The sequence below is a fragment of the Homalodisca vitripennis genome, chromosome X, assembly GCF_021130785.1.
Source record: "Homalodisca vitripennis isolate AUS2020 chromosome X, UT_GWSS_2.1, whole genome shotgun sequence".
Lineage (NCBI taxonomy): Eukaryota > Metazoa > Arthropoda > Insecta > Hemiptera > Cicadellidae > Homalodisca > Homalodisca vitripennis.
Window position 1 is genome coordinate 56,145,623 of NC_060215.1, and position 121,896 is coordinate 56,267,518.

At 32.7% G+C, this 121,896-nt stretch overlaps 1 protein-coding gene and 1 long non-coding RNA gene across 2 annotated transcripts; one reads left to right on the forward strand and one right to left on the reverse strand.

Moving 5' to 3' along the window:
* Positions 1–19,282: 19,282 nt before the first annotated feature.
* On the reverse strand, positions 19,283–120,369 carry LOC124369011 (lysine-specific demethylase 5A). Its single transcript, XM_046826637.1, has 30 exons — positions 119,767–120,369; positions 111,159–111,236; positions 107,372–107,510; positions 105,348–105,508; positions 102,361–102,504; positions 98,170–98,325; positions 97,204–97,330; positions 93,440–93,591; positions 82,339–82,485; positions 81,107–81,303; positions 79,640–79,794; positions 78,642–78,769; positions 77,202–77,396; positions 71,744–71,928; positions 68,428–68,552; positions 67,504–67,654; positions 65,486–65,744; positions 64,908–65,116; positions 63,106–63,250; positions 60,986–61,162; positions 60,340–60,480; positions 56,162–56,318; positions 55,594–55,832; positions 45,361–45,567; positions 43,669–43,777; positions 36,178–36,401; positions 35,328–35,543; positions 33,524–33,662; positions 28,210–28,376; positions 19,283–24,947 (listed from the first exon to the last, which is right to left on the reverse strand). Exons 1-30 carry the CDS (start codon positions 119,986–119,988, stop codon positions 24,813–24,815), a joined length of 4,986 nt encoding a protein of 1,661 aa, XP_046682593.1. The 5' UTR covers positions 119,989–120,369; the 3' UTR covers positions 19,283–24,812.
* LOC124369012 lies at positions 90,277–91,521 on the forward strand. The gene is made up of 2 exons (XR_006923032.1): positions 90,277–90,523; positions 91,159–91,521. It is a non-coding gene; the product is annotated as an uncharacterized LOC124369012 (long non-coding RNA).
* Positions 120,370–121,896: the final 1,527 nt, after the last annotated feature.

Genomic DNA, 121,896 nt, shown 5'->3' on the forward strand with positions numbered 1-121,896 from the left:
AATTATATTTTTAACAACGGTCACTTTAATCAATTAAATCAATCAATTTAATGTTTGTAGACAAGAGTAAATTATAACTCTCCTTTTTTTCTCCTGCTCCATGCTTTATTTTTTAATATGTCTTAAAATTTCGGGGGGGGGGGTCCGGACCCCCTGGACCCCCCCCTTCGCTACGCCACTGGTTATAGAGGAGTTAAGCAAAAAGGTCAAGATAGATAATAGTTCAAATCATATTCTTTGACAAGCAATGAAGACAAGCGAAAGAAATCAGTTGTAACACTCTTGGATTGTTACTGATTGAACAGTGGTAAGAAAGATCTGTATGCTGGAAGATGACTTATATTTGAATGTAACAGAGTTGTTGTTGTTAATAAAGTAATTCTGTAGACATTTATTGGAGATCATGTGTATCCTGTTGAGTTTAAATTCACCCACCTCACGGGTACAGAATGAAAATGTTAATTTTCTAGGTTGCCCTCAAAGGGTTCTGATAGGCAACAATCGAGTCCCTAGCATGGTTGGATTTTACTCTAGCAATAAATTGGTATGTCAAAACTTCTTTAATTTATAATAAATAATTCTTTGATTCTGGTGAGCCTTTACTCTGTAAAATATAAGCATGTTTAACTTTTTGTTTGTTATTTAATCTTCATTATTTAACAATTTTTAGCTGGTTATAAACTGATATAGTTTTGTGAATTGTGAATTTGGGAACGCTGGGCTCGGATAAACGCTTATCAAGCGTCCTCCATGAGGTGGCCATGCTGTTAACAGAACCCTAGGATCTCGGCTAGTGCTTGAGATAAATCTAAGTTTAAATACAAAAACGTTTTGTTTTTACTACTTTTAATTTGGTGCAGTTTAAACCATATGGTTGTATTTAGAGTATAACTATTCAAGATGGCGGACACTCTATACCAACTGCAAAGTGCTCCCTTAAATAGTGGAAGTTTTTATGGGTAAACCAACACACGTACCTGTGAAACTACACACAACCTCACTTCAGCAACTGTAAGTGAACTTATTATAGAAGAAACTTATTTTTTCCAGATTTACAAAATAAGAAAGGAAGAACACTTGTAAAATTTTGACGCTCAGCCGACCTAGTTCTAGAGAAAAGGCAGCTCATTGCCCACAATAAGCTATTTTATCTTGTTAACCGATAGTTACTAGCACAAATACTAAAACTTTCAAGAACTGAAGCCTATTTAACCATAATTATCAACCACACCCATACGTGTATGGCATAAGTTAGACATAAGCTGTGGCGTGGTATTTGCTGACTGTGCTGACTCAACAGCTGCCACACTGACCTGGCTCACTGACAGCTGCAATAACACCGACACAGCTGTACAGTAGTTGTATGAGACCTGACTCCACAATGATTGAAGAAAGAATCTTAAGAATCTATTTTAACCTGGTAGGGATAAACTAGGAAATAATAATACTCCTTTAAAATAAGCAAAAAATTAAAAAAACAACCTTTTAATAACGATCTTTATCAAGTTTTCCGCACGCTCAGACAAAATTTAAGTAAGTCTCTTAAAAAGTATAAAAAACAATATTACAGATCAAAACTTAACAATTCTCAAAATAACCCAAAAATGTTCTGGACTATTATAAACGAACTTGCAGGTAACGTAAAAAAGAAAGGTCCATTTCCTATCCAAAATATTTTTCCAGATACCCCTTATATAACTCATAGTATGTGTAAACAAGTAGCAGATGATTTTAACTTATTTTTCTCCACGGTGGGACATAGCTTAGCTAGCGCCATTCATTCAAGTAGGGACCCGGTTTTGAGTGATGCGGACTACAGGCTGGATACCGTGTTTACATTACACACTATAACTGAACTCGATGTAATACGACATGTGACTGGACTGCGCGGGGGATCTGCCCCTGGACGTGACGGTATCTCGGCCACTACGTTAAGAGATAACATTCATGTATTTTCGAAACCTCTTCTGCAATTAATTAATTTAAGTCTTTCTTCTGGGATTTTTCCAGATATTTTTAAAATTGCAAAAGTAATTCCTTTGCATAAAGGTGAGAGCTTTTTAGATAAAAATAATTTCCGTCCAATTAGCCTTTTGAGCGTATTCTCTAAGATTCTTGAACGAGTGGTTAAAGAACAACTTGTAAATTATCTTTATAATAATCAAATCCTGTGTGACTGCCAGTATGGTTTCAGAGAGGACAGGAATATTTCTGATGCTCTGTTCGATGTCAATAGGCAAATTAATGACGCAATATCCAACAACTTACGTGTTATTCTAATATTTCTTGATCTAAGAAAAGCGTTTGATAGCATCGATAGAAATAAGTTGATTCTAAAATTAGAGTATATTGGAGTAAATGGTAATGCGCTTTCTTGGTTCACAAGCTACCTCACGGATAGGCTACAGACCGTGTCTATCTGTGGGACTGAGAGTGATGCGCTTCCTGTGGACTACGGAGTGGTCCAGGGGAGTACGTTGGGCCCAATTCTGTTTTTGATTTACATAAACAATATTTCTAAATTAAATCTGAACGGCAAACCTGTTTTATTTGCCGATGATAGCCTTATTTTAATTAAGGGCAACGATTGGGTTGATGCTCGTTCTAAAGCACTATATGACCTTATGGTCCTAAAGAATTGGTTTGATCAAAATGTTCTTTCACTAAACACCTCGAAAACTAAATTTATGCCCATTTCTCTCAGGGAGTCTACAGACTATTCCCTGGACGGACTGGTTGTTCACAGTTGTGGCAGTTATAATAATGTATTTTGCTCTTGTGAAAGTATTGAAAATGTCACGTCTTATAAATATCTGGGCGTTATCTTTGATAAACGTTTGAAATGGTCTTGTCATATTGAATATGTGAAGAGAAGAACAAGGAAATACATATTTGCATTCAAACAATTAAGGGAAACATTAAATGAAAAGGAAATTAAACTTGCCTATTTTGCCTACGCCCAGTCATTGTTTTCATTCGGAATAATAGCCTGGGGCGGAGCGTACAAAACACTTCTGCAGCCACTGCAGGTGGTTCAGAACGCAATTTTAAAGGCCGGGTATAAAAAAAGTAGGAGATATCATACTGATACCTTATACAAAGAAACCGCTATTCTGTCAATCCGTAAAATTTTCATAAAAACAATCCTCATCCATATTTATAACAACTTTACAACAATCTTCTCAACAACTTCACACTCTCATAATACTCGATATGCACGGAATATTGGTGTTGTCCCAATGCAAATTAGTAAATCCATATCATCAACTAACTCTTTCTATATATCCCATCTTCTATTTAGAAATCTTTGTCGATATTTTCCTGACCACCACATTTTTGAATCACCATCGGTATTTATGTGTAAAAAACGTTCAAATGAATGGTTGTCTCTTATCAGTATTGACGAGGCTGAATCAATTATTACGGCTGAATACAGACGGGACTACTTCTAACATTGCCCCCCCCCTCCTTATCTAACCCTCCTTATCTAACCTGTTACTCCACTACCGACAATTATGAATGGATTCATGATAGCTCGTAGTATAATTTATATATTTAACTTTACTGCTTCACTTTAATCCTCTCAACCAACTACTGTATATAAGTGAATACTCTGTCGTTCTTCTTGATTCTGGGAATACACCATCCTAAATTTTAATACTTTTAATTATCCGCTAAGATTGACATTAGTACAATATTCCATGAAGTGTGTGTGTGTGTGTGTGTGTGTGTGTGTGTGTGTGTGTGTGTGTGTGTGTGTGTGGGCGCGCGCGACGAGCGCACCACGCAGTTCAAATGATTTATATTGAATAAAGACAGCAAACTACAATCCGTCCACGGTTTCATGGCAGCAACTCGAGCCTACGCACAGGCTTTCTACAGGCCCATGTAGGCTTATTTCCTAGGTCACTAATATTTTTTATTAATGAGTTCAACTTCTTAAAATAAATTAACTGTTACTACTAACGAATGTACAACTAGTTATATAAATAGATTCCTTAATTGTTTATTATTAAATAACTTATAATTACTGCTTAATTTTTACATTGTTACTCTTTGTTTATGTTTTAAGGAGTTTAAGTTTTAGTTTGTACACTATTTCATGTACGGAAATTGGAAATAAATTATGATTCAATTCAATTCAATTCAATTCAATTTTTATTATTATTAACAGCGTTCATACAGAATCTTTAATTGTGACTACTGGAACCAGCCAAACCAGCATATAAAAAAACTGAATGTCTTGTTTACTATTGACGGCAGATCCTAAGCAAGCCCAATTAATATTTAAAATTAAGAAATAAATCAAATCAAAATATTTTTATTCATATACACAAATCAATAACATATACAATACACTTCCATAGTTTTAATGAATAATTCCCCATATAGACTATAGGTCTGTGTAAGGGGAAGAGTCCATAAATCAGTTACAGCTTGATAAAGGGTACCTTATTACAAGAATATGAGTAAAACCAGACAGTGACAGCTGTGCATCACTGACAGAGCAAACATCAGCAAATAAATTTCCACCTCACCAGCCAGGTGACGCATAGTGATAGTGTCACAGACAGACAGGCAGAGAGCGATAACCGATGCTGATCAAGCAGCACTGACATAGCACACTGCCGCTCCAGCTTACAGCTATCTCTCCACTACTGACTTGGCATTACAGTCAGCTACTGGAGTTTCCTTGGGCTATTCTTTACTCCCTATTGACAGCTTAAAAACTTTTATTTTCTTATTAAAAAAATTTTGTTTTCTAATTTAAATATAACTACATTTTACAATGTCCAAAAAGAAGACTACATCAGGGCCTAAATATCCATTTGGTTACTGCAGTATTGGTGTCAAATTCTCTGCTATATATTGTACTGGCCCCTGCAAGCAATGGTACCACGCTGGATGCATAAATATCTCTGACAAGCAATTGAAAAAAATTAAAAAAGAAGAAATTGACAACTGGACATGTAAAAACTGAACCAATGACATCATCATTAATTTTATCCACTAACCAGGATAACAAAAAAATATGTAGTCCTTCACCAGGGCACAGTCCTAAAACTGCTGACCAAGGTAGTTAACACCAGGGAAATATCTTGACAGCCTGTAGTTTACCAGAGGAACTAGAAATGGTCAAACAACATGTCCAAAAGTATGAAGACCAAGAGGAAACAGACTTGGAAACCTCATTGACCATTGCGGCTGAAGCTGGAAACTTACTATTGAAGGAGAACAGTAATTGTAAGGCTTCTTAACCCTAACTTTGCCTGGTAAAATAAGGCATTTTTACTTTTACTTTTTTTAGTAATCTTAAAAGAGACATTCAGGTCTTGTTAAAACAAAAATCGTCCTTAGAAGCTATAATCTCAGGACTGGAGTTGAAGCTAGAAGATATGTCTGAACAAGAAACCAAAATTTCCCATAAAATTGAAATCCTGCAAGAAAATTTTCAAGAAACATTGGCACAACTTGAAAAGGAAAAACAGCATCGATTAGAACTACAAAATTTATTTGAAGAAAATGATAGAATGCAAACTTTTTATTAGATGAACTAAAGAAAAAAATATTGGATCTTGAAAAAAACAAATAAAAACCTTACAAAAGAAAAAAAACTGCTTGGTAGAACAAAGTAATACTGAATTAAAACCTAAGACACATTTTCAAGAAACTACAATTTTCAAAGACGTAGGAACTCAAACAGTCTACAACCTGCCACAAACTCAAGTAACATAATGGTGATTGAACTAGCTCAGTTAAAGATAAGACAAGACCAAATGGAGGAAGTTGTAAAAGAATTAAATGATCAGCTTAAATCCCTCACTCTTTATCCTTCCAGAGTCTCTAATGTAAGTGAACTGATTGTACAGAGAAATAGCACGTATAAACCTGGCCCAAAAAAGACAAAAACTAAAGTTTATACCAAATCAAACTAAACAAATGGTCCCTGATAAGTAAAGAGTTTTGAGTCTGTCTCCAGGCAGCCAAATTCAAATCCAAAATTGACATAGTTGAAGCCAGAAAAATCACTCAGAAAAAACTGAACGATACAACAACTCTCTCTGGACAACACCTCTGTTGCTCTCCTAATATTGACACAGTTGGAGCCAGCCATACCACTCAGAAAAAACTGAATGCTACAACTCCCTCTGGACAACACCTCTGTTGCTATCCTAATATTGACACAGTTGGAGCTAGCCAAACCACTCAGAAAAAACTGAACTACAATATCCTCCAGTCTACACAGCTTAAAAACCCTCCCTCAACTGCAAATATCCGTCCTGATGGTGAAGACATAGACACGTTTTTTACTAAACATATAGATTTTTACAAAACCATCAATGACAACTTTTTTAGCAATCTCAATGTAGTTAACTAGCTCCTCCACCAAATTCGCCTACTTCCACAGAAGCATTCACTGCAAACGCTACTGGACAAAATTTTTTAGAAATCCCTACCTCCACAAAAACCAGACCATAGTAAAACATAACTCTACCAACCAAAAACACCAACTGAGGATTTTTCATCAAAACATTGACGGCATAGGAGGGAAAATAAACATACTAATACATGTTCTAGAACTACACTCTACTTAGTGATCTTAACCGAGCTTGGGCTTAAAGAGTCACAGCTGTCAAGTACAAGGCTTCCAGGATACAGCTTAATAGGAGGTTTCTCGTGTCAAAATTGCAGAAAAGGAGGGGTAGCTGTTTTTGCTAGTGAATGGTTAAGGAACGAAATATACAACAAACCTTGCAAGTGAACTTACATGTGAAACTCACGTAGTATACATGACAATGGGTAAAATCACAATCTACATAATTGGTGTTTACAGACCACCAAGTGGAAGCCTTGACAATGCCCTCAACATCTATTGTCTAGTACAATAGACCTCATTCCTACTTGGAAGTGCCCCACAATTATCATGGGTGATATTAATGTGGATGGGCTAAATCATGACTACAGAAACAGAAAGTTAAAAGACATGTTGGCCAGTCATAACATCAATAGGATAGATCTCCCACCAACTAGAGTCACTTTAAACACTGAATCATCAATTGACTTTGTTTACTCAAACCTTGACAAGAGTAAAATTGACACTGATCTAGTTGTCACTGGCCTATCAGACCACATTGCTCAGCTCTGTACTATTATTACTCTAAATAAAAAAATACCTCCACCCATTTTATCTAATAGACACTTCTTACAGGAAATCATGGATTATTTTAAATACCTTCTTAATTTAGAGACATGGGAAAATGTTTACAACACCCCTTCTACGGAAGAATCTCGTATAACTATATTCATGAAATCCTCATTCAAATACTCAATCTAACATGCCCTTATAAAAAATCCTGACTGGAAAGGAACTCAATAAGCAACCAATGAAGAGTCGGAAAGATTAAGAAAGTCCTTCCTCAAAGCTCTGGAAATGGAAAGGACGACTGGCTACGATGACCATAAGATAGAAACTGATGACAGAAAAAAAGAATATGACCTCTACTTAAAAAACTACGAAAACAGTCAACTTCAGACTTCATTGACAACTCAAACAACAAACAAAGGGCTATCTGGCAGGCTATTAACTACGAAAGATGCAAAAATAGTAGAAAGGACGAATCACTAAAACTTGTAATCAATGAGGAACAAATCAAGAATCCTAATGAAATAGCTGAGTACTTCAAGCAGTATTTTACAAAAATAGCTGACATCACTCACTGCAATGCTGGCCAAGACGTAAATAATCAGTTACCAACATGCAAAGACTATGGCAAAATACCTGACTTCATCCTTCATCCCACCACACCAGAAGAAGTTTCCCATACACTCTCATCTCCGAAATCAAAACCATCAGCAGGTATTGATAAACTCACCTTTATGTCACATAATCAAAATTTTATTTTCACAGGGCATTTTTCTAACAAAACTTTAACTTGCAAAAGTATTCCCTGCTCACAAAAAAGGCAGCGTACAATCAGTGGAAAACTATAGACCAATATCAATTCTCAAAACAATATCTAAAGTAGGGGAAAAATCTTACTGAACCAACTGATAACACATCTGATGACTTACAACATCTTGGCGACCCAGCAACATGGCTTCCTCCATGGTAAATCCAAAACTACAGCTATAGTTCAACTGTCAGAATTCATCATCGACCAACTTGAAGAGGGTACAACTTGGACTGCCATGCTGCTGGACTTCAGTAAGGCTTTTGACTGCCTAAACTACTCTCTACTTCTCCAAAAAGTAGGGAATATGGGCATTAGAGGAGCATCACAAAACTGGCTTGCTATCTACCTGAAAGACCAACAACAACTAGTTGAATTGAACTATACAAGTAATAATACATCCAATAAAGCAAGATCTACCTTACTCCTTATCACTAGAGGTGTCCCTCAGGGATCGATTTTGGGACCAGTGCTTTTCATTCTGCTAACGAATGACCTTCCAAGCTACCTTCTTGACTGGGTCCAAGCAATGCCATATGCAGGTGACACAGCCCTTCTTATTGCACAAAAAGACTCAATATCCCTCGAACTTAACTCTTTTATAGCCTTGAATATGACCAAATAATACTACCAACGTAATAATCTTGTTCTTAATGAGAGCAAAACACAGCAACTTATATGGAAAGACTGAAGAACCAATGACTACTATGGCTTACCAGAAATAGCTCAAGATAACGAAGCAAAGTACCTCAGCATTATAATAGATCACAAGCTATCTTGGAATCCACACATTGATGATCTCTGTAGTAAGCCTAACTCCAGTATTTATGCTCTTAAAAGAGTAAATAGTTCTTGTAACCAAGACACTACCAGGACAGCATATTTATCTCTAGTTGAGTCCCACCTGAGGTATGGATTATTAGCATGGGGCAACTCTTCAGCAAGAAACAGGGACCGTGTTCTAGTTCTGCAAAAAAAGGCTATTCGAATATTAGCAGAACTGACTCCTTACGAGTCATGCCTTTGAAGAACTTGGAATCCTGACAGTGGTCTCACTCTATTTGCGAGGCCACCTGCTACACAATAGCTCAGAAACCTGACCACCTAGGTAACAATCACAACTATAACACTAGAAACGCATATGACTATGCCCTGCCAACACACACCACCTCACCCTGTTTGAAAAGAAACCTACCTACATGGGGAGAAAACTTTTCAACCAACTCCCAGAAGATCTGAAGAAACATAGAGAAGAGAAGAACTTCAAGACAATGCTCAAGACCTGGCTGCTACAGAAATCTTTTTACACCCTAGAATTTTTCAATGCCTGACTATTTATGGTAACATTTCTGTACCATATATAAACTTAGCTTCATCATCTCTTTTTAAATCTAACTGTTACCTATTTATATCTTCTTGACTGTTTTCAACTAAGCTATTATTGTATACAATTTTAAGATATGAAATGTACGAATCTTTAATAATGACGCCATTACTGTACTCTATGTTCATGTAAATGAAGAATTTTGATTGATTTTTTAGTTATTAATATTTTTTAATTTTAAAAATATAAATAATTTTTAAATGTCAAAAGTTTTTGGAAGAGTAGGTTCTCAACTAATTTTGGGTAGCTTCTGGAGTAACTTCTTGTGCAATTACAGCAAGAAAAATTAAATTTTTTTTGTGTCAAGAGACCTTCAAAATGAGGTACCTCATACCCCACCTTTACATTTAAAAATTTCCCAAAATCACCCCTTAGAGATTTTTTGGGTGGTTCAAAATAATTTTATAACATTCTTTGGCAACACAATAGTGGTGGTTCCGTTGCAACAGAGTTTCTATCTTCTCTTGTTATACGCTACAATCAGTGGCATAGCTTTAACAGAGAATAAGTATTGTCAAAACAAAGGTTCTTTCAGACAAGACTTTCTTTCTATGTATTGGATTCTTTTGACAAGGGAAGTGAATGCAATATAAAGGACGTAAATCAAACTTGTTTTGGGATGAAGTTTAAAAAGTAACCAAGTTTTAGAATATTTCTCCACCCAAATCACACCCTGGTTATTCATAGTAATGCTGTCAATCTAGCTATCCATAACCCAGACACAGGTGTGTATACTAGGGATATCGTTTGATGTGTGACTGTTTGTTGGTATCAGCGACCGAAATGAGGCTTGTGTCATCATTTAGAATAACAGACCTTGGTTTCATTATCCAAAAAATATTACCAGTCTCGTCATGCTTTTAATGGTTATGATTCAACAAGGAAATCAGACAAAAATATTTCCACTGGTTCATTAAAGAAAATGAAATAATTGTAGATGTGCTTCAATTATTATATGATAATAAATTGCTCTCCGAACAGCTTAGTAAGCTGAAGAGATTTTACTTCAAAATTATTAAAAAGGAAATGCAAAACTGTGACGAAAGCCACAGTCCATCCATTTAATTTCTTATTTAGTTAGCACTAATATTTACATTAGTGTTGGTAGTCAGTTATATTGCCATCTGGTAAATCTATCTTATGTGTAAAGTGGTGTATTGCCATGTATGCTAAATAAATATATATGCAATCAGTGAAATAAGCTATTTGCCTTTCTCTTCCAACAGTTTTAAGCAGCACATTCTAAGATGTTTTGCTCAACTATATTGGGAAAAAATTCAACAATTGTGTATAATGTTTATAACATTAAAAAACAATGAATAATAATTATTAGGAATAATATAATTTTCACTCTGACATTCCTTTGTGAACCTATGTTAATTTATACTTTATTATATAACTCCATTGAGCTACACTAACTGGTCATGCCAGAAACAGCAATCACAACAATCTGATCTGGTCGCTTGTTTCAGATTGGTTAGAGATCACATTATGTCTGATGTGGGCAATGCCCACATTCTCTTCTCTATTGGTATTGCAAGGAATAGCGTTCCTGAGCTGCTCACTCAGCTGGCTGGCGCTCTCCCTTGGGCTTCTCTCTCATGCTGAGCTTTGTAATGGATAGTTAAGTTTGGACCACTGTTCAAGCTTGCTTACAACTTAACTTACCGCAAAACCTTTTTTTTAAATCAAATTTTCTCGTTTATCGTAGACTTGTTTAATTAAGTTGTGATAAAGGGCAACCTCAGTTCCACCCCTCTTTTTTATACTAGGTATGGTTTACTGTCAGAATGGTGTGGTAACAATTACTAGACTATCCAAGGCAATGGACCAAACCAGAGCTGTGCTATGCCAAGTGAGGGTGAAGACGTAGTCAACCTGTCAAAAAGTATTCCTGTTATTTTTACTTTCAACAAACCAAATTCATAATTATGTAACCATTCCAACTCAGCCATGTTTGTTTAATATTTACAAGTGTAAATGACCATATATCCACTCCTTATTTCTAGTCATCATTCTCTCTGTCTGAAATAATTTATTAACTACCTGTATAAAAATCATTTGGTTCCCTACGAGCCGAAGCATAAACTCAACAATTATGAACATATCAGCACTATATAATAGAGGACAACAGGAACAAACCAAAAATTAAAAAGGATAAGTTCATATTTTGTAATAGCAAACGTTATTTTTCTGTATTTATTAAATTTATTACAAATGCTATATAAACATTTTTGGTTTTATAAGATAACAAGCAACGCATATGCCAGTATACCACCTCTTCATTGTGTCTGTAATTGTATCTTACAGCTCAAAGCGTGAAATATTTAATCTAAATGTTTAGTAACGTTCAACCCCTCTTAACCTCTGTACTACTGAGAGTGCAAAGACGCTCTCTTTTCCTCTTGGGTGAGTAAATAGGATCTTAATAAAATGCGAGTGTGAATATTTTTTATTAAAATCACAAAAAACAGACATGCCGTACATGATGTTTCTATATAATAGATTTTAGACATAATTGTGAAATCAAATATAACCAAAATAGTTTTATTTACAGGTCTTGAACAGTGTGGGTGTTGATTTTACACTGATTTGGTGAGAATATGTAAATGAGTCACAAAGCTTACATCAAACACTACTACAACTTTAATTTTAATTAATATTTACACGAAATAATTACACTAATATGTCTTCCTAATTAACACGAAAATACAATTTTTTACATAATGATTTATAAACATCCAATAATAAAAGTATACTTATTATAATACATTAGAAATTATATTTTACACTTTTTATTAATGGGAAATATATTAAAAAAGCACTGCAAAGTACTAATTCAATACATAATATATATGATGTAGATAACACTCTTAGTACCACTGGTACTATTTAGTCAGTACCATATAGCCAAAGATCTTCAGACAGCTGGACAGCCTGGTAGTGAGTGTGTTTATACGTTTACGTGTTACAAACGTTTTTATATGAAAGAACTGAGATCATTAAATCTACAGATAATGAATGAGAAACTTTAGTGGGGACTAGAACTTAAAAAGCAATCACAGTTTTAAACAAAATTTTTCTTATATTATGATAAATTAAACTCTTCTAATTCCCACCTTGTTCCTTACAACCGTTCTATTTCATTATGCATACTGTGAGACAAAACTGGATCTATCATTTAATTGTAGGTAAATTGAACATAAAAAGATGGCAAGAAAATTTACAAAGCAAAGCCAGCCCATCCACCTTATTTAATCATTATTACTCAACACTGACTATAATATTTTATTTTGGTTATACGGTAAGTTTTATTCAAAATTCCAATCCTTTAGTCAAACTATAATTTTATAATAGTAGTGAATAATACCATATTTTCACTGAGAAACAGTATTTATTTACACTATGCATTAAATTTTTATTAATTTTAATAAAAAAACTAATTTATAACAAATTAAATAATAAACATTTATGAATGTTTTATTTGCTTCTTCAAAAAATTAAATTTTTTTCTATCTTAGTTTTATCTCGAAGCAATTGACATCAATATAGTTACTGAAAAGCCTCTTGGGCGATCATTGCGTTTTTTACAGTAAACACAAGAAATGTTCCTTATTATGTTATTTGTGAACAATTTTGGCACAATGCGCTAAACAACAAATTGGAAAGGTAATTAATGGTAAAACTCTGTAAGGTGATGGATAATTATTATAATTTTAATCTATCAAAATAGTTTTGAAACATGTTTGTTACATTTTCTAAAAAGAGAGAAATTGCATACAAAAAATAATAATTATAAATAATTAGATTTGAGGTTTAAAGGTCAGGCATTTGAAACTTATTACTGAACTGTTTTCAAACTAATCTGCATAACATTATATCATTCATGACAGGATTTCCAGAAAATACCACCATCTCATTATCACCAATCTTGACCCCAGATCCCAAAATCTCTTCCGTTTTAAAAATGTGTATATGAACAACATGTGGACATACATGTTTTAAAACAATACAAGATTTAGGAATATCTGTTCAATTTAAATGTACTTAAATAAAGTTTATTAAAATCAAAACTCTATTCGTAGCTAGTCTTAAATATATATATATATATATATATATATATATATATATATATAAATTTAAACTTTATAACTATTTTAATGTATGAAATACACAAAACTGCACATGTAATTCAATTTAGTTCAAAACGCAATATTTCACTGTCATACAGCAACTAAAAAAGTGAGGTTAGTTCTTGCTATTTCTTGTAGCTTCTCCCTGTACTCTGTATTTTCAGCAAAATGTACTCGTAGTGATGTAAAATTGTACGTTACAGAGTACTCCTAACATTTTCCAGTTACTCTTACTACTAAAGTCCAAGTACTTTGTACCAGGAACGGCAGTAAACAATCTGTATTGTAAAAGTAACCTGTACCAGTTACTTTCGGTTTGCAATGACTTGTACTCTTAGGACGACAAGTACCCGGTACAAAGTATCTTTTGGAGTAGTCCCGATTTGATCAGTTGTCACAGCAGTGAGTATTTTGCCAAGCTCTTAGCAGTTCTGCTCTGTGCATTTGTTGTCATTCGTTTTTACTACGAAGAAACACTGCCCAGGGCAGTGTGACAATTTGTGCGTTAAAACGAGCAGATGCCAGTTGCGTTAAATTAACATAATGCCCTCAATTTAATCTGTGTTAAAAATTGTAACATTTTTAATAGTAGTTTACAAAATTACACGCTCAATCACTAAAAGCTCCATTACTTGACAAATGCCGAATTTTAGTCAAGAATTAAAGTTACGATGGCATTTTGATAACAACTTTATTCCCATACTATTCTAAGATTCTAAAATATTACAAACTCAATTACAGTGCTCTTGCATATATCTTGTATAAACATTTAATCATTAGCCAATCAAAAGTTTCTGAGTTATAAATGTTCAAAGTTGCAGTTTGGTTGAAAAGTGTCAAAAACAGTTATTTTTCTCGTTGTCATTGATATATCATTGAAGTTATAGTTAGTGAATAGTTTATGTAGAGCTGCAGAAATGAACAAGCTAAATTTTAATATAATCCCTGTGATTGGAGCTCTATTAGTTTATGATCGGAGAGTGGACATCAAGATTTAGCTTAGGTCTTGATTTGTAATTTAAACATAACCATTTCGTTTAGTGTTTTTTTAATGTTATGACTAAATTTTGTTTTAGTTAAATAGAGTCTGACATCATTTAAAAAACTGATTTTTACATTATATATTTTTTCTTTATTTTTATTATTTTACTCAATAGTTTGATATACAAAACACAGATAATTAAATTTACTAAGCCACTCAATTAAATTTTACAACGTTATATGGCACGGAGTTGATTTTTCCATTTTTGATCCTTGTAATAATATAACTTTTGAAATATGGAATTTTTCTTTATATTTTATGGATATACTGCTCTTTATTCCCTTTGGAAGTTATGAATAAAACCATCCATAGAGGTCTGTAGGATTCTATTTATAATTTAAAGCTCTGGCTACTTAGGTAGGGTAAAGGTGTTGCAAGAACTCCTTGATGAGGCTGGTGGCAACTGTGGGCTAAGGGAGTTTGATCAAATGCAGCCAATAAAAGAAAAAACACTGATGAGAAGATTAAAAAATTACATAGTAGCAGCAAGAACTAAGAAGAGGAAGCTGGAACACTGGAAGAATAATAAGGACTTTATAGGATGTTATTGTAATTAACACAATATTTTCTTTTTTTGGCTTGATTCCCAAAAAACTTTAGGTACAGTATTTTTCAAAAAGTGCTGAATTTTCTCTCACCAAATATCCCTTTCAACCTCCTTTGTATGACATACCTGAATTTACTCAATAATAACCATTAAAAAAAGTATAACTTAAATATATTTAAGTGTTTAATATTATTCTATTCATATTGTTCACACACGCACACGCACACACACACACACACACACACACACACACATAAAATAATTTATACATTACATATTATTATACACTACAAAAAATCCTTTTTCAAATGAGACAATAAGAGAGATACAGTTATGGAACAAACTTTATTCAATTTATCATATCAAAAACCATTAGAAAAACTGCATTCGTCTCTAAATCCCTCTTCCAAAACTCCCAGCAAATGATCATTTAACCTCGGGTACTAAATTGTGGGTGGAATCTTTTGTTGGCCGTTACTCAGTAACAAAGCATTTCCGGACCTATGTTTATATATATATATATATATATATATATATATATATATATATATATATATATATATATATAGTTATTAGTATAATGAAAAGTCAGTATTCAACCATCATAAGTGTACTTTACTGTAATCTCAAAATAAATAAATAATAAACAATAAAATATACACATGTGGACCATTTAAACATATGTTAAATTTAAATGACATAGTTGTAATTTTGATTAGTAATCTGTATTTAATATTTTAATTTTTTTCAAAAATTGGGTTTGTCTTATTTTTCAGATTGCTATTTAAAATGTTATGTGGATCTTTATTATAATTTAGATATATATGTAATTCTTCTTTTGTGTTTAATTTTTCTCCTTTCCTTTCAATATCTGAAATTCCCATGTTCTTTTCAACATTGCAAAATTTGATTTTATTGTAGACAAAGCTTGTATGTGTTCCTTAAAACTTTTATTACAATATATATAATAGCCAAATATAATAGCTTTCACAGTCACTACAGTTAATTTTGTATACTCCAGATTGTTTGAATAATTCTTGTTTGTCATCATTTTCATATATATGTATATTTCTTAATTTCTTGAGTATTAGGATTAGGTAGTATTATGTTGGTTTTATTGATTTTTCTTGTTTTCTTCTTGATCATTTTGTCTAAAATATAGGGTTGATACCCATTTTTGACAGCTAAATATTTTATTATCTCCATTTTTTTTAGTTTTATTCTTATCACTCATTGGTATATTAAACATTCTGTTTACCACTGAGTGAAATGCTGCTAATTTGTGTTTCCAAGGATAGTTAGAGGAAGATCTGTTTGGGTTGTTTTTCTATAAATTTCAAATGAGTGATTTCCATTAAAATTAGAAATGCTTATATCAAGAAAGTTAATTTTGACTTTTTGGATTTCTTGCGTTAGTGTTGACTCATGTTACGATAAACAGGACAAGACAGTTACTGATTTTATTATTGTAAATTTGTCATAAAATCTGTTAAAATAAACGTAGAGACCTCTAGTTTGCATTATTGGATTTCTTTTTTTTATACCCTTTGAAATGAGGGATTACATGATAGGGGTTTGTATTTGAAAATGTTTAGTTGCCCCCCTTTAGAAAAGGGGGGAAAAATTTTCAACAACTTGAAAAATTAAAAAAATATGTTATAATAGGTAGGGTCAAGGTTTCACATAGATATCTCGGGCCGTTTAAATTATATCCAGGTGTGCCAGGACATAAAACTCATTCTGTATATAAAAAGGTAAGTGGCAATATTTAAAAAAATATACGATTTGTTGATTTTTAAAACTAGGACCCCCTAAAATGCAATACATAAAATCATTCTTGTTTTAGGTACACATTGTGAAGTACATTATGCGCTGCCATTTCTGACTGGATCGTCGTATTCTGATGCGGTAGGCGGCGTTTCACTCTACTAACCAATGTGTTTTCACTGACTTTTTTTAATTAGCAAATTATGTCATAAATTTATAACACAATAAATAAAACACAAAAATACCAATGTTTTTTAGTTTTCAGAACATTCTTCAATTCTGATTGGATAAACCTTTTGAGATGCGGTTTGCGGCATTCAACTCTACTAAGTGAGCTCTTTCAAATGAGGTATCACTCGACCCATGCTTCAATTTAAGATTTCCATGTTTTCCTCTGTGGGCCGTCCCCCCATGGTTGGCATGTCATGGTAATAGCAAGGAAAAATAGTTCACATAGCCATATGACACTGTGCAAAGTTTATAGATGTTATCACCTATGGTTTTTAAAATATTAAGCCGTACCCATACTTTTCAAACACCCTGTATACATTTACAAGAAGGCCTGAAACAGGAGATCCCATTGCCAACCCATCTTCTTGTTTGTAAAAGTTGTATTGAAAATAATTTTGATTAACAGTTGATTTTGTCAATGATAAGGACATGTCAATTTCATTTATATCTAGTTTACTGTATTTTATCAGATTATCTTTTAGGATTTGAAATGTTTCTCGTGTTGGAATGTTTGAATACATGTTGTTAACATCAAAAGAAATAAAGAAAGAGTTTAATGGAATTTTAATGTCTTTAATTTGATTTGCCAGATTACTTGAAATTGATATACTGTAATTATCTTCAAAATGCATGTTGGTTTTTATTTTGTTATTTAAAAATTTACATGCCTTGTAAGTAGAAGAGTTACGAAAGTTTACTACTGGTCTAATTGGAATATCCGGTTTATCCATACATACAGGGTTCATTTAAAGTGTTTTAATACTTTGGAATTATGTTCTACACATAAAAATGAGCACAAAAGTTCAAATGAAAGTATATCCTAAAACCTTTAGTTTTCCGTCTATTTGTCTGAATGTGTTTTTTTTTTATAAAAAAATTATATCTTTTGAACAAGTTACGATAAAGTTATTAAACTTGAGAATGTATTAACCTTTCGTAGACCTTATTGAAGATAAAATATTAACAAAATCCTTTTATCCATTTCAAAATGGCGTCTGTTTAAAACTTTTAAAGTCAAATAAAAAAAAATAAAAAAACTGGTATAGTTGTAAAAATGCATAGGATACCAACTATTTAGTAATTGTTATAGCAATTTCAATGGTACCTTTTTCAAATAAATCCGTTAACGCATAAGCGATCAAGATCACTTTATAGGTATGCTTGCACAAACCGGGAGCAACTGATAACAACTTATACCTCTCAACTGGGACATGTTAATCTATATATGTTAATTCTGAAAGCATAACAAACTTAAATTTGAGGTATAACAGTTAGTTAAAGAATCATTAAAACAAGTGTAGCTTTACTGGCTACAGTAGTTTTAAAATAACTGGTACCAATATATGACAAATTTAACATAAGGTTAAATGAGACAAGAAATTCCCCTTAAAAAAACTTCATATAAACTTAATATATTGCAGATTTTAATTATCCCAGTATAAGCCTACCGGAGATTTGGTGGTAGAGTGATTTTACTGCAAACTTTATACACTCTGACCCTCCACGTTCCCCTCCTTTTATTAGTTCAAAAGTACTATAAAATAACCATTTTGGGACCTAATATTTCAAAGACTTCACGGGGGAGTGCCCACGACCCCCTTACAGGTCTGGGGGTGTTTCCGACCCCCAAACTCAACGGTGTACCGGACACGCCCCAGAGAAGATTTCTGGGTGCACCATTTCTTCATGTAATAATGCTCTAACCACTATGAAACCTAAGTCACCCATAACTTTGTTCTGGAATTCTCAGGTAGCTAATTTATGAGGTCTAGTGGTTATTTTTTTAAACAATTGTAAGGCAGATTGTAAGTGTTACAGTTCACTTTAAGAACCAAATACCAAGTCAAGTGATAACATGTTTTACTAGAAACACATTCTTCTACTATGTATTATATTATTTAATTTAATTACTTTTTCCAGTAGTTCAGAGGCCTGCCACACTAATCTTAATTATAATTCAACAATTTTTTATTAAAGATCATAATAAAAAGTATTTCTTATAACGTCATTTTAAATTAGACATTATATCCTACTGGCAAAAAGCCACAAGATAAATTTGTATAGTTTTACTTATATTTAGGCTACATGTTGTGAGAAAAAACCTAGTCAAAATCATATTTATAATCTCAGATTCCAATATATTTATGTGAAAGGTATTTGTATACGAATTAAAATAGTAATACAGACTTGTGCTTTCACTTCATTTACTTCAAGGTGTTTGGTTACTTAATTATATTTTATTTTTTGGTAAAAATCTCTTCATTTTGTCCTCTTTGACACTGTTATTCGACTATAAAGAATCCAAAACTTTTGTATGGGATCTAGATGTATCTTAATTTAAAATGTGTGCACACTTCCATGTAGCTAACTCACAGTAGGGAGAGGTATGTTTAAAACTTAGCAACGTCCTCCACTGTATGCACTTACTTGCCATTGTGCCATTACTTGAAATTTCACAAGTCACCAATTCAACTGTCACTTAAACTTCATAGTGTTCACAAAATTGTCACTAAGTACGCCAAGATTTTACAATAATTAAAATTAATTTTAAATTGATTTCCATCAAGATGACAAAATAAAGATATCACAAAAATCAATACAATGACTAATCGTCCTAAACAGATTCAAATTATCTTTAATAACCAATTATTTCTAACAAAATATAAATAAAATCTAAAATAAGTAGTAGTGTAATCATCATATATTCTTATACTCACCTCACTGAATCAAGAAACTAATAGTTTAAACATAAAAAATGAAGAACTTAAATAATAAATTATTACAAATAACCATTTTTCATTCACAAAGCAAACAAAAAATTCTTAAAAAAGCAAGATGAGAAACACTGGAAAATAAGATGTTACAAATAATAATTAATAGAGATCTGCGGTACAAAAAATAAGTAAATTGTCAATAAATATTAATGCCTCGGACCATTTTAGTTCTTTACAAAACACACCTCACTAGTTACAGTACATTTACACTGTACAAGTTTAAAGCGAAGGACAAAGCTGTGACATTTCCGGTCAAATAATACAGAAATCCAAACCATAACAAATTATTAATAATTTTCTTCTTTTGACTGTGATTTGCGATAACTGAAGTTAAAATCATCTCTCTGTTATGGTGATAGATCCTTACATTTTAAAGTAACAAACTGAAATGTTTCTTGTACCGCACACCGCTATAAACAATTTATTACAAATAAATTATAAAAAACTAAATTACAAGTAAAAACATGTATAACGAGGGGATATTTATAAGCATCCCCTTTATCTGTGTAATTTACATCTAAAAACCATCAAGATATTTTTAATAAAAACAAATACTAAACATATAGCGCACAGTTTTTGAACACTACTTCTTATTAATATTAATCATAGTTTGAGAGTAGAATTTGCTTTTCAACAACTTGAAACATTTTATACATATAGAGAAGGTTACAAGAAAATGTAACACAGTTTTACTAAAATATTGCTATGAGTGATATCAAATAATAAAATTGGTGTATTGAGTACAAAAATATGTTAAAATTTAGTTTAACTCTAGTGCAGTAATTTAGTATAAGCATTACTGTACAGAGTAGAAACCAACAATATATAAAATTATTATTATTTCAAAACAATAATGTAAAACAAACATCATTTTTGTAAGGCATGCTGTTCATTTTGGCAGATATGAAAATTGCATAGATTTTGCATTTTTTTCATTTAGAACGGTTATTAAATACAATACATAAATGTTTATTGCTTGCATAACAATGTTGACAAGACATTACAATGCATAATTCAGACTCTTGGGCAGAATTAATGAAAATGTGAAATAACAAACAAGTATTATTTTTAACTTAACATATATAGTTAAGTCATAGAAACTCATGTATAGTTAATTGAAATGACAACATTTTCTGTTTGGTTGCCAATAAATTGGTTTTTTTTTGTAAATATAATTCCCTAATTCTCTCAATCATTATGTGAGTTTAACATCTTATCACTGGGTGAATTATACATGTTGCTTTTTATCCATATTAAACATTGAGATAAGTTGCAGGGAATTACTTAAGTATTAGTATTGGTAATAAGGGATACCAATACTAATACACTTATCCAACTCAAGAAATAACTATTCTCATACAGATATACTCTTAAACTCTGTTATAAGAACTGGTGCCTCAACATTACTAGAGACACTAGTGTCGGTTTTGAGGATTAGTTTGGCTAAGAATTCAACATATTGATTTGGAAAACACTATATGATTGACATTAACCCTTTGAAGACCTGGCCTAAAGTTTTGTGTGTGCCTATACAGCAATATGATAATCACACAGTGTGTGCTAAAACCATACAGTTAAAAAAATGTTTTTATATTTTTGAGATCTTTAAGCACTACAACAGATAATTTTTAGGCACTGTTCAGTCAATGACCATTTTCCTGTGTATTTATCCCATATAGCACCAATAAAAAAAAATTAGGATTTAGGTTCTACTTGTCCTCTATTTCAAAGTCTACCCTGCACCGGGGGTTGCTTTTCCCTGGTGGTGGATGCCACCCCTTCTCGGGGTAAGCAATTTTTCATCGAAAATTGACTAATTATAAGCAACTTTTGTTCTATGAAATTTTTTTATGAAAGTCAATATTTTTTTACTTATTAAGGTTTTCAGACGGTTTTTTGCGAATAACTGGAAAAATATGCATTTAATCGAAAAACCTGTAGAGAGCAAAATTATAGCTGATAAAACAACAAAAAACATTGTTTATTTATGATATATGCAGACACAATACAAATGGAATTAAGACTTGTTGAAAGTTGATTCGTATTTTCAAACGTCAAAATGGAAAGTTTCTGCGTACAATAACCGATAATCAATGCATTTTTCGGAAAAAACTCATAGGATCTTTTTAAAAGGCCTTTAAAAAAACTTTATTTTTATTTTTTTTATAATAGTTACTAGCATTAAAACTAAACAAGTTATGAAGAGAATAATGTTGATTCATAATTTTTCATTTAAATTTTTTGACTTCTCTTCCACCCCATTAAAAAAAATTGTTACCACTTTACAATGAATTTTATTTATGTTCTTATAATACGTTCTGAATGTTTGACCAGTTTAAAGTACTTATTTTTGAAAAAAATTGAGCTTGAAGTAAGAAAATCATTTTCGTAATTGAGCAAAAAATCACCTTTTCTTCAAAATAAATGAAAACTATTAATGATACGCAAAACTTTGTAGAGTGCAATATTGTATGTTCTTCTTTTCTGAAACTTTTGGTGTTTCATTATTTTTTTAAGGTAAAAATGAGTAAGATATGGCCATTTAAAGTTTGCGTGATTTCGAGCAAAGTACCTTTTTAGAGCCCTTTTAGAATAAACCTTTATAAAAATAAGATCTGAGAAAAAATATTTAGATAATCTTATAGCTCTTAAACCTATATACATGTATAAACCAATAACATGTATACCAATGTAACCCAATATACATGTAAACCAATATGTATGCATGTAAACCAATATACATGTAAACCATTATACATGTATATTAGTATATTGATGAATACACATAGTCGCTATATTTTAGACTTCTTTGAACTGTCACTTATATACAAAGTGTCGTACGAGTAACCCAACAAACTTCTCAGGTGGTTTCCTCTCATCAAAATGATGAAAAAGTTTATATAAACACATGTTCGGAAAAATTTTGCCCAATTTTCTGGGAAAGAATGTTTTAGTGGCGCAAAGATAGTTGTTAAATTTATTGGATTTTATGTAAAATGAACTTAAAAATTGAATAAGATACGTCCCAGACGTTTAAGACCAACACAACGTTATATCTGATGGACATCAGAGGAAATATGCAAAATTCGGTCTCGAAAAACCTGCTTTGTTTAGATTTAAAGTACATCAACCCATTGAAGAAGCAATTAACCTAGCCTCTCTAGGACTGAATGTTTGAATTGATTTTGACAAAGATGCATGCATGTACTAACTAATAGAATGAGTGTGGTTACAGATAAATTAGATGATTTTTCAGGACATTTTACTCTATTTGGTTGCTTTACAATAGTGTTTGTTGCTTTCTCCAAATAATTTTATATTTAATTTTTTATTATATATTTACAATATTTTTTAGCAAGAAAAAATCAAATATTCTATTTTTTTTATCGGTTTTAATAGTTTTTTATTCAAAACAGCACAATGTTTTTACATGGAAACCCAGTTTTAATTGCATTACTTCATTGTAAAGCATAATAACAAAACAATAAAAATTCACTAACATTTTTTCACTTTTTGATGATTTTATGACAAGCTCATGAATTAGTTGTCTAGGGAGATGAGATCAAACTGTTTGTTACATTCAATTGTTATTATTAAAATGATAATTAAAATACCTATTTACATTACATACAATGATCATTCATTTACTGTTTATAATTCACTTTTGTGTCAGTCTTTGAGTATCTTTGATATCTAAATAGTCCAAGTATCTGTCTACTTCTGAAGTACACAAATTATCTTGTTTCATGATGTAGTGGAAGTACTAAAAACTCATTCAACAACTATAATAGATTTTGAAATAGAGGGTAAGTAGAACCTAAATCGAAATTTTCATAAAAATCGGTGCTGTATGGGATAAATACAAAGTTTACACTTTTTTACCGTCATTGACTGGATTAGGAATAGTGTTTTACATTAAAAAATTGAATTATTGATTTGTTACAAAAATGTAATGTTAAAAAAGTTTTTTAGATAATAAGGAAAAAATTAATTTTGGAACAATTATAATTTTCTTATGTATAAGATACAAACTTTCACAGTATTTGAAGAATAAGTCATATAAAGCAGTTCACAACTAAAAATATTTGTTTGCTTACTTAATTCTAAAAGCTACATTTTATCATATTTGGAAGAATAAACCCATTTAAACTTGCAATTTTTTATTTAGAAAATCCTAGTCACATCTTATAACAGTCTATAACTAAAAACAGGTACTATTATCTTAGTTTTAGAGTTATTTTACTCTGAATAATTATAATTAATAATAACTTTAAATTCTTTTTTACTCCTTCCCTTAAGCCTGTGCAACGGTTTCATTTTGAAATTACTATATTAACAATGAGTTGTTGGACAACACAATTTATATTTTTCTTTATTAAGTGGGACTTTTTCTAAGTAATATTTTTCGGATATAAACATTTTTATTCCCATTACAAATAAATATTTTAATGTCTTATTTTTAGGATTATAATTAATCTTTTTGTAGTTTCTTAAGCCAACTAAAAAATGATAGGCTTGCCATTTTAGCAATAACTACAGCTACCCAAAACACTGTATGACTTATCCTGAAAGGGTGTTAATAGTCCAGAGTGATTAAGTAATTACCATAAGATAATCAACCCATAGTAAAAATAATCATAATATTCAGCTATAAAAATAAAGATTCAATACCAATGTATTGTTATCAATGTCATTAATGGAAATGTCCACATTTTTTATTTTATCACATGTCTTGCATGTATTTTTTATTCTATCACCTGTAATGCATGTATTGAATATCATATCAAGTACTGAATATTCAAAAAATAAAATAAATAATAAAACTGAGATTTTCAAAATAGTAAACTCTAAAATAATATTTAAAGACATTTCTAATTGTACTTACTACCTGTGTTTCTCTAAGCATAAACACAAAGAAAATTTAAATATTGACCGATAAATTCTATGACTGATAGATCACAAGTTTGACTACACTGGTGGGGTTATTGTTGAGGTGATGTGGGGGCCAGTGGATCAGTGAGCATGTCCTCGGGGACCCCTACCGGAAGTGAGAACAGGCTGGAAATCTCCATGTTCTCATCTATGTTATCCTGATTTTCACAAGGCTCTTGCTTTATCTGAAACAATCATGAACAATCCACTCAGAGAACATGACAGTGAGCATGTCCTTGGAGCCCTCTATGGTTTAATCAACTTTATCTAACATGAATCAATAAATCAAGGCTCAATTCTATTCGCAGATTTGCTACTTCCTTTCTGCCACACAGAAGAACGAATTATACACAACTCTTGACACTACATGCAACGCTGCATTTTAATAAATTTAAAGAAAGTAATTAGCAAACTTTGTAGTTTTCACGTTGAAGAACAGGAATATTATGTCTATTGGGTTATTTTGTGTTTTAACAAAGAAACACAGCGACCAAAGAATACCATAGACTGGCAACCGCGTGCTGGGTTTGAAGCCAGTAGGACCGAAGTGTGGTGGGGGTAACATCACGTATCAACACTACTGCCGAGCGTCGTTGCGCCACCGCGCTCACCCTGTCAGTGTCATTAATTATAAATCCGTATTATTAATATTAGGTACTATTTTGGAGAGTGGATAAATCTTAAAATTTATCTACGTGACGTTTTAATACAAATTTAATACCGAGGTTCTAGTTCATTGGATGTAACTCTGTATTGTGCAGGGGGCGCTGCGCCATAAATTACGGTTCATTCCCACCTCGATTCTGAACAAACGGATCATCTCAAAAAATTATAAAAATTATTTTCATAAAATTTGGTTTATTATCTCAAACTTTCCCGCTGACGAAACTCACCTGACCAATAAATAAAAAAAGTAGTAGCCGACTAACTTTTTCATGTACAAAATTTTAATGTCAACTTATTTTACTTATTTTTATATTTTTCTATCAAACCAATAAAAAACTATCCACTTTTGTTTTGTACCATGGCCTTGGTCACATTGTAATGTTTAATAGTACAAAATTTCAGAATTTTATCTCAACTCTAACTATATATACTAACGGTGTTAATGAAACGCGGCGAATTAAATTTTGTGCCGGCAGCGGACATAGGTTCCGCTGAAGGGACCCTATGAGGGGGCGGGGATCGGCTTCAACTCTCACAATGTGTTACGAATAGGGATTGCCAGTCTATGGTATTCTTTGGTCGCTGAAGAAACAGCATTATTTTTCTTTAAAAATTGTAAGGCCTATAGTGATTGTGGCACAAAAAGGTTTATGGAATCCTTCATAAAATGTTTAATGGTATTGTTGTTAAAAAGTATTTTCTAAAGATCATTTCAGTGGTAACAATAAAATTATAATATAATTATTTAAAACCTTTCAGTGATATTTTATTAAAAAGTGGGGGTATCCATTCAAAAAATTAGTACATGTTGCCTAAATAATAAATAATCTCTAAAATATTTGTATTTAAATATCTCTTAGGATTTTCAAAAGCTATTTTAACAGGTTCGAATTGGCACATTACAAATTTGTAAAGATTGATATTCTCACTTCGAAGTTTAGAATATCTCTGTTTGATACACAAGTGTTTATGAATAAAACATTTAGCTCTAAATATCAGCAAACAAATTCAGTTGATTTTCAGTTCTCCAGTTATTGTCTTCATAAGTTAAGACTCATCTTTGTCATTAAAAATTACATTTACGACTTTCAATTATTTCATCAGTTCAACAATCTTTTGCACAGGCTTGATCATTTGAACATTCTAGAGAGAAATTTAAAACTCTGATTTTACATTAGGCATCAGGTCTAACTGTTCAAACCTCCAGAAAACAATAACTTTATTTATTTAAGTTATTTCCAAAGCTGGAAATTATAAAATGGGTACAACATAGCCAACATAGCCATTGCCCTTATTTCAGTTGGTAATACATCCAAATTACCAATTGACAAACTCCTAACTCATTTACAGCTCTATAATGACAACTACAAACACTACACAAAGAATATTGAAGCACCTTTTAATGCTCATTTTCAGTGTTATTTTTGCTGCAATAAGCAATTCTTCCAGCAAATCATTATTTTGGATAGCCTTTGTTCACAAATGTTTGTACTTTCCACTACAAATACAGAATGGCTTACTCACACATTCCAAGTTGAAGTTAATTGTTGCCATTTAAATTCCTTGTACACCCAAATGTTTATCATTTGGGCATATCAAATTTTATCTAATCAAGTCAGAATTTTCGATATAATGTAACCCTCTATCTCTATTAGAATCTCACACAAATATTTTTTTATTGGATAAATGATAGTCTACCATAATGGCATTTCAATCAACTTACTGTGTGCATGCTGTCCGGATTGTAGTACTATTTCATCAATAACTAGTTCTTTGATAAGTATTTGGGTTTGTCAGGAAATGTCATGTCAACTCTTATATTGTAAACATCATGGAAAAGAAAAAGAATACCTTACATAACTGTAAGAGGTATGCTTACCTGATGCCTAATGTAAAATCAGAGTTTTAAATTTCTCTCTAGAATGTTCAAATGATCAAGCCTGTGCAAAAGATTGTTGAACTGTTGAAATAATTGAAAGTCGTAAACCAATCAATGAGATGGAAATTACGGATTGAAGCAGGAAGTTTAAAACACATTCTTTGTCAAAACATGGATAACTAGCAAAACCGTGTGATCCCGACTCTAACTCTAGCAAAGTTATCTTCAATAAAATACAAAGAAACTATAAACAATGACCATTCTTGACACCAGAATTGAATTTATTATAATGTTTTTCAACACTGTAATAACAACACACAGAGTACAATCAAGTATTTAACTTGATGTGGTGCAAACACAGATCCAACTTGATGAAGTAGCACAAATGACTGTGAAATAAATAATCATAATGTAGCTATAGTTACAATAAAGAAAACTGTTAATTGTTAACACTTTATCCACTTTCAATAATTTAAACTGGTTCTAAATATATGCTATCAAATTTTTTTTTTTCATGAATTCATGAAGAATTGAGATCCAAGTGGTAGTTGGTTTAGTAGTCAAATCAAACTTTTCAAAAGCATAAAAGACATTACAAATTTCACAGGTGCCACACTTTATTTCCATTATTAAAATTTAATAGCTTTTATTTAAATGATGAACAAAATTAAGCCTATTAATTTATGAAATTGGAAAAACGAAAGTAGCCCACTTCTCAAACAAGACAAACATAGGCTAGGATTAAAACTGTTAATGCTAGGTCCTCACATTATTTTTAGCTCAATTGCAACTTTTGCTCTCATATTGATATCTTATATGACCAAAATAACTCATGTCCAACCACCACCCATCCTTAATTTCAATTTAACTTAAACTTAAACTACATATATGTAACTTCAAACCTGAGATAAATCCATTTCTTCCTCCACAACGAAAGTATCAGAGCGAAAGCACTGTTTACAAATGTAATCTTCGTCTTCCCTGATGTCATTTTTGCCAAGCCCAACACAGTGTAGATGGAACCACTGCTCACAACCACCGTCACACTGTACCCAATCCACTTCATGACCTGTGCAACAGACACAGCACATTTTATATACCATTGGTTTATTGACTGAAACAGGAAAATAATTAAATACTGTAAACTACGAGGACTGTTTTTTATGTGAGCACTGTTTTGAAAATCTGTATCAGTGTCAGACACAGACAGTGTATCTACATCTGTTGACAAACCACAGAATCCATTAACATGTTCGCTACTAAAAATCCCTATATAGAGTTCTGTATATGCTGAAATTTTTTAAGCATATTTTTACTTACTTTTGGATGAAACATGATAGAAATATAAGAAAATTACTCATTAGTCGCAAAAAGTATCACTCTACCATTTTGAGAAAGCGGTAATTGTGGTTACCGCTATCTCCTGGGGACAGACTTCCTTGCCAACTGGTAACTCTAGTTACCGCTTGCACAAGGGAAGACCCTTTTGTGGAAGTGGGAATATTTCAAATGAATACATTGTAGCTAAGTGAACTGTGTTTTATTTGCTTAAGACAAACATGAACAATATTTATACGTAAATGTGTAAACCATAATGAATGTAAAAGTTTATAAAAATGTAAAAAAGTTAATACACATCTCCGCTAACTCACTCAAATTTAGTTATGATTTACAAAATATGTGGTGAGTAATTATAACAAAATGTATTTAAATGTTTACTTGAAATGACTGTAGTTTACAAAAAATATTGTAGTACATAAGTTTATAAAATTGAAGAAAAAAGAAGAAATAAGTTTACTAAAATAAAATATTGAAACAAATGTGTATATACACCCTAACCAACCCACCCAAAAGTCGTTTATTATTCACAAATCTACTATAAAAACTTAAAAATCATAAAAAATAATGAAAAAGTCTAATGTGAAAATAACGTGCATAAAAATGTAGGAAAAGTACCTCCTGAGGAGCGAGAAATACAGCATTGTGGAAGCTCAAGTGCTGGCCGCACACTGACCTCATTTCAGAACAAAGGCTCTGTGGTAACCAGAGTTACCACCCGCAGCGAACGTGTTAAGGTAACAATCCATTGGGTTTACATTATTTGTTTATGTGTATTTCAAATGCCTCCCCTGATTGAAAATCCCGTCAACTATGAAATACGTCTTGTTATTCACTTTCTTGGTGCTAAAGGCTTGAAAGCAATTGAAATTCACAATCAAATTTGAAAAGTGTACGGAGAATACATGAGTAATGGAATTGTATGCAAATGAGTAAATGATTTCAATAATGGCTGAAACAATGTACAAGATGAGAAACTAAAGTGAGTGACCCTGATCCAGTGATAATTGATAATGAGCTGCAGAAAGTTAAAATAAAATGTTAATACAAACAGGCATTTCACGATTTCTTGCTTTGTCAAAGAAGTTCCCTTAAGATTCATGAATGAAAAATAAAAAATGATTGAGGCGCATAAAAATAAATGTTTTCAGACAGCGACTTGACTTTTCCAGAGCATTATGATGCTGAAGGTGGTGATTATTTAAGCCAAATTGTCACATGATGGAATATGAGTGGCCTACATTACAGGAATCAAGGAATCAGAGCAACAATCCATGGAATGACGGCATTCAACATCGCTCAAGAAAGTGAAATTCAAGCAGACAATTTCAGACTGGAAAGTCATTTATACCATGAATTGGAACAGAAAGGGGATATGTTTGATAATTTTTTTGCCTGTAGGGGCACACAAAAATTCCTCAACATAATGTGAGACCTTAAGAAAATTTAACTGTACAATCCAAAACAAAAGACAAGGCATGCTGAGTAAAGCGATGTTTTGCTGCTTGACAATGCCCGTCCACAGGGCTGTAGACAGCTTACATGAGCCCTTGTACAATGACAAGAATGAGTTCTATGATGGTACATGTCCAACAAGAGAATTTGGCTGTCATTGAAGGCTGCCACTCAGTTGAGGCTGGCACAGTTTCCCTTTTACCTGCCGGAGGGGATGTGAACATTTCTTTATGATGTCCACCTTTTTATCTGTCCGCAGGACATCTCAAGTATGAAATGAGCTGGGGACGAAAAATCAGTGGCGATGCAAACACTATCATACATAGTGTCCTCAGTGTTCTCACAGATGATGGAAATGGCTGTAACGGAAGATATTTTCGTGTCATTGCTGTTTCACGATAAAGACGAATATGTTTGCGTTCGGTTGCAAATACTGGCAACCTTGTCACTAGGATACGCTTGTCTCAGTGTGTGTTTGTAATATTTGCTCTTGTTGGAGTTGCGCCGCCCACAGGTCGCGTTGCCGAAAGAATTTTGTCGCCACCCAGCTAGGAATAGTCCTTAAGTACTCACTGACCACATCAGTAGATATGGACTGGACTGAATGTATGTTCTCCTCAGAGAATGATCAATACTTTCTAAGTAAATGAATGACACAGTTAAGAGTCAAACCATGTTATACATTTATATGCTACAACTGTAGTGTTACTAAATTGAGTGATCCCGATTATTCTTAAAGTGTATTCAAAATGGAGCCATTGAATAGGGTTGTAATAGGTGGTGGGATGGCAAACATACCCGAGAAAATGGGTCTGACCACAACCCTGCCTGTCCACATGCAACAAACCATAACTGTCTAGTAAAGATATTTATAACTCTGATGTTTTATAACTCAAAAAAGTTTATTACAGTATATAAATGTTAAAACTACAGCTTTTCTCTACTTTTCTACATATTCACCATACAAATTCAAGCACTTATCATATCTTTTAACAGTTTTTGAAATTCCGCCTTTAAAAAAAATCTGCCGCCTGAGAACGTAGCCAACCTGTCACAGCGTTTTGAAACTCTTCATCACTCGCAAACCTCTGAGATGCAAGCCACCGCTTCATGTATGGGAAAAGATGGAAATCACTGGGAGCCAAGTCCAGGCTGTAGGGGGTTGGTCAAAAACGTCCCATTTCAATTTTTCCAAAAGTTCTGTTGTTCTTTGAGCTGTATGAGGGCGGGCGTTGTCATAGACAAACACAACACCAGATGTCAGAAGACCACGGCGCTTGTTTTGAATCGCTCGTCGTAGCCGTTTTAAGGTTTCACAATAAGCTGCAGCTGTAATGGTCGTACCACGCTCCATAAATTCAACGAGCAAGATGCCCTTAGCATCCCAAAAAACTGTAGCCATCAATTTTCTCGCTGAAAAAGATTGGCGAGCTTTCTTTGGCTTGCTTGGCGAAGAGGTATGACCCCATTGCATTGACTGTTGTTTTGTTTCGGCATTCACATAGGCTACCCAAGTCTCATCTCTTGTAACGATCCTGTTCAAAAATGTTTCTCCTTCAACGTCATACCGAGTAAGAAAGTCTATGGCAGAACTCATTCTTTTCATTTTGTGATCATCGGTAAGCACTTTTGGAATCCAACGAGCACAAAACTTGTGATAGCCTAGTTTTTCTGTCACTATCTCATGCACAAGACTTCGAAGAAATTTCAGGAATATGATCTGAAAGTTCCGAGATTGTGAAGCGACGGTTCTCGTGAATTTTCTCATCCACTTTGTTCACCAAGTCATCACTGACGAGAGATGGCCTATCACTCCGGTATTCATCGTGAGCGTTCGTTCTTTCATTAAAAAAAAAAAAAAAAAAAAACGATACCCATTGACGGACTACATCTTCGCTCATTATGTTTGGGCCATACACCGCACTCAATTCACGATGAATTTCAGCTGCTGTGTAACTTTTTGACCACAGAAATCTTATTACACCACGCACTTCACACTTGGCGGGATTTTCTATTACGGCACTTATGTTTTTACGTTGTAACAAACGAACGCGCGATCGCACGATGCTCTCCCTTGCACACCTAGAAGCGTACTGAACGACTGTGCACACCGATGTGAGAATGGTGGCGCTACCCCCACTACTTATCGCACCACGCCCAAACGGCGGTTACTTTATGGACGACCCTCGTATTAACTAAATCCTGGTTCCACAATGATAGTAACATCAAACATAATGGTTACATAACAAATGTAGATCTTACAATAATGTAAACTGAAGTAACATTATAATTGTTTACTGAGACAAATCCTAATAGTGGCCTGCTGTCAGTTATAGCTCGGTGGGGTGGCCACTAGATTGTCATTCATCTTCGCCTGGGATGACCTATCACATGAGTTGCTCACTGTAAATCGCAAACCTAACTCCCTTTCTTGATTATTAAATCACACTGAAGAATCCATTGATTTAAATGACCCGACCTGAGAATCGTCACAAAACATGAATTGTGATATTTTATATGAAACAAGGTTTATTTCTTGTACAGATAAGGTCACACGGCCATGCAAGAGATTCTTGTCTTGATCATAACTTTGTTAATTTACTGAGGGTATTAGTTATTTTGCCGACTTCTGCCATATATCTCTATGCTACTGTTTCCAAATATTAGCAATATGATTAGATCCATTTCTCCGAAATATAAAACGTTTATTGAACATGATTGGACTAATATTAAAGCTAAGTTATATGTAATAGTTTAGAAACCTATAACACAACAAGAAAACTTAAATTAGCACCGAGACCACCTCTACAAATGACACTGTAAACCTAGTGACTTGTAAGTTTGACACCATAGTCATAGAACTAACTAATGGAGCCATGAACATAGCAGGAAATTGGTGTGGTAGGGTGAGTCTCAGCATTAATCAGCCAAGGATGCCGGTGTCGAATTTAAGAGAAGGCAAAATGTAGCACATAAAGTTTAAATAAGATGATGCAGCTTTAATAAGTATTTAAAATTGAATGGCAATTGTAGGCAAATTTTAGCTGGGAATGTAATAGATAAACTAATATTGCCACTTAAAAACCTTTTAAAAAGTAAGCTCTTCTTTTTTAAATGACCGAACAACTCTTATTATAAGAATATGCTTTGTAAATACTTAAAACCTCATTATAGAACTAACTTTATAAGAACAAAATTACAGCTTTAACTGTCAGTAGTTAAAAAAGCTTTCAACCATCCATTGTGTCAACAAAATGATCTCCACAATGACTGTCTGTTTCTCAGATTGTATGACAAAATAAAAAAGTAATTGAATTTAAAACATATAAAATTTTAATTTTATTATAAGTATTTCAACCAAGAAACAACGAAATTTTGTTTGACTTCTTTTTTTATATAGTCTGACTGGTCTCTTTATCCTACCTGTAGGTCGTCTACACACAGGTGCAGCACACAATTCATCCTCTTCCTCGTCTGAGGACTCCTCATCATCATCTTGCCGACTTCGCTTGCTTTTGCCAGATTTTTTACCTGATGGACCAGTTTCTCTAACTGTTCTCTTCTGGAAAAGAGAGACGACAAAATCATTATCATATCACTCATTAGACACACGTGAATCAAGTCAGTGGTTTCCAAACATTTTACATGAAAGGTTTCCTTTATTTTCAATCAGAACTACACGTGTTCTTTACTTTCCACTTCTACAGTGTAATTATAATTCCGGAAAGTTTACAGAAGCAATTCAGTTGCCAAAGTACAACAAGTTAAAAATACAATCATTGATAATTGCATATTAAATACTCTATAATAATATTTTGCACGGGGTTTTTCCTAAATATAAACATTTAGTAATACATCAATGAAAGCACATTTTTTTCATTTCAATTCATAATGGCAAGTTTTTGAAAAAATCCTATTACCTTCATAATGAAAGCTCCTCCAAGAATAATTAGGGAATAAAATACACAAGAGTATCTGTTTTATGAGGTAAAAGTAAAAAAAAAAACAAAACAAAGATGTCTTATTTTACCAGACGAAGTTAGGGCTAAGAAGCCCTCTCTAACACTTAACCTGGGGACAAAATGTCCCCAGAAAAGAAAAAAGTCTCTAGAAAAAATGGAAACATTAGGCAAACAATGCTTAAATCATATTGTGCTTATTGTTAATTGTAGAAATTTCTCAAGACTTTCATAGGAATACCAAAATAATGTTTTCTTACAAACAAATAACAAATAAAAGTAAAAATTTGTTTAGCACTGTGGTTAATATAAATACATTAAGTAATTAAAATAAGCAGAGGTGTTCTCCGTATTTGTTACTTTTATAAGCCATATATGGATTTTATAAAAGCAAATACTTTGTTTAATGTACAATCATCCAGTTCCAAAAAAATTTATATTTTGGTCATAGCTAGCGGCTATATACGTGGCCGTGACATTCACTAAAACGCAACAGTGGTAATACACGCAAAGCACTCTTATTAAATATTAGTTGTTGTAAATATCCAACTGAGTGCAGGTCTATCTACAGTGTGAACTAAACAATGTTATTTGTCACTGGTGTTTATGGCGTCTACCGATCCACAGGAGGTGGATGCACAACAGTTGTTAATTTTTTAATATCCTCTGATACGGAATGTGGCTATAAACAGCAGCATGGTTACTTATTGATTGTTTACTTTCTGTAGTTATTAACCATGTGTTATTCTACAGTTTATGATAATTAGTGCTTTAATTAGTGTTTTACATATTGACAAATCCAACCAAACCAGACCCAGCCTCTACTCAAATGAATTGTTCGAGGTTTATGAAATTAAAAACACCTTTATTATAAAGGCGGAGTAAGGGCTATTAAGCCCTCTCTACCACTCAACCTCATATCATATACAGTAAATTTACAATAGTTTGATAGAATTGTAGTAAATTATTAACTTATACTTTAAATAGAAAATAACAAAATTACACACCAAAGATCTGTAGGATCACCCTAAGGTCGCAGTAACAGGAGTATTAACTTTAAAGGACCTGTAATTTTATTTATTACTTTGTAATGAAATAATTTGAAAATATTGGTGATAGAATCAAGTAAAAGAATATTGCCAAATTGTGAATTGTCGATACCGCTAAGAATCGGTGTATGGAGTATTAGAATCGATCCTTACTTAATTGTGAATTAAGTACATGAATTGTGTAAAAATAATGTGTAACTACAAGACATTAACATATACCTTGCGCTCCCTGTTTGCACCCTCATGTATGAATTTTTTGTCTTTACTTGTGTCTCTGGGATTTCTAACTTTCAATTTCTTTGTGTTGCTTGTGGCTCCACTTGATGTTGAAGGATAGTTTCCACTGCTTATGTCTATATCTTCGAAAATTCGTTTTGATCTAGCAACCCTTTCTTTTAGGCTTTTTATGGTTTCTGAATCAGTCTCGCTTTCATCCTACAAACAACACACAATTAATATTTATTAATGTTATCAAATAAATTTAACCAATTAATTGTTGACAACACTTTTGATTGCTGTGAATGCAGTGACTAATGTTGGATGACACACCACACACTGCTACTATAACCTTTGGCAGCAGATGTGTTAAAGCAAAGTTACTTTAGTACTTAATTTATATATTTTTTTAAAAGTTAAAATTGCAACTGGAAGGTTTTTTCATAAGTTTAGTTTTAAACGTTTGTCTGTTTAAAATAATAATAATAAACATGACCAAATTTAAAAAATGAAAATCTATACAATTTTATTTAGAAATTAAAAACTCATTCAAAAAAATCCATTAATTTAAACTTATTCATTTATACAGGAGTAATAACAATCATGCTATATTTTTAAGACAGATGCGTACCATGGTTTGCACACAAACCCACACATTTTTAGATAATAGAAATTTACAGAAATTAAATTATAAGGTGAAACATGTTTAACGTAATTAGTAACAACAAGCAGTTTCTTCAGTATTAGCTAAGTGATTCCTCTTTATACTAAAACAAATAATGGAAATGTAAAGAATATTCTGAGAACACCTGGAATCTTGACATAATGATATGTTATTGCAAAATATACAAACCTCATCATCATGACATTTACTGCGCAGATTTTGAGGTTTGGTGGCTTGTAAGATGCGCCAAATGACATTGGTCTCCTCTAAGGATACTTCCATCAGGTCCCCTTCAGTCATCAACTCCTGTAACTTCAACAGACCCTCCTGACTCAGAGCCAGTGGTGGCTCTTCCATCATTCGAGGCACCAACGGTGATTTTCTAAGGTGCTTTTTTACTCGTATCTTTGATACTGAAACAGACATAAATTTCAATGATAGCTACAGAAACTATCTAGCAACTGAAGTGGTTTAGTGAAATTTTGATCGCAAATAATGTAAAAGTTAAATATATAGTTAGGTACCGTGAGTCTGCTACGTTTATTAGCGGATAACCGTCGATCGGTACTGATCAAATTACTTTATTTTGGTCACTGCCACGAGTCTGATGCCTCTATTTGCAGACCACTAATCAGTAGTATATGCATATTACTGATCGCTAAAATGTGTCATTGTTATATTTTGTTTATGAAAAACCGTAGATGGATCAGCTAATCAATACATTATCATACTTTTATAAATAGTATTTCGCTTGCAGATTCTATTTCCTATGTTTAAGTTTTTGCAATACTACATGTCTGCTGCATGATGTCAGCAGCTAATTTTTGTAGCTGTATTAATATTTCCTCTATAAAATATATTATGTTTATGTTTTAATACTTTATTATATGATGACTAGGTTTGGTTTGAAAACATTTTAAGTTTAAAATATGTTTAATAAGTGATACAAATTTATAACCATATAATCTATCAAGTTAAAGTAGAAGCTTTGTTCTTAAAATATACCTATATTTCTGAACCTCTGTAAATCCCTTAATAACATAGTGGTATTGTTAGATTCCTTTTATCAGAAAGTCCCCAAAGGCTTAAGAATGACAGAAATTAGATTGATGGTGATTTTGTTTAAATCATATTTAGGTTATAAAAAGCTATTAGCATTTGAAATTTGAGAATTGACTTGTCAGGATTTGGATTTGGATAGGAGAATTCTGGATTTGCCCATCACTAGTGTATATTTTGATAGCAATAAAGAATGAAGCTGGACCATAAACTTTGATTTGACTTAATTTGCTGCCTAGTCTGTTTAACTTGCTTCCCTAATAGGCCCTTGATTTGATCTATAAAAAATTACACAGACCTTAATTTGGAAGCAAATTAAAAAGAACTGTGGTTATGTATACTTACCACTGATATTTTTTGATAGCAATTAAATATTAATGTGTAGTGATTGTAAGTACAGAAATCTTCATGAAAGTGTACAATAGTTAATATAATGGGTTCCCAATGTGATAAAATAATTGCACTCTAACATTCATTGATATCATGAGAAACAACATCTCTTTAATTTAGTTGTCACTCACTACTTGTATTCAATAGTCAAGTTTGTTTCTCCATACCCACAGAGCAATATCTTTAAACAAAAAAAATAATCCTACCATGTGAGTTTGCTGCCCCTATTACCATGCACCATTACAGCATGGTAGGATAAGTAAAGGTCATTTTCCATAACTGGGTGTTTCATAATCTTCTATGGTTTCCACCAACCAACCATATGGCAAATGGCTAGAGGTTAAGACATACCAATCTATTCAATGCAGTCAATTTATTTTCCTATTTGATAAATTATTACCAAGAGCTGTATATAGATAGAAGTAGTAATAATACAAACAAAAACATTTATAAAGTACATTTTTTAACTATACATTAGAATAAAACATTTTTATAGTACAAAATATTTTTTTATTCTGGTCAAGTATAGTCCAATAATACAAATAATTTTCGGATTAATCAAAATAAAAACAATAATCAAACTTTAGTTCGAAGTGAATAATGCTTTCTCAAACCCTAATTTCCACTGTCAGCAATATTGCATATATCTCTAAAAAGAGTAAAATTCTCAGTTTTTAAGAAAATTTTCAAATTATTGTTTTTTCCAGATGGTTTCCCTTTGAACTTAAGGGTTTAATTATCAAGAAGAAGTAGCACACACAGTTAACAAGACCTCTCAACCATACTGACTAGTTTTCTTAGCAAAACACCTTTCCGAGTCTCTTGCTTATGTGCACATCAGTGAGCATTTTTGGAACCTATCGGTAGCACAGCTTGTGATAACCTAAGCGGTGTGGTGGGCGGTTGTCCGTAACAATTTCGCACAAAAGAGTGAAATTTGTTGGAAATTGTCAGATATCGTTGTCATAGTGAAACAGGGTGGCCACAAAACCTCTTTTCAAATTCCCGGTTATTCCCAGTTATCCCGTTCGAAAATTTTCGATTCACTAGTCTATTTTAAAAACAAATATAAAATTGTAAACCTTAACCATTACGTCGAGTGCAACAGTGACGGTTTATTGTTATCAGCTGTATTTGCGAAAAATATTACAAAGCTGCGGTGCTCTAGCAAATTTCTTTTCACTAGCGTTATGTGAGAAATTTGGAAACGATTTATTGTTAACAACTATTTTAAGCTCCTTAGTTTTTAGCTCTGTCTTTCGATGTGTCGATTTAACATCATGTATACCTAATAACTTTCCTTTCTGTTATGTTTGGAAAATACATGTACCCAATTCGGAAAAAAAAACAGAAATAACAAATAAATATCAACACAGCCCTACCATGGGGGATACTGCAGTCCAGCATTAGAGTTCAGAGGGTGGACGAACTTTTGCTAAGAGACAATGATTTCGGTGGTACACAAGGTTGGTTCTGTACAAACAACAAATAAACCAAATACTTTCATGTGATCTCTATTTAATTAATTTATTGGGATGGGGGCAAGCCTAAAAATACCACGCAACTTCAAAGCACTTTACAGAGATTCAGGGAAATGAATATATATATATTCCCACATATCAATATAAAATCATAAACCATAACCTCTACCTTCTCCCTTTAAATAATAGAAATTGTAGATTATAAAATGAGCTTCCAGAATATATTCTATTTACGAAAGAATGTGTATTTATATTTATAGAGTATCTATTTGTGTACAACACAAATAAAATCAAAATTAGCGATCGCCTGTTTTCCACTGAGCAGCTAACATCCGCGCATAGAACCAGCAGACAAGATGGCGTTTACAAAAATAGACATAGAAATACGAACATAGATTTAAATATTATCATATATAAATTACCTTATTTTGTTACTATTTTGATCAATAGTTTTATAAACAAAGGACTACAAGAAAATATTCCACAATCAGTAATTTGCGATCTTTTTGTCCACGAAAAGACAGAGAAGATCGACGATACAATCAAAATAAATATTAAAAAAAACACTAATTACAGCTAAAATATCATTTGTTAAACTAAAGTAGTTTGTTACTTTGTTTATCTAGCTACATTTATTGTAATGATAGTACAAAAATGTTTTAGCGATCGATAATTTACTGATAACTGCTGATCAGTAGTCGTCAGCGAATAGACTTATTTTTGGATTCGAGATTCAGCGTCCCCATATTAGTAATTGTAATATTGTGAAATAGTGTTTTTTCAATCGTATTTAATCACTTCCGTTGGTATACTGATTGCAGCGCTACTGAGGCAGCAGAATGAAACGGAACTTACTTTCTGAACACACCTCGTAGACCTCTGCCAATGTAAGCAGGCACAGAGTTAGTGAAGATGAGGCTCACAAGGTTGGACTCTTCCAAGGGCTGTGGCCATGACGGTATGACTCTTTCCATTCTCAGGGCGTGCAGCCTCCTTGTTCCGCACATCACCTACCTCTTCAATATGATTCTTAGATCAAAAGTTTTTCCTGATTCCTTTAAAGCTGGATATGTGGTTCCTGCTCCCAAGTATAAAGATATTGTCAATGTAAAATCTTAGAAGCCAATGTCATCCCCTTGTCTTTGTCTAAGGTCTTCTAGGGAGTTGTGCTAGATTTTCTTGCTCCAGCATTCAACCATATCTTTACGGATGAGCAGCACGGATTCCGCTCAGGACAATCCACTACACCCACCCTACTTTCACTGCCGAATTAATTTTATCTGCCTTTGAAAGGGGAAGGTAAATGGCTGTTGTAAAATTTTAGACTACGTCAAAGCCACTTCATTTCATTTCTAAAGCCTTCGATAAGATCAGCCATCCTAATCTTCTAGCAAAAACTCTGAGGATATGGAGAGGTGCACAGTTATTGACTGAGCTTCTCTTGAGGGACGGAAAGTCTGAACTCTGAGTCCGGTTTGAGTATCTCTAAGGCATTCTTGGGTCTATCTTGTGTTCTCTACAGGGTCCATTTCTTTTCACTGTCTACATGAACGACCTGAGTCTTCAAGTGGCTCTTGATGCTGTGGTTAAGTGGACTGAAGCTAATGCAATGTCCCTTAACATCTCCAAATGCATGTCCTTACGTTTCACAGGACATCTGACACAGCTACTTCATTGACTCTGAACGTCTGAAGCGTTGCGTGACTATTCAGGATCTTGGGAGTGACCTTCAGTCATGACTTGTCTCCTGAGCCACATATCAATAGCTTGTGCAATAAGGCCAACAGATCAATTGGGTTCTAATTCTGACATGATCATTTTAACATCAGAACTCTGGTTCTGATTTACAACTCCCTCGTACGGCAACACCTGAAACATTGTAGTATAGTATGGGCACCTTATACTTCAGGACTCATTGTGAAAAGTAGGAGGCGATTCAGCGGAGATTCTGTAAACTTTTTGGTGTTAGACTTTGCTTTCTTTTTTTAGATGCTCCAATTGCTGAGATGCAACCAACCATGAGGCAGGTTGGGATTGGATTCTAAAAACTCATCATGAAGTAGCTGACCTTTGCTTCTTTACAGACTATTGAGCGGAAACATCAGAAGTCCTGAATTGTTCTTGCTAATCGAGCTGAGAGTTCCTTGCAGGACAAGATCCTGTAACCTTTATTTCTGGAGACATCATAGTACAAATTATCTATGCCATTCTCCTTTTCCGAGGATGTCATTATTTTTGTCATTGTCAGGTTTCATTTAGTATTATCTTTGTAAGTTTGGGTTTGTATTGTTATTCTTTATTATTCTCATCTCTTGTACAGCACTTATTGTTATATACTTGTTTTGAAATATATCATATTTATAGTCAACAATGTTTCAAACTTCTTACTGAATCTTTATATTAAGAACTTGTTAACTTTGTATAATTTAAACAAATTTTTAGTGATGAACTAATGACTTTAGATTGAAATCTATGTCAATTCTCTACGTACACTATTCAATTCAATTCAAATTCAATTCAAAACTTCTTTATTCATAAAACAGCACAGGTATTGTACATAGAATAGTGTCAAAATTATTGTGTCACATATTGTACAGAGTTATAGAATAATACAAAATATAGTGCCAGTTATCTAACATAAAAGTAGTCTTAATCTATGGTAATAATGTATTAACTGTAGATAACACATTTTTAAATTGTTAGTTAGCTTTTTATTTAGTTAATATTGTCTTATTTATTTATATGTTAAGTGTATCAAAATATCAAAGTTTTTTTTTTTTTTTTTTTTTCTAATGTAACTTTTTTTGTTGTTGTTTGCTAATGTAACTATATTAAATGTGACTAATTAAATTAAAGAAAGTTAAGCAAGTATTATACACGGCTCAAAAAACTCTTCCAGGCTATATAGGGCTCTTTTTATTAAATACTGCTTCAGAAGGACTTTAAATTTATTTAAATGTGGCTCTGATTGAATACTAGAAGGCAGATTATTATAAAATTTTGCACCCATGTATGAGGGTTTTTTGCAATAAAATTGCAAATTATGTTTTTCTAAGCACAACTTTTTTTTTGTTTCTTGTTGAATATTGATGATGGTGTCCTAGTTTTAAATGGTTATGAAAGGTTTCTTTTATGCTTAAGACAGTTTCAAAAACGTAAAGACTATACACAGTTAGTATTCCTAATGTAGAAAAATGCTGTTTAACTGAATTACTATGACCCAATCTTAAAATGATTCTTATGGCCTGTTTTTGAGTCTTTAAAATAGAGTCCATATTTTTATTTGTAGTCCCACCATAAAGGCTTATGCCAAATGAAATTATTGAATGTATGTATGCAAAATAAATTATTTACAATGTTTTTGAGCTGCATATCAAGGACAAGCTATGTATTGGCTGAGAAATAAAAATCTATTGTCTATTGATCCTGTTACCATATTAACCCTCTCCCAGGCAAACGCCTTGAAACGCCTCGGCAGGGCGCCTGGCGCTAAAGTCCAAACGCCTCCAATCACCTCGAACTGCTTTATCAACGCCATCTGCTTTGTACTGCTGTCATACGATTGTTTCGGGAACTAATACTGGAAATATCTATTGGCAGTGTCATTGTTGCCTTGTTTATTCATAGTTTTATGACTAGGGACACTATCTAGGATTAATAATTTGAAACGGTTCATTGATTACTTCATTGACGGTGATCTAGTTGTTTAGTAGTACAATTCTTTCTGACTTGTGCTGCTATCTTACATAATTTGATGAACTATTTGGGACTTTTTATAACCTCTCATTTACTGAAATCATTTTGTTAGTCGTTTTCGCAGTCAATTAAAACAAGATTTTTCATGTAAGTTTGACTTTTTGTTTGATTTTAATTTACCTCATAAGGTTGATATTTTTTTAAATAAATACAACGTTTATTATAGAGGATATAATCATCTTTGTAACGATGTACAATACATAATAGTTTTATTAAAATAAAGTTCTTAACTTAGTAAAAACGCGAATAAGTGTTCCCTCGCGGCAGAGCGCCCGATTTAATTCAGGCCAGTAGCGCCAAAAGCACGTCGCAGTAATTCGACCGGGAGAGGGTTAAAGTCAAAGGCTGCCTTGTTCCTGTATTGCATTGTTATAGGTTAGGTGGATTTGTTATTGTTTATTATTATTGTGCTTTTGTTATGTAAAGTTATATTGCTTCCATTGTATGTACCTGTGCAACTGCACGTTACCTAATTTATAGCTGATGAACATGATAACTCAGTTAACATTTTCTTTGCAGATAGTTAATACAACTTTGTTGCAAAACTAGCACACTAATGCAGGTCAGTTTATGACAAAACAAATTCTTGTGTTTCCAGAGTAATTTAAAAGTTGTTATTTTGACAGTATAGAATGAAAGCAAAGGTCTTTTTCGGCTCATAAATTTAGTTTGTTACAGTCCTTCCAGACACTTTATTAAGATAATTCTCAATAAAAATATAACAGATCCCTCCAAGAGCTACAACAAATATTAAAATCTGAATGAACCAAGTCTGCAACAATCTAAGATATTGAAAATAATGTGACTTAACAACAATAGAATACATTATTTACAATACTTTGACTCAGACCCAGCGTAACTGTCAACAACTTGAAACATATTATAGCTATATATATATATATATATATATATATATAGCTATACAAGAAAAGTGTATGAAAACAGACAATTTTATTTGTATTCAATTCCATTTAACATTTCACTAGTTACATACCTGTCGAGTAGGCATGTTCTGAATTACTGTAGGAATGTGAATCGGATCCAGTGCTTTCCTCCAGTGTGGGGGAACTAGGAGCTGAATCCTCTGACGGCGCTTCTTCCAACTAAAACAAAATTCGATCTATTAATAAAATCGCCCTTTAAAGGTAGAGCCGATAACAGAAAAGTTAGTTCAAAGCATGAAACAAATATGCAGAAAAAAAACTATCTGGTTTATTCATTCATTTGATAGTTCTTACCCCTTTGGGTTCAACCCCCTCCCCCCCAAATAATCTGAAAATATTATTGCTACAAAATATACTCCACAATTTTTAAAATTCTACAATTTCTGTAGCTAACAGTCATAGCAATCTAACTGTAAGCCAGAAGTGAGGCTAGCTCCACCTGGTTATGCTTTCGGTTACAATACACATCTCTTGTTTCTTCTATTCAACCGTGTTCAGAAAGTTCATTCCTTTAGATTCAGAAATTCTTTATTCACAAACAAATGCACAGTATGTACAATGAATGGAGTCACATAAAGAACATTATAGTTAATCTACTCTTAACTTATAAAATATACTATATTATGGTAACAATTTGTTGTTATATACATATATATAAAAAAAATAGCTGTTGTTATATACAATTGGCAAAATTGCAATTTTACAGTTTTCATGGTACAAACCTAGCTGTCTTGGAATCTTACCTCAAAGATCGTAAACAATTAGTTGAGATAAGAGGAAAGAGATCCAAGATTGTTGAAATAAATATTGGAGTCCCTCAAGGGTCGGTTTTGGGGCCATTACTATTCTTAATTTTAATAAATGACTTAAGTTTCAATCTGTTAAACTTTACCACAATTTATGCCGATGATATCTCTTTCCTTAATGTACATAAAAATATGGAACACTTAATTTGTTGTCTGAGGGCACTTTGTTGGAGGCAACCTCTTGGTTTGAAATCAATGGCCTTCAATTAAACAAAGATAAAACTCAAAAGTTACTTGTTTCTTTAAGATCTGTAAATATAAAAAATGATGTTAATAATCTAGTTACCTTGTTAGGAATAAATATTGATTCTAAACTTTCATGGAAATGTCACATTGATAGTGTTTGTAAAAGATTGTCTAGAGTAATATTTTTACTAGCTAATTTAAGGAATCATGTAACCAGTTATGTACAAATGGCCTACTACTCATTTTTTGAAAGTATTATAAGGTATGGTTTAGTGGTATGGGGGAATGGGATAGGCATAGAGAATTTTAATCCTGCAGAAAAAAGCAGTAAGAATATTAACTGGCTCTAAGCCATTAACTCATCGTAGACCACTTTTTGTAAAAACCAGTATTTAAACCATTGTTAATTTGTATATATTTGACGTTTTACTTTTAGTTAAGAAAGATTTTAACAAATACCTTTTAATGTATTATTATTATTATTAATCAACGTTTGGTAGATAATGTTGATATGGATCTACAACTAAATTATTATCTAATACTGGGGAGGTTGGGGGTTGGAAGAGGGCAGTTAATATGATATACATGTACAAATTATTCTTAGCTATAGTGTGACAAACAGTAAAAAGAGGAATGAGCATGTGTTAAGTCTTTTTTACTTTTTTTAGTTAGTTTTTAATACAATAACTATTTACACTTTTTGTTACGACTGTAAAATGGAATTTTGATCTGTTTAATAAATTGTCAAACCTTTGTGCTGTGAAGGCCACTAAGTGGAGATATTGCAGCAACACGTTTGTTCAGTTCCGGTTTGCACGCAGCTTTTTTCAGCTCACTGCTGATAATCTTCTCAGTCTTCTGCCGTGCTGCTGCTTCAGACGCTCGTAATGACAGAGCTGTGAGTCTAGCCATCGCTCCTTGCATTTCCGGCCATTCTAGCATTTTACGAGCCTTATCCTGTACAATAAAGTCATTACATTGATTAGGTAGTGGAAACAATGATGTTGCTTAAGACTTATTAGTTCTCAAGCCAGGATCTATTTACATATCAACTCCTAACTCCAGATGTTATTTATTAATTTCTCCTGTTACATTGAAATTATCTTCTGGCAGATGTAAAAATACATAAATTGTATATAACAAAAGGTTTTCAGTTTCTTTTTAATACAAGCAAATATTGTTCACTAAAATAACATTTGAGTTTACAGAATCATAAAAGTCAATAAATTTTGAAATATATAACAAATCTGCATCTTCAATCAATGTATATTTTGAAAACTCTAAATATTTTCCCAATAAGCTGTTATGTTAAGACTATTAACACCAATTCTCTGAAGTAACTTTGTTTTCAATTTTTTATCTCCAAGTTCCATGATAAATACAATATATTCATATAAACCGTTTGAAGAACAGACTGAACATTTTCATCAACATCTCTAATTAAACCACACACATGTGCTGTTCAGAAGTAACAGACATTTTCATATGGTGCGGCAATGGGCGGGACTAGCACCGCCATCTTGGTGTCAAGAGTGTTCCATGCACACTCTGTATGCAACCAGCCGTGGTAGATTGTGTATCGTACCTACCATACTTTGTATACAGTGGATTGTTGGAAAAGGTGTTGGTTTTAAGAAAAGAAAAAATGAAGTATAACAATGTTAATTTGAAGTGTATTCAGAGTATTATATCTGAAAAAGAATTTGACTGTTGTATAGTGGATTATAAATTCAATGATTTTAACTTTGTTTTAGTTCCATTATATAGATCTCCTAGTTCTAACATGGCTAACCTTTTAGAAAAACTAAGTTTTTTCCAAGTGTCATAGTTAAGAAATTTAAAAACATAATTGTTGTCGGAGATATTAATATAAATGTTTTAAATAGTAATAACCCTAAACAGTTGAATGATGTGTTATATTTGTACAAAATGAAGTATATAGTTAACTTTCCTACTTGAATCACATGCAACACTGAATCAGCTTTGGATAATGTTTTGACCAATTGTAATGATTCCTGTATAAAGGTAGAGTGTTTAAATACTCAAATATCTGACCATAACGGTTTGTTGGCGGTTGTGGATGTTTTTGACAGTTGCAGTAATACTGTAAATATTAATAAACAAGAAAATAAGATTGTGATTAAAGAAATTAGGGATTTGAAAGAGAGAAATTTGGCTTTGTTTGTTAAGTTGTTAGATAAAGAAACTTGGTTTAATGTATATAATGCTGATGTAAATTACAAATTTGATGTATTTAATGAAATTTGTATGTATTATTTCAATATTTTTTTTCCCAAAATAAAGAAATGTTTACGAAACAGTAACAAAAGTTAAATGACACAAGATCTAAAACTTAATAAATTGAGAATTATACAGTTAAGTAATTGTGCTACAGCTACTAATGATCATAATTTATTCAACCAAAAAAGATTTTAAACTAAAATTATAAGAAAAGTTTAATTGATAGAAAAAAAATAATTTCAAAATAAAATTAACAAATCCAACAAATTTTTGTAAAACAACTTGGAAAATTCTGAATTCTAAAATCAGTAACAGAAAGAAAACCTGTAACAATATTGAAATGTCAATTGGTGTTAGCCTTTTTGGCTGATCATAGGGCAATCAGTAGACTTTTTAATGAGTTTTTTTAAATAATTATGTTGACTTGTCAATCATTCCACAGTTGATAGCACTAACAAGAAAAATTGACAACGATACTCTGTCTTGCCTCAACAACTTTGTAAAGCTTACTTTTAATTTTAGGTCAGTAACAGAAAGAGAAATTTCAAAATTTTAAATTCAAAATAAATTCTCTACCGGATTGGATGAAATTCCTACAACAGAGATAAAATATGCCAGCAAACATCTCATTAAACCTTTGGTATACTTGGTAAATTCATGTTTTATCAGTGATATTTTCTCATTAATTCTTAAAATAGCGAAAGTAATTCCCTTATTTAAAAAGTGTGATTCAAAGGATACCTCCATCTTTAGACCGTTATCACCACCTTATCCAAAATGGATTATTATTTATTTATTCCAAAATTTCACAGAGTTTAGTTCATGAAATTGTGGTTGGTAAACTTGGTTACCACAAATTTTATGCCAGATTGGTTCCGAAAATTCTAACAGAAGACCACAAAAAACAGACTTGCTGCAGCACTGACATTTCTGGAAGCCTACGACAAAAGTGGAAACCAAATCATTTATCATATCGTAACGGGCGACAAGACTTAGGTAAAGAATATGAAATGTAAAACAAAAGGACAGTTGATGGAATAGAGAAACACACATTCGGCTAAGAAACTGCGGAAGTGTCTGCAATCGCTGCCAGCAAGAAAAATCATGACTGTGTTTTGGGATGCTCAGTGAGTGATTTTCATTGATTTTCTTGAGCGTGACCAAACTGTCAACTCAGAGAGGTATTGCTAAACACTCGGAAACTTAAGACGTGCGATACAAAAAAAGCATCGGTGAAAACTCAGTAAGAAAGTTTTGTTTCCCCACAACAATGCTCGTTCACACACATCCAATCGTACCCAAAAGCTCTTGGATGGTTATGGATGCGAAGTTTTCCATCATCCACTGTACAGCCCGCATTCCGCACCAAGCGACTACCGACAGTTTCCAATGATAAAACATGGCTCGCTAAACAACGATTTGACAATGACCCTGAAATGCATGCCGGTGTAAACCAGTGGTTGAACTCGCAGTTGGCAGGGTATTGAAAAGCTTGTACCACGTTATGATGAATGTCTTAAATTATATAACGATTATGTAAAATAATAGCCTGAGTTTACCTTCAAAATGTAAATAATAAATTATTTTTATTTTAATAATTTTTTTATTTGAAAACATCTGTTACTTTTTGGACAGCCTTCGTATTTGTATTCTAAAAAAATAGGTTTGTACTGGTACTAAATTACTAATAGTAGTTTTTATATTAACAGATACACTGTTTTTTTCTATGTTTTTAGGTTTAATTAGGTTTAAAAGAGCTTCTATGGCATTATTTAAATTCCCAAACAAAGCCTATAAGAAAAATGTTTGAGAATAAACAAGAAAAGTAATTTTCTGTAATGTATTCTATATGGGATTGGTAAAGTTTTACAATGAAGGATGTTTTGATACTTTGTAAAAAAAATCACTGCCTATTAGTAATCAAGAATTTATTGTTGCCAATTGCTTTGTATGCATTTTAACTTTAATACTGATATTTTAATTGTATCTAATGTACATTAAGTATTAAATTTGTTTTAATTTCCTGATAATTCAAGTTTTTAGGTTGATAGCCTGTACCTTGTGGGGTGTTTGATGGACCAAAAAGAATGGTTTTTTTTTGTGTTTGATGGACACAATAGATCAATTCCACACATTTCTTTAAGACAATACAATACAGTAAAATAGTACAAGACATTACAATAGATTCAATTTTCATTTATGAAACTTCAATGGCATAACTTTACGAAAAACAAATAAACTATTTGAAATAGTTGGACAATTCTCTTGAATATTTTTGGGATGGAAAATTTTATCTGGAAGGTAAATATTAAAACATCAAATATTATCATTAAACTATATACAAAAAAGGTTATGTTCCTTAAATCTGTTTTCTGTAATTTTTATTATTTAACTACCAGTTTCGGGGTTAAAACCCCATCATTAGCGTTGAAAAACTACATCAGTTCTTTGTACAAATTTTTCAAAATACAGTATAACACACACATATTAACAAGGTAATAAATAAACTAAATTAAAAATAATAGTTACTATAACATTAGGATACGCGCACACTAACTAGCTCACACCAACTTGTCTTTGAAGATGTTTTTTTTAACTTCTGCTTGTTCTGGTCTTTATTTTCTTAATCCTGTTGAACAATACATTTTCCAGTATGATTGAGTTTGTCTTTTAACACAGGAAATTCCTATTTGTGTTCTCATATCTCTCGTAAGTGTCAAGTTATTATTTTTATTGGTCAAATCTAATTTCTTCGCGAATTTATTTATAGTTGTGTATACCAATGTAATGTTTTGATCAACTTATTGCTGATTATGTCAAGATCAATTGCAAAATACAATTAGTGTCCTTGAAAAAAATGAACTCTCAAAAATCTGAGTTGTCTATATACATTAATAACAGAACACAAATTTAAACATTCTTACACTTCACCTCTCAGCCTACAACTGCCTCATCAGGCTTTCTAATAGATTTTGCACAACTAAAGGATAGGCAAGATAATTTGGAACATGCTGTTAAGGCCTTAACGACACAAATTCAAGATATACATACTAAAGTACCTCTAAACTCAGAAAAACCACAGCTTAAAAAAATTACAGCTCAAAGCCACAAAATAATCAAAAACGGTACTTTAAAAACCAAACTATACACCATCTAAAATGGGGAAGAAAAACTGTTTCAATGGTTTTGAAATGGCTAAACAAAATGAAATTCAACATGAACAGTGTTTAGCTGATCCAAACCTGGAGCAGATGACAATAAACCAACTGATGGGAGCTGGAGGACCAACCAAAAACGGAATACATCCTGTGTGACACAAGGCCCTGGCCAAATGACAGCTGACCAGCAGACGAGGACTGGGGAGGGGGGACTTTCAAACCCCGACAAAAAAACAGAAAAACTCAAGTAAGATTTTTACCACATAACCTGAACTAATAAGTACAAAACCTCTAGACACCCCAGTTCAAGAAGGTAAAAGAATTGTTGAGGATGTACAGGTACATCACCAGGATGACTACTCACTTCCATAACAGAAGGGCAATATTTTAGCCAAATATCCGAGATGAAAAGGTAACCTCAAACAAAAATACAATAGCAAGATATTTGTGAAATTTCTCCATCCTGCAAACAAGCAAGTAAAAGAGGGAAAATGCATGAGGACAGCTCAACTACAAATAAAAGTGACAAACATTTGACTGCTTTCCATCAAAACACTGACAGATAACAGAACAAAATCGAAATAATAAATCATCTTATAAAGATCTGAATTCCGACTTTACTGTCTTAACAGAACATGGAAACTGCTCTGAAAAGATAAAAAAACACTGATCTCATCCGTCTCACTGATAGCAGCGTATTGCTGAGAAACTCATATCAAAGGCGGAGTTACTATCTACAGAAATAATAAACTAAGGCATAAAACTGAAAATCTGGAAATAAAAAATGTTAGCATACCTCTCACTTGTAAGATTGCTGGAATAAAAATTAGTCTCAGTAATTTCAAGGTAATTTTTATATTAAGAATCTATCAAATACTCATATACTGTTTAGCCATCTCCGAACAAGCTCTAGACATTATTGACTCACTTCTAACAACTAACCCACATATTCTAATCATTGGAGACTTAAATATTGATGAATTAAAGGATTCATCTATAAGGAGTATGCTAAATGTAATGCTAGCATCTTTTAACAGAAAAAGAGTCAAACTGCCTCCTAGAAGAAGATATTCTGAGATGAAGAAGCCAGGGAATTCAAGAGGATATTCTTGGAGGCCAATAACCAGTATCTTTTAAGTGGTAAGGAGGAGGATGAATTAAAAGCAAACAAATACTTTAAAGAAAAATTATGACCTGAAGCTGAGAGAACTTTAATGCACGTCCAGTACCAATCATATATGACATCTGACAACAAAAGCAAGGTTATTAAGGACGTGATCAACTGTGAGCGGCAATCGTCAACATTCTGTGATAAAGTCCTTGACTGTAAATGGAGAAAGCATCATGTATTCCAAGATAATGGCACATCACTTTAATCAGTTCAACATCGCTGATAATACCTTGAAGTCTGCTGCTCATGTTTCAAATTTATCTATATCTGTGCCTTCTGCTTCTCAGAATAATAATGGCCAAATAAGTTTAAATAATCTATTAAAATAAGCCAAATAAGATAATTGACTCTTTAAAGCCAAGCCACCTGCAGGATTAGACAAGATTACTTATAGAATTGTTAAATGTTGCAAAGAGGAACTTCTTTTACTGCTTGAGTATGTAACCAATTTATCGCTTCTTCAGGGATCTTTTTCCCTCTAGTCTGAAAATCGATATCTTTGATTTCAACCTACTCAAAGATTATTGAAAGAATTGTTTTAATAAGGCTCTTTCGACATCTTGATATCAATGGTCTGCTTACTGAGAGTCAGCATGGGTTTGTGAGGGGCAGGTCGAGAGTGACAGGTTCGGAAGATCTGGTTGAAGAAATAATCAACAGTACTGAAGATGGCCAGGTGTAACAGGAATATTCTTAGATCTCAGCAAAGCTTTTGATTGCTTGAGCTATGATCTAATTCTGTCAAAGCTGTCTAAGAATTAATGGAACGACACTTCGATGGTTTGCCAGTTATCTTGAAGGCAGATCACAGATCGTGGAACTAACCTACTCAATCAAAGGTGAAACATACAAGACAAAATTCTACCCCACTATCTGTCTCTAGAGGTGTCCCTCAGGGGCAGTGTTATTCATATTGTTTATAAACGACTTACCATCCTATATCAACCCCTATACTAAATGCTTCATGCTGTACGCTGATGGTACTGTCATCTTATCAACACACAAATCTGTGAACAATCTTGAGATAAACTCTTTCACAACAATGAATATGACCCTTGACTACTGCAAAAACAATGACTTGGTCCTCAAAAATTAAGTAGCTGGTATACCTAATCTTAAAACCACTGACCACACCAAACATCTGGGAGTTATTGTGGATGTTGACCTCTCTTGGAAGAACCATGTTGACATCCTCTGTGAAAAAAACTCAGCAGTTCATTGTATGCTATGGGGAGAACTGTTGCTACTGGTACAGCAGAGACTGCAAGAGTTACTTACCACGCCCTTTTTGAGAGCCATATGACATATGGAACCATCTTATGGAGGGGAACCATAAGAAATGCCAACCTAGAAATGGCTAAGGGTGGTTTGAATTTTTTCAAACATTTTAAGTTTAAAATATGTTTATAAGTGATACACATTTATGACCATATTTTTTGCAGATTAAAAGCATGTTCTGGAAGTTCATATAATATTCTATCAGATCAAAGTAGGAGGTAGGGGATATGACTTTGTTCTTAAAATATAGCCATTTTTGCAAATCCCTTTATAGTAGAGTGGTATTCTTGGATTACTTTTTATATTACAAAGATAGTCTACAAAGGTTTAACCCTTTAAGTGGCGGTCATTTGTGGTCTCAGTGGCAGGCCGTTTTCGGGTAAATTGCCGTGATCGTTAAACTTATTTTTATAAAATATTATCTAAGTGATAACCTAGCAACATTATATATTTTTGTTTTCGTTATGAACTATAGAATAAGAATAATTATGATATTTGGTTCCTTATTTTTATTTTCAGATGAATATCATTGTAGGTGTGTAAAGATTTTCTTTTAGAAAAAATAATTTTTAAGTTCTACTGTCCGTCTGAAACTACTGGAGCTACAAAATAATGTCATATTTACAGAATATACACAATTTTATTCTAAACAAATTACTACCTATGCATTTTTTTCTATTTACAAGAACAAAAAAGTTAGAAGGGAAAAACTAAATCAATGTACAAACTGTTTTTTTTTGTTTGTTTTTTTTACTCCGAGTCACTAGGGCTTGTATTTTCCTCCCAGTAGTGTAGGGCCTATAATAGTGGCTTAGTTTGTCATAGCACAGTATATTTTGTAAATATAAAACAGGAATTGTCTTATCGCAAAATCCTCCCCATCCTCAGACAGAGGTCAAAGTCGAGCGGTCTAGTAGATAACGTGATTACAGAATCTCGCCGCCCATTCAGCTGGTGCGCCGCATTCTTGTACTTTCGTGTTTTACTGTGTGTGTAATAGATTAGTGATGGGTGACACTATGAGAATTTGGGATTTACCCAGGAGCGAAGAGGGGACCATTCATTTTTTACAAGATCGTGACTAGTTGCCTAAATCTAAAATATTCGTGGCGGTCGGCAGTTGCGGCTGAAGGCGGAAATCCACTACACTCACTCACTCATCCTTGATATTGCTGCATTCTGGGCGTCACAGGAAACCCATTAACAATTAATAATCGTTGTAAGTTTGTAATTGAAGAGTTGCTTTTTCGTTCTATAATGTTTTTTTCTATAAATTTATATGTTTGTGTTCCTCATACTGGTGTGGTTGGTATAATCCCAAAGTACCCCAACATTTTCCATGACGAACGAATAACCTAAACATTTACCGGTAACACAACGCGATAAACAATAATATACTGACAATAACAGTACGCAAAGTCGCCAAACAAAACAGTGACGAGACGAGTAGACAGCTGTTCTCTCGTCTGCCGCCAGGTCAAACGAAAACTGTTGGATTCATTTAGGCCAGCAAACATTAGTAACATGAATACACACTATACTATATGATATATATAGGAAATTTCATGGAGAATAGAATAGTTCAAACTAGGCCTAAAAATAATGGATGGTTGCGGAGCTTGCCACTTCGCGGCGGCGTGAATCATACGTCTCAGACGGCGCTTGCCACTTATAGGGTTAAGAATGAAAGTAATTAGACTGGTGGTAATTTTGTTTAACCCATTGCGGATCGTGAAAACGGCGCGCGCGCGCGGGCCTTAGAGTACGAATTAATCCGTATTACAACGCAGCACCCGCAGTGGTTGCACGCCTACCTGCCTGCTTAGCGCGCTCACTAATTAGGCCAGCGTATATAATTATACATGTTTTGTTTGTTTATGTTGTTATTTATGTTATATAAACATTATACAGATCATATTAGACAAGTATATTATACTAGAACAAATGTAAAAATACAGGTACATAACATTTTTACTAACGTTTTTTGCATGTTGTAGCTGCTTGATGTAGGACGGATCAAACGTTTTACACAATAAAAAAATGTTCTAATAAAACTGTCAATTCAAGAAACAACTAATCTAATATTTACAAAATATTGAGACTGTCTTTGTCTTAGTAGTGGATTTTGGTGTGATAGTCACGGAAACAATTATACGCGTGATAGAATCGTCTCCATCCTCAATAACACTATCGATATCACTTTCATCACTTCCACTTTCTAATAATAGTCTATCTAATTCAGATGATCGTAAATTATCACCCATTTTATTTACGTACACGCACACGAGGCAAAGGAAAATCGAACGCCACGACTGTACGACTCAGACAAACAATTTGTCGCAAATAAAAACGTTATTGACCGATAACGAGGGGAGTATTTGTGGACAGGTACCAGAGATAAGATAGGAAGCCAGTCCAGGAAAACGGACTATAAATAATCTCCGAGACTTATAACAGCGATATGCGTTCAAAACAAATGAGTCATCCGTACCACGTCATCCGCGTGAGGGTCACGTCATTGTGCTTTTGGTCCACGCCTCGCTCCGCGTCACCCTCACGTCGTTGATCCGCAATGGGTTAAGTCATACTTACGTTAAAAGCAACTATTAGAATTCAAAATTTGGAAATTGATTTTTTTTAAATTCAGAATCGGATTTGAGATTTGAAAAATTGTGGATTAGCCAATCACTACTATACTTAATTCACATCAAAACTAAAGCTGAATGTTTATAGACTACTTCAACACAAAAAACCTATCTTTACGTTCTTCAGTCCTTGTTTCATTCTTCATGTCACAAGTTAATAACCGACTAAAATCAAAAGCTACTAATAATACATGACAAAATCTAAGCACAAAATTATAAATGGCGTTTAGGTGTTACTGTGGAACTGATATTGTACCAGTAGGAGGATTAATGCAGATACCGGATTAATAAGTTATAATCGGTACCTTATTTTTAAAAAGCATGTATTCAAGCACATTGATGAACTTTAGCTTTTGAAGTAATAAATAAACAGGAAATAAACTGTTAATATGAAAACATTTTATCAGTAATTTTTATTATTTTACTAATTATAAGCCTTAATTTATATCAACTTTTTAAATAAGTAAAACAATATTTGTGTGGTTGTTACCTGCCAGCCCATGGCACGCTCGGTGAGACATTGTAAGGCCTCCCCTTCAGGTAATCTGACTGGCAAGGACTGTAGGGAGACCAGCAGAGTCAAGATGGTATCTAGTCGTGGCCGACGTGACCTCATACATATCGGACAGAGAAATTTGGTCTCATTCAGGTAAGTGATAGGCTTAGCCTTCTCCCCTATGGTTGTGTTGCATGTCCTGACGACACCCTTCATTAATGGCACACATGACACTGGAACAAACCATACAGGCAAGCTATAATCTTATTATCCTTACATACTCAGTTTGAAAAATAATTCTTCATCAAGAGCAGAATAACTATCACCAATACATAATGAATGTAAAGATATTTTTTGTGTGTGACTATTAGTCATTAGGAATGAATAAAAAAAAAAATAGCTTTAAGGAATTTTCATTTTTATTTTTTCACCTTAAATGAGCGTAATCTAAAAAAATACTAAATTTATATCGGTGTTCAAAGGGTTAAATCAACTAACTTAATTAAATTTGCTTATAAAGATAACAAAAAAATACTTGTGTGAGAAAGAAAGAATTACTTACCATGAAACCAATCCTTGCAGAGAGCACATTCATTCATATTTCCATTTAAAGGTTTTCGACAAATGCAGAATTTTGAATCTAGACTGTTTACTCTTTTTTTGAGTTCATTTTCCTCTCTCAGTAGTAACATCGCTTCTAATTCAGCTTTCTCTGCTCTCTGAAAAGGAAATTATACAGAAATGTTATCATATATAAATATGTGTTAAGATTTCAAGACAATATTGTCCAGTTTTATACTTCATTGCTCGAAACAAATACTAGATATGTGTAATGGAATTTAGTATTGAATCAAATACAAATTGAATTGTATGTCTTCAAATATAATTCTGAATAATTTCCTTACAAAAATAGTTATAGATTAATTAGTTTTATATTTTAGTATGGTAACATAACTAAAATATTTTATTTTATTTCTAGGTTTAATTTAATTTATTAATGATATCTAAATAATTTAGTAATCTGAAAAATGATTGAACTATACTGAATAAATAGTGATGTGTTGAAGCAAGAAAATAGTTCATAGAAACAGAAAAATTGTTTTTGAGATTTTCCCAAGATTTCTGGCTTTTTCTCCCGTCAAATCCTGATTGGTTGGCCAATCTGATAATAACAAAGAAATATAAAGAAAAAAGTATTAATTTTAGAAAATTGGGTAGTTTTTTACAATTTGCAAATTTGAGGAGACAAAATTAAAGTACGGGAGGCGCAAAGGCCCTTTTAGGACTAAGTGCAGGGGGACAAACTGTCCTTTTCCCTCAAGAAGGAGAAAAAAAACAATTTGCAAAAATTGTAATTTTACTGTATAGGTACAAAAAAAATTAATGCTGTAAAAACTCAGACATAATACTGAAATTTGGAAACAACACACTCAAATATTGGAACAAGTAACAAAACCAAAGAAAAATTTAAATATAAATTCAATATATTCCAACGTAGATAGATTATGAACAATATGTACAATATACGGAATGAAAGAGTATTCCATAACAGGGTGTCCAGTGATGACCTAATCTAAAATTCAAGTACATTTCAAGGTTTACAAGGCTCAAAATTATAAAATTCAAGGCTATAGTCGCGGTTTACTTTGGGCTATTTAGCGGTAACTAACAATTTTACAAGCCAAAATCAAGTCACGAAATAGTGTTTACTTTCCATGTAAAAATAAAGATTTTTCAAATATTTAAGGCCTAATAACAGCATTGTGATATTTTAAAATAACTGCTTAAAAGAATACATACCTTTATTTTAGACGATGCTCAAAAATAGTAGGCCCTCTGTTTAAATTATTAATATCCTTATACATTATTAACAACATTTTATAATTCGTTGTTGAAAAATCTACAGTAAATGAGGTTTTTTCATAACCTATAACTTATAATTGAACTCCCTTGTGTTCAAAAACTTTGAACTGTTAATCGTACCTACAAAATATGTTAATTTAATTATTTAAACAACACTACGCTTAATGTGGCATTTAATTTAGTTTAAAATGAATTTCAGTTTAATGTTACTATTTTAAAAAATAGTAAAATAACGTTGCAGGTCTATAACAAATTATGATAAAGTACCAAAGCCAATTAAAGTGCCAATTTAATGTTTATATTGTAACAGTTTGTTACAAATACATTTTAATATCCAAACAGGTAAATGATTTAGATTTTTTTATTTGAAGTCTGAAAACAAACCCTTAAAACACAGGATAGTAAAGAAACAGTTTTACTTTCAAGTTAAAGAAGTTTTACTTACACTTTCAACATCAAACCCAATAGGCCTACTATTCTAAACCAGTTGAGGGTTAGGTTAGTTTTAGGCGAATTAACATAAAAACAAAATAACTGTTAAAATAAATAAAAATATATTAATATTCATTTTGTAAAAAAGGATTAAACTCAAAAAGTCAAAAAACATGGGCTATTCAAATGTCGAACCCTTTTTACAATTTATTTTGTGTTAAAAAATAAATTTGTCACAGAAAAAGTTTTACTTTCTTTAGAAAACGCGTGAAAGTCATAAAACTCGAACATTTGAATTACTAAAGATGTCTTGCACAAGTTAATTTAAACAAATAAGAAGGCTATTGACAATAAGTTAAATGATAACAACCATTATAGTATAGCAAGGGTAAATAAACACCTAGATTACTAAAAAAGTGTTGTATTAATTATATATCTCAAATAAATTTAAAATAAATCCTATAGGCATTCAATTGTACACCATAATTGATCACATGATCACGTTTTTCGATGGGCATATTAATGTAAACAATTACCTTAAATTGAAACATTTAATATTCATCACTATGTTTCAAAGAATTGGGCAACCTCTTCAACAGGCGAGAGGGAGTGCCGATGGCCGAGCGGTCTAAGACGTTGGTGAGTCTGAGAGATAGAGCGCAGGTTCGAATCCTGTCTGTGACCGTTGCACTTTTTATCAGTACCATCGACCTTGTACTGTATCAACTCTCCCCCTTATTCTGTTTGATACGATCCTCGCACAGGCCAGTGGCCCATGAGGACGGGCATAATAAGGCATAAAAGGAGATCGGCTTCTCCTTTAAAAAAAAAATTATAAATACAATATATAGTCACATAGGTTATTTAGCCACTCTTGGGTTGACAACGGAAGAAAATTCTAATAAACATTTATTTCCAAAGGCAATAATAAAATTAGTTTTATAATACGTAAAATTGCATATAACTTACTTTACATTTGTTCGAAACTTGATGACAAATGTCCACAATAACTAACTACTAACCCACAACTGACCGGCACTGAAAACAAAATTACTTTAACATCAAGCATATATAAATACTATCTCTCGTCAAACCTACTACACTGACGCCATTATTGGCGACTGCAACGAGAACGAGTTACTTCCAAATTTCCTTTGTATTCTGTCGATTTCACATCGATGTGAACATAATCGAACTGTTGCTTCAATATCTTCATTCGCGTTAAGCACTGCGCCCACTGCGACCGGCCCGGCCCAGCCCAGCCCGGCCTAGATCGGCTCTTCGGGTGCCGTATGGGCCGAGTCTTTCCAGGCCGGGCCGGGCCGTTCGCACTGGGTGGGTGTCCATTTGGTCGTATGCATTTTGACAGAGTATAAAAGACCGGTCCGGACTGGGCTGGGCAGGTCGCAGTTGGCGGGTATCCCTTTTATTGCGTGTATTTCGACTTCACAAAAAAAGGCCGGGGTGGGCTGGGCTGTACCGGGCCGGCCGCAGTGGGCGGGTGTCCATTTGATTGCATGTATTTCTACTTCACAAAAAGGCCGGGCTGGGCAGGTCGCAGTTGGCGGGTATCCATTTTATTGCGTGTATTTCGACTTCACAAAAAGGCCGGGGTGGGCTGGGCAGGTTGCAGTTAGCGGGTATCCATTTTATTGCGTGTATTTCGACTTCACAAAAAGGCCGGGGTGGGCTAGGCTGTGTGCCGGGTCGGCCGCAGTGGGCGGGTGTCCATTTGATTGCATGTATTTCTACTTCACAAAAAGGCCGGGCTGGGCAGGTCGCAGTTGGCGGGTATCCATTTTATTGCGTGTATTTCGACTTCACAAAAAGGCCGGGGTGGGCTGGGCAGGTTGCAGTTGGCGGGTATCCATTTTATTGCGTGTATTTCGACTTCACAAAAAGGCCGGGGTGGGCTAGGCTGTGCCGGGTCGGCCGCAGTGGGCGGGTGTCCATTTGATTGCGTGTATTTCGACGAGTGTGTGTGTGTATTGAAATATACTGTGCACAGAAAATAACAAATTTCAATATTGGAATAAATTTCAATAATTTTGGAAGAAACATCCATAGAGAAAAACAGAAACATATTGGTAGAATTTGATACAGCAGCCAGACAACAAAATACGAATTGTCTCCCATCCTCACCTAATCATAATTACAGATCTATGAATCATTAGAATGGGGCTTTTATCTTCCCCATCAGTGAGTGATAAATCTGTCTAAATCAGTTTTGCACAGGTTTTTTTATCACATTTGATATTAGTCTTGCATCTTAATTTATTCAATTCACTGAAATAATCCAAAACTGTAGAATAATAAACGTTATATTGAACACAATAAAATTATAGATTGCTATATGTATTTGATTTAAAATTTTGGATATTTGTACACTCCTAAAAAATAGCAAACCAGCAAAAACTTATAAACAATAATTAAACTACACTTTACCTTAAAGGCAGCAACAACACTGGCAGGGTCAATACTGCCCTGAAGCTTAACTCCTGAAATACAGCAAGGTAGTGTCGAATCCTTGCCCTTCTTCTTTTGTCTCAGCATAGCTAATCCCAACTCTGGTCGTGGAATCAATGTCTAAACAAAAACAAACATTCACTGCTTTACTTTCAAATTTTCTTCAACGTTATCTAGGAAAAGTAAATGTTTTATCACAAAACAGATTAACTTGTGCTAATAGTACACATTAACTGTCCTCACAGTTAAGTTTAAAACCAGATTATATAAGAAACTACATTGTTTGTTACATAATAAATATATCTTAATTAATGGATAAGAGTACAACCTGATTTTTTTGTAACTATGAATCATATTACAAATCTTTAGACTAAACATAAATCGCATAAACGTTCAGGTAACCACTATTGGTGTTATGTTTTACTGTCGAATGAATATGAATCATTTTATGGATTAAAAGGAGTGAATAGTACTACAACTTGACCATTTTCATGGAATTTAAATGGAAGTAATTGCTTCCAGCCAATACGCTTGTGACAATAAAACCTATCTACCACACTGACCGCTGCTGGATAAAAATGTTTCTTGTTTCACATATTGGTTTTAAATTTCGGAGAAAACTTACCTCCATAAGAGTGTAAGGTGTGTTCTTCCTGAGGAAGACCCGAGATGCCCTTTCTCTCCAAACTACTGCTGAGTTAAGCATTTCCTCCAGTTTAGGTAACTGTTCAGTTCGAACAAGCTGTTGTTGGCCTCGGTTCACTAGATCCTCTACTACTTCCATGTAGGGAAAATGTCCTTCCTGTAAAACAACCTCTTATTTTTACAAGTTCACCATCTTAAAATAAAATAAAAGAGAACAGTCAATAAAAAAAGGTTTTTTATATTTTATATATACCAGGTGAGTTTTTTAAAGTGATCCAATAGCCAACTTTTAATTACACGACTTAGCACCACACTTTAAATTTGGAACTTACTCAATTTTAAGTTTCACTCAAGAATACACTTTCAAATTTTTTGAAGATGGCTGCCATTTTCCAGTATGGTGGCCAACTTTAAAATCTTTTATGGAACACCCTGTATTTTATGTTGTTTTTAGATTCTACTCATAAAAACAAGACATTTTTGCTTTTGAGAGTTTTTCAATGTCTCTAATGGTTCAGGAGCTACGTGGACTGGAAGTTTTCATCATGTAACTTTCATTACATCTATAGTAAAATGTCAGCCACACTTGGTCAAACATCTATTGGATGTTGTTGTATGTCAAACTTGTTTGTTATTTAAACTACCTGAACATGGTTCAAACTGAAAAACAATCTTTTAGACCTATTTCATCAGTCTTAGTCAACGATGATCTCTATAGTGTTATTGAAACTGTTATGTAGTTAGTCAATACGAGAAATTACCACAACTGATATACCTAATATGTTATTGACATGTGTTAGTCATACTCAATCAGAAACATATTCGTCTAACACTGTGTACCTGTATTGAACAACTATAAAACTAATTTTGCACAAATAATTTAAGAACATGATTTTTAATTCATACAATATTAGAGGGCTACTGGACAGGTAGATCAGATCAGTCATGTGAACTTCTCTTTCACAAATATGGAGTCACAACAATGTATATGTACGTGAGGAAAAGTACAGAACCGGTTATGGTTCAGAATCAGAATCAAACATCTTATATTGTGCTGTAACATATATACAAAAATAGTGTTAGGATATAAATTTTAAAAGTGCATTCTAATACACAATTCAAATGACACAAAGTACTTGTAAGTTAACAGTGACAATTGTCTTTTATATAGTGAGAAACTCACAAAAACATTTCCCTTTTTATGGCAATCCACTGAGTGTTTGATATTATTATTATTCATTTACGATCCACAAAGAGATTTCATACCATCACTATGGCATGAAAGAAAGGAGAACTACCTTGTTATCACTTGTGTGATATAAGTGCTTTAGTGAGAGGACCTTACCCTTTCTGAATCTAAATTTACAATAAACTTCACCCAGGATTGATATAGGAACAGCAGATTGTTCGTTTTAAAAAACAAAAGTAAAAGAGAATTGTAAATAAATGTTTTTTATCTTTTAATTTTGATGAGACTATGTAAATAATATAATTTGGCAAGTGTTTTAATGTATAATTAGCTTAAAATTGTCTTTATTTGTTGAGTTTAGTGCATTTAAAATAAATTATAAATTTACATGTTCTATTAAAAACACAGTAAAATCAGTAACAGATATAAAATAATAAGCCAGTACAAAATGCAAACAAAATCCATCCAGTGGTCCAAATATCTTTATGAAAGCAGTCATTATTACTTACACAGCTGAGTAAATAATAATGACTAAAATGATGGTAAACTATAAACTTTAAATGAACATTAAAAGAAAATTGAGGAGAGAATAACAAAGATATGGCAGGATATCGGACAGTCAGATCCGGACCATCATGTCTCCACAGCTTCCTCAACAGAAATACTGTGACAAATCTAGATATAAACACAGATCAGGTGAATCTGTCTTTCTGGCATCGCTAGATCTATCTTGTCATAAACTATAACTTGTTGTTTGATTTTTCCAATATTAACTTTGTGTCCAAATATTACTCAACATAACATGATTTTGAAAATTTGAAGTCTGGGTTTTTAATTTTAAATTGTACTGAATAACAGATTGCTATTCACATTCTATTCAGAATTTCAAAAATTGGTTCATATCTACTTACCACAGTGATTGCAGATTCAGCCTTTGAGATCCAGTCTTTGGCTTTCTTTAAAATTTCTTTGATGGCAGCTTTGCTTGGCAGGTGAGCATTTATACCATTGGCTTCTTCGAGTAAATCTTCCCACGTCTTTATCTCCTGCATTTCTCTGAAACAAAGAATAAAAAATTCATACCATACCAATATTACTTTAGCTGAATTTTCATAAGTATAAATGGAAACCGATGATGGGATATAGGACAAAAGGATAGGAAGGACTTTAGTTGGTTGACAATTCACTCTCAGTCATGGATTAAGTGCAAGAATTACTTGATCCTGACCAGCTCCTAGAACCCTTAGTGATCTATATTTACTTCATATAATTGCCCCACAGAATCTATGAACATAGGTTCCCCAGAGAACATACGATTTTTCTAAGCAGCCAGATATCACCTTATTGAGATGTGTATAAAAGTTAGAAACAGATCATACAATAATTTTAACCAAATAGGTGAAACTTTATACTAAATGCTCCTTGAGTAAATTAAGACTTAGGAGAGAGGCTTTATCAATCTCAAAAAGCCAACTGATCAAGACAAATGGACTAATAAAAAATGCATTTCCAGCTTTACAAATTTTTGTCTGAAGTATGAAATTGGGGAACAAAGACATAACCTTAACCCTAGCTCAAATTATGAAGACATTTTACCAGTGGCTGAAACAATTAAGAAAGAAGACTAAATCTGACTAGGTTAAAAATATTAAAAAAAATATATATATATATATATATATATACACATACATTTTCTATGGGTTTTGAGTTGTGTAAACATGAATAGCCTGAAAACCTATATAGCTGACCATTGACAAATAATTGACAGACTATAACTTTTAACAGTTAAAATCTAGAAGAAGAGCTATACATTGTGGTGAATTTATAGCTTAATTGTGAAACTCAGTAACTTTCAAAATTTATGTATACAATTTAATACAGCTAAGGTTCATAAAACCACTCTGACCCATTAGGAAACATAAATCATGATTTCACACAATGGATTTTTCAAAAGCTCTCTAACCTTCTCAAATAATTTCAAATAGTAAAAAAGGAACTTACGCCTCCTTAGAAGGTTTTTTTGAGGGGGGATTATAACTATTCCTTCTATTTACAATAACCAAGTAACTAATAAGGTGGTACTATAATAAAACATTCAGTACTCAACAACATGGCTTCCTTAAACAAGATCAATATCCACATCCCTCATAGACATAGTTGAGATTAGCATTAATCATTTATAGATAAAAGATTATAAAAAGGGTGTCTAACTGGAATACTCTTCGATTTGAAAAAGGCTTTTGACACCTTGTATCACTCTCTACTTCTACATAAAATGAACATTGGAATACAAGGCAATATTACTAATTGGTTTACAAGCTATCTTGATCTAAGAAGCCAAACTGTAAACAGAAATAATTGCACCACCTACATAAGACCATCTTAACTTCCAAATTTAAAAACTTGTAACTGAATCCTTATTTTCTTGAATCAATTTTCTTCATTCTCCTCACCAACCAACATAAATATGCCCATACAATACTTGCCCATAAATGTGGATGAAACTGCACTTCATGTTGCTGAAAACCCGTTAAAACATTTTGGATATACCTTTCATTCCTTACAGATGCTTAGTTTTTAATGTGAATGTTCTTTTATTTTACGTTTTGGCACTAATATAAATTAGGTAAATTAAATAACTCTAGTTTTCAATAATAATTTATTGTTCATTAAAGCATTTGGCACATGAAAATAACCAAAACACAAAACTTACTTTATCTCAAGGCATCTCTGAGCTTTGATTTCCCATTGTTCCATTTTAACAAGCAATTCTTGTAACTCTTTCATGTTGTGTTCTAACTCCGGGAAGGGAATAATCAACTCAGCGCTCTCAATCAGCTCCCTTATTGCTTCAATGGTCATTTGCTCGTTATCTTCTCTTATTAATTTTACTTCTTCCAGCCATTTCATCTGCTCCAGTTTCTGGAAATATATTGACATAAAAATTTATTGAACAACTTTTTAAGTGGTTCCTACACTCGTCATATATGCTGTAACAGGCTTTTATTATTTGAGGAAGCCACTAGCAGTGATTTAACTATTATTTTTTTTCTTTGTGTTTATAATTGTTACTTTAATATTAGTCATAGGAATAATAATAGTAGTAGTAGTAATGACTGAGTGTTCCAGATAAATCCAATTAAATATGAGGTAATTAATCAATCATACCAAAGTGTAGTTACTTGGTACTGATTTATTAAAAGCATATTAATTAATAATAGTAAACTAAGTTCTGTTAACAGTCATCTGACATGAGAACCAATAAGTGCAACCCTATTTGATTATACCAACCTCTTTCAAACTGGGCAGTTCCACAAGGTCAATGTTGAGAAAGAACCCGGTTTCAATCACAGACTCCAGCACCTTCGACTCTACAATATCACGAGAAAGCAGCTTGTTGGCTTCTTCCTGGAATTCCAGTACCTTTTCCAACAAACTGCGTATTAGCTCCTCTTCTTTGATCTTGCAGGCCAGCTCCTGGATCTGCTCATGGAACAGGGTCAACTCCTCTACTGTCAGCTTGCACCGGTTGTCATGAGCTAACCGCGTCCTAAAACAACATCAGAACCTACCTTAATCTACAAGTTTTATACCAAGTGTTTCATTTTTTTAAACGAGTACTTTATAAATTACTGTAAAATTTACATTTACTAGTGCAATAATATCAATATTGATATTTGGCTGTTCCCAAAGCAACAAGCTTTTGTTTTTTTTGTTTCCAGTACTGCTGCCAAGTACATAAAAGTTTGATAATCAAGTGTTCAAATTAATTTATTTGGAAACAATTTGATATTATATATGACTTTTGTTTATAATTTCATGGCCTTTCACGTGATATAGCTAAAACAAAATACCGCATATAGAAAATTTGGAATGACACTCAAAAGTTTATAAAAGTTAAAAAAATGTCATACTAACACAATATTAAAAATACATTGTACTTTATTTTTACCATGTAAAATTGGTATATGTTCTTCATTTTATTGCAAAAAAAATAATAAAAATCTGTCAAGTGGTTATTTAGCAATTTTTTTCAAAAAGCTTGCAAATATACAGAAATCAGGTTAGTAATTTAAAGGGGTGACATAGCAAAATATTTACGGCAATCAAAGGGTTGATAGAGGACTAGAGGTAAGGGTTGATGGAGTAGAAGTGTGTGTGTAGAAGTGGCAATGACTGTGCTAGGTTAGCGATTGCGGAGTGGTTGCCCACAACAGCTGGATTTAACCCTGCAGATTAATTATTTGTCTACTAGAGGCCTTACTTACGCCTAAGACATGCAGTGCACTGCATAGCTCGAAACTATGTGTCAAGACGCGTGACCAACCACCTTACATAGGACTAGCAGGGTGAAGGTGAGGCTATAGACAGTGCCTACAGGCTCGGCAGCCCCATGTCCCTGATCTCCTATCGCTTATCACTGGTCCAACTGGCTTAAAGCCGATCTTAACTCCTTCTCTTATCAGTAAACTTAAAGTAAATGTAATGCAAACAAAGAATGTTTTACCAAAAACTTAAAAATTCTTTTCCGACAAACAATTAAATTAAATAAACTTTTTTAAATAAAACCTTTTTCACTACTGCGGTAATGGTGCTGAAATGAACTCTCTCACGTCTTACTCTCATAAACTATGTCATGTTCATGTTTGCCAACTTCAGCCCAGCAGACTTAGTGAGTGACTGACTTCAGCTTCCAATATTTCTCAAATATTTTGAGTACTTTTTTTATTTTCTCCTGTATTTATTACATTTAATAATCTATCCGGTTCATAACTTATAAACTGAGAATACTGAGTTTAGCTCCAGTTCAACTTCCTCTTAGTGCAGCATCTGGAATCTGCAGTCATGTTCGTCTGAAGAGACCCAAAAAATTCGGTGACAAAGAAGTTCAAAATAAATGCTTTAGATCGTTTCGACATGAGAGACACCTAGACTACAAAATATAGTTTAATCTAGGTGAATAGGTAATCTCATTGTCTCATCAGGTGCACAGTTGAGTGCACTACGATGTTTCAGACACAATCTCTAAGCACGGTGGAGCAACTAAGTTTTCTATACATAACATAGCTATGTTTGTTATGAACATATGGACATGAATTGGAACCAAAATAAACATTCACTTTGAATCAACCCTTCCCACCACATCTATGTTATGTGTAGAAAACTCAGTTGCTCCACTGTGCTCAGAGATTGTGTCTAAAACATTGTAGTGCACTCAACTTAGAAGAAGACGGAGATAGTATTTTTAAAATTAGTAAAAATCTATAATGACAATATTATACAAGTATTTCCCTGGAAGAATCACATACCTCGTGCGCATTCTACTGTTGTCCAACTGCTGAGCAACACTGGCACATTTCTCAGCTTCCTGGATTGCCAAAGACAGACCCTGAAGCAGCTCAGAATCTGGAAACTTTTTCTCTTCTGCTTCTGCCAGTAATCCCTTCAGGTCATCCAGATCTGGAAATAGTGAACATACAGTGGAATTGTGTAAACAATACAGTACTTCAAGTTTTCAGATATTTATGCACTAGCAAAGAATTGACTTTTCCAAAAGGATATAATATAAGATTAAAATTCCATTTCAAATAACGGGAACAGATGTGAAATGTTCTTTCTAAAAAACAATATTTCAACAAAAGAATAAGGTCAGAAGATAATTCACACGTCTCAATGTTTAGAAAAAAAATAATAGGGGAACTTGTCACACCAACTTCTTGTTTTTATTACCTTTCTTGTTATTAATGAAGAGGAGCAATATTATTGATGTACATAAACACTATATCAATAATATCGTACAGTATATAACAGTAGTATAAGAAGTCCTAAGCTTTAAAACCACATATACTTATTGGATTGTACATTTTAAAACACTTTATTAGATAGGCTAAATGACAAAAAAAAAATGAAATGGCTAAGGATAAATTCTCTTCCAATATTAAATTTTATCATAGTTATAACCAATAGGATAAATTCATAAAAAAAGAACAACATTTAATTTAGGTATTACATTTTTATAAAAATTAAGATGTGAAGGAAACAGGATTTTTCCGGATATTTGCCATTGTATACATATATAACTTCTACCAAAGAAGTAAATTAAGATGTACTAATGCTATTAGATACAGTACAACTGGTGATGACATATACACCTGTTTCTAAAGAAAAGGCATATAATTATTTTATATGCATATTAGGTGTCTAATGGATCTAAAATTTGAAATGTTACTCACCTAGTGTTGTTGGTACATTTTCATCTAAGGCATTTTTCACACTGGCTACCCACTTGTCGAATGATTCAGCTTTAAGCTTTAACTTCTGAATCATGACAGGTAGTTCATCCAGAGTGTAGCGATACCTAAATATTGCCGGAAAAAACTTAATTATACTGATATTTAATATTTATAATATTAAGATTTATATTATATTAAGATAAATAAACGTGGCTCTTTATGTAAACGAATGAGTGTAGTTAGTGCAAGTGTTTATGTAGTTATTGATGGTCTGTACAATGGCACAAGAAAGACTTTCAGACAAATTTTAGGCTGAGATTTTTATGAATGAGAACAATGACTCAGACAGTGATGAAAACTGATGGACCTAAACTCACTTTTAAGAGCACTTTTACAGACCAAAAACCCCCATACAAACGGGTTAAAGACTTGTGATTATTCATGAACGAATAGTCACCAAGAAATATTCAGAGTTATTCACAAATTGTAAGAAATATAAATTATTAATGAAGTCTACCTTGTTAAAAAAAGAAAATAATATATTGAATTGGATATACTGACATACTATGCTTATACAGGGTGTACGTAAAGTCCTGCACAGGTATAATATTTTCTGAACGATAACAGATAAATCAACAAGACTACACCTAAAAATCTACTTTTTGAAGGAACTATCAGTTTTCTGTAATATCATGGGGACGTCCCGCAAGGAGTCAGAAGGAAATCTTAAATAGGAGCATAGGTCGATATGCACATCATTTTAAAGGGCTTATCTAGCAGAGTTTAATGCCGCAAACCACACTCAAAAAGATTGATCCAGTACAAAATGGCGGCTGTTCAAAGGTTTTACTTGGTTACATTTTATTAGTAGCCATAACCCCAGTAAAGCAAAACTGCAGCTAAATACTACATTATGCTTGTCAGTTGTACAGAAATGAATTATGACGTTAGTTATCCTCAAGGGTTACAAATTTGGTCCTAATATATTGATAACGGGGAAAACCTGATAACAGTAACAATTAGAAAGCTCTTAACTTTGTGTCACAGTTTGGACTTTCCTATTAGCCAGTCTATTCATAGTAGGCTATTCTAGTTTTCTTGCTTTAGTAGTGCTGTCCAACCTTTCTATCAGTGCGCTTTAGTACAAAAGAGTTTGTCGTATTGCTTGTAGTTCTTCTACTACACTATGTCGCTTGACGAACGTGAACATATAACACTTCTTATGATGGTTGGTTGGGGAAACAACAGACGATCAAACGAGGAAGCATGCCATTTATTTAATGACTACTTTCACGAGAGGCAGCCAATTTCTAGAACAACTGTAAGGAGAACTGTTCAACGCTTTATGGAAACAGAAAGTGTTTCTGATCGTCATAGGTCAGGAAGGCCCGCTACTGCGACAACCGAAGACAACTCTTTATGTCAGATGTATTGCAGTCATTTATTGAGAACCCGCAAGAGTCCTTATGCTCAGCAGCACAAACTCATGACATCTCTGTTTCGTCTGTTAAAAATTTTTTGAAAGGGTCTAATTTTAAGCCTTATAAAGTTCATTTGGTGCACGAACTCAACTAAGATGATTTCGATCGACGTATAGAATTTTGTGAAACTATGATGGCCAAAATAGATCGCAACGAAACTGATGTAAACAATATTGTGTTTTCAGACGAGTGTTCATTTATGCTGAATGGAAGCGTAAACAGGCACAATTGCTGTTACTGGAGTAGCGAAAATCCTCACTGGATGCGGGAGGCACATATGCAGTATCCACTAAAGGTGAATGTCTGGCTTGGTGTGATAGGTACCCAGTTGGTAGGTCCTTTCTTTATTGAAGGAAATTTAAATGCAATATCATACCATACGGTATAACAAGGAAAATATCAAAGCAAATCAGATCCCAGATTACTTACTCTTATTTTGAAATGGATTAAATTCACAAGTGCATTTCAAAAAGAAAAATGAATAAACTTTTTGGATCTGACTACTTTAAATGGTTAACTGAATAATGTTCAATCCAAACCAACTTATGTATAAACTAAAATAGTTTGAAAGGTGAAAATAAAACCAAATGTAATAAAGAATCGTAATTTGGAAAAACAAACAAAAGAATAATGTATTAATCTACCAACCAACACAAAAACTAAACAACCTAATGCAAAAGCCTTCATTATATGAACATTAAAATTCAGCACAAAACTAAAAACAACTCTGAGTGGCAGTCCAGCTTAACTCCTTTGGAACTCCTTTTTTGACTAAAAAAATTAGATTTTTCTCCTTGATAATCTAAACAAATTGAATACAATTGGAGAGATAAGAATGAAACCAATTTAAAATTATACCTTGTTTGACTTATCTTTCATGTTTGTTCATGGGAATATTACGATCAACGAGAAAAGAAACCTTGCTTCAATCGCAAAAAAGCCCCAAAGCATGTTGTCCACACACCTGAAGAAAATGCAGAGACAGTAGACATATGAAAACTGAATCCGAACTGTGAAAAAGTAAACATGTATTGATTTTCTAAGTAATGATATAATCAGATGTACGTGCACTGATGCACGATCATTTTTAAATTTAGTTATCTATCTACGTTTACAGACAGTATGAAAAAGTTAACTAGTCAATATATGATATTGTGAAATCATGACTTTCCACGCGTATTTTAAACATTTCTGTTGGTTTTATTCATTATTTTGCAATAAAATACTTACAAAATATTTGCATTGGAATCAAGTGAAAGACCTGTAGTATAAATATTGTCAATACCTTGACACCACTAAGAATCGAGGTAACGAGTATAGAAATCAACCTATTCCTAACATACATGTACACACCAAATATGAAATGAAATAAATAGGAGAGCCTGAAAACCATAGTTATAAACATACCATTACAAGCTAAGTATCCCCACATACTTCAACTTTCAAGCCTACATACTTGTTGTACGTACAAAATGCTAACTATAATACTTTTCTAACAGTTCTAACAGTTCCAATACAAAATTATTATTTATCTTATAGGTTGTTATATTTTGTAGTTTTATTACTGAATATTAATTTAATACATATAATCACTGACTTTTTGAGATTAATACATTATATTTACAACAATGTAAATACCATGTATTAATAAAAACTGGCATCCATGATGCAGAATTCAGTTTAACCAACTTAATAAACTAAGTTACTAACTTAGGTTTAATTTAATAAATCTACTGCGAATAAGAAACAATATCGATTGTTATCAAATTACTATACTTAATTACAAAATTATTACAGTTATATAACAGAATATTATACAGACGTAAGAGACTGACCTCATTGTCTTGTTCTTGTTGTTGGTACACTGACACAGGTTGGCGAGATGTTTAGGGCATACCAGCATGTTCGGACTGCATGTGCATGTCACTGCTGATAAGAAACAAGTGGTTTTGCAGTGCTCACATTGTCTCTCATCATCCGGCAAAAGTTCAAATGCTTCTCTCTCTGCCTTAACAACTCCCTACACACATCCACACACCACATCCATTAATCTTCAATAGTAAAGCACAAAACCAATATTCCAATACGTGCAAACTAAAAACTTTTACAATAACCCTCAAGGATAAGCTAACCACTCATGTGCAAGTTTTAAAAATAAATCACATGTTATTCTTGAAATTAGCTTTCTGAAAAGGTCTTACAATTTACTATTAATATTAACCCTTTTAACCCCGACGTCCGTACTATACGGACGTCGTATAAATGGCGTCAACTCCCGACGTCCGTATAGTGCGGACGTGCACTTTTTATTACTTTACTGGCCACCTATTTCACCAAATGCTTTGAAATTTCACAGACTTGTGCACAAAGATATTTTGTATCGAAATATATTAGTTTGTAATGGTTTGACTTCGTATTTTGTCTGTGACTGAGCAATTGCAGTTCGTCTCGACTGACTGCTCACGCTTGTTGCAGACAGCTGTATATCACGTGGTTGTGAATATTCCATTTTCTTCACAGTTTTAGGTTAAAGCAGTGTAAAGTACGGCAGTTAAAGTTTAGTTTATTATTTGTTTGATTTCAAAATGAGTAAAAGACATCGTTCAAAGTCTCCCGTAAGTGAAAATACACTAATTAGTAACCTAGTTGCAAATGGTGTGGATATGATTAGTGACCCCAATTGTTTTGGTAACCACAAGTGCTAAAACATTTTGTAGTGATGTAAATATTGTTTTAAAACTTTTTTAAAATTTAGATTATGAACAGTTTTAGTTATTTTGTCAGAAATAACTTTGGTTTTATGTTTATTTTAAGTACTGTGAATTTCAAAGGTCTTGTTACATTGCCATGCCCAGAAATGGCAAAAAGAAAGATTTACACGGCTTTACAAAAATTGATGTTACTCCACTTGTAAATAAGGTAGGCCTATAATTTTTGTTTCCTTTTATTAAGGATTAAATATATCATAAAGTACATGGGTATTTTTGTGTCAAATATTTTTTTATCTATATGGTTTCCATGATCAAACTTGAAATGTTTTCATTTTTATTTATTTTTTTATATTATGTATGTAAAAAAAGATTACTTTCAAAATAATAATTTTATTTGTATATTTCTGTAAGCTACATGTATAAAGAAGTAAAACAAAAAAAGAATTACCTAAATATCTTAATAAATAACTGAGTTATGAATTTTTTACAAAACCCTTACATTTTGTCTGAAAATGGCTTGGGATTTCTGGCACATTACTTGATTTAATGGCCGGGGTTAAAAGGGTTAAAAAACCAAATATACGAATAGAACTTTTTTTTATCATTATATAACTAATGACAAAAAGAGCAGTGAGGCATTATTTCTCTTAACATTCTCCCACACATAAGAAGCCTTGGCTCACTCAGACCATCACATAACCACTATAGCACTTTGCCTCACAGTGCTTTACCATCTTTAGATGATAGGTGTTGCTTTATAGTACTTATAACTATTAATTTCTTCTATAAGAAGACTAACTGGCGTTTTACTTCTTTATTATACAATTTTAAAATCTACTGGACCTGTAAACAATGTGATAATTTGGGCCTCTCTTTTTTGGCTTTATTTGTTTTTTTATCAATCGAGATCAAAGTCAATAAAACATATCATGCTTTAAAGATAGAATGTAACAGTAAGTTTAAAAAATCATACACCAACCCTGCTTCTTGAATGCATCACCAAGAAAAAGGAGAATAGTTTTGTAAGTATATTTTAATGTTTTACGTTTGTGGACTGAATTCAAGACGTATCAGCTAATTGTAAACAAACCAAGTAGTTGTAATTTAAGCTATAGTTTTACATAACCAATAAAAATGGATTTTTATACATTTTTATATTATTTAAATGTTAAAATATTTACACCAAATTACAATGCAGTTCAATAATTAACTGTTTAAACAAACTTGCAAGACCAGTCAAACATTTAATTTTTAAAAGGAAATCAAATTTAATCTTATTAGCCAATTCATAACATAGTTCTAATAGTATCTAACATAAAAATGAAACTAAATAATAATTACCAGTTTTCAGGTAAAACAATAACTATAAATCATGAAAAATTTGTATAAATTCACTAAATTTGTACCTATAATAAATAAACAGGTAAACATAATAGGTTTTAAAAATGTATTTAGTTTGTGTTTACCATGGTGAGCGACAAGTGCAAGCATTCTCTTAATTAGTGCATGGAGTTTTGTATTTGTATGTGATGTGTGTGAGCCCCACAGCGTGTTTATGGATATGTGTGCACGTGTGTGTGTGTTTTGCGTGCGTGTTTTTTGCTTTGTGAAGGAATGCATTAATTTCGATATAGTCTAGGTTTCAGAAATCGACAACAATTTTTTGTTCTCTTTCTTTTCCTTATTTTTCGTAGTCTATAAAATATGTTTTTTGTGTACTCTTTAAGTTCAAGCCATATGTTGTCTTACATCTTATAGCCATATGACTGCATATAATAGGATTTGTTGCATATTTGTCATGTAATTACATTATCATAAGTGATTATCATTGCCACATTTAGATTATATTTGAAAAATATGATTACTTTTTACTCTGCTTGAATCTGGTTAATATGCATCCAAACAGAGCATGTTATTATCAGTTATTTTTTAGTTTATGTACAATCAAACAACTTTAATTTTGTTCTAAATTGTATACTGTATATTAATAATATTGAGATTGCAAACTCAAGTGAAGATGGATTCGATTCGCACACACAGGCTTTTGCCCATGTGGGTACCTTCTAATGTAATCTGTTGGCACTATTTTTGTATATATGTAAATGAAATGAAATAAATTAGCTATAAACATTTCAATTACATAGGAAACTAAACAATCCAATGCAGGATTTCTTTTAATATCTTGAATGAAAAACACAATGTATACGTATAGACCTTCAATTTCATCAAAATGAACTCGGGATCTTCATCATAATCTACAACCAGATAAAGACCAAAAATAAATCTAAAGCAGCTATACTCTCAGTATCTTCCATAGTGAGATTAATTCCACAGTTTCAAGTAAATAATACTTCCATCTTTGTTGCTATGAGCAAACCAGACAACGGTCAACAAAGAATAGTTGCTTTCTAGCAGTTTCTCTTTTGGAACTGATCAGCCTATCACATACGAGGGGGGTACCCAAAAAAAAACCGGAATTATTTTATAAAAATTATATATTATCAAATTTTTTACAATACGACCTTATCTCCTTCAAAATAATCTCCATTACAACTAATACACTTGTCCCAATGGTATTTCCATTGATCAAAACATTTTTGTAGTCATCTTTAGAAATGGCTGCAAGCTCGAGCTTCGTTTTTTTTTAACCTCTTCAACGCTGTCAAATTGTTGACCTTTCAAGCCTCTTTTCATGTGTGGAAATAAAAAAAAGTCGCATGGAGCGAGGTCAGGTGAGTAAGGTGCGTGGGGCAGCGGAACCATGCCGTTTTTGGCTAAAAAACTGCCTAACTGAGATGGCTGTGTGTGCCGGTGCGTTGTCGTGGTGGAAGAACCAGTCTCCAGTCTGCCACAAAATCGGGTCTTTTCTGGCGAACACTGTTGCACAATCTTCTTAAAATCTCCAAATAAAATGTTTTGGTTGACAGTCTGACCTGGAGGAACAAACTCAGAATGAACAATGCCTTTAGCATCAAAGAACATGGTTTTGATGTTTGATTTGACTTGCCGACATTTTTTTGGACGAGGTGAAGATGGCGACTTCCATTGGCTTGACTGTTGCTTCGTTTCTGGGTCATAACCATAGCACCATGACTCATCACCAGTAATTACCTTTTCCAGAAAATCGGGATCATTTTCGAGATGTTCTTTCAGAAGGCGGCAAGTTTCAACTCGATGTGCCTTTTGATGGTCAGTCAGAAGTCGAGGAACAAATTTGGCAGCAACCCTTTTCAGTCCTAAATCTCCTGTTAAAATTCGCTGAACCGAGCTCCAAGTTAACCCACTACTCTCTGATAGTTCCTCAATTGTCTGTCGACGGTCGGTGAGCACAAGTTCACGAATTTTATCAACATTTTCATCCGTTCGAGAGGTTGCTGGACGTCCAGAACGAGGTTTGTCTTCAATCGACATGTCGCCATTTTTAAATCGAGCGAAACCACTCGTAGACCAGAGTTTTCTTCATAGCATCATCTTTGTAAGCTGTATTCAACATTAAAATAGTTTCTGCAGCATTTTTACCAAGTAAAAAAACAAAATTTCACAGCTGCACGTTGTTCACTTAAACTTGCCATGACAAAAAACGAAAACAAGAACAAAACAGGGTTAGCGAAAAACAGTCACTACGAACGAACAGAATGCACTAGGACAACGGAACTGGGGTCACTGAGCTCGCAATGGGTTGCGCGACACACGCCTAGTGGCAGGAATGTGTACTACACGCTGCCGGCTGCCAGCAATACAATTCCGGTTACTTTTGGGTACCCCCTCGTAATATTATGAGCCAGACGGCTCTCAACTCTCAAAATGGCGCTCGAGTGGGACTAAAGCATAGACTAAATTGTGTTAATGTAATTCCTTATTTGGCCAAGAGACTACAGTATTTTTCAGCCACATCTGGATTAGGTTTGAATTTTGTAACTGTGCAATAAAGAGGTAGTGGCCTAACAAGCTGAGCTTGACAATCACAGGTGGCCACTCAATGTAACCCGCTAATAAAAAATAATTTTGTGCAAATTTGAGTTTATCTTTACTGGTTTTTGAAACTGAAAATATAAACTAAAAAACAAATTCAAACAGACAGACGTTAGAATCTGTGACCAATGTTTATATTACATTTTTTGTTGTTTTTTGTTTGTACATGAAATCCCCAAAATATTTCTGGGGAGTTCGTAAACACCCTGTACATGTATATACATACACATATTCACTACTGAGAAGCTTTATATACCTTTAACACATTTTTATCTAATTACAATATTTTGGTGTACTGTAGTTCAAACCTTTTTCAAGAGTCATCAACAAGCAAGCAACAACTTATTCAGAATGTTTAAATTAAGGTTTCCTAAATTCTGTGTTTTCATTGAGAGTACATGCAGTTAGATTTTCTCTGTGATCAGAAGTACTTAGAATTTTATTGTAAGTCAAGTGAATGTTATTGTGTCCCTTTATAATAAAGAATATTTATAAATGTTTAAGCAATTTAACTCGCACATAGACTTTAAAAAATGAGATTGAAATGTTAGGAGAACTTCAACTATACTTAAAATTGTGCTATTTCAATTTAAAGTAAAATTATTCTTACCGCATCGAGTAAAGTCTTCCTGAGTTTCTTCTCCGTATCAACCATAACTAACATATCATGGTAAGTTGAAGCTGCAATCCTCAGATCTAAATTCTCAGGCTGTACAGCCATCTTACACACCAGCTCGTCATGGGAAAATACACAAAACCTATGTAATGTTGAATAATGGTTGATGCACTCTCTGCCCATTTTCATCTGGAAACAGTTATTAACTGAATAACAATGAACTGCAGAAGTTATTTTTTTGAGGATTATTAGTTACTCTACTCAATATTAACAAGTAAGGATGTTTAAAAACCCAATCTTATATCAAGTTTAATCCACATGCACACAAACTAATACTGAATATGGTTATAAAACAAATAAAGGCAATTATGACAACCAATCTGATTATAATGAACACAAAATATCTATTTGTGCCTAAAACACTCTCAATGTGTTAAAATATTTGCCCAAGTTGTTCTTTGCTGGAATATATTCATAGCAAAGAAAACCTGGAATATATAATGCAGGACCTTGGTATTATGGTACATTCCAAATTGATCGCCCTACAACCCTTAGATCGCTAGATATAAATTTATATATTTCCCCTGAGCATGTAAATAGCTTTTAAAAACTAATGTTAATTAACTTACAGGTTCTATTGAATTAAGATTTATAAAGTTATTATAGGAAGTAAAAAAAGCAGACTTTTTAGACTTTAAAAACATAATTTTTACAAATAAATAATATAGAAAACAAAACATGAAATTTTTCGATTCAAAGGAAACAGAAAAAAAACAATCAAGATAAAAAAATCTTAATCTCTATTAAGGTCATCCTAATTCGACATCGGAACAGAGCTTGAGTACAGATCTCAAGTATTTGCACTACCAGCATACAGATAAAAATTGTGTTCGGTTGCTATGACAACCAGTTTCAGCCGAGAAATACAAATAGACCCATTCCTAGTTACTGGTGAAAAAGATCGAAATCAATTCAACATTTTGGAATCACATTTTCATACTTTTGGCAGTCATGTTACTACGTCAAAACATATTTTTCTTCTGTACATAAAAACAAAGGCAATTCATATTAAAATGCAACCTCTCTACGTATTTAGCTATGGACAAAGGAGCTAGACTTCCTGATATCATCAGTCTAGATGCCAATTGTACGCTAAATGGCAGAAAAAACTAGTTTATTGTCTATGAAACAATAATGCAATATGATATTGCCTGTAACATGATAATGTTGTCATACAAGAAAATAAATAGAAACAACAACCAGAACTACAAAAACTAGAAAAAAATAATCTCTATGATATGCATTCTAGACATTATGTTAAAATTAGTACTTCCTGTCCAATGTATTTCATTTTATTGGATTTTTAAAACAGAAGAGAGTAGCTGCTACTCAAAATACAATTAGGCATTCTGAAAACATGCAAATTTAAATTACCCAGTCCGCAGGAGCAAAATTGACAGCTTCAGCAAAGTTATAGCCTTGGTTGAAGCCTGCATGGTAAGCACGTGGAAATGTGATAACAAATTCCCCTGCATGTTGATCTGTACGGTATACTGGCACTCCTACACATAATTATTTCAATGAAATAGTTTTACACAAACAATGTGTAAATGGCTGTGGAAAGGCTACTTTTGGGAAAAGGGAGAATTGATAAAGAGAGGTTTTTAAAATACACTGGTAGTGTTTTGGACGAAAAGAAGGTAGTAAGAAAAAAAACATACAAATGAAATAAGAACCCTGAGGAAAAATAGCAGTGAGAAAACAACACAAAATAAGGAAGAAGAGAAAATAGTTAGATTGAATGAAGACAACTTTACAAATGAAAGAGGATGGGAGTAAGGTGTAGCATGATGTTCTACATAGAGTACTATTTGCTAAGCATTCCTGGTGGAATACCAAAATCTTTTTCAGTCAGCTGTAGTTTCATGAGCACAATTTAAATTAGTATTTTAATCTGAAAACAAAACATGAATTAATTATATATTGTTGAAAATTTGGAAAAATTTACGTTACCATAATTTCTCCTCCCCCCCCCTCAAAAATAATGCATACACATGTTCTAAATGTAATTAAAGTTTTTTTGTTCACACATGTTCTAAATGTAATTAATGTTTTTTGTTCACACATGTTCTAAATGTAATTTATGTTTTTTGTTCTGTATTAAAATACCTGACGATGCATTTCTGTAATAAAAATTAAATGTGACTACACAAAAATATAATTTTTGATTTATATGAGATGCTGACAAAGACCGAAGACAGATATAAGTTAATTTAATCTGCAATTCATTATTACCAATAAACACCACAGGCAAAATGGTTGCATCAATTCTACCTTAAACGTGAACAAATATAGTATAAAATACAGGCAATTTTAATTACCATTTACATAAGATTTACAATTAGGTAAAAATTATATAAAAAATTAAATACCAGATTCCATTAGGACGTTAGGGTTCATAATGGTAACCAGCTGATGAAGGAGGTCTGGTTGGGATTGGAACAGTTCTGGAGCAGCAGACTTCATGGCTGTCTCAAATATTTCTGCCTTGCATCCCGGAACACCATACCACGTTTTGGGTTCTCCCCTACAAACAACATTCTATTTTGGGAAATCTGTTTGGGAAAAAATACTGATTGGAAATAAAGAGTTGAATAGAAAATTAATTTATAATCAGTTGGAGTTGAAAAAGTAAATGTAAAAAAATTAAACTTTGATGAATATAAAATTACACCTCAATACATAGAACCTCAAAAAATCTAATGTTCTAAGATCCCTGCGGATTCTCATACCTTCCATATTTATTTTAACCTTGTATATCTGAGCATAGACAGAAAATACCTAAAATACCTCAATAGTTGGAATTTCTAAGTCTGCAGAATTGCTTAACTGTCATACATTGTAGTTTACGAAAGGAAAACTCTTATATCAGAATCATCTTTACTCAATAATTTAAGACAGCAAGCATACATTGGTGTTATACCATTTAAACAAAAGGCTAATTCTGTATAAAATTCCAAAGAATGTGGAACCTCATATTATAATGTGTTTAACTAGACTAAAAACTACGCACAAGTTTAAAAACTGACAAAGAAATATATAAAACTAATTCAAGACTTAAAATAATAGAAAACAATACTAATTAATTTAACTCATTTTTAAACACAATTGTTATAATAAATTCATAGATAAAATACAATGGTAATTGTATGAAATGGTGTTGGTAATTTTATATTTTAATGTTTTAATTAAAGCTTTATACAGTTTTCAATTAACTTTAAATAATTAGTAATTATAAAATACTGCTCCCATGTATTTCGGTTTATACAGAAGAATTGCAAATTATGTTGAGATACAACCATAATATTTTTATTTCTAGTGTTACATTGATGAGTTTCACTATTCAATTCAGTAGCATTTGCTTCCACCTTTATATGTAGTATAGGTTTATAATGATGATCAATATATAATGTCATGGTTGTTAATTGACAACATTTTTTCAGAAAACCTTTCCAATAATTTTAGAAGAATTATGCTTTTGGACATATTGCAAACTCACACTACATTTAAAATTTAATCGTTGTCTTGAAAATACAGCAATGATAATTCTGGTACCTATAAAACATTGATAAAAAAGAAGTAATAAATTCTTGAATAACAACTAAAAATAAATAAAAACATTTCTAGTTATAATTAGCTTAGTAAAGAAATATTTATTGTATTTCAACTTGGAACCTTCATTCAATGCAACTACAAGAAATTCTACATGTAAAAGTTTGATATTTCGAATTTCTCAATATATAGAATTTTTACCATTCCCCATTAGGTTTGATGTATAAAGGTGCGATTGTATTACGTCAACTTAAATTCAGAAACAATGACACATTGTGTTTACAAACCAATGAAGGTAGTTAATGGAGTAGCTCCAGTGGTCTTCATTATGCCAACAGAAGGTGGCAAAGCACATGCCAACATACATCCAAGGCACTTTCATCCCTGAGATATCTGCATTGATATGGCCAAGTACAGAGCCCTCCAGTACTGGCAAGTTGTTGAGGTTCCAGCTGGATTCTGCATACTTTTTCGTGTCACTCGACTGCAAAGTTAACTACATATCAATCACTCATTATTTATTAACTATATTAAAATTAAACTTCATTCAGGATTTTCATTCTCAAACTTCAAATTGCATTACTTTAACAAATAGGAGGAGGACTCTATACAGGAAAGATAAAAGCTAACTCTACACAGGAAAGTTAAATACTAATTGAAACGTGTCACTGCTAACAGGTCAAAGAAACACTCTGAGGATAAATTATATTTTGTCACTAATAGTGAGCATTTTCAGGGCAGATAGAAAAGAGAGTTCACAACTCAAAGTAGAAGAAAAAGAACTAGAAGTTCATTAACTTTGCATTGTCTATTGTATCTCCTCCTCTTTGCTTAAAAAAAGCCATTAATAAACTGTGAAATATTATTACTCTTGTAGGTATATTTCAAGTGTGTTACCAGTGAATTCGGTGATTATTGGTGGTTTCTCTTCAGTTTGTTATCAAGTAACTCACTATTAACCTTACACAGCTAGACAACTTTAACTATATTCACTATGTGAACCTCTGTATTACAGTTTGTACTGAACTGAAGAAAAAATCTAATATGCACAACACTTAAGTTTCAAAACTAGACCCTCTAAAACTAAAACTCCACTTTCACGTAACTTTGTTACTGTATGTGCTATCAGTACCAGGCTTTCATCATGTGCAAATTATCAAAACTGCCAGCCTAATTTTTTGACATTTTGTAGCCGTTACATAAAAATTCATAAATTTGTTACTTATATTTGTGACTTATGGTCATAATAAAAGCTAATACGTACTTTCTTTTACTCAAATAATGCATTATTTCGTACAATAACAATATGTACCATTAATGAAGTTATAAACTTTTTTACAACAAAGTATTAAACTATAGTTTTGATTTTCGTACTTTAAAAAACTTTGACTAGGTATATACGATATTAAAAATGTCACTCATTACATAACAGAGTTTGTCATCTATATTTTAATCACTACTTACCTAGACAAATTAATTTTTTTAACTTATATAAACTTATTATGGGAGATGTACTTACACTTTTATTGGTGACTGTCTGTTTGGTTGGAAAGCCTGAACCATGATCCATTGTGTGTAAATCTGCACCGTATTCTACTGTTACATCTTCTTCTATTGACGATACTATTCTCCAAAATTCTTTTTCAACTAAGTTTGTAGGAACTCTCTGAAACAAATTTTTTTTTAGATTAATTTTTTTAGTTGTTATTAACCCTTTGAGTGCCGGAGCATCCCTATTTGCAATCCTGCGTTATATGCAAGAAATGCCAGAATCGCTATTTGTGACTTCTTCAGTAACGCTTATATTTTATATAGTATTTATCTAAATTGGCTCAATGACTATACATACGCATTCCAAAGGCTTCAACGTAACTTTTGATGCATTCTGGTTAGATTCTGATTTTTACAGCAGTTGTAAAGTGCGTCAGTCGAGTTTCGAATCGACCGCTACGCGGACGAGCCGTTACATGTTTTGTTTGCGCTGATGCTTATTTCACAAATGATTGTAAATATTAAAAGTTTTTAAGTGTAAATGGGTTTGTAGTGTTAGTATCTTCAAATTATTTCGTTTGTGTATATTGTTCTAGTCTGTGTGTAAGTAGAACAATGACTTGACCGTGAGTTACGGTGATCGTAAGCAGCTAGTACTTTACTAAATACATTTGTATAGTTTTTATGTTTTTTGTGTTTGTTCAGTGATATTTATAAACAATGAGTCGTAAAAACATTGCTGAAAATGAAGACCTAGTATTGCAGGCATTAGATTTAAGCATTACCAGTGTAGACAATACACAGAGTGTTAGGTTAGGTTAGAAAATTTCTAGTTTTGTAGTGGTTCATATTTTCATATTTATTTTTTCAAACTTTATTTATAAGTATAAAAAAGTGTTATATGTCTTTTTGTAAAGAATAAATGGAGTATAAGATAGAATAACTAAAAGTGGAAAAATAAAATATTTCAATAACACTAAGTTGTGTCAAAATAAAAAAACAAAATGTTTTGCTCATAATATTTTTCATAATGTTTTTTTTTATTGGTATAAAAACGTTAATCAGTGATCAATGTATTATATTTATAAAAAAATATATTTATCTAAAAAATACCCAGGACATTATACCAATAAATAATTTTGTTATGAATTTTTAACCAGACCCTTGCAGAATCAGGCATTTTTGCTCGGCATTTTATGCATACCATATAGCAAAATGCCGCGGCACTCAAAGGATTAATTGTCACATAAGAATTCGATAAATAACAAATCTATGAAGATCTAACACAATCTAATAAACATGACAAATACTGATTTACTGAACAACTTACTCTTTTTCATTCCGCCTTTTACAACCTCAATTTGTGTTTCATAACAGATCATCACTAATCATTTTAACCATAGTTTACAGAATATTTCCTACAATATGGCTCAGTTTATAAACACACTAAATTTTAAAAATTGTGTTTGAACATGCAATGAAGAGAAAATGTGTTAGGAATGTTAAAGTGGGGATTTTTTCAATCTTTTGATCTGATCAGATATATTTATTTGGCTAACCAGAGACATTTGGGTAACATTTTATATATATATATATATATATATATATATATATATATATATATAATTGTTTTTATTTTCCAAACAAAATATTTTGTCTTTGTTAAAATTATATACATAAGTTCATGATGATTAAAATGATAGATTAACTATATATTTTGTCTTCAATATATATTTGATATGTATTTTTAAATATTTAGAAACAAAACCTTCCAAATTACAGATATTCTGGCAACTAATTTGTATCAGTTACAAGGTTAGAGAAGATAGGTAGACTGGATAAGTTTAACAATAATATCTTCACTTAAATCTTTACTCTTCTTGTATTAGGGCAATGGGTGGCCATAGCACCAGCCCAAATCTCAATCAGTTTCTGCGGGATAAGAGAAAACCAACGTTTATGAATAGTGAATCGGAATCAAATTTCTTTATTCAGTCTGTACATACACACAAGAAAAGTGTCATATAAACGTGTCAACACATTTAAAAGTACACAAATTATGTATTTAATCTAAATTACAGATTACTTAGCCTAATTCTAAAAAATGACGTTTCAGACTTATTGTTTTAAGTCTATTTTTGTCTACTGAGCATCTCAAATATAAATATTTTATAAAGATTAAGGAAAAGACTCTTCCAGTGAGTAGCAGGAATGCTGCAGCAAATATTTCTTTAGAAAATACATGAAGCCCTTTTCACTTATTTTGCACTTTATATTTGATGTCAAGTGATTAAAAAGTGTAGCACCCATATAAATGGCTTTCTTTTTGTAAAAACTGAGTTTGTGTTGGAGAAAATCTAGGTTGTTTTTGTATCTAGTATGATAAGAATGAATATTAATGAGTGTATCCAGTTTGTTGAGTTTACTTCCTACACACATAATGGACTCTAAGATGTATTGATCATATATTGTTGGGATTCCCAAAATAGAAAATTTGTCTTTTATAGATACTTGCTCTTCTAAATTTAAAATTATTCTTAGTGCTTTAAATTTGTGTATCAAAATTGTGTCTAAATTTTTTTTTAATATGTTCCACCATGAATGGCCAATCCGTAAGATAAACGAGAATGTATATGCACGTAGTAGATGGACTTTAATGTTTCAATGCCACACAGTAAATACATTCGCCTCAAGATGTAGAGGCCTGATGAATTTTTGCTCGCTAAGTATTTTATGTGTATTTTAAGGTTATTGTCAACATTAAGTCCTAAGAATTTTATATTATTAATTTTTTCAATCTTAGCTTGTTTGATTGAAATCGGTATTTCAGAAATATCTTTACTTTGCACTTTGGAAAATATAATTTGATTAATCTTGCAGCCATTTAAAAATAATCTATTTATTTGAAAATAAGTTTTAATTGTTTTTAATTGTTCTTTACAGGTTATTTCCAGATTTTGGTAAGTTTTAGCAGTCACAATTAAGTTAGAATCATCAGCATACAAGATCAAATTACTTCCTATATCATTAATAATGTTTAAATTGAGGGCATTCCAGAACTGTTGATATACAAAGGGGTGTACCACAAGTATCGGTACTGGGACCAGTCCTATTTCTGCTTCTCACAAATGACATGCCAGGATGGATAGCAGAAAATGGACACACCGTTATGTACGCAGACGACACTGTCCTCACGTTTACAGACAGAACACTTGAAATGCTAGAAGAGAAAACAAACTTACAATTCCAGAGAACGAAACAATACTGCTCCACCAACGACCTAGTTTTAAATGAAAGCAAAACAGTGCAGATGACCTTCACCACCAGACGCAATAGCACAACCATGTCACTACCTGGACTACTTACGCAAAACAGCACAAAATACTTGGGCATCATAATTGATTCAAAGCTCTCCTGGAAACCCCACGTAGACCAACTCTGCAAGAAGCTGTGCTCAGGCCTCTATGTCATCCGCAGAATCAAGCAAGTATGCAGCCCGGACTCAGCCAGAGTTGCCTACTTTTCCCTTTTCGAGTCCCACCTAAGCTACGGCATTGCAACATGGGGAGGAGCATCAAAAAACAACCTAGAAAGGGTGCTTCTAAAACAGAAAAGAGCGATTAGATGCCTAGCAGATCTTAACTATCGGGACAGTTGCAGAGAACCTTTTAAAGAGCTGAAAATTCTAACAGCAGTTTCACTTTACATCAGGGAAACAATTATGCACACCATCTCAACAACGCAGCCGAGACATAGAGATCTTCACCAGTATAACACCAGACATGCAGGAAACTTCTCACTTCCCCAACACCACCTGAGTTTGTCGGAACAAAAACCCACCTACAAAGGTGCCCTCTTTTTCAATAACCTGCCAGAGCACCTAAGGAGGGAACATCCAAAGCGCCTCAAGAAACAGCTGACAGCATGGCTTCTGGATCGATCGTTCTACTCGGAGGGAGAATTCCTGAATACCTCATTCAACATATAAATTGATACTGAACCTTATCTAATATTGACGCATGGCTGTTCTCTATGAATATGTCAAATAAAGAGTTGTCTATTGTTGTCTATTGTCTATTCCTTGGATATAGCATTAAAAACACCAATGGTCCCTGAGGAACTCTATGCTTGATTTTTAGTGTGCTTGATTTATGTTTTTACTAATTGATTATTTTGTTTTAACGTAATCTCCACATACTGGGATATGCACGAGAGGTATGATCTAAACCAATTTAGAGAAAGATTTAAGTTAACCACCCATAACTTTATAACCCATAAGTTTGTCGAGAAGGACTTTGTGAGAAATACTGTCAAATGCTTTTCACAGTATTTGAAATGCTTATGTCTATCGAATCTATTTAGTTTCAGTAAATTCTAGCAAGTCTGAAGTGGTGGATTTACCTTCACGGAATCTGTGCTACTGCTCATCAACTAAATTGTTGTTTTTTAGATGATCTACTAATCGATTGTACATAACACACTCATAAATTTTTGATATAGAGGTTAAAACCGATAAAAGACTATAATTGCTAACTTCACAAAATTTGTATAACACTTTTAGATATATTTTACATTGGTATAATACTTTTAGAATACATAAACTTTAAAACTTCAGGGAATTTTACAGTTATAAGCGAAGAATGAATTAAATGAGCTAAAGGCTTCAACAAAACTTTATCGACATACTTCATTAGTTTCAAAGGAACCTTGTCATGGCCAGACAATGGTTAATTTTTTTTTAATGATGAAATAATACTGTCTAACTCTTTCTCATTTACTAGATTAGACCGAAAGGGGTTTTGTATAAGGTTTTGATCCGATAGAACGTTCACGCCTGTATCACTTGTAGGCTGTGGTTCTTTAGACGTATTTTGAATTAAATCTTCAATAACATCTATGAAATAATTATTGAAACAATTTGAAATGGTTAAAGGGTCTGGTATTACATCATTATCATTTTTTATACAATTTATAGAGCCCTTTAATACATTAGAACTTTTTCTAGTCTCTTTATTTATAATTTGCCAGGTTTTCTTACAAACATTATCTGAATTTCAATTTGCTTGATATTTTTTTACTTTCTTTTTCAGAAAAACTAAGTTAAAGTAGTGTTGAAAGATATTGTTGAAAACATCAAACTTATCTACTGTTATCTACATCAGCTAAATGTATTAGCAACCAATTTACATTGGACAGAACATTCTTAAAAACACTCATATTATTTTCTGAAAAATCCCTAAACTCTACATATTCCAATTTTGTTTCTAGACTATTTGCAACTTGTAGATTTAGTTCAAAAATTTTTCTCTCAGGATCAAACAGTGCAGTTACAATACCATGTGTTAATGACTTGTCAAAATTTGTGACAGTATTTTCGATAGCATGTGAGGAATTTGAAGTAACTCTTGTTAGAAAATCTACTAAGTAATAAATATTATGACTTTTGAGAATATTCTATAATTTTTTAATTTCAGATGAGGAGTTTAGAACATTGAGATTAAAGTCTCTGGCTATTACACTTATTTTTATATCCTTAAGACCCACTAATATTTCAAATAATTTATCTAATCTAATTAAAAATTCAAAATAACTACCCTGGTGATACGACTGTACTCAGATATAATAGGAAATCCTTCTAAAATCAAGTTACAATAACTGCCAGGGGGACGGTTGGATGGTGTGGCTGCAAGAAGGTTCGTGGTCAGAACTATGGATGGTCTTGGTTCGGCAGGTTTTGGGTTCACAATGTTAGAGGTTGAGTCAGGATGAATTTAAGGTTGGATTAAGATTTCTTGTGTTAGGGATGTAGAAGGTTTATGGGCTGGATACATCAGAAACAGTAACAGCACTCCTCAGCGTCCACAGAAATTCCAGGTGAGATAGGCCGTTTCTCAGAACTCTGCTTGAAGATTGGTTGTAGGAGACTATGTAGATGGTGGCTTGAGTACTTCTCTAGAACTCGTTAGTCTTTTGATAAAATGGTTTGGTTGAATTAAGTCCCTCACACATCCCATTGGCGAACAAATAAGAGTTTTAAGTCTCTGTTTTTTAAAGTTTTCTGCCAACTGTGTGAAAGCAATGTCGTAGTCTTGAATTGTTGGTTTTCCATTGCAGTTGGATTTTGTCACAAGACTATAAACTACAGCTCCATTTTCAGTCTTCTGACAGATTAAGTTCTTGTCCACATATTCTGAGACAATAATAGGCTTGCAAAACTTAGGCCTGAAAAGCACTGCCACTCCCCCTGACATGTGACTGAAGTCCGCAGAAATAGTGTGTGCAAACGCTGCTGTAGGATCCATCTTCCACTGGTAAAAGGTATTAAACATGTCAGCTTCCACAATATTTATCTTGCTTGAAGTATCAGTGTTAATAGGCACATAGTTTAGAGGTTCTTTTCTGATTTTGTTTGTTTTTTTCTCTCAGTCTAGGATGTCTGCAATCATATGAACAATGCATGTTTTTCCTCGGTTTTTGAAGTGTAGTCCATTGTTAGTTTAGAGGTGACATGGTACGAGATGTTCTGTGGTCCTCTTGTTTATTCTGGTAATTTTTATGTTGAGGTCTGGCATATCATGTCTCATTGTAAAGGACGCCAGAATTAGGTTGGTGTGTTTTGACTTCTTTATCAAACCATGAATGGCATCTGTGATTTTTATCACCTCTGCTGATTGAACACTATTTGTTCCACCAATAACAAGGAGTCTGTCACTCTTCCCCAGATCCTTGCAAACGTCTCTTACTTCCTCAATTACCCGGTCTAAATTGGCACCTGTTCTTATGAAGGCAGATACATTGAACTCAGCGTGCCTCTCAATCTTAAGGCTAAGATTTTTACCATGGTTATCCCCCAGAATTATCAACTTAGGTTTTGACTCGTTTTGTTTTTTAAGAGGGTAGGGAGTTTTCAGATTTCCTGGTTTTTTCTGTTTTTGGTTCAGAGCTTTCGTCTGCTGTTTTCAATTTAGGGAGCGATTCTTTTTCTTTGCTTTCATCTTGAATTAAACCATCAAAGGTATTTTAATATTCAATTTGACTCGAAAATCGGTGAGACAAATGCATAGTTTTCTTGCTAACCACTTGCCATTCATTTCCTGAAGAGGAACTCGGTAAACTAGTATAGCAGTTAAGGCATTCACTGGAACTCATTAAAAAAAATTCTTCTAATTTCATGTTTTCATTTTGTAAAATTTCTATCACTAATTGGATATCCTTACCGTCAGTTTGTATTTATTTAGCTCTTCCAACCAAATTTAAGTTTGAAAATCGCTATTTTCGTTTTTTTTTTGTTGTTACTTACAAGACTTTTAAGTTCCAACAGCTCTTTATCCAGTTCAACACACCTGTCTGTTACTGCTGTTAGTTGAAAATTTTTATCTAAATGTTTAGGTGTGTTTATTGTATTATCTGGGGTCTCCAGGTCCCTGTTAGAGGACTCACCGTAATGTTTATTTAGGAGTGGATGCTTTAAGATTTTTGGGTGTCTTTGGATTATTTGTAGTTATTTGTGTTTTTTCAAACGTCTACTGGATATTTCAGGGGCTTTAGAAATGTCTGCAATTGCATTTTTAAATGCGTCTTTGTGCCTGTTTGAAACACTTTCTACTGTGTATATAATTTTATTTTCCTTGTAAGGATACAAGTCGTTCTTGTTTAGTAATGGTTTTATTTGTGGAAAAAAATTCACTTCATATTTAGTAATAGTTTTAAATGATTTTCTGTCAATATTAGTTATTACCAAAGGCCAATTAGGACGACCTTCGACCTTAGCAAATACTGGGTCATTTACTTTAACCCTTTCAGTGCCAACGTCCGACTACACGGACGTACATAAAATGTGCAAGAAGAGCCAGCGTCCGACTACACGGACGTGTTTTAAAATATTCGTAAAAAATACAAAAAAATATCTAAACAATCCAAATGTTGTTATAATTGTATTTATAAAGATATAAACTAATAGAAAACATTCAGTTGAATGTATTTCTATTACATTAGTGTTATAAATAAAACAAAATCAAGTGGCTGTGAACGTCGCTAGTCTGAGTCAGCTGGCGTCTGTTGTTTGCTAACCAACTACGCAGTTTCGCCGATTGCGCCGAGCTAACTTGTTGTTTCGTTTATTGTTGTAAAATGTTTACAAAATGAAGCGTATTGCATCACCTCTTAGTGAAAACACTGTACGGAGAGTGTTAGAAGACGATAGTAATGTTGTTGTGAGTGATAGTGAAACGGAGAGTGTTTAGCAAGATGGGTACTTTGGGATTATACCGACCACACCCAAACATGAATCGTTATTTGAAATTTTGCTTCTACTGATTACTAGATTAGCTTAGAACAATATTTCGTCAATATAAAACAGGAATTGTCTTATCGCAAACCCCTCCCCATCCTCAGACAGGGTCAAAGTCGAGCGGTCTTGTAGATAACGTGCCTTAATCGGGATTCTCGAGAAAGATAAGCGACCTGCCGTAATCGGGATTCTCGAGAAAGATAAGATAACAGCGACAATAATACCGATCACAATACCTGGAAATGCTTGTTGATAAATGGAATGTTAGTTCTGTTACTTAATTACATCGTTTTATAAGTTAATTGAAAAACGTTTAAGCGTTGGGGGCATATAACGGAATCTGACCCCATTAACAATTGATAATCGTTGTAAGTTTGTAATTTTGTAATTAAAGAGTTGTTTTTTTCGTTCTATAATGTTTATTTCTTAAAATTTTTATTTTTGTGTTCTTCATACTGGTGTGGACGGTATAATTCCAAAGTACCGCAAGATGTGCGAAAAATCCAAATACGCGTTATTTTTTAAAAACAATGATAAAACCTTTATTTTTGAAGATAGATGTAAAACTTTTTTGTGTATGTGTTCAAAAGTATGTGGAGGTTCAAATACATACTCAATTTAGTGAACAAGGATTTTTTTACTGGCCTTATATTTACACCAAACTGAAAAATTCATCATAAAATTTTATGTAAGTAAAAGTTTTTCTGGTTTTATATTTGTAATGCACGTTGTAGTAAATTTATTTTCCTGTATTAATTTAAAGCACATTGTTTAGAGCAAAACAAAACAAAAAGTAAAAATTTTCATAAATAAATAACAAAACTGTGACAGTTTTTGCAAACTGCTGAAAAATTGGCAATTATAGCCTGGCTCTTCTTCCACGCGCACTAGAGAGAATGTCTGGCACTGAAAGGGTTAAATTCTACTTCCTTATTGTTTGTAGTGAAGAAGGTTCCATTTTATAGAATTTCCCTGACAGTAAATTGAAAGAAATTATTAATTTTCTTGATAATATTTAGGTTAAATTTAAGCCTCTTTTTAAAATTATGTACATTTTTTAACAATTTATTAAGTATTCGAGAGTAGCTGCTCAATCAACCACCCTATGAACACTTCTGTTATGAAACTGTTGAAAGTATATTATAGCTAATTAGATCATTGTTTTCTTTTCTTCAGAAATAAGAAATACTAATTTTAAACTAGACAATCTTATTTTTAAATTTTTCTTTTCGATTAAAACAACTTTTTGTGTAGCAAAAAATTAAAGCCCTTATTGGGAATCGTACACTGGTCCTCTATTTAGTATGACAGCTCGACTGATGACAGCTGGTGCCTTTACCATCTGAGCCACTTGTACTTGTTGATAGTTACTATTTTAACCCTTCAAGTGACAAGGTTAGAAATTTACCAGTGGCAAGGTTGGATATTTTTAACCTAACATCACTTTATTTCCAAATGAAATTTTATATATATATATTAAAACAATGTAAACACCTACAAATATGCATAGCAATGTAAGCAATTTTAAAACAATACTCTTACCTTACTGTGTGTGGTAGTGTTTAGCAACCCAAGCTATTGTAATATATAGCAATACTTGTAAAAAATTCAAGACAATTTTGTCTGCCAAAATAAAGACAAATACAAACCGAAAGTAAAATAATATTGATAAAAGCAAGATAATTTATAAATTTATCTATGCTTTTTCATACACAAAGTACAAAAACATTTTACAACCGGCCATTTGTATACTGCCATTAAGCTGTTAATTAATGATGCAGTAAGTCTCTACAGAATTGATTGTGAATCCTGCAGATCGATCCTCCAATCCGAATCTATATTGAAAGTACGGTGGATTCGAGATTAGGTTTCAATACATCACTAGTTATTATTATTATGCCTTAAAAACTTTGAAACAGAAATTTTCTGTGAAAATGTCATTACCATTAATCCATGACTTTTTAGTGACTTTCATGACCTCCCATTAAAATCCATGACTTTTCCGGTACTTCCGTGACTGGTAGACACCCTGTTTCATTGTAAAAGGCTTTATTGAGTGTTGTGATAAGTTAAATACCTGAAAACTATACTTTAATTCAATGTTATTATTGGTAAAAATTGCGTAGTAGGTGAATGAACCATTTTTAATTTTTGACCTATCTGTTCCATATCAAACTGTGTTATTTACTGATTTTGTTTTAATTCGTGTAACATTTTCACAGTGCATTTCAAATATAGTCTAAAAACTTGTTATAATGGTTTTTTTATTTCTGTTTAGTTATTTTGAAAACAATATATCAGGAGTAGGTAAAAACAGTATTTTTTTGGAATTTTTCCATTTCTTATAGAAGTCACAACAAACCATACCTTACACAAATTCAAATACACAGTGCATTTCAAAAATACTCTAAAATTTTCTATAAAGGTTTTTTAATTTTTGTTTACATATTTTATAAACAATATATTTAACAATATATAGGAGTAATAAATATTATTTTTTTGGAATTTTTACATTTCTTATATAAGTCACAACAAACAATACCTTACACAAAGTAAAATACATGTATTATATATTTTACATATTCTCTTATGCTAAAGAAAACAAAGCAGCATAAATATTCAGGTCAAAAGTGAAATTTTCAAAATTTATAATTGATTTTACATTCCTTTAGTGAATATTTAAAACAGAAAACAACATAGTAGTCTTGAACTTTACAAACATGTTCTATTCTTCATAATGTCAGCTCTTATTTAAGTATACATAAATTGTACTGACTCTAGTCCGGCATCAAATCTTATTTTCAAATATTAGCTAACAAGCGGCTTATACACTACTTACATGTACTGGCATATTAAAATAGTCAGATTTAAATTGGTCAGCCATTTCTCCAAACTGCTGGAGTGTGTATTCTCTTTGTGCTTGTTCGAACCCGAAGGCTTCCGTCGGTTTACTTACTTCCTCGGCCACACACTTGGGACACCGCCAGTCACCTGCACAATGTTATTTACACAGATTAGTAAAATCTCATTTATTCAAATAAGACTACTTTTCTGATGAAATGTCAAATCTAGAGAATCCATTCCAGTAATATATCTTCTTATTTTTACTAATGACCTCCCAAGTTTCTTATCCAACTATTGTGTTTTATATGCTGTTGACACAACATTGTTAAATGTAGGAAAAGATCTTAATCTATTACTTGAAGACAGTGAAACCACATATAAAAAATATTGCATATGGCTTGAAAATAATAAATTATTACTTAATAAAAATAAGACTGAAAGAATTGTTTTCGGGCTTAAAAACACTGAGAATAGATCTGTTAAACTCCTAGGAATAAATATAGACTGCAAGCTCAGTTGGAATGAACATACAAATCAATTGTGTAAGAAATTGGCTAAAGTTCTTTTCTTATTAAGGAAACTAAAAACATTTACCAGTAGGGAACTTATTTTAAATGCTTATTACTCTTTTATTGACTTTCACCTATTATATGGTACTACAACTCTTTGGGGGAACTTCTCTGGGGCTCAACGGGTTTTTATATGGCAAAAGAAGGCAATTAGATGTATAGTGGGAATTGGGGACATTGAATCGTGTAGACCTCATTTTATTGATCTACACGATAGAATACAATAGAATATTTTATTGTATTCTAACATTACCCTGTGTGTTCATGTTTCAGTCAATTATGTTTGTTACAGAGCATTGTGCAGAATTTAATTTAAGAAGTAGTAAACATGTATACAACACCAGAAATAAAAACCATATTGATGAACAATTTGTACGTCTAAGATGAAAAGAAGTTACATACATATTGGCATAAAGCTTTTTAACAAATTACCTCTTAATGTAAAGTCTTTGTCTGTAAATTGTTTTAAATTAGTTCTTAAGAAATGGTTTTAAAAAAAAAGCTTTTTATAGTTTAGACGAATTCTACAATGTTTCATTAGATGAAATAATATTTTAGGTGTAATATATTTATATATCATAATTTGTCATATTTAATAATTTTGTATTATTTGTTGTATTTATTGATTGTTAATTTTATTAACTGTTATGTTTGTTAATTGTTATATTTGTTCATTGTTATATTTTTTTAATTGTTATTTTTGGATTAAAACAACAAATTATTTTACATTAAATTTACACTGAAGTCAAATGTCTACTATTTTATTTATATCATTGTGCTACCATTTAATTGACTTATGTGACAAAGCCTATTGTAACTTATATGTTATTTAACAGCAATAAACGAATTGAATTGAATTAATTTTCTACAATATTCATCAAATATTGTTAACCACTCCTTAACATGAAATATTAATTCCTTAATATTTTCCAAAACAAAAAACGCATTCTATGAGATCATAGCATTATTTAAATATTCTAAAAAATATACCGGTACAGAATAGGTTTATTACTGTATGGAAGTAAGGGATAAAGGGAGTGCTTTAAAGCCGTGATTGGATTGGACAGAGAAACAAACTTGAGAACAAAAATGGGAGGCATTTATTACCACTTTTTTCATACAAAAATTATGTTTATACAGTTTGTCACCATTTTTATTTGTGCTGCTAATGTTAATTTAAGTTACATTGTGCTGCATGGTTCTTAGTGCCATGATAACCAACAATAATAGGCACTAAGAAGTCTACTTTTCCAATTGATTTTTGTAGAAAAATAGTCTATTTATAATCAGAAATAAATATAAATTTTAACTAACAAAAAATATCTAAATCTTTTTAACAGAACCACCTACTATTTTTATTTTAATGGCAATGTATTCTATTTGTATTTGAATTTTTAATAATGAATATGTGATTGTATATATATATATATATATATTATATATATATATATATATATATATATATATATATGATTGTAACTGTAACTTACAATTTTGTTTAACAGCCTAGAAATTCTAACTAGCCATTCCCATATTTGGTTATTAGATTTTGTAGTAAAACCTTACTACATGGCCATATTGTTATGAAAACAGATATAAATACAAAAATATAGAATATATTTCTTTGTTCAGTAATTTACAGTAAACTAATTATATGTTGGAACAATCAATTTTAAGTTCATTAAAATAAATAAACTGAAAATGGTAGAAACCTTTTGAGTGTCTCAGTATTAACGGTGTAAAATATTAATAAAGCAACAGTGTTGTGCCGATGATTCGTCTTTTGATAATATTTAATATTGTACAACATTATTCTCATCATTGAATTCTATTATATTCTATAGGTTCTTAACTACTCGTATATAGGAGTTTTGTATTGAGTTTCTACTTTTTTGGTCTGAGAATTAACCATTGAATCTCGCCACTGCATAGTTGTGGCCGTGTGCAAGCCTTTAAATTTTACACTTCCTTAGACAAATCTTACCAAATTAAATGACATTCAATATATTAGAATACACAGCAGAATACTGACCTTCCCATTAAGTATATTTTGTTTTGTGCTACGATAGTTAGCAGCCTGTTTTTACTCTAAATATTGAGGTGTTTCAGTTGAAAGCTGTTTTTAGTAAACATGAATTATGGCTTCGCATAAGCACGAGTTATTCTATAAAGAAATCAATGAATTATTGAACAATGATTTTAGTGAGTTATCTGACAGTGATGAAGAAGTTGAAGTGGATATTTTTCAGTCGTGAAAGTGTGATGAATTTATTTTTAGCGAGATAGTTCGTAATGAGGACTTCAACTATGGTCTAGGCTATCTCAATGAACCAATAACAAGGCCAGCAGGTGATACTGCTATTTTTACTAATAATTCCCTAAATGAGCCTATTTTGAATATTGTCAACTTGCTTGTAAACAAGGTGATTCAAAATTATAATGAAAGCAATGATTGTACTGGTAATAAACGAACTGAAAATTATTGTAGGCCAATACCCAAGCATAGAAAGCTACCTCCAATCACCTATTTATGGGTGAAATATACCAACCTTTTCTACAGATATTTATTTACATTTGATAACTAAAAAGATGGAATAAACGCTTATTCTGGAATCTATAAGAGTAGGTTTTTTCTTATTGTTGTTTTTCAAGCAATTAGTATCTGACATGTTGAACAGCAGGATCTGTATTTTCATGAAGTTGTTTCCAAGCTGTCCAATGTTTCTACTGCAGAAATTAACACTGGGGACAATACCAACAAAAGTAAAATCTTTTTTTGGCACTTTGTGTACTGATGAATTAAAAAATAAAATAAGAGATAACTAACTGGTCTACTCATTTCAACAACACCACTCTTACAAATCCTAATACTTTAAATCTTTGAGGACCAATAGAGGATATATTGTCCAGATATTTTCTGCCGAAATAGACCGCTGAATGATAATCCGTTCTTGATAGTAACGATTTAATGACCATTCCATTTTGTTGTTACAAACAAGCAGATCTGTCTGATATCCATTGTTAATACCCAAATGTATGCTGGATGATATTTGTATTGTCAACTTAAAATAGCTATTGATACTGTGTTTCAAGTGTATGCCATCTGGAAAGTTAAGTCTAATATTTCATCGGAACCATTCAGGATCTCATTGATTCCAAATCTTAAATACACAATATTTGTATTGATTACCTTTAGGTATCTCCAGTAACGGGGGCATCAAGCAGAAAGTGTGATAGCTGTCGTCACATCCATCACAAAGCAGCATGAACTCCTCTGCATCACCACGTGCACATTTGTGACATACATACTTGGCCAGCTGCAAACAGAATGTGCCATCAAGTAAAACATGTATGCCGAAATTGTAGCAAGAATAGTGCAACCATGGTTTTTGTTAGTTAAGTTCCAATTTTCAAACATTATTCTCAATATTACCAACTAACTTTCTAAATAAATATTCCATTTCTAATTAATTATACAGCCTCTACGGAAAGTAACAGTTCTTTTGAAATAGGTAGTGATATATACATATATATAATTAATATCCTTATTTATAACATAACAGAATGTAAAACAACTTGCAAAGCTGTGTGTTTACTTTGAGTCACAATTATCTATGCTCTTTGCTTATGATATATTTGTTCATTGATAATATTAGTCAAGCCAGCATAAGTTCTTGCCATGATAATTAGTAAAATGTCTGCTAACGGGTTGGTTTGTTATGCGATTACGTCTTGTTTTTGTCGAGTTGTGCCTTCTTCAATTTGTACATACTGTTTTTTGTGTTATTTTATACCTCATATTTTGTTAAAATTGCTCTGTGGTCTGACTAGAACTAAAGACTTTGGTATTCGTACAACACTATTATATTATGTTAAGATAATAAACTAAAAAATTTATCAATATTTTATAGATAAAGTTATTACAATTTAAACTATAAAAATGATCTAAGTTAATAATTGTGTTACAATGTGTTTTCTGGATTCAAACAGGTCAAATCTTTTGCATCAGGAAGTTATACACAGTCAAAATTCAATTCTAACTAAAACATGCATAAAAATAAAATTTAGGACTAATAATGGCAATAAGTAATAATGGCATTTTCTGAGAATCAGAATATTGCATATTAATACTCAACAGATCTTATTAGAGACCTACCGGATCGTCTTCAAAAGCCATCTTTTTCCCCTTTTTACTCTTTTGTTTTTCCTCCTTGCGCGCATGATAGCCTGCCATTTTGGGGCCAGCACCAAGAAACTGGAGTCGTTTCAATTCCTTTGTTGCGGTGCCATCTCCTTTTTCATTTTTATCATCCTGAAATAAACAAAATACAAATGTCTAATTATTGAAATTTAGCAATGTAGCGGATAACATATTTTTTAAAGTCAAACTCTTTAGTATTTTCTGCTATGGTGCATTTGGCAACTTAAACAATTCTAAAAACTGACTAACTCAAAGCTTGTACTTAATCCACATCAAAATAATGTCAGAAAAAGAAACTTATTTTTCAATCACAATGGTTGTTTTAGTCCACAAATTTAACCATATCCTTTTCTGTCTTTAATGAATACTGAATTCACTTAATACAAGCGCTGCTTAACTATTATCGATCAAGAGAAGCTAACAGCCAGAGCTATGTGATAGTAATAACTCGACATCGGTAGAGATTTAACATCATGGAATACAGTAATGGGCGAAGATAATAAAAAAAAGAATCTACTATCTACATTTTGCAGAAACTATATTTGAGATGTATAAATAGGAGATAATTTCAAATAGTAAACTCTGGAGTATAAAGAAAATTTCTTGGGTACTTACAACTGAGAAAGCAGAGTCTACATGAAAGTTACAACTTTTGGTCAAGATACAACTAACTCTATTTTTATCAGACATCAGACCCAAAACAGAATTGGTTTGTCAATACAAATTTACCACTGTTGATTTCTTTTTTATGTAATTAATTTTTAACATTATATTAAGCTGTATTCAGTCATTTTTCATACCTGTTATTATAAAAATAAAGTGAAAAGAATGTATTACCAGCTCAGTCTTGCAGAATTGATTTCCGAGCTGATATAAAAATATGATGAATTATCAACAGTTAACTTCAAGTTGTAAACATTATTATTATGTGTTACTTGTTCTACGGTTTTATTATTTTCAATAATTACTAATTTTGATAACAAAACGTTAAAATGGACTTATGAGAAAAAACTTTACTTGATTTCTCTTAAATTATTTTCAATTGTTATTGTACCAAAATAACAAATAGTGTACCATTAATTACACAGAAAGTGTATAGATGAGAATTCAAACATATGCAAGAAAATGTAACTCTCCAGATTTGTCTCATATTTTTACTATAAGTAGTGACTTTATTCAAGGATTTTTTTGTAACATAACTGATTTGTCTGGCAAACCATAACATGAGAACTCTTAAGTCATCTGATATTTCATTCTGAAATCTGATCTTTTAAATCTGTACCATTCAAGATTCCTAGTTTGTTATAACACTACAAGAACTATTGACAAAACTATACATATAAAACTGTTACTCAAAATTATTGAACTCACTGTCTTAGTATACTAAAATAGATTCCAATAAAGTAACAGAATGAAATTTAGACATTAACTGCTATGGCACTAAGCATATTCTCTACACTTTTCTCTAATACATCTTTTCTGGCTAGAAGTACATGCGATTAAGAAAACTTTCAAGTATTTTGCATTGTTCCCAATAGATTACAGTTGCTTATTTTTTCACTTTCTTCTCAGGATGTTGCATGGTGTATTCTAGACTGCTTCCACAACTTGTTACCACTAAAATCATGAAAACTGTGAGAACCCTTACTTTATTGCAAAAATTATCTTTTACGTTGTCGTGTAAATTCTATGAAACACATAGAAAACATTGTTTTAATTTAATTCCATAAATGTATTATTTAATATACATTATAGTTTACAAACATTAAAAAACTATTATAATCTGGGATAGTTTTGTTTTTTACAAATGTTATAGTATGTAAATGCTATATATTGTACTAGAACGTAAAAATTGTTATAGGTTGTAGTAGAAATTCCTGATAGCTCTAGGAATGTTTTATTAGTACTACAAATAGGGAAACTTTTGAAGTATTACTTATTGTACATACAGTATAACTAATTATAGTACGAGGGCAAATCAAATATAAACGGTAATTTTCTAAATTATATTTATTGAATAATGTTATACAGAAACTATACCTTCAACATTTTTCAATGTAGTCTCCTGCATTATATACACACTTCTGCCACCGATTTGGAAGCTTGAATATTCCCTGTTCATAGAAAGATTGAGGGCGAGTTGTTAACCAATCGCGCACGTGCTTTTCAACGTCTTAATTGTTTTCAAATCGTTTTCCTCCAAGTGATTCTTTCAGGGACACAAACAAAAAATAGTCATAAGGGGACAGGTCTGGACTGTAAGGAGGGTGTTTGAGAGTCTCCCAGCCCATTTCTTCCAATTTATCCCTTATCAACAATGCGGTGTGAGGCCTTGTGTTGTCATGGAGAAGGATGACATCTCTAATGGGCACACCTCGTGTTTTGTTCCGGTAACTGGTTTTTGCTGACTGTAGCACCTGGCAGTAGTAAGCCGCATTCACTGTTCGTTGATCGTGAAGAAAATCAATGAGTAGAACTCCCCTTGAGTCAACAAAAATTGTCAAGAACTTTTCCGGCTGAGAGATGAGTTTTGGCTTTCACTGGGCAGCCTTCATCCTTCCTTCGCCATTCCTTACTTGCCATTTTCGATTCGGGAGTGTAATGGTGGACCCACGTCTCATCACATGTGACGATGCGCCTCAAAAAATCTTCACCTTCTTCTTTTAGAAATCTTTGCAGAAGTCTCCCAACAATCTCCGACCTGACCTGTTTTTGATTTCCGGTCAACAACCTCGGAACCCAGCGAGCACTAATTTTTCTGAAGGCAAGGTGGTCTGTGATTGCAGACTGAACACTCCCGTAGCTGATACCAATTTCCGACAAGATTTCTTGAATAGTTAACCGGCGATCACCTTCAATAAGCTGTCAAACCGCACTAATGTTTTCATCTGTAAGACTTGACCTTGGGCGTCGACCGTGACTTTGGTTTTCAACACGTTCTCGGCCATCCCTAAATTCTCTGGCCCACGTATACACTCGATTTTGAGACAGAGTAGTGTCCCCAAACTGTGCCTGCAAACGAGTAAAAATTTCCGAAGGCTTAACACCTTCATTTGTCAAAAATTTTATGACGATGCGTTGCGCAACAGATGGATGTACCTCTCGCTCGGTCATGGCTGTACTGAAGGCAGAACACAACGCTAGTGTGAAGCAAGCAGTTCCCCCCACTCCTATTAAGCAAAACGACAATCGCCCACAGCCGCATCACGTCCGAACGTGTTTGGTACAGTCAACAGCAAAATTACCGTTTATATTTGATTTGCCCTCGTATATTATCACTTTACATGACATACTGTAATATCATACTGCTATTGTGGCATCCACTAGTGATAACTGATTCTGATTACATTACATTGTATTTTTGCCACTGTAGGTCAAAATGTATAGTGTTGAACATTATTTTTATCACAACTTTTTTACAAATTTTATGGTGAAACATTTTTTATCAGTAATAAGCAAGTTTGGTACTGTGAAAAAAGCAAGCCTAAAAGGCGTACTTGTAGTATTTTCATTAAAACATAGTTTATTGCAGCAAATATTAAAATATTTAAATGATTCAATGTCAAGACTTACAATACTTTTTATAATAAATGTAAATATTTCTATGCGTGTACATATTTTCAACTTTTTTGTCACCATTGTACTTGAATAACAAAAAATTAAGGATACCTATTATGTATAACTACAATATAATCTGCTACAAAATAAAAATAAATCAAGAGATAACAATTTTTTGTAAAAATGTAAGAACATGTAATACAGGTCATTATATGCCTCATTGCTGTGATCCCTTATAAAACACCACTTACACTATGAACATATACAAAGTAATATAGCATTATAACATAATCTCTACAGCAAATTATGGCACTACACAGGATGACAGTGTTTCTCAACAAAGAATCAGAGACCAACTGAATGTTTCAGCAAAAAGGGAGACAAGTAAATTAAAACAACAGATGACAAACAGCTGTTCCAATATCTTGGCAATAGAATAAAATGATATTGTATGAGGGATACAAAGTACTAGAAGTGAACGATAGATCCACCCGCTCAGTCCTCTACTCATGGTTGTATGCAAGTGATAGGTAGCCCTGCTGGGCCTAAGAGGGTTAATACAAATTACTAATTGATGAAAAATAATACCTTCTCAGCTCTGGCCGCAACACAATGACGTTTGGCTCTACGATCGTGCTGACCTTGTCCACAGGGCTTAATTGCTTGACGAGATATTATACGATGAGGTTTATAATCTGCATCATTTTCTTGGTCTTCTTCAGGTTCCCTTTTCTATAACATAAGTATAAATAAATAGGGCTTCTGTTTTACAGAATGAAAGCAACTTACCAAACTTAAACAAGCAATATTAAAATTAATTTTTTAGCTGGACAAATTTAAAAATCAACAAAAAAGTTACCTAATGAAAGGAGGGAGACATATGTGGCTCACATAAACTAGCCGTGTGTACAATTTGACGATTTTGTTACTAAAAATATTAACCTCTGAGGCAAAAAAGGCTTCATTAAAAAGTGACTGAGGAAAAATAAAGTGTTCATCCATATATCTAGAACCAGATCACAATGACAATTTTACATTTCTACACACAAACGTCTGGAGGCATAGCCAGCTGCATAACTGTGATAATAGTGGGAAAAGTTAATTAAAAGTAGAATCTAGTGCCCAGAATTAGTAACAACTCACTGTGAGGTTAATAAACAAGGGCTAATTCTAATAATAGCAACTTATCCAGTCCGGAACATAAGTAGAATCTACTGGGTAGTTACTACTACTAGAGTAGAATCTACGTGGAACTTAGATAGTAAGATGGAGATACAATTGACTTTTGCTTTAATAAAATATCAGATTTATTGATAGCACAAAACAATACTGAAATAAATCCACACAAACTTTGTTATTTACAACCTTTGTTGGAGAGTGAAATTTTATTTTTGTTATACTACACTATATTCAATAGTACTTATATATATTTTTAGAGTACAAAACAACCTTTTAAGAGGCTAAAAATAAAGATATTCCCATCCCAGTCAGAAAAGTCATTTTACAACCTCCAGCAAATTATTAGAAAAAGTATTGAAAAATAACCAGTACAAGTCTAATTCTTATTACTTGAGGTTAACTGTCAATTAAATACAAAGTAATATTTCTTTCTAATTTAAAATCTGTTTGAGCTTCTTTTTTTCCTGCAAGGAAAGGAGATGATTGTCCCCGCACTTGGTCCTTTTAGGGACCATAAAACACTTGTGACACCAAAACGTGTTTTTATGGGAGTTTTAAACCTTGGGTTTTGGGTAACATTTATTGAATATATAATTTACTATATATAATTATTATTTGACTTTAAAAAGTTTCAACAGGCACCATTTTGTTAATATCAAAGCAAATCACACCATTATTTTGTTTAATTTTCCTCTTATTTATTACTACCGATGTGCGAAGGTTGACTGCTGTAGCTTTACTACTTCTTAAGATATTAATTTTTATAAAAAATACACAATGGGGGGCTAGCGGCTAAAAAAGATATTTGTCAACCCATGTTTATATGACATCTTTTGTTTGAAATTTTGTATAGTATTAGCCACAGAAATTTGTGACGCCCTTTTGTTAACACCTGTATATATGTTGATATATATTACTGTATATATATATATATATATATATATATATATATATATATATATATATAAAATCAATGTAATAAAAAAAAATGTTTTGTATAGTATGTAACATAAAGATATTCTAAGCCATCCATGTAACAATGGAAAGACTTACTATATTTTCTTTCTTGTTCTTTTAAAGGCTTCTCGTTTCAGTTTTTAATTAAGATTGCAGCCAAAAATTATTAACATTTTAATTATTACATCGTAACAGTATATTACTGTTATTCACACTCTTCAATCAAATACGTAAAAACATTTATATCTTACATGCAAAAAACAGACAAACTTGTATGAACTAACAAGTGTCAATAAAAGTTAAGTATATTCAACCAAAGGGTCATAAATCATAAGATACAACTAGACCGAAGGACTAGCAATTACTCTTTATTCACTTCAATTTCAAGTTGTATCTATCTCAGGCCAGAGAAATGTTAAGCTAAAATTAGCTAAAAGTAGTTACTACTTTTTTCACATAAAACTTAGGTATAACTTAAAAATAGTTAAGCATTGGCAACAAAACTTTTTATTCACTTCACTCAGTGTCTGATATGTAATTTAAACAATTAAATACTCACACACACTATAAAACGGTAATCTGATAAAACCTAAGTGAAGATACCATATCAAGCCATACATTTTTGTTGTTTATTTTGTAGACCAACAAATCACATAACACTAAATCATTATCCAAGACTAAATAACACACCCATCTTAAAACATAAATTCCACCAGTAGCACAATTTAGTAACTTTACAATAAGTGTAATATTATACAGTAAACTGTTAAAGAGTTAATGCCGATTTGTTAAGAGTTCAATGTTTAATATACATAAAAATGGTCTCTTCTAAAGAGAACTGATGAATAGACAACTCTTCACTGACCTGTCTTACACTATAAACTACTGTGTTAAAAATGCTTACCGAGAGGTATATTAGAGAACGTAAACAGTTTAGTAATAGTTCACTAAACATTGATGTATGTTAAAATCAATACTAGAATCAAGTATCGATCCCCAAGTAATCAAGCTGAAAAATTATGAAAGCTGCCAAACACTGTTCTAATAAAAACAGAAAAGTAATCATCCAGGGTAACAAAGAAAACTAACTTTGCCATATTCAAACAAACCATCATTTTAGCGTATTAACAGTTATTCTTATTTCACCATGATGGATACTCTAAATTAAACATTTCTTTTACTTTGTGTGTGTTCAAAAAGTTTAAAATATTAATTTATACACATTTCAAAAATATATTTCAGAAGAATTATTTATTTATATTTAATTTTGGTTTTTATTCAACCATAACAAACACAAAGAATTTCTTGCTTTGACAGGAATTAAAGATTTCTTGTCATTAAAACAGACATTTTAATGTTACCAAAAACAGTGTAAATTGTTAACTTGGGATATATCACAAACATGAGTTGAAAACAAAAAGTAAATAACTAGTACTTACCACTTCAACTACAGTTTTTCCCTGTTGAAAGACATCAAATGGGTACAGTATTCTTTCATAATGATTTCTTAGAAGAGTTCCCAGACTTTTTCCTGATGGTAAACCCATTCTCTGTACAATTTTAGACCATTTTCTTTCTTTGGTAACAGCATCTAATCCTCCTATATAACAAATACATAAGTTACATCAATCCACTTTCCTCAATGTCACCCCTAAAATAGCTAACACATTACCTCTGTGTGTTGATTTCTGTACATTATGTGATGGAAAATGTTACAATGTTATCTGTTTATTGTAATAATCTATCCATATTGGCAAAGAGCTAAGAAGGGAAACGAATTTGCCCGAGCTGAGGTGAGTTCTTTGTTGTATGAGTATTCGTCTTCTGGCTAGTAACAGGAGATGGAAAAATTGAAAGTAGTTAACCAACAATGTAACAAATATTATGATTTGACAAAATTCAACAACAATATTTGACCTGAAATCATATATTCTACGTATATATTTATGTATTAAGCACATATATTCACAGACAACAGCTGATCAGCAATATGCAAATTACTGATCTCTAAAAAACGTGTTTTTGATATACATATATATATATATATATAAAACAAACAGATATATAGAAAACAGATTTATTACGCTCATATACATTCACACATTGCTTATGGCATAGCCATATTTGGTGCCACAACTAAGAAAAACCTAACTGACATTTTAAAGGTGCAAAAACAAGCCATTAGAAGTATACTTAAGCTTAAATTCTCAGAATCTGTTAGAAATTGCTTTAAAGAATTAAAAATAATAACAGTTTTTGGACTTTATATATATGAAACCATCCTATATTTTAAATTCAATCATGGCCAAAAAATTAACTTAGAAAATAATGTGCACAAATATAACACACGCCATAAGAATGAAATCATCAATGATCATCATAGACTTGAAATGTTCACGAAAAAAACTATGTATATCGGAAAAAGATTTCTGAAAAATACTCCTCAAAGCATAAAGATGGAAAGTAATATTAACAAATTTAAAAGAAAACTAAAAAAACTATTTGATTGATTTAGTTTTGTATTCAATAGAGGAACTTGAGTATGTTTAGTACTTTTATATATATATAAGTAATGTATGACACTATTCGATGTACCGTATTGTACAACTAATGAATAAAGAATTATTGATTGATTGATTGATTGATTGATGCTTTGGCTATGAAAAATGTAGATAGATAAATTGTAGTACTTTCCATATTTATGTAAATGCACTGTGGCAAGTCAGCTGTCTATTTGCTGGCAACAGATAACCAGCATTACACAAATTACAGATTGCTAAAGCTTAGTTTTTTTATACATAGTGTATAAAAACCCGTACCTAGATAACCACATTATTGTAGTTTGGTATACAATCCTTAGCTAGCAATTCATATTTCCTATGTGAATGTTCGTGCACAGCTGCACGTCTCCTCCTTCTGTGAATAAATGTCTTCTGCTTCTATGTATGGATATCTGCTGCTCAGCAGTAAACAAATAGACAAGCACTAATTTTTGTTTTCCCTTTAATTTGTGCAGTCGTATGAATACTGTATAAAATATATGTATGTTTATATCTTATTACTTTTTTTATAAGTAATACATATATTATATCCCCATATTTTTTGCAGATAAAACGCACATATTCTGAAAGGTCATTATATAATCATTACATGAAAGTAGAAGGTAAAGAATGTGTCTTAATTCTTAAAATCTTACTTATCTGAATCTCTGCAGATCCCTTTAAAACGGTAGTATTCTTTAGGTTATCGATTGGTCAGTCTCGAAAGGTGTAATAATAGCAGAAATTAGTTTAATGATAATTTTATTTAAATCAAACTTAGGCTCAAAAAGCTATTAGGATACGAATTTCAAGAATCAAGAATCGAGTTTCTTAGACTTGGAATAGGAATAATATTTAAAAATTAAGATTAAAAAATACTGGATTGGACTATCACTAGGCTAATTACTAAAAATGACACATACCTTCTTCTTGTACAATACGGTGAAGAGAGAACAAATCCAAGGCTCGACGTTCTACCATAGGTATTTTCAAAGAAGATCCTTGAAGTTCCCAAAATTTTGCTATCTGGTCGAGAAAATTTAGTTTGATTCTGGTTGTGGCCTAGTCAACAAATTTAATTATTGTATACAAACAATAACAAGAATAACAATAACAAGCTAACTTATTATAAGAATATCTATAAACATTCTCAAGCCACTATACATGTTCTTACTTTTTAAGATAAAATGTTAAACCCTACAACAAATTTGAGGACGGGTTACCTATACACCAAACAAGGCAAAAGGCGATTATTATATCACTTCACAGTAAGACCACACATCAAATTTTCACAACTTAGGCATCAAATGTACATTCCTATTTATGCCAGAACAGCAGACACCTGATATAATTAAAAACATCATATCCTCCAATTTATTTCAGCTCAAGATGATTGAGGATCTCTCGTCTAATCACTTACCAAAACTGAATAAAGAAGACATTGGATCAACTACATCAACAACGTAATCGGAAAACTCTAATTACACATATTATCATCCAACTGGAGAAGCAAGTAGAGGGAGGCCGTCCATACTTCCCAAAAGCATGCCATTAAGAATACACCCTATTCTTTACACCACTGCATGAAGCTGAAAATGCACCTTGAAGCAGTGAGGGAACAAAGGTGGCTATAAAAAGTATAGCAACATACAAGATTCTTCCAAGGAAACACAAAGGTTATTCCTTCAACCGCCAGTATAGACAAGTAAACATGCTTTGTTGATGCCCTAGATCTAGATCCTTCCTATGGCTCATTGAGAAGAATCTGTCCATGAAAAACGTAGAATAACTCCTCCAATAGAAAAAGCTTAGTGTATGACTAGTAAGTTAAGAGAAATCATTGGTGGGGGGGGGGGGGAGCAGATACTACGAAGAAGCGATTCTAACTATTGCAAACAAAACTCTTTGACTAAAGTATTAAAGTATAAAGAAAATAAATTAAATTATTTCAAGAAAATCAGAGGCAGAGGTGGAGGGATATCTTATTGCAATAAAAGAAGCTAAAGTAATCACATCATTGTTAATCATATATAATAGACCACACCTACTTGAACACCACTACTTTTTATTGTTGTTCTGGCATCCACTAACTGATATGACCAAAGCACCGGAATCAGACTAACCTAAGTGAGTAATGTATTTCACAACCTGGGAGTACTGTTTTAGACAAGATTGAACTTGTAACCAAGACGAAGAAGCTCCTCTTCTACACAAATACAAGGGTGGTAAAAAACCGGACTGATTTTACTCAGTTGAAATATGCGAGCTCTGATACTAGGGAGTTATTGTCCTTGAAAGTTCTGACCTTCATTCATGATGCAGTCTGTGTGGGAGTAGTTAGTTGAAAAGAGGGAGCCACTGTGTAAGGATTTGTTCCACTTACCCTAGTATGGATTTAAAGCAACAACAATTGGGTTTTGTGTTCTTTTGCACACAGGACCTACCAACACTCTCTATCGAAACATCAGAATGACACCAGATTTACGAGGTGTGTCCAAAAAGTATCCGACCTTGACGTCAGGCATGACCTGACGTTACTCGGCGGCAACGGCAATCTGGTCCCCTTCAAAGTACTCCCTCCACAAGCCACTATCTTATTCCAACACTCCTCCCACTTCCGGAAACACTCCTTCAATTCATTTTGCGGAATGGCTAACAGGTCCTTCATCGCATTTTGTTTTATTTGTTCAACATCGTCAAATCTTTTCCTTTCAAAGGAATTTTTAATTTTGGAAATAGCCAGAAGTCACAAGGAGCTATGTCAGGACTGTAGGGAGGCTGTCGTAGTTGGTTGATGTCGTTTTTGACCAAAAAACGCTGAATAAGTTTTGAGGAATGAGCTGGCGCGTTGTCGTGGTGCAGGATCCAGTCACGGCAAATTTTGCCGAAACACGGTTCATTTTAAATCTTTGTGTAAAATGTTACAAACTGACGATTTTGGTATTCCTAAATCTTCTTCCAGCTCTCGGACAGTCAATCGACGGTTTTCATTAATTGCTGCATAAACATATTCAACATTTTCAGCGTTTCTGGCTGTTGAAGGCCTGCCAGATCAGTCATCACTCTCCAATGATACGCACCCATTTTTAAACCACTCTTTTATTTGTGTATCGCCCATAGACAAGTCACCATAAACTTTCCGTATCATAGTAATCGTCTCTGATGCTGAATGGCCAAGTTTTTGGCAAAATTTAATGCAAATGCGCTGCTCAACACGTTCAGTCATATTGAAATGCGACGCACACACACACACACGGCAGTACTGTACGGAACAAAGTGCTGTGACTCACTGAGTAAGCGGATCCTATTCAATGCCTAATATGGGAAGGAGTAGGCTTGCCCCTCTCCTCCAATAACCGGTTTGAGCCGGTCGGTTACGCCGCGGCCACCTACTGGTCGGCAGTCAGAGACTTTTTGGACAGACCTCGTATATATGAGCACTACGCAGAAGACTAGACTTTGTAAGATGACCTGAGGTTTTCCTGAAGTAACTCCTCAGAGAAGCACCCCTTTGGAAACCCCATGAGCCCCCTTCTAATACCTGCCCACCACACTAACCTTTAAACCATAGTTTAACCCTCTCCCGCTCGCATTGTTTCCAGGCGCTCACGGTGCTTCTAACCTCAATTAATTCACTCTGGCGGTCGCGCTCGGTAAAAATACGCTGTGCCTCAACTTACACACGTTCTGTCATTGCAATTAACTATAATTATATAATATACTAATTATTTTACTATATATTGGTTCAATGAAGTTGACTGTACGAGACCAGTGATGGGGCACACGGACAGCTGGGCGCCAGTGGCACGGGATTGTTTGTTGCGCAGTTACTTGGTGAAGGTCATTGACTGGCTCGCCGTCACTGCCACTGTGATCACTCCGAACTACATTCTCAATGCCACCAACCATTTCACAAGGCTCTGGTACATCACTACACTCAGAATTGTATTGAATCGTCGCAATCACTACTAATAACGAGATCGATTTCACTGTCACGAAGTGTACGACTACAACCCGCCATTGTTTCCGCACAAATAATACAAATAGCAAAATAATGGAATAAATCTACTGTAAAAGTAAAGTGAATGGTCTCCTGATAGCAAACAACCCATAGTAGTACAACATATTGCTACTCGAGAGCAGCACTTATCGGCTCTAGTAGATAAAGCAGTGCGTGCCGATCTGTGCCGTTTAAGCTGCAGTGGCTATGTGGTGGCCGTGCCGATTCATGCCTTGCGAGCGGGAGAGGGTTAATTATAAGTACAAACCACAATCCTGATGGAAGTTAGCAACAGTACATTTGAGATACTGAAAGATATGTTAAAGATTAAAAAAAAAAAAACATCAGCCATTCTTCCCAGAAAAAGAGAACCTAAGAGCCCTAGTCAAGATCTGCTACCTTTTAGACACTAACTATTTTATCTCTAATGAATTTCTGATCAATATATATGTTGTTTTCAATATAGCCATATCTCAAATTTATTTAGTGATCAAAGCCTAGTGATAGCTTTGACATACAACTTCCTACCATGACTTCATTTCAGTACATTCATTTATCTGTTTCTTTGTCAACATTTTTATAGTTAAAATTAACTACTTTAGGTTATCAGAAGTGAATAGTTTCTTGAAACATGTGTAATATACACCAATAAAAATTTCACTAATAGCAACGTATTGTTTTATTTTGCACTAATTGTTCTGTTAACTTACCTCCAGTTCATTTAGTCTTTGCACTCTAGGTACGAATTTGAAACGATCAACATCCACTGCAAACGGAGGCTGCCAATCCTGGAAAAAAATACCTTGATAGTTAAGAAGCAAATAACTGCAATAAAAAATAAGGTAAAGCTCCTTATCAAATACCAAGATTTTTTATTAATCCAATTTAAATATAAACTTAAGGTATGTATGTTATTATTTAATTTAATTTTAAATGAAATCATTGATTCCTCTGGTAAAAATTGTTATTTCTCTAATATTAAAAATTCACTAACAGAACTAGCATCAACTTCTCCTTGCCAGTATCTGAAGTTGACTTAAAAACAAGTGTGTAAGCGGGTCGTGCAGTGCCCAGTTTTTCTACTCTATTTATAGACCACATCACTTCACGAACAGATCGTTAGGAATGCCGTTTAAATATTCTGTGCATTACCTTGTCTGTTGTGCGAAGTATTCTACAGAATGATTAACATCATGATTGTAAATTCCTATGTCACTTATCTACATAGCATAACTTAAAAGAGAAAAACCCCTCTTCCTAGGCACATCTTCACCAATGAGCACAATGAGCTTGTCAAACCCTAATTGGAGCACTGCCTGCAATACCAGTTTTGACCCAACAATTGTAACTGTCAATAGCAGCCATCTTATGTTGTGAGGGTGTAGTTGTTCTACAAGAACACCCACCAGTACAACAAGGAGCTCTGGGAAAGAAAATTTCCACCAGTACAAGGAGCTCAGGGAAAGAAAATTTGCGGATTTTGCCCATTAAAGTCGCAGATGACCACGAACTTTTGTGAACGAGGCTCTAAGGGAGCATCAAGGACAATTAAATGAAAATTTAATAAAATTAAATGACTTTATTAAAGAAGCGGAGTTAGGACTATTAAGCCCTCTCTACAACTCTACCTCAATGGTGGTTTCAATATGTCAGAAAAGAGGAAGATTCTGTAAAATAAGTTTTTATTATTTCTTTTCCTCGTTATCTTTTGTGAAAGAATAAATCATTTTTTTTCAAAATGTATTTGTTATTATTTGGTTATTTAAAACCCACAAACAACATAGGTCCTTTTTCTTATAATGTTATACTGAAATTACAAGTGCTGACCAAATCTAATAACTGATTTCATCCTCTATCCCAAGTTTTTCACCTAGAACTAGATAAGGAAGCATTACAATGCATCGTCATATAGCCTATTGTAGTTGACTCACTATAGCTATCTGCACAGGTCGTGGCTGTATCTGACTGTTATGTATGTGCTCTAACCTATCCTACTGTGGGCCAGTAGCCTTACATCTTACCCAGATGGCCAACCTGTATTCAGATGTGCCCTCCAGTAGGGTGTCTGGCCCCCAGGTAGAATACATTAAAACATATTGTGACAGTTAGGTTACATAAGATTTTGTCCTTTTTTCAAGATCAATACATTTGCCCTGGGTAAGATACATTTCTGGCACAACTTATGATACTGGTTGGGTAGGTTAATACTTTCAGTACTGAACACAACAAAGTTGGTATAACTTATGATACTGGTTGGGAAGGTTAATACTTTCAGTACTGAACACAACAAAGTTGGTATAACTTATGATACGGGTTGGGTAGGTTAATACTTTCAGTACTGAACACAACAAAGTTGGTATAACTTATGATACGGGTTGGGTAGGTTATTACTTTCAGTACTGAATACAATACAGTTGGTATAACTTATGATATAGGTTGGGTAGGTTAATACTTTCAGTACTGAATACAATACAGTTGGTATAACTTATGATATAGGTTAGGTAGGTTAATACTATCAGTAACGAACACAACACATTAACACCATTGTAAAATTAATTGTCATACCAATAAATGCTCTATTGACTGTAACGCAGATTGACTTTTCCCCGTAGCAACAAAATAAACCGACACTTGAGCAAATAAACACAGCAATATAGCAACAAGGAAATATTTATTGTTATTCAATACATATTTATTTTATTTTTTCCTCTGAAAAAATGCAAAATGTGTAGAGACTATAATACATAAATATTAGATAAATTTTGTTGTATCTATATAGGCTGTGTTACAACAAATTTTAAATTAATTAGATTCATGGCATAATGGTAGTACCACAGATATAACAATAATTATTATTAATAATTTATATTATTTGGTTAAAATTTGCTCTATTGTAATTAATAGCCTTCTGATAAGATGTAATGCTTATCATTATTTATGTTTGTTACCCTTTGAGTGCGGCAGCGTTTTGCTATATGGTATGCATAAAATGTCGAGCGAAAATGTCTGATTCTGCAGGGGTCTGGTAAAAATTCATAACAAAATTATTTATTGGTATAATGTCCTGGGTTTTTGTTTTTTCTTTAGATAAATATATTTTCTTTATAAATATAATACATTGATCACTTATTTAATGTTTTTATACTAATAAATAAAACATTAACAAAAATATTTTGTTTTTTATTTTGACACAACTTTGTGTTATTGAAATATTTTATTTTTTCACTTTTAGTTATTCTATTTTATACTCCATTTAATTATTTACAAAAAGACATATAAACATTTTTTTTATGCTTGTAAATAAAGTTTGGAAAATAAATATGAAATATGAACCACTACAAAACTAGAAATTTTCTAACCTAACCTAACACTGTGTATTGTCTACACTGCTAATGCTTAAATCTAACGCCTGCAATACTAGGTCTTCATTATCAGCAATGTTTTTACGACTCATTGTTTATAAATATCACTGAACAAACACAAAAAACATAAACACTATACAAATGTATTTAGTAAAGTACTAGCTGCTTACGATCACCGTAACTCACGGTCAAGTCATTGTTCTACTTACACACAGACTAGAACAACATACACAAACGAAATAATTTGAAGATACTAACATTACAAACCCATTTACACTTAAAAAATTTCAATATTTACAATCATTTGTGAAATAAACATAAAACATGTGACGGCTCGTCCGCGTAGCGGTCGATTCTAAACTGGACTGACGCGCTCACTTTACAACCGCCGTAAAAATCAGAATCTAACCAGAATGCAACAAAACCTACATCAAAAGTTACGTTGAAGCCTTTGGAATGCGTATGTATAGTCATTGAGCCAATTTAGATAAATACTATATAAAATATAAGCGTTACTGCAGAAGTCGCAAATAGCGATTCTGACATTTCTTGCATATAATGCAGGATCGCAAATAGCGATGCTCCGGCACTCAAAGGGTTAATGATAAAAAACAGATTGTTAATAGCAACAATGTCACTCATGAGATTTCTCCTGCATAGTTCAAGAAATGGTCGACACAATCATGTGCATTTCAAGAAGAACGTACCAAAATGTTCTTAGACATCTGCCAAAACAACTATTATTTAAAAAGTCAGTCAAAATATAGATAAATTTGGATACTTTAGACTTTAATGCACCTTATACAATAAGAAAATCATTATGGAGACCATACACATTTCATTTGAAACATGCATCATGATAGTGAAAGCTAACGAAGGCTTTGTGAGTAAGAGGATTAGGCTATGTGTTAAAGTGGGAATGGGACAATGACCTTAAAAGCTGCAGGCAGGGTATGAAGCAATATTACTTAAATTGAGGAATTTATTGAAATGAAACAGGCATGGTGAATGATACGGTGGGAATTGGGTTCAACATCAGGTAACACACACGTTAATGGCCTGTGTGGCTGTGTATGTGACCACAGTCAGTAAATTAAGCGTATTAGACGATGAATTATAATTTTGCCTTATTTATTTCTAGGAATTCCAGCAGGGGTATATGATAGACACTTAGCAGAAATACTAAGCAGCCCCCCTGGCATCTTAGACTTTTATAGTGGATTGCAGTCTCCTTGGCTCCTCTTAGGACTATACAAAGTACCACAGCTCACTAGGACGTCATTGAACCAAACATCAAATTTCTTCCAAATGTCTGAGGAGATGGAGTTCCTTCATTATTTGTTCATTGTATTGTTGAGATACCCAGTGAGGTTGAGCTGATTAACGGAGGCCCTAGTTCTTACTTAGTACTCCCTAATTTCCCACACCCCACTAGGATATCATTGAAGAAACACATATAGACTTCATTAGCTTTGAGCAAAACTGGAAAATTTCCTTTTAATCTTTGTTCTCCTCGATAAAACAACGGGTTAACGATGATATGGTATGGTTACACTGCTTCACGTCAAGCCAGGAATTAATTAAAGCGGCCTATGCTACAGAGGAGAATTAGGTGAAGGAACGGGACTGGAGGGTTTCAAATTGAAATACAATTGTGCGTTGTCCTAATGGTGTGTCACATCCTAAAGCCTCCCACATTAAACTAAAATCTGATGTGAGTTTAACTTTGATCTAAACAACAAAGGAATTAAAAACACCTTTTCTATAGAAATACATAGTTACAGATCTTTTATTACAATTTTTGAGTGGGTAGTTCTGAACAACTTAAATTTCTTTCACAATTTAATACGATGATCAGGCAGTTCTGGAAAATTGAAACAGGTAAAAGTGAAATTAACGGCCGGAGTGGCAAAAGACGATTTTCGTGATATTAACCTATTACTATTGTTTTCTTTGAACATAACAATATAAGGTTTCAAGGGGTGAATATTTCCTTGTACTACATCTGTGCTGGGTGCCATGTGGTCTTGTTGTGACCGTGAGTCAACCTTTTATTGGTTACTGCTAATGTCAGCTGTTGCACCATCTTTGGATGGTTATTAGTCTATAAGAAATTAAAAAAATTAAATCCTGTGTGTTACAGCAAGCCTATAGTCTAATATATAGGCTAGTATAGATGGATAAGCCTTTAAGTGTAAATTTAAGCCATAGGGCTATTTCATTTAATTATTAATTGATGTAACACACATGTTAATTGGTGTAAGACACATGAAGATTGGAGTGCTATCATGGAATCCAACCTGTCAAGAATCTTGACTAATATAACACCAGAGTTCTTCTCAAAGTAGTTCACTAAATCCTGCTCTATGGAGCAGAGATATGAGCATATGTTTTGAAGCAGAAGACCTATTAACAGAACATAACACCAGGTGAGGGGCTCTCAGGGTGACCTGTATGCCTAACCACACAGTCTCTGAAGCAGCTGTACTGGTAATAGCGGTGGGTAGGGTACGATAAGCGGACCCGGTTTTTTATATCGAAATTGGCAAACGATATTACTTAATCATAACCATCGATATAACCAAACGATACTAATTAATTATTTTGAACAATTAACTTAAATAATCTATATGAACAGCTGTTTAAACACTTTCAAACAATACAAGTAAAGTAATATTACAAATTTCACATAAGTAACATTGTTTATTAAAAAATGGCTGTCAATCTTAGGAAGCTTCTCGAAATTGCTTTAAAAGACGATAAATAAAACGTGTTTTTTATGGCTTCAACATGTTGGGTTAGTACCTAAGAATCCATTATGTGATATTTGTGGAAAGGAAACAAACGTAACAGTGAGAGGAGCAAACATGATCGTCTTCAGATGCAAAAAAGAAGGTGATGGTGGACACAATTTTAGTAAAAACGCACTGAAGAATAGTTTTTTTGAAGGGTCAAAGTTCGGACTGCGCAATATTGTGACTTTAACCCTTTGAGTGCCACAGTGTTTTACTATATGGTATGCATAAAATGCCGAGCGAAAATGCCTGATTCTACAAGGGTCTGGTGAAAAATTCATAACAAATTTATTTATTGATATAATGTCTTGGGTTTTTGTTTTTTCTTTTAGATAAACATATTTTCTTTATACATATAACACATTGATCACTTATTTAACGTTTTTATACAAATAAAAAAAAACTCATTAACAAAAACTTTATGAGCAAAAACATTTAGTTTTTTATTTTAACACAACTTAGTGTTATTGAAATATTTTATTTTTTCACTTTTAGTTATTCTATCTCCATTTAATTCTTTACAAAAAGACATATAAACATTTTTTTATACTTATAAATAAAGTTTGGGAAATAAATATGAAAATATGAACCACTACAAAACTAGAAATTTTCTAACCTAACCTAACACTCTGTGTATTGTCTACACTGATAATGCTTAAATCTAACGCCTGCAATACTAGGTCTTCATTGGCAGCAATGTTTTTACGACTCATTGTTGTAATATCACTGAACAAACACAAAAAATATAAAAACTATACAATCGTATTTAGTAAAGTACTAGCTGCTTACGATCGCCATAACTCGTGGCCAAGTCATTGTTCTACTTACACACCTGACTAGAACAACATACACAAACGAAATAATTTGAAGATACTAACACTACAAACCCATTTACACTTAAAATATTTCAATATTTACAATCATTTGTGAAATAAACACAAAACATGTGACAGCTCGTCCGCGTAGCAGTGGATTCTAAACTCGACTGACTCAACTTTATAACCGCCTTAAAAATCAGAATCTAACCAGAATGCATCAAAACCTACATCAAAAGTTACGTTGAAGCCTTTGGAATGCGTATGTATAGTCGTCATTGAGCCAATTTAGATAAATACTATATAAAATATAAGCGTTACTGCAGAAGTTGCTAACAGCGATTCTGGCATTTCTTGCATATAATGCGGGATCGTTGACAGCGATGCTCCGGCACTCAAAGGGTTAATGTACTTCTTTTCCAGAAATCAGACAAATTACGATTTTTTAATTCTTGAGTGTAGTTTGGATTTACACAGTCCATTAAGAAGTACGATATCTGACTGGCTGTCGTTTTGCAGGGAAGTGTGTTTTGTTTGGTTTGATGATCAGTTTAATAGGGAAGAAAAGCTTGGAGGTCCTGAAGTGGTGATGGAAATTGATGAATGTAAAATTGGAAAACGTAAAAATAACAAAGGGAGGTTGGTAGAAGGAACCTGGATTCTATGTTTAATAGAAACTATACCAGAAGGACAAAAACGTGGGGGTAGGTATAGGATAGAGATTTGTCCTTAAAACAAACGAGATGCTAAAACTCTCATTCCTCTCGTACTAAAACACGTACAGCCTGAAACAACCATAGTCACAGATATGTGGAAAGCTTATTTTGGATTAAGTGATTGTGGTATTGTGTCCATTTCACTGTCAACCATAGTGAAAACTTTTTAAACCCAGCAACTGGTACCAACACTCGGACAGTTGAAAGTTCGTAGAGAGCCCGTAAAAACGCAGTCTAAGAAGTGGTATCCCAGCCGACCTTCTCGCAGATCACCTCTGTGAATATTTATATAGAAGAGAGGTACGATTTTCTGAAGAGGGCGCGGCGCGTTCAACCATTTCTTAAAAGCAGTAAAAAATTGCTACCCAGGCGAAAACATGTAGATAGTTGGACAAGTTTCCATTTTCTATTCTAATTATTGTTATGTTCTAATTTATTTTTCTATTCCCAATGTTTGTTATCATTTCTTAATTATTTATGAGTTTTGCTGTTTGATTGTTCTCGTCCTGATTCATTTAGTTAAAGTTATGAGTTTCCCTGATTTTGGTTATGTTCATTTATTATTTGTTACATCATTAAATTCACATTTTAATTTAAAACATATGATTGTTATTGGGGACTATAGATACTTTTATATCGATTGATAGTCTATAATTCGGTATGCGAATTTTAGTTATCAATGATTATATTCTTCGATATAAAAAACTGGGTCCGCTTATCGTACCTTACCCATAGTGGTGGCTATACCTACTGACCTGCTAGCAATTAAGAGGGCAAACTATGTAACCTCAAACTAGTGGTGACAACACAAAGGAAGCAAGAGCAAGGGTAAAGGCAGAAACGCTGGAAGAATGGCAAGAAATCTGGACAAGGGCAGATGGGCCAGTTGCATGGATAGCAAGGACCGTTGGTAATTGGTACTTTCTCATGCCAAATCATTCAATGTGATCTGATCACCAGAGAGTACAGATGACCCATCAGTACCGACTTCGATGATGTCTCATTACGCACTGCTAGCAGAAAAATATAAAAATCCCTTGAGAAAATAACTAAAAATCAAGCTAAGATTATGTGAGGGCCTCAACCCTTCTTCAGGTTGGACGAGATAGGTGACGTGATATATGAACAATGAATATCTATCACTCACCAATGTGAACGATTGCTTTCCACCACTTAATTTTCATATTTCTTACTTTCTAAATACTGCCTGATTGTCATTCTAAAATATGAAAGAAATTGAAGTTGACCCAATAATTGCTCTGAATAATCTATACGGGAATTAGAAAATGACATTTTGGAATGTCCATTATTTAAAAGCAAATAATAATAGCTACTGGTAATAAGGATATATACTAAGCCTATTATAATTATTATATTAAGATTGGGGAGAATTATTGGGGAGATTAAGAAAGATAATTGGTCCTACATCTAAACAGAAAGTGAGTCAAAATATGATGCTTTCACTGTCATCTCTGATCAAAAATGACTTTATTGATAGTAACATGTGAACTTGAGAAAATATGAACAATTTTGGAAAGTGAGGGATGATGCAATATGGAAACTATTACTTATCTTATATCTCAAGCATAATCCTTATTCTACCATTTGCTAAACTTTAAATTGTACTTACAGAAGGAGGTCTGATTTTACAAATTCCACATCTTTCAGCATGAGGTCTAATTTTGTTTATGTATAATAGAGGATCCTGGAATTCTTCATTTGACGGTTCGAAAACTGGGGCTTCTGGAGGAACATGGAATGTAAACTGTCCTTCTGGATAAGGGGACACTTCAAATTCATCCAAGCTTGACGTATCTTGGATTGTAGTGTGATAGGGTGTTTCACTTGTCATTTTGAGTCTATTTAGAATCTGTCTACAAAAACAATAACAAAATTAAGTTCACAGCACAACGTCATAAGGCAAAGCTAAAAACACGAGTTTTATAATTTTTGTTGACGGAATAGTTGCAAACTCACAGCAGGCCCAATGTTGAAAATGTTCACATCAGATAGAAGACACGTTAAACGATCTGTCAAATTCATCACGCAGTAGGTAATTGAGATGCAATGGGAGGTTTATGTGTAAATAAAAACATAATAAAACTAAATACATTACAATTAATACGCGAAGGTAACGAATTCATCCTTTAGATATACACAAACAGCGCAGAATCTACAAACACAATGTAATAATAATTTCACGCACCAATCACACGTACTCCCTTCTTCTTCTCTTCTTGCTGGAAATCGTGGTCAGCAAGGAAGTATTTTTTGTGACGGGCTAGAATGAAAAAAAGTACCAACTATTTAACGTTTGTGGGAGTATTTTTAACGTATGCTTCCGTTTTATACAACTTTTGAGAATTAGAGGAGTATTTTGAAGGGGATTATTAAAAATGTTCAATTCCTTACTGTGTAAAACTTAAACGTACACATTTTAGATATGTTATAAAGGCAGGATGGTGTTAAAGACAAATATAAAGATAATGTTTGAAATTCAGTGCATATCTTAGGACAATTATTGTTACAAATAAATAGTCTGCTTGAAGTGTTTTAATGTTACGAACATTACTTTTTTATCTCCATTGTGTATGTGATAGATGTCACGTACTACATTTTGTAAGAGAAAGAAGAATCCTTTACTATACCAAAGAGAAAACTCACGTCATTGGTGACTAAATCATAGATTCTCTTATAATTACTTCTGTCAAATATTGTAATGTATTTATAGAGGCATTGATTAATTAATTATGTTGTAGTTTTAATAATAAATTCATTTTTCTGTATTAGTTGTTATTAATTAGTGATAACTATATTTTATTAAAACTGTTGCGAAAGTAAATTGCACCTTTCCTAGAATTTAATTTAGATAAAAAAAACTATAATAGCTTCTAAAGTGTTTTTTTATCAGAAAGAAGCTATAGTTTATATATATATATATATATATTATATATATATATATATATATATAAACTATATATATAAATGCCAGCTTTGAGGGTTCATTATTGATTTTTGGCTTAGATATTCTTTCATACCTTATCGGGTGATATTTGTCATAAATAAAACATATGTTTAGGACGTTAACAGCTTCCAATTTCTAAATGCCTATAATTTCTCCACATCCGCTTTCTTTATTAATACAATCACATGTATGTACTTTGTAAGAATATTAATTGTAAATTATATTTTTCTCTAGTATGCTTATTCTAAATATAAAATCGCAACGACTGTAAATTAATAGATATAGCAAACATTTTGCTATAGAGGAAAGTTTAAATAACTAATTAACTATTTTTATAACCTTTTGACAGAAGTTTACATTGGTGTATATATAAATAAACTGGATCACGTTAATACAGTACAAAGGCGAAATATAACGTTCAAAAACATTTGTATTTGATTTCTATTGATATGTATTAATACGGTTATATAGTTTCTAATTGTACTGTGTACAAACAAAATAAGTTTTCCCCGAACAGCCTCGATTACTATAGCGGTTTATCATTACAAATTGCGGGCAACGATGATATAAAAGATGGCTTCAGTCCAAAACAATTTCGGCCTCCTTTGCCCAGACGTTCTACAACGACATGGGTCTTTGTTGTTGCAAAATTAAGCAGTCCACATAATAAGATCCAAATTTGTCCTAGCCTTTGAACAAACACTGCTTAAGTGTCCAGATGCGATCAGGTTGGTGTATCCACAGAACATCAAGATCCTGCAAAATTACTTTCTCTTGATCTTTTAGTCTCTAATC

What these genes read in the sequence shown, in the direction of transcription:
- LOC124369011 (XM_046826637.1), bottom strand. Translation starts at nt 119,988, where the DNA reads ATGACAAGTGAAACACCCTATCACACTACAATCCAAGATACGTCAAGC. An exon ending in TGGCTTTTGAAGACGATCCG is followed by an intron (nt 97,331 to 98,169) that starts GTAGGTCTCTAA and finishes TTCTGTTTGCAG; the next exon opens with CTGGCCAAGTATGTATGTCA. An exon ending in AAATGTACCAACAACACTAG is followed by an intron (nt 67,655 to 68,427) that starts GTGAGTAACATT and finishes CACTATTTCCAG; the next exon opens with ATCTGGATGACCTGAAGGGA.